Source organism: Podarcis filfolensis (genome assembly GCF_964270895.1).
Source record: "Podarcis filfolensis genome assembly, chromosome: 6".
In the NCBI taxonomy this organism is placed as follows: Eukaryota; Metazoa; Chordata; class Lepidosauria; order Squamata; family Lacertidae; genus Podarcis; species Podarcis filfolensis.
The window spans coordinates 62,532,351-62,676,529 of NC_139609.1; the positions used below are offsets into that span (position 1 = coordinate 62,532,351).

General features: G+C 44.1%; 4 protein-coding genes across 7 annotated transcripts; 3 read left to right on the forward strand and 1 right to left on the reverse strand.

Moving 5' to 3' along the window:
* Positions 1-716: 716 nt before the first annotated feature.
* On the forward strand, positions 717-1,709 carry LOC310765277 (olfactory receptor class A-like protein 1; the record flags this gene model as incomplete). The annotated part of the gene is made up of 1 exon (XM_083620055.1): positions 717-1,709. The coding sequence occupies one exon, from the start codon at positions 717-719 to the stop codon at positions 1,707-1,709; it is 993 nt and encodes a 330-aa protein (XP_083476181.1).
* A 19,044-nt stretch (positions 1,710-20,753) lies between these two features.
* Positions 20,754-56,848, forward strand: CAMK1G (calcium/calmodulin dependent protein kinase IG). 3 transcript variants are annotated; one of them, XM_083617507.1, is made up of 13 exons: positions 20,754-21,063; positions 31,176-31,293; positions 40,473-40,601; positions 42,226-42,300; positions 44,296-44,434; positions 44,830-44,953; positions 46,127-46,202; positions 47,804-47,916; positions 50,144-50,222; positions 51,782-51,869; positions 52,642-53,066; positions 55,314-55,446; positions 56,064-56,848. In XM_083617507.1, the coding sequence occupies exons 2-12, from the start codon at positions 31,202-31,204 to the stop codon at positions 55,402-55,404; spliced, it is 1,431 nt and encodes a 476-aa protein (XP_083473633.1). In that variant the 5' UTR covers positions 20,754-21,063; positions 31,176-31,201; the 3' UTR covers positions 55,405-55,446; positions 56,064-56,848. The 3 variants fall into 3 exon arrangements, with proteins under 3 accessions (XP_083473633.1, XP_083473631.1, XP_083473632.1); XM_083617505.1 differs by lacking the exon at positions 20,754-21,063 and adding an exon at positions 24,280-24,583; XM_083617506.1 differs by lacking the exon at positions 20,754-21,063 and adding an exon at positions 36,103-36,254 and having other exon boundaries at positions 31,187-31,293.
* Positions 56,849-57,146: 298 nt separating this feature from the next.
* Positions 57,147-110,824, reverse strand: LAMB3 (laminin subunit beta 3). 2 transcript variants are annotated; one of them, XM_083617329.1, is made up of 25 exons: positions 110,774-110,824; positions 107,248-107,415; positions 106,151-106,267; positions 104,638-104,694; positions 103,101-103,255; positions 85,931-86,045; positions 85,602-85,675; positions 84,203-84,385; positions 83,116-83,179; positions 82,234-82,421; positions 80,528-80,648; positions 79,315-79,503; positions 78,567-78,722; positions 74,829-75,025; positions 73,767-73,878; positions 73,122-73,494; positions 71,495-71,655; positions 69,657-69,865; positions 68,066-68,269; positions 66,247-66,391; positions 62,616-62,823; positions 60,967-61,108; positions 59,938-60,114; positions 59,132-59,285; positions 57,147-57,498 (listed from the first exon to the last, which is right to left on the reverse strand). In XM_083617329.1, the coding sequence occupies exons 3-25, from the start codon at positions 106,197-106,199 to the stop codon at positions 57,359-57,361; spliced, it is 3,573 nt and encodes a 1,190-aa protein (XP_083473455.1). In that variant the 5' UTR covers positions 106,200-106,267; positions 107,248-107,415; positions 110,774-110,824; the 3' UTR covers positions 57,147-57,358. The 2 variants fall into 2 exon arrangements, with proteins under 2 accessions (XP_083473455.1, XP_083473454.1); XM_083617328.1 differs by lacking the exons at positions 107,248-107,415; positions 110,774-110,824 and having other exon boundaries at positions 106,151-106,933.
* Positions 110,825-138,098: 27,274 nt separating this feature from the next.
* Positions 138,099-139,367, forward strand: G0S2 (G0/G1 switch 2). Its single transcript, XM_083618253.1, has 2 exons — positions 138,099-138,230; positions 138,655-139,367. The coding sequence occupies exon 2, from the start codon at positions 138,693-138,695 to the stop codon at positions 139,011-139,013; it is 321 nt and encodes a 106-aa protein (XP_083474379.1). The 5' UTR covers positions 138,099-138,230; positions 138,655-138,692; the 3' UTR covers positions 139,014-139,367.
* Positions 139,368-144,179: the final 4,812 nt, after the last annotated feature.

Consider the following 144,179-nt stretch of genomic DNA (forward strand, 5'->3'; position numbering starts at 1 on the left):
GAAACATAAAAAGCTTCCGAAACAGGGCTGCCTTCAGATGTCTATGAAAAGTCATATGATTGTTTATCTCTTTGACATCTGACAGGAGGGCATTCCACAGGGTGGGCACAACTTGGATACTGCTAAATCAAGTGGCAGGGAAGGGAGGAATCTTCTCAGAATGGTGCACAAGAATTCAACGTAAAATTAAAATGCAAAGATCAGAAGAAGATAAATCCAAAATGAAACACATGAGGATGTCTGCCTAATATACAAATCTAGGTGCTAAAGGCCCCATTCATTGTGGTTGCCAAACGGATGTCATAAGGGACACTTAGCAATGCCTGAGTGGAGGTTCTTGCTGGTTCTAGGCCAACATTCTGATTACTACACCATGCTGCCTCTGAAAGGCCTCTCACTTTTTCAAGCAGGAATGTCTGCTTGTAGAATAACTTTTCCCCCTATCTTAGAATTCAGCATCATAAGCAACTTTTCAGTTTTCCAGCATGCAATAATTTTGCAAACAGAAGGGCTTACATGGATGCACGCCTAAATAAATACATGAGTGGGGTGTGTGTGTGTTTTCCAATCAACATGAAAGGAACTTAATTTAATTTACATATGGCTTTGTTGACTGCTGTGGGGGGGGGACCAATTCTCTGCTACTTTTCAACACTTTTGTCTTGTAGAATACACAGAGCGAGCAACCTTCCTCCCAGCAGGGTTACGCAGCCGTGATGCAAGTCTGGTTCATGGTGAACATGCTTGGTTTCATTTCTCTTGACATGATAGGGATCCCAGGAAATCTAGCCATCCTCTATGCCTTCCTCAAAGCCACCTGCCGGCAAAACTTCACACCCAGTGAAATCATCCTGGGCAAACTTGCACTGGCCAACCTCCTGGTGATCCTGACCAGGGGTGTCCCACTCACCTTGCAAGCATTTGGCATCCACACCATGCATGATAATTTGACCTGTGGCATCACCCTCTACATCTATTGTGTGAGCAGAGCCATGAGCATCTTCTTAACTTCCATGCTGGGCTGCTTCCAGTGCCTCCTCATTGCTCCATGTCCTCTCAGATGCTTGCGGCTAAGGCACAGCATCCTTGCAAAACTCCCTTCCATCATGATTTCCCTTTGGTGCTTCAACCTCCTGGTCTGCTGTACCCGTTTGCTTTACTCCCTGCCTCGCACCGGTACCAACTGCACCGAGGAAGAGATCACGGTAGTGTATGACTTCTGCTGTGTGGTGTTCCCTAACCAACTCTTGTACTTTGGAAATGGAGTGGTATTTGTCACTCGAGACATTTTCTTCCTGGGGTTGATGAGCCTCTCGAGTGGATACCTCCTCTTTGTTTTTTGGCAGCATGGGAAACTGATGAGCCGCCTGCCCATGCTACAGCTGAAGCATTCAGAGATCCGAGCAGCAAAATCAGTCATGGGCCTGCTGGCCATGTACCTTCTCAGCTTTGGACTGGACAGTGTCTTCTGGATGGTCAACCTTTGTGTAGCCCCAGTCTCACTGAAGTTCGCAGATGCCCGCATGTTTTTTGACTCCTGCTACTCAGCTATAAGTCCCATGTTGATTATCCTAACCAACAGAAAGATTCAGGCAGGCCTGAAGTGTGCTATTGGGAACATTCCTGGAAAGAGAGCACTACCAAATGCAGACATGTCTAAGAACTGTCGTGGAGAAACAAATGGGTGCATTAAAAAGTCTCGGTCTTAAATGCATATGTGTGGGGCAGCTCATAAGATCCTCCCCACACATAGAGGGAGCTGCAGGACCATGAGGGCTAGCTACTGTTATGGTGGCAACCATGCTCCCCCAACACCTGCTTCTGACATATGTTGAAAGGTATTCTAGGCACATACCAATGTATGTGTCTAGAGCTCTTCCTGATTGGGCCAGAGTCCCGTGGTGCTCTGTGTGTGTGTATCTGATATACATCAAAGTCTCAAGTTGACTTTCTGTTTGGGGCAAGCATTTTGTGCTTGAGATAACATGATACTTCATCCATGCAGTCCTAACTAATAATAATATGGCATATGGTTGCCCAAATAGCATGAGCTAATCCATCATGTTATTAGCTGTGAATTATACAACTCCCTATCAACATACACAACTGGCTGCTTGAGAGTGTTTTGCTTGCACAAAACTTATGCAGTGGTTAGACTCTGCCTGCCCTTTACTGAGCATTTGTTCTGATTTGTTTATGGGGTGTTAAGAGAAAGTAAAAGCAACAACAACAACAAAAAGTTAGCATTAAATGGGAACAGAATACAAATGAACAGTCTGCAACAATTCAGTTAGGCTTTGATATTATTATTATTTCTACTTTTTAAGCTGAGGACAGGTTACCCAAAAGAAATCAGAATTAATAACAAAATACACTGTCATTGAAAATAATAAAATCACAAACTGGGCAGTTGGAATCACACTGTCTTGCAGGGTAGGGCACTGAAACTAACATTTCCCTGGAAGAGGGTGTGCAAGGGGAGATGATTAACAGAAGTCTGATACCAGTTGTCAGAGAGAGATGTTAGGGGTTTTAGGACTGTTCTGTACTACTGCCTGTTTCTCTACCAAGCCCTCTTCACAGGGAATTCTGGGAACCATATCTCCATGAGGGGAATAGGGGTTTCCTAACAACTCTCAGCAGCCATAATAACCTCAAGCTCCCAGAATGCTTTGGAGAAAGCCAAGGTTGTTTAAAGTGATACTACAGTCCTTTAAATGCACGGTGCCATTGTGGCTGACATTTGACCCTGAAATTCCTACTGTTTAGGGATGAAGCCCCAAACGACAGCATAGGATCATGCCATGTTTGGGGGCAGAAATGGAGCTGGATAGCTCCTGGGTCAATTCTAGAATTCTATTACACAATAATCATTGTGTGGGATTTTTTTCTTTTCCCAAAGTTTGTCAACATTATCTAACAAAACCAATCCAGGGGAGTGCTTTATAGCAAAAAAAAAAAAAAAGGTAAAGATTTTTGTGATGCCTTAAATTTTAATTTTATTTGTTGTGTTAACAGCTTTTATCTACTAGAACCTATTTTGCCATGCATCTGATGAAGCACTCTCTAACACACACACACACACACACAGCCTTTGTAGAGCCACAATACTATTTATTGTATATTCCAATAAGTTGCATTTTGGTTGAAAATAATATATATATAAATCTCTCTTGTTTTTTGCTTGGGAGGCAGACATAGGAGGCTAAAGTGAAGCCTATCTGATCTGTGGCTGGGATCTAATGAGCTCTGTTGGCATGTCTAGGTCTGCCAGGTGTTGTTGGAGTCCCATTATCCCTAACCAATGACCATCCTGGCCAGCACTGATGGGCCTTGGAATCCAACAACTGGAGGCTCTCATGTTCCCCAATCCTGACCCATGCCTTGTCCATCCTCACCCCCAACACTGAAGTCCATGTAACTGCAATTCTTCACATTCATCTTCTGCTACATTTACAAGCAACTTCCCTTGCCCCTTTCTGTTCAGTACAACAGCTGTGTCTTATTGCTTTATATATATATAACAGCAGCAGTAGGACTTTCACATCAAGCTGCTTTTTTGCCTTCTCTGCCTACTTTAAGCACTTCACAGTAGCTTTGCAGCACTGTGAGTCAGTAATCTACACATCGCTTCCAGGCAGTTGTTATCATCATCTCAGGTGGTGAACTTGGCCAAGAGATAAGCTAGAATAAGAAGATGAATAGCATCATTCTAAATTTTGCCCTGGATTTCCAATACACTTTGTAGCAGTAAATAGTCTTAGCTAAGCACTGGAGCATCTGAGTTTGTTTGGCCATTCCTACCAGACAATAGTTACCCTTCTATTTCATCTTGTCTGCTGCAAAGGAACGCAGCCTTGCTGTCTATACAAGTATGCACTGAGTGCCTTTGAGTCAATGTTGTCTCTAGGTTGTCTGGAAAAGTATGCAAGACAAAAACCTGGGCATACAAGACAAGAAAGTTGTAATGTGTTCTTAGGTAAAGGTAAAGGGACCCCTGACCATTAGGTCCAGTCGCGAACGACTCTGGGATTGTGGCGCTCATCTCATTTTACTGGCCAAGGGAGCCAGCGTACAGCTTCCGTGTCATGTGGCCAGCATAACTAAGCCACTTCTGGCGAACCAGAGCAGCGCACGGAAACACCGTTTACCTTCCTGCTGGAAGGTACTTGCACTTCATGCTTTCGAACTGCTAGGTTGGCAGGAGCAGGGACTGAGCAATGGGAGCTCACCCCGTCGAGGTGATTCAAACTGCCAACCTTCTGATCAACAAGCCCTAGGTTCTGTGGTTTAACCCTCAGCGCCACCCTCTATTTATCTTAATCAATAGGATTGACTCTCACTAGTTGTGAGAAGTAGTGTGAGACCTCTAGAAATTCCAAATGCCTTCCTCTCTGCGAGGGGTTTAACTTAATGAAGACATCCAAGGCACATCCTAATCCAATTTATTCAAGAGTCCTCTGGAAGATGTTCCATACCTGAGGAAAGAGGCCCTGCCAAACACTGGTGGTAATAATAATAATAATAATAATAATAATAATAATAAAAATAATAATAAAATAATTGTACCCCACCCATCTAACTGGGTTGCCCCAGTGTCAGGGACTGGACTGAAGAGGACGAGGGGGAGGGGGAGGGGAATGGTGGAGATCAACCCCCCCCTCCCCCTGACGCTGCAGAAGGAGAGGAATGCAGTATTGAATTACAGCAGGGCTTTGAGGAGTGTGAAGGAAGTCATAGCTCAGAGACAGGTGAACAGAAGAGTTGACAAGTGTTAGAAAAAGGGGCGGGGAGGAAAATGTGGAATTGGAACCAGTTGACATGTTGTCACTGGAAAGTATTTCTGATCCCCCTTCCCCCAGAACTCGGTGTTCATTAAGGGTGCAGGAACAACGTAATCAATGGCAACTGATCATGGGTGGCCACCGTAAGGGAAAGTGCTGTTGCTAGGAAGGAAGAGGGGGTGGAGCCCCAGTTTGTAGCAACGCCATTGTTAAGGCTTGTTGCGTTCTTTTGTCTCTCGCTGTTAGGATTGAATAAAACTCATTAAAAAGGAATCTACCTTGTTTTCTCTGCTCTTGCTGCAACTGGGGGAGGAATAGCCTTCCTGAAGCCTGGACAGAGCCTTGACACCCAGCCACTCTGGGCGGCTTCCAGCATATACAAAAATATAACAAAACATTAAACATTAAAAACTTCCCTAAACAGGTCTGCCTTCAGATGCCTTCTAAAGGTTGATTAGGTACTTGTCTCCTTGACATCTGATGGGAGGGTGTTAGTAAACACATTATAGAGACTTGAACGTCCACTGCTCCCCTTCAAGATTAGGACCACACACACCTTTGCACCAATTACCTAAGGTGAGTAAATTTATATCCTACTTGAACTACAGATATGTCTTCCTCTCTGGGAAGTGCCTCCCTCAGGTGATCTAACCTGTGTGGGCAGGCTCACCCAAGGGCAGGATTCCAAGTTCAATCCACAGTTCAGTCCATAGTTTTGCAAAACAAACAGCCAATTGGATGTTGCTCCTTTAAGTCCTAAGAAAACCACTGCTTCCTGTGGGCATTCTGAGGTCCAATGCACTGGCAAATATTAAGATGGCCTCACAAACTTCCTTCCTCTATCAAAAACAAAGCCATGCTTTCCCCCACCCCCTGGTAATATTATTATATGAGTCCCTTCGGCAGTCTTCAGTAAGTGGCTGAAAGTGGGCAAGGATAGAGAAGGTCCTCCTTTCCCTTCCACTCTGTGAACAAACACAAACTCTGGATTACACTCCCACCACTTCCTTAAAATTGCCTAGTGCCACCTTAACTGAAGAAATTCAGACAACAGAGATTGGCAGCTGGGTAGAAGTGAATTGGGTTTGAATTTTGCTCTGCTCTTCAGATTCTCCCAGGGTTGGGGAAATCTGAATTTACAGGGAAATAGATGGGTTCTGGATGAGGGAAAGATCACGTGAACAATGCCCAGAAATGTTGGACTCAAGCAGCCTCAAACTCATGGTAAGCCCTCAAGAGTTATCCACTTCTAAACCTTAGTGTTTGATTCTAGTCTGTTCATTCCTGGTCTGCATCAGCCTGGATTGTTCCACTCCTAGATAGTTTGGTTCCCCTTCCCACCTCCTTCCCAATGTCCCCTAATTCTTCTCCGTCTTTGTTATTTTTATACTCAGGTAGTTATGGCTCCAGGACAGCTGCCAAGCGTACTTATCTCCCTTCATTGCAAAAGTCATTTCATACCATATGGGACTCAAGGAAACCTATGAGGACTCAGCCTTCCCTTGGTCTCCCATCATTGCCTTTTATCTGGCTGTTTGTTGAAAAGATATACCTTATCAAAGAGCTGGCATTCCTCCCAGGAATTCTTAAGGAACCACTGCAGGAGGAATCCGATCTTATGCCAGAAATTTAGGTTTGCATTATTAAAGTAGATTAAAACCCTCTGGTGCAACAAATCCACTTTAACAAAAACACAGACTTTTTTTTTTTTTTTTTTTACAATGAAGAAAGTGATGGTGAGTGAGAAAAGTGTGGGATAATGACTAATTGACAGGAAGACAAATGACCTCCACACAAACAAATGCTCAATGATGAGCAGACATTACCACTATGTAATCTTTGGGAAACGATGAATGACAATAAACAGGTTATCTGGAGAAGCCTAAAGTAACCATTGGTGCCCAAGTGCTAGGGACAACTTCCTGATTTACTGCAGCTCCTCAGATAATATTTTCCCCCTTCATCCCACCTAGGGAAAGGTAATTTCTGCCATGTGCTGGATTTATACTGGACCATCCACAAATAATTTAGCTTTATTCGTTGTTCTGCAATGTTTCCCCAATGTTATCACATCTTTGCTGCCAGGAGGGCCACTTGTGCATTGTAATGCAACAAATGCATGACAACCCACCATCCCGAGAACATTTCTGATATAAAAAGTTGCAGAACTTCTCTGAATTTCAAAATGCGGTTCTCCAGCCAACTAATCTGCACAAAAATGCATATACTAGAGTAAATTGCACATTAAAAAATGGAATAATTGGCAAACTCACATAAGGGGGAAAAAATGTGCATATTAGGATCAATTCACAGCAACTCTTCAGGGTTTCAGGAAAGGGTCTCTACCAGTCCTATCTGGAGATACCAAGGACCTTTTACATGTGTTCTGCCATGTACCTATGGTTCTTCCTTTTCCTGTGCTCTTAAATTCACAGAGTATTTTCTGAGCTGGAATCTAACAAACTGTTCCACTATGTATGCCTGCTGAGAATTGCACCTCCAGTGATTGCAAACCAAGTTTAGCATTCTCTTCTAAGTAAATTTTGCCAGTGGGAAAAAGCCTCTAATATCAGAAAACAAATTAAAAATTTTTAAAAATACACCTCTACAAGATGATTAAATGCAGTTCACTCAAAAAAATACAATCCAGTAAAAAAATCAAAATCATACTACCAGCATCCTAAAATTCTTATAAGCACTGCTTCTAAATATCTAGTTTGGTTCTGTAAAATACAAGCTTTTTTTTTTTGGTCCCCATCACTTTATTGCTTATAGTCCACTGCCCTCTGCTGGTAAATTGTGTTATTTTTTTAAAGTTAGGCACACACAGGTGTATATCGAAAATCCAAGGGAAGCCAACATAAGCTGATATAATTCATTCTGTTCCTATCTGTGCGCATAAGATCATAACAATGTGATTCACCTGTTTGAAACCTCACCGGGTGGCATAATGGGGCAAGTCCACAGACGCCTTAGAGAGACCAAAGCACAAACCAAACTAATCCTGTGCTGCATCTCCCCCTTTTTCAACCTGAGGGCCACATTATTTCATGGGCAGCACCAGAGGCAAAACTTGGCAGAGTGGCATGCCAGGGCAGAGCTTTCTGCATACATACACACCTCTGACCATTGCCCTTCCAGGCAAGCGAGAAACATTAACACACTTTAAAAAGACACAAGCACTTGTCAAGAGTGCAAAGCAAACTGGAAGAGGAATGTGGTCCAAGGAGATTTTTGAGGGCCAGATAAGCTTGGAGTGGCCCATTCAGCAAACCAGGCCTCAGTGTTGCCCACCCATGCTATAGCCTCAAAGAAGTGGCTACATCAACACATCCTGTGGTTCTGTGGTAAGGTGCATGTACTATTGGTGGCCTTCTCTCTCTCTCTCGTGTGTGTGTGTGTGTGTGTGTGTGTGTGCGCGCGCGCGCTCACACGTGCGCACACACACACACAAACTTGTTTTTTGTGGTTTTGATTTATACAATTTAATGGCTATAAATTTTTTTAAATCCAGTAATATTTTATGGCTTGGATCATAAATGTCCCTTCCTTAAATGGAAAGGCTCCTTCCATTCCCAGTTTCTTCCATTTTGATCCAGTCAGTAGAAAACAGGGAAGTGGTTTTTTTTGTTTTTCTTCCTCCTTCTGCAGCTCACCATGCCAGTTCTCACACTGTTTTGATGGGTCCTCAACCCTTTGAGGCTGTAAAGTTCTGCAGGGGAGAATTTCATAGGAACACTCCAGACCCAAGCCTTAGGAAAAGGTTTGCAACTGTCTTCACAACATTTTGTGTTTGCTTCTCATATCCAAAATTGTGGTGCCCAGGCTATGCCTTCCTGCCTGCAGTTTTAGATGCTGCAGTAAGGTTTGTTTTGTAGGCAGGATACAAGTTGCTTTTCAGACAGTAGTGGCACTGGCTTCCCTGTGGTGCTATCATTGGTAAACTAAGTGATACATGTAGCACATGGGTAGAAAAACTAAGGCCTGGGGGCCAGATCCGGCCCAATCGCCTTTTAAATCCAGCCCGTGGACGGCCTGGGAATCAGTGTGAAATATACTTTGAGTCGAGTGTGAATTTCATGCTCTTTATTCAGCTCATAGTAGTGAGGAATGGAAGTTCCCCCAAACTGTCTGCTTTATATACATTATTTACACAATGGGCCCCACGTGATTGGCTAATTCCGGGATTCTCCTGTAGGCCAATCAGGTTGCGGATTCACTTCCACCTGGAGCTGGATTGGGTGGCTCCTGCGGACCATTCAGACTGCTGCATTCTGGATCCTATTGTTCTAGGACCAATCAGACTGCTTCATTCAGGATCCTATTCAACTCAGTACATAACACAGTGTGTTTTTACATGAGTAGAATGTGTCCTTTTATTTAAAATGCATCTCTGGGTTATTTGTGGGGCCTGCCTGGTGTTTTTACATGAGTAGAATGAAGGGAAGCTTTGCTTCTGCACATGACTGTGGCATGATGGGAAGTTTTGCTTCTGCACATGACTCGGGCAAAACCGTTCTAAGCTGAGACATTCCTTCATCACCCTAGAATGTTCAGTTCACATTGAGTTCATGAAAACATTGTACCCTGACCTGTTCTTAATGCATAGTTGACCACATCTACGGAACGTGATTGTTATGTTCTTTTAAGTCTCGCTATATCAATCACTAGTAATTGTTTAAGTCTTGCTATATTAATCACTAGTTATAGTTTAATAAGGAGGTTTTCATGCCTGTCTAGTTCTGTGTTTGCTTTCCCAGCCTTTAATCTATTCATGATTAATGCTTATATGCAACCTTTGCTTTGTACTTGTGTTAACCAATCAGCAATAAGCACATATGTGGCAATGCTGTAATATTCAATAAAAGGGACTCCCCGAGACATGCTCGAGAGATGCCTCCCATATGACACTTGCTACTCGTCTGTCGTTTATTTCAACCCAACATCTGGTGACCCCGACGTGAATGTGTGCTTTTATTTAAAATGCATCTCTGGGTTATTTGTGGGGCATAGGAATTCATTCGGGGAGGGGGGTTCCAAAATATAGTCCGGCCCCCCACAAGGTCTGAGGGACAGTGGACCGGCCCCCTGCTGAAAAGGTCTGCTGACCCCGGTAGAACCATCAATGGGCATCATTTGCAGGAACTTAAGGTCCCTGCCCAGAGGAGTCTACAACTGGAAACAACATCACCAGACTACTGGACCCAACATTTGGCCACATTATATGTTAAGGGTGGGAATTATTGTTGAGGGAGCGTAGTCTTCTTGAAGGAGAAAGCAACCTAATCTACCCCCTCAGCTATGATGACAACAATGTGTGTGTGTGTGTGTGTGTGTGTGTACACATTTTTATTAGTTTTTAACATATTAATTAACATTCATACAACAAAACTTCACATCTTATACAATGTTTTTTGGACTTCCGTCAACACCTCTGATGATTTTCCATTCTTATCACTTATTATGCATTTCTTAATTTCATATTACCTTTAATTATCCTTAAGCAATAATTTTCCTCATTATCTTTTTTGCAATATTTCAAATAATTCACCTTACAAAATTTCTTGCAAACCTACTAGCATAATCTGTCCATCACAATTACTTTTCAAATAGTCCGTAAATTTACTCCAGTCTTCTGATGACACCTGAGGCCCTTCTTTGTGTGCCTCGTCCACAAGAGGTGGAGCAACACAAGAACGGGCCTTTCTTTGGTGGCTTCCGCTTGTGGAATACTCTCCCCAAGGAGGCTCCTCTGACACCAGATGAAAACATTCCTCTTCTTCCATGCATTTGACTAATTATACAATCTATTACCATTCAAACTGTGTGTCCATGTAGCAGGAGGTGTAATTGATTTTGCTTGTTACTATGGTGTGTATTTTTGTGTTTTTATATTGTAAACCCTGTGATCCTTGGAAAAATTAACGATGATGATGTCATTCTAATACATGGGGCTGGGGAGTGCATTTCCTTCAAGGCAGAGAGGAGCAATGAAAGTACAACATGTTTGTCATGTGGGAGAGGATAGACTAGTTAAAGTCATCTGTTGTTTTCTTCTGTAAGAACCACTCTGGGCCAGGTTATCTGAAAGGGCATTAAGATCAACTAGTGGAACCCCATTAGTCTTGCCACAGCCTGGTAGTTATTAGCTTGTGGCAATACATAGCTGATGGATCTTTTCACTAGTAGTTCTGGTGTTTTACAACACGCTCCCTGCTGAAATGCAAAACTATATTATCCATGTTGGTATTATGCTGGCTTTTGAAGATGCACCTGGTCACACAAACATTCCCTTGATCTCCCAACCTGAGCCTCCTGTTTTCCTTGCTGTGTTGTTTCAATGGGACCATTTTACTGGATATTTTAATTCTACCTATATTTTAATAGGATTTATCATGTACATTAATTACAGAGGTTTATATTTTAATCTCTGTCTAATGAGTTTTTTATACTATGAAAACTGCTTAGAGGTCTATCTTGGCATTAAGCGGTATATTAATTAATTAACTATAATAAATAACTATAAAAGGCCTGTGTGAGCACAGCTGTTGAACGTGCCCATTCTGTAAGTTATTTTCATGGAAAGTAATCCCTTCTAAAAGGCTGAAAATAGCGTGGCCATGTCTGGAGGGTGGGAGTTGTGTGTTCGGAATTGGATGTAAATATTGGCCAGGCTGGGGGTGTGCAGGACCACTGACATCCTGCTGCTGCCTTTGGTGCTACATAATCCATGACCATCACCAGGGACAACCCATCCCATTTCATCACCTAAGGTGAAATGGGAGGGTACCACCCCCAGTCAAAGCCTTGCTTACCGGAGTCACGTGTTGACAGCTTCTGGCGAGATCTCATGAGAGTTACCCAAGATCTCATGAGATCTCGCCGGAAGCCACAGTCCCCATAGCTGCATGACCACAGAGGTGGCAGGGGCAGGCAGGATGCTCACGGGAGCACTGCTTCACAAGATGCTGCTGTCTGAGGTGGCTGCTTCAGTCTGCTTCATGGGCAGGTGGGCCCTGACCATAGCAGGAAGAGAGGGTAGCCAGGAGCAAAGATACTGGTGTTAGCATTTCACTCCTCCGTTGCTGGATGTGTGATTGTTACATCACATGTCAGTGTTTACTTTCCAGGCTTGGAAAGTGTGAGAACGGAAGCCAGTCTTATCTCTTCCGCTGTACTGTACTTTTGTACTGTTTTCTTTCTCTCTCAGAGGAGAAGTGAGAGGACGTCGTGGTTGCTTTGTCCTGTATATATTGCTTAATAAAAACTTAGAATGCACACACCAAAGCTCCACTTCGTTTCTGCTATACTCTGCTGAGTGAGCGTGCACATAGTCTTTAGATATGTGTTGCTGGTGCACACTGGGACTGATTTGTGAACGTTCCAGGCTGTGCTTCATCAGGAAGATGCCCGGAGAGGTCTGTCTCATTCTGGGGGGTGCATGTGCCTGCCCCCCCCAGGCATGTTCCGACAGCTAGCAGTTGAGGACAGCCAGGAGGAGAGAAGCCTCTATGATCCACAATGCACAGACTCCACAGTGGCATGAGGATCACAACTCCACCAGAGATGAGGGAACAGATCCCTTAGGCTATCTCCAAGTAGCCAGGAGGCAATATCGACTTCACTTAGAGAAGGGGCGGGGAAGCTTATGATAAATGTGACTCTCCAAGACTCTCTTTGGAGTTATTTGGGGCTCTTCCCACACCACACATTTCCTCCAAAGTCTCCAGATCACACCATAGCTGTCAACTTACAGATTTGAAAATAAGGGACCAGCAGCCTCGAAAATAAGGGATCAGCAGCCAAAATAAGGGATTTTGTGAGCACAGGTATGTTCAACTTCTGAGCCCCTCCGAGCCAAAGGCAGAAAGCCCAGCCAGCAGCCAATGAAGCCTCAAGCGGTGGTTCCCACAGCGCAGCAACCCGGCAAAGGGGATGCAGCAAGGAAAACCACCATCACCTCTCCGCTGGGAAGCGCTGAGCAAAGGTGAGTCCCCAGGCAACGCGGCCGATTTGATCGGCACAAGGCATGCAAGCTCCACCCCCCCAGTTGTTCTTAGACTCCTTATTGGGTGAGCAATGCAGCCAAGCAACACAGTTGGAGCCTCCCTCCTCCCTGGCCGGCAGGGAGGGAGGGAGAGGAGCTGCTTCTTTTGAAACCCAGGAAATTTAAGGGACATCATCAATAAGGGACAGCAGCGGGACATGGCGCTGGGATAAGGGACTTTCCCGCCAAATAAGGGACAGTTGACAGCTATGGATCACACCCCTAACTGACCCTCCATCTTACCCTCCTTGAGTGTTTTTGTCAAGAATTTTGATAATGCCTCCCGCTTTTCTGAATGGAAGATAGAGAGGGGTGCAACTGCACATACCCATGCTACACTTTTGAAGAAGTAGCTCTACCTGTATGAGGAGCTAATAATCTTAAGATTCTATCCTTTATAAAAGACTGCTTGCACACACACACACTTTCCTAGCTTTCTAAATCTTTACTGCAATGCTTGACTACAAATGGCCAACTCTTTGTATGCCTACAGTTGCCACACAGGGAGTTTTCAAGTCATTACCATGCGGTAAGTGGTCATTTGATCCCACCCAGAGTGAAATCAATGTTCAGCTTCAAAAGAACTCACTTTCTTCTGATGTGATTTATCCGTCCTTTGTGTTACACCCCCACATCCCCATCCAGAAACTCATGTCTCCTTGGCAGTCCAATCAACAACATCTATCAGAAAACTAATGTTTTCTGCAGGATACCGCCCACCACCCCACATTCAAGTGAGAAAGCAAAGCATAATATATACATTAAGTGTGGGAGAGGTTACATAGAGGAGGCAGGAGTGAGAGAGATTGATGGGTTGTCTTCAGAAACCCAGTGAAATGACTAATCAGTATTTGCTCCCCATTTCAGAATGGCAATTGAAAGAAAATTATCAGGCTCTCTTTAGCATCCGAAGCCACCCACCTTCTTTTGTTATTGTTGTGAGGGCAGTCGTTCCTCTTCTTGCTAGCTTCACACAGTAGGGCTGCTTTTCAGATTGCTGCCCAGTTCACCTCTAAATGCTGCATGAGATTTCTTTGTGAGAAGGACAAAGCAGAATCTTGCCATCCAATAACTGGGAAGACAATGTCTCCTGCGATGCTTGGGGTCTTGCCCTCACGTGTGCCTAATGTATGCTTAGGCCTGAAATGGGATCAAGAGAAATAATGCGCAACTGAATATGCTTGACTGGATTTGAAATGCCACTATTGTTTTCCACATGCCAAACTCCTACAGAGTCAATAGTGGGGAGTAAAATAGAAAGATGGAGTTTTGATCTGCCACACTCTAGATTTTTCAAAAGGCACATGCTTGACTTCCGGAATGCCCGCCCATCAAATGTCAAGGAAATAAACAACTATCTGACTTTTAGAAGACATCTGAAGTCAGCCCTGTTTAGGGAAGTTTTCAATGTTTGATGTTTTATCATGTTTTAAATATTCTGTTGGGAGCAGCCCAGAGTGGCTGGGGCAACCCAGTCAGATGGGTGGTAGAAGGAGGAGGAGGAGGAAGAGGAGGAGGAGTTCGTTTAAACAACTTTGTTTCCATATTTGCCATGTTACAATGATAGGGAGGGGGGAAACCTGACAAGGAAAAGCAGATGCAGATGTCGCATTAGCAGGAGGACCGGGAATTTAGGACATAAATTTACTACTTTGGATTTATTGTTCAATATTATTACTGTACTCATACTGCAGATGGGAGGGGGGGCGGCAGCTGTAGCTGAAAGAATGATGACTAGCCTGAGCCTATCTACAAGTTCTTCCTCACACATACATACATGGCAAGAACTATTCGTTGTTTTTGCACTGTTCATTACACTTGCATTTAGAAGCCACTTTTTTTAAAAAAAATGCATCTTCCAACCAGTCCTGTTACTTTATAGCTGTAAGATTTAAGTCCCCAAAAATAGGAGGGCTGCAAAACACGGTCAAAACAGTTGTTCTTGTTGGGTTGAAGATAGCCTTGCAGATTCCCATGTGTCAGGAGAATGGGTCTTTGTATAACTAAAGAATTGGCCAAGTACAAGTGAATAGTTGCCATAGAAACCAATGGTCAAAGATGTCATTTGGAAGAAGCATAACATGCATTATGTTGTTACATTACGAATAAAATCTCCTGTTTTTGTGGAATCGGAATCCACTCATTTTTCAAGCCACAACTCCTTATAGCCAACAGTGCCCTGTAACTGTGGAGTTTTAAGCCACTTGAAACACTGTGATGCTCAAGGCTACAACATTATTGTGTCCATATTAAAGGAGGAAACCAAGGCCTATACTATTGACGTCACAAAACTTTGACCAAAAGATCTCTGGCACCCCCATACACTACAGCTCTGGCAAAGAGTGGGTAGCCCTGCCCATCTGTCAAAGGGGGCCTGAAGGTCAGGAGAGATAAAGATCCCCACACCTGGTATGAGATCATTAAAGCCAGAGTCCAAAATTATCTAACTAAACAACTGCTCAATGGTGGTGCAGCAGTATTGAGCTATTACCAACAATACCCCTTTTTTGCTAACAGCTCGTGGCCCTTTTATATTTTCGTTATAACAAATTCATATTGGTTTTTAGGAAACTTCAAATCCCCGTGAGCTTTCTTTATGAGCCAATTATCATAGTCTTCATAAATACGAAGTTATGAGGAGATTTTCAGCTAATTATCAGCCTAATTAAAAACAATTCAGTATTCTCAGGATTGGAAAACTAGTCAGCTGTGGGGCTTTTAAAAAATTACACCATCACACTTTGCAAAAGTCTTTTTCAATATGGTTGATGAATGAGAGTAATAAAAAAAACACCCAGAAAATCACATTTCTAGCGCTCCCTGTGTTGACAGGAAGCCAGTGTTTAAATGTGGGTGTAGTAATTGGATTAATAAACCCTTCGGTTCTATTAGCAATTATTATCATGTGAAATGGGTACAGTCAGGAGATTTTATTAGGTGGGGGTGGAGAATAAAGAGACTGCATAGATGTAAGGCAGAAGTAAAGCTGAACCAGAAGTTTGCAAACTCTGGGGATGAGGGTAGCTTGGTGGCAGTGCACAGAATTTGCATGCAGGAAATTCTAGGATCAACCCCCACTCCACCCCAGTATATCTGGGTTGCTGGGTATGATCAGACAGCCAGTGATGCAAAGGGTTTTTTGCAGAGAACCAATACCAGTCAAAATAGTTGAGGTCACATGATAGAAGTTCATAAAATTATGCATGGCATGAAGAAAGTAGAGAGCAAAAAGTTTGTCTCCCTAAACACTAAAACATCCAGTGAAGCTCAATGTTGGAAGATTCAGGACAGCTAGAAGAAGAGACTTCTTCACTCAGGGCATAGTTAAGCTATGGAACTCACTGCCACAGGAAGCAGTGATGGCCACCAACCTTGATTGTTTTTTAAAAAAGGATTGGATGGAGGATAAGGCCAGGGCCTTATTTTGGCACATGGGCAAAACCACAAAATGGCACCCCCTGCTAGGGGAGAAAGAGTGAGTGAAGATCTAAATCGGAAACAAGGGGAGACTAAAGATCTGGGATCTGTGGCCCCTGTGGATCCTGCCACCCGATGTCACCACACCTTGTGTCATGGATGGGCTGGCCCTGGATAAAGCTATCCACAGCTACTAGCCATGAAGAAGAAGAAGAAGAGTTTGGATTTGATATCCCGCTTTATCACTACCTGAAGGAGTCTCAAAGCGGCTAACATTCTCCTTTCCCTTCCTCCCCCACAACAAACACTCTGTGAGGTGAGTGAGGCTGAGAGACTTCAAAGAAGTGTGACTAGCCCAAGGTCACCCAGCAGCTGCATGTGAAGGAACTGAGACGTGAACCCGATTACGAGTCTACCGCTCTTAATCACTACACCACACATGCTCTGTCCCCACAGTTGGAAGCAGTAATGCTTCTGAATAGCAGTTGCTGGAAACCACAAAAGGGGAGTGTGCACAAAACTTGGCCCTCCAGCTGTTTGGGGACAACAATTTTGGGACTACAATTCCCATCATCCCTGACCACTGGTCCTGTTAGCTAGGGATGATGGGAGTTGTAGTCCTAAAACAGCTGAAGGGCCAAGTTTGGCCATCCCTGCCTTAGACAATACTGGGCTAGATGGACCACAACAAAATAAATGTTCTGACCTATTTCCTGTAAGACAGCTTCCAACATTCCTAAGTAATCACAAATACAAAATTCAACACATTAAGAAGACTAAAATTAAACCCATCCACAGGAGGTTGAGCTCTCTAGAAACAGGGTTTGGAGGATGAAATATCCTTCACCCAGCTTTGCATCTTGCGTTACGCACATACAAAGCAGTAAATTGTCCATGCCAACAGCAGTGCCAGATGCATGCCCTCTAGAAAGCTGAGGCAAGCAAGGGCCCTCAGCCCAGCCCAGGTGTGACTCACTAGCTCTGGGAGGAGGGGTGTGATTCCTCAGGTGGAGTAGGCTTGGAGCAGGTGAGGGTCCCCTGCCTCATCAAGCCCAGATGCTGCAATCAGCATGCAAAGTACACAAAGGAAGCACAGTGAGGTGCTTGGTCTGCTCAACTGCCCTTGTTGATGGATCTTGGCTAGGATGCTCCTGGACTTCTGCAGAACTTTGCTTTGGGTTTGACTATGGACTGTATCCTGACTGCTGGACTTCAGATGTGGCTTACTTGGATTGACCCTGGACTGTGTTTCCTGACCTTTGGACTTGTGTGGATTGACCCCTGTACTTTGAACTTGACATACTCACTTGCTGCCAGGTAGGCCAGGGGTTTGGGACACAGCCTGACCACCCCAGATAATCAAATGCCCTATAAAACCTATGCCAATAAATTGAAAGTTAAGCCTTCCCCTTGTGACATTTCCCTGATTGAGAGCACCCTCCAGAAGCTACAATCAGCAAAACCTGGGAAAGATTAATACATTATTGTTTCCCCCTAATGCTGTATACTTGGGAGGCAACCTAGACTGAAGCAGGAAAAGTTAAATACAAATATAACAGAAATCGGGAGCAACTGGTGGGGTGAAATGGCGGTGCTTAACTGACCTCCTGGCACCAGCTAACAACTTTATTCCAAGAGGCCTTTGGGATCTGACTACTTTTAAGGAAAGGGCTTTTAAATAGTGCTGTGCTGTGTTTACTGTTTTTGCTATCTGTATTTTAATATGTTTTGAGGGTTTTGCATTATTTTAATTTCATTATAGTTTTGTTATTTAAAAGCTATTATCTTTTTTTTTCTTTTTTCTTTTTCTTTTTGCTTTCTGAGTTTTACCCATGTTTGCTTTAATTTTTGTAAGGTAACCATTAAGGGCGCGGGGATGGTGAGTTATAATATAGCAATGATGATGAAGATGAAGATGATGATGAAATTGAAACTGGAATCTGACAGTTACACTCAAAAATGCATGGATGGTGAAGCTGAGTAGACCATTTTGTCAAATACTTTCCAGGTAGAAATTCTCTAACTGTTCAGGATGCGCTTGAAGGAGCAATTATTATTGGTGCAGCAATAAGACTACTAGCTCATTTGCAAACCTAAGTAGGATCCAGTATAGATTGAAACTGGATGGGAGACTGTGTGTTGAGATTTCCTGCATTGCTGGGGCTTGGACTAGATGACCTTGGGGGTCCCTTCCAGCTCTTATGATTCTATGATTCTATTATTCTAGCCTTAGGTAGAATCCTTATCAGAGAAGTGGTGTGCAGGCATAGACTCCTTGAAGTCTACTCTGTATCTTCCTCTAGAGGGCAACATTTCTCCATACATTGAGAAAGCTAAGTGGTAGGCGGACACATCATATAATTTAAATTCCAAAAACTATCTATCTTCATTATAGCTCTGAGACACAGGTATAATGTATTAAGCGGCGAAATGAAATTTATGTGGGCAATTCCACTTGTGTTTAAGTGGAATCCAGTCAGCTGTGTCTTTTTAAAAAAGTCATATTTATGGCAAAACCCCATAGGCATCATGAAGATGAAGTGAGATGCACAAGCAAGTTCTTTTCATGAAGCTCTTTAGCATACTGGCTTGTGCCGAGAAAGAAAGAAAACAGATGCTCTCTGTTCGTGTTATCACTGTCTTGCAGTAATGCAGGATTTTAAATACTAGGATATAGGTCTGACACATGTGGAGCAATAACAAAAGGAGGTATTCAACCAAGTTCTAATCAGAGTAAAGGTAAAGGTAAAGGGACCCCTGACCATTAGGTCCAGTCGTGACCGACTCTGGGGTTGCGGCGCTCATCTCGCTTTATTGGCCAAGGGAGCTGGCGTACAGCTTCCGGGTCACGTGGCCAGCATGACTGAGCCGCTCCTGGCGAACCAGAGCAGCACACGGAAACGCAGTTTACCTTCCCGCCGGAGCAGTACCTATTTATCTACTTGCACTTTGACATGCTTCCGAACTGCTAGGTTGGCAGGAGCAGGGACCGAGCAACGGGAGCTCACCCCGTCGCGGGGATTCGAACTGCTGACCTTTGGATCGGCAAGCCCTAGGCTCAGTGGTTTAACCCACAGAATTATGGAAATCTATGGACCTAACTTAACCCTGTTTATTAATTTCAGTGGGTTGACTCTTGAGTACAATTTAGCTGAAAACTGACCACATGGTGCCTTTGAGCATGTTCCAAGTGCAATTCCTTCACCACTAGCTAACACCTACTGGCACCCTTTTGCATCTGCAGTTAGCATGCCAGACTTCAAAGGGCTAGAACAGGGGTCGGCAACCTAAGGCCCATGGGCCACAAGCGGCCCATGGGGATCGTTTAACCGGCCGATGAAAGAAAAAAAACCCCACCCGCTTGGTGACCCCTGCCGCAGAAGCTCCTGCAGCTAATGGGAAGCTGCACATGCCTCCTCCGCACCAGAAATAGTGTTTGCACATGTACGCACACACACTCCGGCCCACCATGGCGTCTGCGGGACCGTGAACCTGCCCAAGCCACAAAAACTTTGCCGACCCCTGGGCTAGAAATTCAGTATTGTGCTTGTGCGGTGGTTATTATTCAATTTCTATACCACCCTTCATCTGAGGATCACAGGGCAATTCACAATGTATATATGCATAATGTAGTAACAAAAACAATAAACCCACCCCTGTTAAAAGGCCATAGATGGTTTGATTAGCCAAAGGCCTGGGGGGAGAGGAATGTTTTTGCCTGGTGTCTATAAATATATGATGATGGCACCAGGCAAGCTTCCCTGGTGAGAGCATTCCACAAACAGGGAGCCACTGCAGAAATGGCCCATTCTCGTGTTGCTATTCTGCAGAGCTCTCATGGAGGAGGCACGCACTGAAAACAATCATGTCAGTTCATATGGAGAGAGGTGGTCCTTGAGGTGTGGTCCTGAGCCATTGAAGGTTTTATATGTCAAAACCAGAATTTTGAATTGGGCCGGGAAACTAAATGGCAGCTTGTGCAGCCAGGCCAAGATATTTGCTGCTACAATTATCTGGCCACTGTTTCCAAGCTTATATCTTGCAGCTGTTTGCAGCACCTTTTAGTTTGAATTGCATAGGTTTGCTGTGTGTGTAAAACTGGGGTGGACTTCACGGAGGTGTCCACATTCCTTTTCTGTTATGAAAATCTTTCTTATGGCTCAGATCTATAATCTTGGTGTCTTTGTGCTGGGACCTGATTTCCCCCCTCTTAATCTGATCCATCTGACCTTGGAACACAAACAACCCTTCCACCTTGGCACTTCAAGCAGCCTCTGACTATGTGCAGAGCAGCTCTGCAAAAAGCAGACTCCAGAGGTGCTCTAGCAAATGTAGCAGAGCAGTATTGGCTCTTCCCCACCTGCTAAGCATCTGGTGCTACTTCAGCTGCCTGACAGCAACCAGTTCCTCACAATCAGGTGGTAAAAATAAGAGGACTCTTAAAAGGTAATGAGTTTCCTTTGACAATGTGCCATTCTAGGGACCAGCTAAACCAATTGCTACTGGCATGCAGAAATATAAATTAATGACTGTTGCTATGTAGCTTGGAGTGTGCTGATGACAGGTATTCCGGAAATGTAAAACACCACTTTCATTGCTGTTTTAGAGGCACTCGCAGAGAAAGTGCATTCTGGTGCTCATTCACTCCCCTTTAAGAGCTGCCTAGCTACTATCTCATGAAAGGAGCCTCCTGCTTCCCTCCCCTTTAATCTCACTTTATTGTTAGCACAGTGCCTGCCTTTAATCCCTGCAGACCTGTAAGAGCAGAGCAGCGGAGTCAGAGAAGAGAAGTTGCTTCCTTTTTGGTCTTGAGGGGTAAGCCAATTCTATTTCCCTGACAACCATTTCTGTCTTGCACCTGTTTTGTCCAAAGTACAGGGGGGCATTTTGGCCAGGCTATTTCCAAGCTAGATTTGCCTCTGTGTGTCTTCATCATTAACATACAGCTTTGCAGATTTTGTTGCTTGGTGTCATACTTTACCTGATACTTTTATTCTGGGAGAACTTAAGCATGGGGTGCATGTTTACTTTGCAAACATTTGTGTTTATATGAAAATTAATAGTGAGAGAGATTTTGAATGCCATTTCATTACTGTCAGTCTAATGTATTCCTTTGGCATCAGTGGTGTTACTGCATAGCTCGTCGTCGTCTTCTAACATGCAATTAGCAAGGCTATATTAAGTTTCCTCTTCTTGTTCTGTTCTCTTAACAATGATTCTGACTGCTAGAAGAGCTTGATTTGAACGACGCAGGAAATGAGCTGAATTATATTGTCAAATAGTTCTGATTACATGCATCATCTCTCTCTCTTTGGTTATACGGGCTGAGGTTAAGAGGCATGGTTTTCCCTTCTTTTGCATCTTAACTTTGTCTCTCAAGCAATGTTCCTGCAGTTTTTCTAATAGATTATTAGGCAGCAGACCCAAACGGCTCTGCCAGTACCGTAATATATAAAAACCAAGCACATTTTTTTCATATGAAGGTCGTAACACTTGTTCTTAGATTGTAATGGATGGCACATCATTCTGTGGATCAAAGAGAAGAAAACAGGTCTAGCTTATATTTATCTGGGGGGTTTTTTGGGGGGGAAGTAATACTCCCCTTAGACTTAAATAATGCAACTTCTTTCTGTCTGCAAAGCAAATAGATCTATTGGTTAAGCTACAGAAGAGAGCAATTCAGCAAACTCTGCATGTTCTTATTGTTGGGTGGCAAAAATATATGAAAATGTGTGATGCATTTTACCTGCTTAAGGCTCTCCAGGGAGCAGTTGTCTTGTTTTATAGAGCAAACTTTATACATTGTAAATCAAGGGTAGACACTCCTGTGCTTTACAAGCATTTGATTTTACAAGATGTATGACATACATTGTATGTGTCTATTCTTCCTCTGACTTACAGGTCTCATTAGCACTGTATTGAAAGTCTTTCCTCTTCCCTTCTCTCATGTTTTTCTTTCCATTCATCTTTCTTTTTGTGACAGAAGAGGATAATTTATGTTGTGGTTTTGAGCATCTGATTCCCCCCTTCCAATAGTATATATCAGTAGTCTTTAAGATTTAGACTGGTTTTAGAGCAATTTAGTGGAAGCATAGAGCAGGTAGAGGGAATATTCACAACTATGGGCACTCGTACTTGTAGCTGCGCAAAGTTGCCTTGACATCACAAGTAAACAAAAGCTGTGACCTGACCCCATCATTTACCATCTCCAGAATCACAGAAGTTTGAAGAATGGGTTTTAATTTGAACTAGCCTCCAGCCCTTCACTTAAAAAAAAGTATGGGACTGTCTGGTGTCTTGTAATTATTATTATTATTATTATTATTATTATTAAGGAGGGAGCTCCACTGAGTGCCATGGGATTTGGCTTCTAGAAGAAATGCAGTTATATACACTTATACTGTACACAAGAGTAAGCCCCAATGAACTCAATGAGGTTTACTTCTAAAAGCAAGCATGCATGGCATCTGGTTGCAAAGCAAATCTCAGGAAAGAACTCCTAAATTGCCGTAACACAACTAGAAATTCCAAAACTATGTAAAAGCTAGAGAAATCTGCAGCAGAATAAGTTGAGAGTTACAGAGATTGCACCACTAGACTTTAAAGACATTGGTAAGCATGTATTTTTTCTTAAATTTCTGCATACTGGACATGTTTCATTAGGTTATTTGAAGAGCCTGCATACACTAATCTCAGGAGGTTGAGCAAAGAGAAATCAACACTTTAAAATCCGGTTATTCTGTTTTCATGTTACCCAACAGATGGGTAGCCTAAGGAGGGCAAACATCAGGAAAAGAAGGGGAAGTGGTAGAATTTAGGTGCAAAGGGGGCATCTATTCAGTTAACGACTTTATATTTTAGCTTTGGGATCCCCCCTACAACCTATGAAGATGTTCAAACTGTGTACAGTGAACACATAAGAGGGATTGTGAGGATGGGTCCCCATTTTACATTTCTTCAGTTGAACATCTGCATAGAGCATATGTGTGTACAGTTTGTGTGTAGGGCGTTCTCTATTCAATTAGAGAACACCACTTTACCAGAGTTCCTGTTGTGCAGGTGAAGCTCTATGCAGGTTCAATTCTATACATGCAATCTGTAGATTGAATTGAAAGTGCGAAGACTGTTCTCCCACCTCACTGTATGTTCAGTGGACCGTTTGAACATCTGCAAGAAGTCCCCATCCCCAGAGTTGAATATAGTGTGACAGAGCTTTCATTCAACATCATGTCCTTCAATCTTTGGCTTTGTGCATGGTTTAACTAACCCAGTGTGGAAGCTAAAGCCCGGGCAAAAACTTCTGTTAGTGCAACAGGGCTCCCACATCTTTTCTCTTTACATGCACTCTCCAAATCTGCTCTGGAGGCTCCAAAGAAACCTCAGAACAGCATGCAGAGGAGATATTGTTTCATCTGGCAAGCAAAAATGCTTACACTAACCGAATACTCATAATAGTGCCATGTTGAATTCCACCCAAAGGCTCAATCATACTACCTTAAGCTCCTTAAAAAAGAAAAAAGAAAAAAAGGCCTCCAACTGCCAGAGAGACTTGATGGTGCCCAAGCACCATTAATGAATGTAGCACAGATTTGCAAAATGGTTGACAACAGAAATTGTTGGTGGAATGGAAAATGAGATTCTCCCATGTGATCTGCTATCACATTCTAGGGTTGCCCTATTTCAAAAAATAAAATCCGGACACAAAAGTTAATTTTGTCCAAAGTTATTCAGCTTCTTTTGCAAAATCTCAGAGGGGGAAAAAATGTTTCTGAGCTATGGGGAGGGGGGGAATGCCAAAATCATACATCCAGATTTCCCCAGACATTTCAGTGATTTTTCCGCCTGGGTACTGTTTGCAATGGCTGAATACTGGCTATGTCCAGGAAATTCCAGACATATGGCAACCCTATCACATTCCATCACATGTTCATTACGCATTTGTAATATCAATAAGGAGAATGAGGGATCGTGTGGGCCTTCCTAACTGTTCAAGGCACCATCAGCTTGGTTCACAGCTTCCCTGTTTGCTTGCTGATGACAGTGGCTTCTTGATTCCTCATGTCACTGCAGTTCATTTCAGTGGCTTATTCAAGCTATCTTTTGGAAGCTTAGCTTTCACATGGTGTCCATGTGAATTCACTGATCACAAGGTGAAGCATGCTGACTGGAACAGCTCAGCTGTATGTTTGATTTATGCTGTCTGCTGACCAGCCAGGCTCCTCGACTGAATGGCCTGAGAGGAGCAAACTTCATGGTTCCCTGCCCCATTTCTGGAGCAAGGACAAAATCATCACATTATCTGGAAAAGGTGTTATATACAAGAATGAAACTTCAGGTGTGGCAGATTCTATTTTCATGCTTCTATTCTTGTGCTTCAGAAGTCTTGTAGTGAGAGTAGAGAGAGGGAAAATTTAGATTTTGTCATTTTATGACCCATCAGCTGCCCACCTAAAAAAGGTTGGGTACTGATAAGAAATCTAATAGTTCAATCTCTTGAAAGCAACGTTCTAATGATTAAGAAACTTGTCGTGACTTTGTTTGTTTTGAATATACTGCTTTGAGCACTGACATGATTGCTGAAAGTTTTCTGCTGTTGTTTTCCTCAGAGTTGTTTAAACAATTTTCAGAAAGTCAGTTTTAAAAATTAGTTTCACCCAGTCTTCATTGTGGATTACATGTCTACTGATAAATATTAGTCTTTCCTGATGTTTCATGGGGATAGCAATAATAAAAAAGACACGCATATCTGTTTGAGAAGAGTTTGCAGTCTTACACTGCAATTCTATGCACATTGACTTGGAGGTATAGTCTGAGTTTAATGGGAGTTAAGTGAATATGAGGTGGTTCTGTATCTCAGTAGAAGAACATACACTATGCTTCAGTAAAGTTATAAGTTCAATACAAGTAAGAAACTTGTATGCAAGGAACAGACGGGACTAAAGCTTTTTAACCTTGTGTGCTAAGGGGGTTTTTTGTTACTAGCAAGAAGTATTATTTTTGTGACTTGGGTTTAATATGAGAGAGGCTTCAGACATGATACCCCCTCACCTGGAGTCTCAGGTGGTACAACCCAGTTTATCACTTCAGGTGGTTCATTCTGCTATCTCATTCTTATGCACCTGTCAGTCAGGTCTATCTTGGCCAGCCCAGAAAGAATTGCCAGAACTTTCTGGAAAATAACACTGTTCATTGTGCAGGCACTGCATTTTAATTTGTTAATGTACAATGTTGACAGTGCCAGATTCAAGTTTTATATTTTTGCATTGAACCAACAAGTTATATTATTCTAAAGAAGTGCTGAACCAATTCAATCTTGCCCAAGAGCCAACAAATAAGAACAAAATACAGTATTGCATTCAGAGTGGCTCTTTGGCTCAGTACTGATTAAACTATTTGAGGAATGAACCATCGGATGACTTTTACCCCCCCCCCCCACATTCATTTGATCCTGTCAAAGTTCTTTTGATTAGGTGAACACTGACTTTTGCAATACAGTTCTGTGATGTGGCCCTGTTTTCAGGGTGAGGAGGATTTTCTCTGAGTAGGATTGTGTCTTTAAAATCCAGGTTCCATATATCTGAATTGCCTCAAATTTCAGTGATGGCAAACTTTCCAGTGACTGTGTGACTCAGCCATGCAGTATTACAATTTGTGGTGTTTCTTGTGCAGATTGTTAGGTAGGTCAAGGACAATGCCAAATAAAACTAGACAGCTGCAAGTATTGACAATAAAGATTTCCCTTTTGAATCTGTCCATCAGCATGCAGATAACAGCCACAGAAAGCCATCTTTTACCGAGACTTGCAAGTTAACAGCTCACAGGGGAACCTGCACACTTGCAAGTGGATAAAGGCCAACTCACATTTTGGCCTTTAAGGAGTTTGTAGACTGAAGCTGTCATTCTTTAGCAGCTGAGTCAATTTCTCTTTCAGTACACCTGAATTAACCTTTGAAACCCAATGCTGGGGCACTGGAAAATCATGTCACCCCATTAATTAAAGGTGGCAAATACAGTTTCAGTAGGAATTGAAAATCTTAACTACCTGTCACAAGAAGTGAACTTTTGGCTTCTTTAGCTATAGCTATTTCTCCGTGTTCAGAACGTTCTTTTTAACAAAAGATTCAATTAGGACACCGGCAATTTCAGCCATGGACCTGGAGGCTCTCCTTCCTTGGTTCGGAAAGTGAGAAATGGAGTGTGCTTTAGTCCTTGAGGCAATATTGTTCTTAGCATCAATTCCTAGTCTTTGGTTCACGAAAAAGAGAGAAAGAGAATTCTCAAGTGCCTGCGCTTAATAGTGCTCCCAGAAATCTGTTTTGAAGGACACTAACTTCTTAAGCGAAGGTATAACATTTTTTTGGTACATTTACATTTTCTGTTTATCATATAAGGTGCCACTTGTACTTATGGGCTCATTGACTCAGTGTGGTGGATAGATTGCTGAGAAGGCCTGGATTCAATTATCTACTGAGCTATGAAATTCCATGGATGACCATGGGCTTCTCATTCTCTTGTAGCCTCACAGGGTCGTTGTGAAGATTATAAGAAAAAAGAATGGGACCACATATGCTGCTCTGACCTCTTTTTGAGAAAGAGGGGAATTCTAATTAATCAATGCTTTATAGATCTAGGTTGTAAGGCGGAGCATCTGTTTGCATTTCAAAATGTGCAGAATTCCCACATAAGCAGGTATATTGTAAACCCAGATGATACAGAAACCCCCAGTTTTTATTGACTAGCAAACAATTACGTTTTGAGGTTTTTCAGATATTGGTGCAGTAATGTCAGTTTTTAGATATCAGTGCAGGATACTCTAAAGCAGCCTTTGCCCACGCAGTCACCTCCAGATGAGTTGGACTACAAATCCCATCAGCCCCAGCCAGTATATTCTGGTTGGGGCTGATGGGGATTGCAGTCCCAAGTCATCTGGAGGGCACCAGGTTGGCAAAGACTGCCCAAGGACATAGTTCTTAAAATAGGTGCTGTCTAAGGAGGTTTCTAGTGGAGGCACACCCACCTTCCTTGCTACTCACTCAGGTGGGTAAGGGCAAAAGAAGGCACAACTATTAAAAGTGCAGGAGCCCTGCCTTATTTTTCACCTGGCTAGCCTACTGATCTTTCAAAATATTATTGTTCGCCATTAAAAAAAATAGATGCACCCACACTCATTATCCAAGGAATTGGTTAAGGAAAATTTGTTGTTGTTTAGTCGTTTAGTTGTGTTCGACTCTTCATGACCCCATGGACCAGAGCACGCCAGGCACTCCTGTCTTCCACTGCCTCCCGCAGATTGGTCAAACTCATGCTGGTAGCTTTGAGAACACTGTCCAACCATCTCGTCCTCTGTCGTCCCCTTCTCCTTGTGCCCTCCATCTTTCCCAACATCAGGGTCTTTTCCAGGGAGTCTTCTCTTCCCATGAGGTGGCCGAAGTATTGGAGCCTCAGATTCATGATCTGTCCTTCCAGTGAGCACTCAGGGCTGATTTCCTTAAGAATGGATAGGTTTGATCTTCTTGTAGTCCATGGGACTCTCAAGAGTCTTCTCCAGCTCCATAATTCAAAAGCATCAATTCTTCAGCGATCAGCCTTCTTTATGGCCCAGCTCTCACTTCCATACATCACTACTGGGAAAACCATAGCTTTAACTATACGGACCTTTGTTGGCAAGATGATATCTCTGCTTTTTAAGATGCTGTCTAGGTTTGTCATTGCTTTTCTCCCAAGAAGCAGGTATCTTTTAATTTCGTGACTGCTGTCACCACCTGCAAAAGGAAAATGTTGTTGTTGTTTAGTTGTTTAATCGTGTCCGACTCTTCGTGACCCCATGGACCAGAGCACGCCAGGCACTTCTGTCTTCCACTGCCTCCCGCAGTTTGGTCAAACTCATGCTCATGCAAAAGGAAAATACTGTTATCCAAATCCTGGCAAGGGTTCTCATGAAGAGTAAATTTCCTTCTAGGGTTTTATGTCCTGCCCCAGCTTCATGCCAGAGTAATATTGTCTTGTGAATTCTCCTACTGCAGGGATGGGGGAGCCTGTGGCCTTCAAGACGTCGTTGGACACCAACTCTCATAGGCCCAGCTGGTGCAGCCAATGTTCAGGGATGATGATGGGAGTTGATGTCCAACAACATCTAGACGTGTGTTTCCCATTCATATTCTAATGATTTGATACATTCTGGACCTTTTTGATCAATTGGGCCATATAGTAATTATTTGCTAACTTAATAAACTAAGCATTTGGGAGCATTCATGGCCAGTATCTTTCTTTAATTCCTGCTTTGAATGGAAAAGTGTTAACTCTGTCAAGTTAAGGTTTGTTTCCACTAATTCGTATCTTGGAATAATTGACAGGGGCATCAATTCTGATGGCTGTAGAACTTGTCTGGTTTTCTGTGTGCTTGCTCTGAATTCCATTGGTAGGCTATTAAACTAAACGAGCGTAGTCAGAATGAGATCCTACATCTCTAAGAGCAACTATAAACTACCATCATTAGCATCTAAACTACTGTGTTAGCATCTAATATCCCAAAGCTTTCCATTTAAAATGAAGATGTGCAGGCAGCCACCCTAATAGAAATAGCAAGCATAATCATTATGGTGCATTGTGATGGGATTGAAAGGGAACAGTTTCCATGTGATTATTTCCAAAATTGATTCAGTATGGTAATTGTAACATGTCTTGCTCTCTGCGTATAAACAATGAACAGGTTTAATATCTTTTGCAATGAGAATCCAACCTTGTCTATCACAGTGAATAATAGGACTCAGCCATTAATAGAAATTATGCTTGTGTTTCACATGTACGTTTTTAGTGGCTCATTTCTTGAAGGATGTGCGTCTTCAGTAAGAATTGTAGGCTCTCAACTCGGCTAAGAATCAGCTCTCTCTTTAAAACTTTAGCTTTCAAAGTTGTGCTGAAACCCCTGCTTGGGTTTATTTTAGTCAAAACTTACCAGAGCACAGCCTGAGTGTGTGATGCCTTCTTTCAGTCTGAAGACAACAGCAGAAGAGGGTACCTCAAGAGCAAAACACCATTGTTGAATTCAGTAACAGATGGACCTACTGCACTACTAAACTTCAGAGACAATAATTTTGTTTATCTTGATTGTGATGGGCACAATGGCAGATTGGCAAGCCTTAACTTTCAAATGTTTTAACAATCAGTAGCAACAGCAAAATGCTTTCTCTAAAAATTAGGCTTTTTTTCTTTTTCTTTTTCCTTTTGCTAATGTAGCTGAGTCCATAGACTTGCAAAACACCCCAGCAAATAATGTATGTGGTAGAGGAAAACTGTCTCTTCCTAAATTTACATTTTGTACCTTGCTGTGGCCGGTGGGTCTTAATGCCACAGCTACCTACCAATTCCTGGTTTAAAATATTGGTGTGTGATAGCTACAAGTAGTTATTCACCATAACTAGGTGTTGCCATGATAATTCACCTCATGCATTAGCAAAATGTATTTTTCTTCCCTTTGTGTCTGGTTAAAATTAACAAAAGCAAGTCCCATCTTGCAGGAATCCTGGGTTGAGAAATGCTGAAGACTGCTGGTTTACAAAATTTGTGAAGGTCAATTTTACCATAACCAGTCTAATGTTATAGTGGATATGGGAGACCAGCCATTAAAAAAAGTGGAGTCACCTGCTCAAGAAGAATGACTTAGTATTCCTACACATTAAGTTCAATGGCTGTGAAGCACGATACCTTAAAACAGAGGTGGGCATGCTTGAGGCTTGTGGAATCTACTGGATGTCTTTTGTTTACTAGATCCCCAAGATCCATCAGCTAGGTTTGAGCCATAGTGATGCAGGTGGGACACAAAGAGGCTATTTAAACAGGCTCTGTGAATTGAAACTCAAGAGAGGTTGTTTCCTGCCCTACCCCATCCCCAATGCATTTCATTACTATTATATGTTGCTGTTTGCACCAGAGAGGAGCCAGAAATGTCTTCATCTGATGTGTATTACCTGTTTTGTTTCCCCATACTAAACTCTAATTCACTGAAGCTATCTGCACATGTGCCTGGCGTGCTCTGGTCCATGGGGTCACGAAGAGTCGGACACGACTAAACGACTAAACAATAACATCTGCACATGTACTACAGCTGCCTGAAATGTATACATCTCAGCTTAAGCATGGCTTCCTTTTTTCTTTCTTTTTTATAAATTGGATAGAAGCTGGTTTGAAGGGAAATGAATCAAATAGGAGTTTTTCTCCAGCAGCTATGGGATACTTATGGGTTGTGGCTAATGTCACTTAAATTCAGTTGGCTTCAAACACCAGGGGTAGGATGAGCTAGATCTGGAGTAAGTGGTAATGTGTACACAGCCTAGGTGTTAAGCCCAGGAACTTGTATTCATTACCAGAACTGAACACTCAGCATTTTCACACAAAGATCCCTCCTATTTGGCTTCCACCCCCACCCACATTTTCTTAATTTCAACAGAGAGAAAGAAAGGGTTTTTGCTATTGTTAAACAGAAGTCAGAAACCTTTGCCAATCTGCCCAGACTCGCCAGGGGATCTACCAGTAGATTCGGATCTACTTTTTGCCCATCCCTGCCTTGGAGTACCAGTGATGTGAGAAGCAGCCCAATCACCATTGCCCAAATTAGGCTAGACTTCATCACATGATAGTACAGAGTCCTTTGTGGGTTCACATAATTTCTAATAGTTTAGTCTTCCTCAGGCATGTGGTTTGAAGAAAGGCTACAGAGCAGAGAAGGGGACTGAATTACAGAAATGGGCCACAGGCTATACCAGAGCCTATTGGAAAATGAAATAGACCTGCCACACAAAGATGAGAATGTATTGGAGGGTTAGCATTAGTAACTGTGTTCCAGCTGCAAAAGCAGCGACCAGGTTTTGTTTTGTTTTAATCCCTGTAACAGTTTTTACTTCTCTGACACCATTTTGATTTCCTGTCAGAACTCTCAGCTTCAACTCTGGAGAAAATGGGCTGCCAACAAGAGGAGGAGGGCAGTTCCTGGAAAAAACAAACCAGCAACATCAGAAAAACATTCATTTTCATGGAAGCACTTGGATCGTAAGTGTTCATTATTATTATTTTTTATCTTTAAAAGCACTTATGCACAGTCATCTCAAGGTGCAAGTCAGCACCCAGCTGGAAGTAGACCACTGTTAGGTCATGGCCTGATCCAAGGTGGGTTGCAACAGGAGTACTACCACTATGCAAATACGGGGTAAAATATTAAGAAATGGGTCCCTAAATGCATGTTTGGGTTAAAAGTGAGTACTGGGTCTGAGAAGGTTGAAGGTACCTGAGGTAAACAACAACAGTAACAATGAAACCAATTAAAAACAAATCAGTTGGCACGATATAATTAACAATAATGCTCACTCCACAGTGAAAGAATTTTCAGAAAAGATCACTTCACACAGTACAGCAGGGGTGGGAAATGCTTTTCAGCCCCCATTCTCTTATGGGTAATCTTCTGAGGACCACATCCGGAGCCAGAGGCAAAACTTAGTAGAGCAATTATTGTAAATAATAAAATAGTACATTGTGGCACTGTAGGTTAAACCACAGAGCCTAGGACTTGCCGATCAGAAGGTCGCTGGTTCGAATCCCCGCGATGAGGTGAGCTCCCGTTGCTCGGTCCCTGCTCTTGCCAACCTAGCAGTTTGAAAGCACATCCAAGTGTAAGTAGATAAATAGGTACCACTCCAGCGAGAAGGTAAACGGCGTTTCCGTGCGCTGCTCTGGTTCACCAGAAGCAGCTTAGTCATTCTTGCCATGTGACCCGGAAGCTGTACGCTGGCTCCCTCAGCCAATAAAGCAAGATGAGCGTCGCAACCCCAGTCGGCCACGACTGGACCCTAATAGTCAGGGGTCCCTTTACCCTTTACCTATAGTAGGCAAGTTTCTGCAGATTAACATGCCCCACTCTAGCCTCATTCCACACAAGCAAGAGGCATTGTCAGAGCTCATAGACACATTTCAAAGAGAAAAAAACACTCAAGGGTGCCAAGCTGTTGGAGACAGAAGGGTTTGGAAGAGATCTTTTTTACTTTCTTGTAGCAGAGTTAGTACAATTGCAATTGCTCCAAGCACATTAAAACATGGTTAGATTTACATCTGCTCTCATCCACCTTCAAGCAAACGTCCCCCACAAATAACTTTAAAAAGGTAAAGAACCCCTGACAGTTAAGTCCAGTCGCGAACAACTCTGGGGTTGCAGTGCTCATCTCACTTTACTGGCCGAGGGAGCCGTCGTTGGTCTGCAGACAGGTTTTCTGGGTCATGTGGCCAGCATGACAAAGCCACTTCTGGTGAAACCAGAGCAGCACACGGAAATGCCGTTTACCTTCCCTGTTTATCTACTTGCACTTTGACGTGCTTTCGAACTGCTAGGTTGGCAGGAGCTGGGACTGAACAACGGGAGCTCACCATGTCGCAGGGATTTGAACCACTGACCTTCCAATTGGCAAGCCCAAGGCTCAGTGGTTTACACAACAGCGCCACCCACGTCCCACAAATAACTTAGGCTAGAATAAATCAGACACTGAGCTTTGCAAATAAGTGAATGTTTTGCTCAATGAGTTTCCAGAAATTTCAGCAAACAAACGAGTTTCCAGAAGTTTCTCCATTGGTCAGCAGTAAAATGAAGGTGAAAAGGGTTCCAAATGACTTAAAAGAAAAGTGTATGGTTTACTTCCAAAAAACATCATGCAATCTTAGAGCGCAGGCTGTTAAATCTCCTTTTGGAGAGATCAGTTCACCTACAGGGAGCCATGGCTGCATGGTTTCTTGCTTGTTCCAGGAACCATGAAAGGGAAAAAGAGACTGAGAAGGGGGGGGGGGAGCAGAGGCTGCTGATAACCTGCTAAACCACACCCACTCTGGTAGTTTAAGATCAGGCTTCAGATTAACCCTTTCATGCACACAAGTACGAGTCTGTAACTATATATTACAAAAGAAGGAAGGCTGGTGTGGGGTGTGACCTGGGAGGAGAGAGTATGGCTGGGGAAAGGGGGTGCCCTAAGGAGAGTTCCATGGAGGAACATAAGAGTACATAATGGGTGTAATATGGCCACCGGACTTCCCTCAATTTGAGCATGACCCACCATTAGCGTGGAAAGGAAAACCCCACTCTCACTCTCTGATAACAACAAACATGACCAAAGAGGCAGACAGTCAGCTACAAATTCCCTCTGAAAACCATGTGGATCAGAAAGCAACTATACCAGTATAAATTCAGAACAGCCCTAACTCCCAGCAGCCTCAACCAGCATGGCCAATGGTCACAGATGAGAGGAGGAGGAGTCCGGAGGGCCACAGGTTCCCCCCTCCCTGTGTGATGTCTAGTTAAGTTATAAGATGCAGTAGAAATCTTTTGTACAACTTGCAGTCGTCATTTCTTACTGCCTGCTTCATTCCAGCTGAGTGTTTACAGAGTCATTTTACTTGCTTTCCCCCTTTCTTGCCCCCCCCCTTTTCTATTCTGTTTGACAAACACAATCAGTGAGTTTCATAAGGACCTGTGCCCCAATTGCAGCTGCCACAGCCTCTTGATTATGATTACATGGCTGAGTGGTCAAAAGATTTCTCCTTCACACATTACATCCTCTTTAATTCTGCCATGGCATTTAAGTGACTCCAATATTGTGCCACAAGTGTCATTTTTCTCCTCCCTCAAGCCCGTGAGGGGTCTGCTTGTCTTCGCAATTATCCCTGCCTACCAAGATTCATTTTGCTCATAATGGATTTTTAAAAACACTTTACTCACTGCCACTGTGTCAATTTACATTTTCCCAACAGGCTTCCTTTTTTTTAGGTGTCTCAACAATGTCCCAAATTGCCTTTAGAAAGCCCCAGCCCTTATAAAAACCTTTGCATCTCGACCAGGACAAATTACTGAACTGCTGATTTTCCCCGTGAGCAAAATTTGCATTTGGATGTATCCTAAAATGAACAAGAGGCACTTTAATCTTAAAAGCTATCAACTGGTTGAAAAGTATCTGTTGTTTTGAAATACTTATGTAGAAACAGGGTCTAGGCAGGGTTCGGTTGTACGTAGACTGGGCCCTCTGTGGCACTTACGAAAGAAGATGCAAGTTTGCATAAAAGTTGCATATGCTTTATGTCACATGCAATGTTGTAGCTTCTTTTGCTGGTTGGGGGGAGCAACCCCAAATACACCAGGGTCACAAGCAAAGTAGTAAGATGTAGGAATAACGGAGATGACAGGAGGTTGGCTGCAGGTGAGCTGTGCAGAAGCACGCTGGCAAGCATGCTCCAAGCAAGCTGCCGGCTAGCTCTGTAGAGGCTCCTTTAATTAGCAGGTCAACAATTGGAAACAGTAGTGAAACCACCCTGAACTTAACATATTTCCATTTAAGCACATTTCTAGCATTAGCAAATACACGTGTTAGCAGGTGTTTCCCTAAAATGTTCCCCGATACTTGATTACGTCTGCGTCCCCGGTCATGCTCCAGCCAAGCATTATGTCTAGTAAACAAATCTGTGAGAGGACAAACAGTCAGGGAAAAAACCCTGTTTTCCAGCCAAGAAGGTAAAGGTCAGGGAAAGCAGGTGCAACACTCCTTGACATACTGTTGCATGTCTGGTGTGAGGTTTGCCTTTGCAAAGCGGAGCGTTACCTCCACATCAAGATGTCCAACAGAGAGAATATCAACAGCATACTTTCCAACACAATGTGGCCCAAATCTGGGACACCATCTTCCAGATCCATACCCCTGTGTTAGTCACGTGACCTGTGCAAGATCACAGTCCCCAAAAGGCACTTTTGGGAGCAGCTCCACACCCCAAAAAAGTGCAGCTTGAAATTGCAAAAGACTGTGGTGGCCATTTTGGCCACTGTCCTTTCGCAAGAAAAAAAATTGATGTCCCTTTTTTCTGGGGCGCTTGATGGGTATGGAACAGGTGAAGCTTACCCCATATTTGTAGTTCCAAAAGACTTATTCCGCTTAATATATTTCTGTCCCCTAGCTGTTAAAGGCATAAAAGTCCTGCTCGCTTCTAATACCAACCCTTAACCATGCAAAGAAGTCAAGTTTCATGTGTTGGCAATGAGTTATGTAACTGCAGGTCAGGTATGGGGAACTTGTGGCCCTCCACACGCTCCTGAAACTACAACTCCCATCATCCCAAGCCATTTGCCATGCCTGCTGAGGGCTGTAGTTCAGCAACATCTGGAGGGCCAAATAGGTTGTTTTATATCTAAAAGCTGATTGTTATTTCTGGCTAATCAGAAATCGGCTTGTAACTCTCCTGTTACGGAAATCAATTGTGGCTTGTACATTGCTGCATCAGGCAACTGAAGTGCAAGAGGTGAAGGAAATGCCCAAAATATATAAACAGCCCCTGCGCAAAGTACCAAGCCTCCCTTCCACTTTATAACAAAGCTATAAACAGCTAGTGGCAGTGTGAGCCTATAATGGAAAATGATACAAGAATTGTGAGCAAAACTGAAATATAATTGATACGGTTAAATGAAAGCTTCATTTGCTAGAGAGAGAAAAGCAAAACCCTATTTCAAGGATTTGAAACTGATAGATTTACCTAACTTTGAATAGTGATGGAACTGGAGCTTTGGTTTTCAAAAGAATATACAGAGGTCTGTTCCTTTAAATGCTTTTAAAATATATTGGGTGTATAGCCTGCCTTTTTCACTTATGCTTTCATGAACACATGTTCTAAGCTGGTGATGCATCCATGGTTAGTCACCCCAGGGATGAGATCAGTTATCCAGAGCCAGTACCCTGCAGTGCAATACAGAAGGAAGGCGAGAGAAAGCTTTTGTTTCCTCTGCGCCAGCTTGTTGATTCAAGTAGTCTAAATGTGGGGCTGTAATTATCTTAAACTGTTTAGAAATGAAAGATAGAACAGATGCCGGAGCATCTGAGCTGTGGGCTGCTGATTTCCTACTGTCTTCAGTTACGAGGAAAGATGCTGCTAGAAATTCTGACTCCTTCCCCGATGCAGTGGGCGTTTCGGTGGGGAAGCGTTACTGGAAAGGGCAGGTAAGAGAATAAAATAAAATGCAAGATGGAGACAAGAGCACCCAGAATCTCATCAAAACGCCACCATTCCGAGCTGTTCACACGCTACATGTGTGTAGGTGCGCTGTGAAACCGTGGAACCTGCTGGTTCTTCATTTGTGATCCTAAGTTAATAGGCTTCTGTTCTCTTTTTTTAAAAAAGCAGCACATTAGTTTTCCAGACCTCATAAAAAAAGAAAAAGAAACCAGGCATAGTGAGCTGAGCGCAGGCCATGCTGAGGATCAACATGGATTAGACAACGTTCTCAGAATTAGCCATTAAATACATAGCATTTAAAAAAGTTGGTAGTGGGTGTGGTGGATCAGTCATCTGGCCTATGGGGCTGTTAGGGGGCCCTTGCCACAGATGCAGTCCTGATCCAGATCAGAGCCCCCATATCTACTATTTGCATTGGGAGAAAACTTCCCTTGGTGTGACTATGAACTTTCGTTCCAATGCAAATATGAGGCACAAGGTGGCCAATTGGGATCACAGGGTTGTATCCAATGAAGTTTTACTCAGAGTAAACCCACTATGACCAATGGGCCCCAAGTTCATTGTGTTTCAATGGTTCTACTCTGAGTATTGGGTGCAACCCCTAGAAGGTGGCAAAAGGTTAAAGGCCTCTACCTGCTGCACCACAGTCTTGATTTAGATTGTGTGGGGTAGCATGCTTATGACTTGGTGCAATTGCTAATTGTGGGGATATCATTTTGTCTGGCCTTGCCTTCAAATACCCAAAGGAAACAGGAATCAATATGGCTTATTCTGCACAATTCTTAACAGTAGTATTGGTAGCAGACATCCCCCACCCCCAAAGTACTGTTTACGTTTGAGGAAGGTTCAGCTGTGCTGTGCAAATTATGGGTTGTTGAGGGCAAGTATCATCTAGGAACTGGCATGTGTTCCATCCTGATATCCATGAAGAACAGTTTAGCCAAAGAAGTGAATCAATAATGAGTATACATCCTATCTTCTTTCCCTATACCTTTTTGTTGTTGTTGTTGTGATGCACAACATCCATATGCCAGTGCTAGTCACAGCTTCAGCCATCCACTGGTATTTCTGGGACAGCTCGAATTGGCAACAGAAATACCTGCAAGGAATACCAAATGCAAGTTGCCCCATGCAGATATTTCCCAGATAGACCCTCTGTCTCTACCAGCCCATCTGACTACAACCCACAAGCCCAGCAGATTAAGCGCTGCTGAAAGAAACTACAGGGTTTCTCTGAAGATCATATCCATGGAGATGGCTTAAAGAGAGCTCTTGTTGAGTCATGCAACAAGGGAGGAGCAATAGAGAGTGGATAAGAATCTGCTGTGCTTTGCTGTGCCCCTGCACACCACCATCACTAACCAGTGTGATCACTAAAAAGGAAGTAGGAATAGGCTGCACATTCTAAGACCTCCCAAGCCATTGGCTGAACTGCTGTGATGTCATGTAAGCCTAGAAATCAAAGAAATTAGCCTCTCTCCACCAGTGGTTGAGTTACTGTGGTGTCTTGGGATGCTTACAAGATGAAGAAGACAACAAGGCATACATCGTCTTTAAGTGCTGCTCCTTCACCGGCTAAGACTCACAGATTCCACTGTTAGTGGAAAAACACTAAAAAGGAGACAGTCCCTATCACCACCTTTTTACATAACCTGGTTAATGATATTATTCTTATTGCTCTTAAGTATCTCCTCCAGGGCCCTTTTGGCCAAAGAGCAGAATAAAAAAGTTTAGTACCTGAGGAGTTCAAGATGTCTCATAAAAGGGCCTATAGACAGGATCTGTTTGGTCGAAAAAGCAATCTTAAATGTGTGTGTGTGTGTGTGTGTGTGTGTGTGTGTGTGTGTGTGTAAGTGTGTGTATTTGCTTGCAGGGAGAGACAGAGGGACTACAAAGAAGGTACTGCAAACATACAAAAAAACATGTTCAGGTGGTTTTTTTTAAGGTCTCTAGCTTATTTAAACTTCAGTTTACTTTTGCATCATTGAAGCATCAAGATGAGGTAAATAGGCAGGTGGGCGTACTGAATGGAAAATGAAGCTGAAGGATAAAGAATATGACATTTTTTATCCAGATGGCTTTGAATTATGTTTCTCTTTGAAAATGACACTCAGGTCTGTGAATGGGGGAAGAGAAACCACAAACATTGCAAAAAGTTAACCATCAATGTAACATTAAAAATGCTTTGGAGAAACCGCTGACTTTGTCTCCCAGAGAACATTAGGGATCCCTTCCCAATAAATGCACCATGCAAGTTGTAGAATGCATTTCCTCATGGCTGAAGGACAGCTCTGGGAGAATCTTGCTTCAGAAGGGTGAAGCTCCTGTGGAGATGTCAGTAAAGTAGCCATTACCAGCTGCAAGGGATACTCAGGTGGTGAGAATAAATCACGACTGACCTGTAAAATAGACAGCACTATCTCGGCTGCTCATGTGTTTAGCTGCCTGCAAAAAAGCCTTTAATAAGATTGCAAGCTTTAAAAAAGTTAAAAATACACTTCCTGCCATAGACCTGAAAGCTGCAATGGGTGTTCATTTATCAGGTCTTAATTAAGCCCAGCTAGTAGGCTGATCAAGAACTGGACAACTAAGGTCAGAGGCCAAAAAAGAAAGTTTCTGCTGTGGCTGAAATAACTGGTCATTTCCCACCCATTGTTTGACTGCAGGATTTTGATGAACCTGCTGGTGCATGATCCATATAGGTGAGCAGCCTGGCATACACAATATAAAATAACACAAGCAGAAATGCAAACTGCATCATCCTAGAGCTAATCCAGCCACGACAAGGAGTTTTCAACCTGGGCTCTGTCCCGGGGCGCCAACTCTTGCATCTGACATGAGCTAATTTTATGCAAATCTGTGGCCTCTCCTGTCATATTTATTACTGTTGAATTTCCTGCGTTTATTCATTTATTTATTAAGTGTAGATGTTGCCCTTCATCCAAAGATCATAGGGTATTTTATTCTGAGCTTCTTTGCAGAGCAGGCCATGTCAGAAGATGTGCAAGAGAGACTAGATGGGTGTGATGCTTCTAGCGTTGCAGGGGGCAGGAGGCGAGAGAGAGAGAGGACATCTCTTGAATTATGCCATCCCAGCCTCTGTGTGGTAAAGCTGCCCTAGAATTTGGGGAACCCTTAAATTTGGGGAACCCTTCTGGCAATGAGTATGCTCGTTCATGTGTGAAGGCAAGCAGATTCTATCATCATTCCCTCAGCACAGCCTGACCACTAACGCAAGGATGTCCAGAGAAAAACAGTTCCTACCATTTGCCAAACCTTTACCTCCAACAATGGATGTGTGCTGTACTGAAATGCCTGACCAAAAGTGTGATGTGCTGGAATCAACCTGTTTATGAATGCCCATCCCATTCTAGTCCTATAGACACTTTCTGAATCAATGGAGTAGAAAATAGCAGGGGAAAGCAAAGGGCCAAGACACCAGAGGTTGGATGTGTATTAGATTTGCCTTGGTAGTTCAGTCAGTAGAGCATAAGACTCTTAATCTCAGGGTGGTGGGTTTGAGCCCCACGCTGGGCAAAAGATTCCTTCATTGCAGGGAGTTGGACTAGATGACTCTCACTGTCCCTTCCAATTCTACAATTCTGTGATTATAGATATGCATCCAACCCCTCCTTCCCCCTCATTGAAAGCTGCCATGTTGATGCCATCTTCAAACATATCAGTCCAAGTCTTCATTCTAGGTTTATACATTGCAATGATACCTGGTTGGCTGCCTCCGGTGGGCGTGGGCACCAGCCAGGTAAGGAGGGGAGGGGGCTAAGGCCCCCTACCAGGGGCGGAGCTCGGTCTCCCGCCCACAACCACTCCCCTCTCTTCCAGGGAGGAGAGTCTTTATCAAGAAGTTTTTGGGGTTTTTTTTAATCTTTGCAGCTGTTGTATTTCAGCCCTCATAAATACCATCACTCTACACTGCTGTTTTCTCTCTACATTTCCTATGCAATCACTCGATAGAGAACTTCAAATCCCACTGTGTATTTATGCAATTAATATACTTGAGTTTGCAGCCAACCCCCCAGGTCTAATTACTAATTCCATCTGCATATGAAAGGAGTGTTGATTTATTACCATTTTCCTTGCTGGTTATTGATGTGACAGTGTTTTCTGCATGTATTCTGTGATAGAAGTTAAACCATGCCTCTGAAATTGATTTGCCTACCTTTCAATCTTTGCTTTCCTCACAGAGGTGCTTTTTCAGAAGTTTTCCTGGTGAAGCACCGAACGACTGGCAAGCTTTATGCCTTGAAATGCATTAAAAAGTCACCTGTCATCCGGGACAGCAGCCTAGATAATGAAATAGCTGTGCTGAAGAAGTAAGTATAGTTGGGACACCAAAACAAAACCAGGTGCTGTTTCCAGAGCCTCACAAAAAGGCTACTAGATATGTATATATGAAGCACTGAAGGGCATCAACAAAAAAGATGTCCCATGAGGGACAGAAGAAGTCATAGCTGGAACAGCGAAGTTTCATATTTGATTTAATGCACTAAAGAAAGAAATGCTTTAAATGTGTTTTCTGATCTGTTCTTGCCATGTTGCAGGAACCAACAGAATATAACAGCTAAAATTTAAATCGGCCTTTAGATGGCACATGTTAGCTTATTGGCATGGTTTTCAAAGTGGGTGACAAGCTTTTGTGAGGGCTTAGCAACACCATAGACTTGTTGTGATTCATAAATGGAATAATTTAACATCTCAGAGTGATTTTGCAATACAGTTCAAACCACACACAAAACAATATCATGTATGAAAACCCAGCCCTACAAGCAGGGTATAAGAAAGTAATTTTGCATGCATGCAGATACCAACTGGGGTAGAGGGTAGGATCCACTTTGAAGGCTTTTTGAAAGAGAAAAATCTTCAACATCCAGCTATAAGGCAATAAAGACAGCACCAGATATGTTCCAAAGAGCATGTGCCACCACACTAAAGACCTGATTTTAGCATTATGCAGAATGGACTTCCTGATGATCTTTTGCAAATGAGGGTGATGGACCATGATAGCTAAATAAAAATTCTATGTTCAGAGGCAGTGTTCCTCGAATTATTATATAGCATAGTCAATCAATGGGAGATAATTATTTCTTTCATGCCACTCATTCCAATTGTTCATCCAGTGATTGCAGCAAAAAGGTGGATTATCTCAACCTTCATTCTGATCCCTCAAATAAATATTTACACTATTAAGAAGGCGTGGTAAGGGAGGGAAATATAAGAGCTGTTTCTAGGGAATTCAACCTTTAGTTGCATCATTAATGAGATAAGTGCAAGGAGGTTTTTATTTGAATGATTATTTTTATTGGGTGGAATCTAGTGTTTGCAAGTGGAATTTCTCCATCCTCTCCTTCCTCAGCATTCCTCCTTTATTCTGGTGGTTCCTCCAACCTTCCAAAGTCGATTTTGAGGGCATGTGGAAGGGTTATGGGCCACAGGAGAGGGCAGTGAAGGCCAGTTATGCAATCATTTGATGCAACCCATTATTTTTTGTGATGGTGATTATTGTATTGTATACTTGAAAGGGCAATTCTGCCCTAAGAAGCAGTATATAAATTAGGTAATAAATAAGAATGGGGGTATGCTTCCCAAAGACTGAGTGTACATAGCAAAACAGGCTTCAGAAACAGTGTGGTTTCTAAACAGATAAACTCTTTCCCTTACGAATGTACTGCGGGGGGTTTTGGTTATAGCTGGGAAGAAAATTTCTCTTGCTCTTAGAATTTCAAACATCTTTTTTGTTGTTGTTCCTTGAACAGAAGAGACTCACAGTGCTTAGAAGAAAGGATGCTCCCCACTTTCCTGTGTAGATCGAAATAAGTACATTGAAGTAATGGTGCTTCATTCTGAATGGAAGAAGTGTTGCACAAGAGAGGAATTGCTTTTAGTTTGACATTTTCTGACACTTGCTATGTTGTGAAACATTTCTATCTTTGGTTGCAGAATAAAGCATGACAACATAGTGACTCTGGAGGACATTTATGAGAGTACGACCCATTATTATCTGGTCATGCAGCTGTAAGTAGAGAAATGTCAGTGAGTTGTTGTGATATAAGAGCTGCATCTTACCACATTTTGTTTAAGGCTTTCTCTGAAGTCAGGCAGTCAATTTATGGAATATTAGTTGGGCAACTATAGAAATGGTTTTACGGTTTTTCTATTTTGAGTCTTGTATTTTCTCTTATTGCACACTGCTTCAGTAGCTTCTGGCTATAAAGTGACAACATGAATGAGGTCCATCATACACATCTTTGCCATGAAATCCACACAATATCCCAGAATTGCAGATGGTACAATTGTGAGCCTCATTTTCATAAACCCACACATAAGTCCACTTCTCCCCCCTCCATTAATAGCAGCTTGATAAGGAGATATTCAGAGCAGGAAAAAGAAAATTGTAGGTGGGATTGAGGGAGGGATCTGCAACAGAAGGGAGAAGAGCACTTTTTAAAAACTATTCAGCTTCAAAGAGATTGATCCCAGTGACATTAAAATCCATGTGCAAGCCACTTTTCACCTTTATTCCACTTGAAGTGTTTTGGTCAATTGGTTGTGGGAGTGTCTTCTTCAATACAAGTGGGCAGTTGAATTCTAAAGAAAATCTTCAGACTCTACCTCACCCCCATTTTTTAAAAAAAGGCAACTAAGGATTGTAGCCAATGAAGTCATCCCATTAACAAAAGTACTTCCATTTGCACAATGGAATTTTCCCTCCCACTCCTTCCCCTGCAGTTCCCCCAAATTTGTTCTGGAGTAGATTTTGTGGGGCATGGGGAGAATAGAGGGAGAACAACTTTTGTTGTGCAAGCAGAAGTCCTCGTGCGAACGGAATGATTTGCTTGGATGCAACCCTAGAATCATAGAATCATAGAGTTGGAAGAGACCACAAGGGCCATCGAGTCCAACCCCCTGCCAAGCAGGAAACACCATCAGAGCACTCCTGACATATGGTTGTCAAGCCTCTGCTTAAAGACCTAACCCTGAGGGATTAAGAGAGAGATTTCTGATTTGATTTCATACCGTGACCATTAAAAAAAGAAAATAGGTTAGTGTGTCAGCAGTCAGGTTCCGAAAGCCTTGTTGGATTAAAGGTTGATTCTTCTAATGAAGGTACTTTGTGACAATTAAGTACTAGTAAATCAGATTGCTTCACAGAAGACTCGAAAGAGATTTGTGAGCAAAGTTGGTTGTTGTTGTTCTAACTATTTTCTTATAATCTGCCTGTATGACTGGATTGCACCAGCCCTTCTGTGCAGCTTCCAACAAAACTACAGAGGAAAGGGTTGGGGACGGGGGATTTCAAGCACTGAAAGGATTAAATGAAAACTGATCCTTGTTCTTCAAAGAAAATATGGCAGAAAAATGCATGGTCTAGGTTCAGTATGTTAGTACATCCAGTTTTGATTACTACTGACTGGGTTTTTATTTACAAACCCTATCAAGACCCAGGAAATGTGAGGCAGAACTTCCATTATCTAGCTGCATTTTCAAGTTTCTTCATCATAGGCTGATCAGTGAAAAATGCAACAAAAATGGGAACTCTGAGAAGGAAGCGGAAACGGAAGCAATTGCATAGTAGAAATAGATATTTAGTGACTCAAAACATTTTAGGCATGTTCCGCCGCCCAAAGAATCATGGGAACTGTAGTTTACCCTCACAGAGCTACAATTCCCAGCACCATTACAATCTGTTCTTTGTGGGTGGAGAGATGTGTTTTAAAAATACAGTGTGGATGTGGCCAAATGTTCATTTAGATATGTTGCTTCTCCTTTTCTTATGCAGCACATCTAAATGTTGAATCTTGCTTCTCTGAATTTTCCTGAAGAAGCGCAAGTCAGGTCCAAAACTCTTTTGCTACCCCACTGATTTGGCTTCCAAGCTATTCAGTGGCATGGTGTGCTGAACTTGAAAGTAGAATTTAAACGGAACAGCCTGAATATGTGATCAGACCGAATGTGCATGCAGTTCAGTAAGAGCAGTTTTATGATTTGTCTAATTATCTTCCTCCACAGTGTGTCTGGAGGAGAATTATTTGACCGTATTTTAGAACGAGGTGTTTACACGGAAAAGGATGCAAGCATTGTAATTCAGCAAGTCCTGGGAGCTGTGCATTATCTTCATGAGAATGGGATAGTACACCGAGATCTGAAGGTAAACTCCTTGAGATACTCTTTATCTACATTGACTGGCAATGTCATTCATATACTGTATAATCCTTACTACAGTATTTTTGCTTCAACATCACCAAATGATGCTCAAGGCAGCTAACAAATTAAAACACAAAACACAAAAGCGGGTAGGGGTGGGGTTTTTTTTAATAAAAAAACAGTCCCAAGCCCCAAATTGCATATTTACAGTCATTTGGCATACTGTCATCTAACAAGGCTAAATGTCTTTGTGAATAATAATGTCTTTGCCAGCAGAAGATAAGCAGAGACTAGACAGGTTTCCATTAAAAGGGAGTTCCAGAACTTGGGAGCAACCACTGAGGAAACCCTTTCTTTAGACATCTTACTTTGCTTTATACTCTCAACCTTTATCCCTAGCCTGAAAATCTGCTCTACCTAACTCCCGAGGAGGACTCCAAAATCATGATCACAGACTTTGGTTTGTCTAAAATGGAGCAGAATGGCATCATGTCAACAGCGTGTGGGACTCCAGGATATGTCGGTAAGCAAGTATGTTTGCTCTCTATCACTGAAGTCATCATGCATGACAACAGTGTATTCACTTCCTGCCAGCAAATTTATCTATTCGAGTGTGGTGAACATAAATATGATATTGAGTGCCTAACCACTTTTATATTACTTCCTTCTCCTTTGTGTGTAGCAGTTATTTAAAATGAAAATTGCTATCTCAACCTGCAGGTTGATGCATACACAACATCTTGATCTCCAACTCATTGCTCCTGTGTGTATGTTATCTGAATGCATAGAGTGATCCCACGTGTCTGGCCCCCACAGCCCCATACATATAACAGCATGTTTGAAGCCTCGAGGGTGTTCTCTTTGTGATTGGGAACCCTTTGGAAGATCAGTCACATTGAGTCTTATTTTCTACAGTTTTATATACTAGAGTCGCTTCGAAATTGAACATTCTGTTTATTGAACATTCGTCCTGATCTGTTTGCACAAAGTTTGTGGGCGGTTCTACAACATCAGCTGCTTATTGGACATTAATTCTGGTTTGCTGGTAGAGAGGTTGTTTAATGTTGCATCAATGGAATTTCATTCCATACTTTCCACTGCATTATCCTGTTGCTTTTCTTACTGTAAAAAGTCAATTTAAAAGAGAAGAGAAGAGAAAGAAAGAAAGAAATGGAACTGCACAGGAGCTCCAATTACAGTCTTAAATTTGCCAGTATACCAGTGAATCCCACCCACAAAATAGTAACAGTCTTGAAGACTCTCTTTCAGACATACTCAGTGCCTAGACGCTGAGCATAGGTAACCCAGCTCCACGTGTTTAGTTCATGAATGAAGAGGATTATTGATTTCAGCAGAATCTTGTTTAGACTTAACATGCATAGAACTGCAGCCTTATTCCGTAGGCAGCTTGAAGATACGCTGCTTAAAGTTACGGTCTCACTCCTGAGCCAAATGTAATTTCAGGGGATTCAAGGCTGCCCTATATTCTACACATAATTTAAGGTGTGTTACAGATGGACTATAATTTCCTCCTCAGACTTTCCAACTTCCATCATCACCTGCTTCAGGTGTTGGATTTTTCCGTTCTACTCTGCATCATTGAAAGGGATTTGTGTGCTGATTAGAGGAATGTTTGCTTTCAAAGTTAAATTGCTCATTTTATTGCTAACCCGACTTTCCTTTTCATTTTCTGCAGCTCCAGAGGTGCTAGAACAAAAGCCATATAGCAAAGCTGTGGATTGCTGGTCCATCGGAGTCATTACCTACATCCTGTAAGTGCCATTCCCCAATAGTAAGTTTGCAAATGTCCACCACAGTTTTTAGCCCACAAGATGTTTTCTTGCCTGCATGCTTGGCTGATAGAGACAGAGAAAAAAAGCATAAGCAAACATCTGTGATTCATTGATGACCTGAATGAAAAGAAGAATCAACCCACTTCCCATTTTAAAATACTCTGTTCAGTAGCCTAGTGTGCTCTAATACTCACCATAAACAGATATACAGCCAACATTACAAACCAACATTTACAAGCCAACATTATAAATACAGGTTTTCCATCCTTATTATGGGTTTTTAAAAGTCTGCTTTCTTTCTTACTGTGTGCATTCAATGCATTCAAGGCAGTTTTATAATTTAAAACACTAAAACAATAAAATGGCACCATCATCGTTGGATATTGGTCTCTTTTAAAACTGAGGAAATAAATAAATATTTTTTTATTCATACCCCACCCTTCCCGGTTTTAAAACCAGGCTCAGGGCTGCTAACAGCAAATATAAAACATTGATTAAAATACGACTTTAAAACAGCATAAAATAGCATAAAATACAATATAAAATACAGCATCAATATAATAAAATTCAAAAATTCAGGGGTCATTTTTTGGGGAGGGGGAACCCCAGTCAGTAGACATCAAATGATCACCAGGGCTAACTGGCCAAGTTGGTCCTACTAGGGCCAGCAAGGAGACGAGGAAAGAATTTAAATGTGGGGTCCCAGAAAGGGTTTCTTCATAGAAGAGGAAAGGGAAAGGGGAATAGAGGATCAGGCTAATTCAAACTGAAGGCCAGGTGGAATAGCTCTGTCTTACAGGCCCTGCAGAAGGAGATCAAGTCCTGCAGGTTCCAAGCCTTGTGGGACAGAGCATTGCACCAGGTCGGAGCCGTCACTGAAAAAGCCCTGGCCTGGAATTCTACTGTTCTGCCTTTACTTTTCCTCTGCTCTCTTCCATCGTGACTGTGCTTGATCTCCAAAAGACCTTGGCTGAGAAGCTAAAATGCTGTAAACCAGGGGTCCCCAACCTTTTGGGTCCAGGAGGGCCCAAATAAATGGTGATGTGCACCACAAAATATACATTTCACAGAAGAAAAATGGGCAATGCTCAGAACTCCCCAGTAACACCTCATACCCTAAATAAATAAAGCACAGACAAAAAAGAGCAGGCAACCACCTTCCACAACCAAAGAAAAAGAAGGCTAAACCCCTAACCATAATTGCTATGCTCTTCGTCCATGGCTGGAGGCATACCTGCCATACGAAATGGAAGGAAAGCTCCCACTGGTGCCACATGACAATGTATGTTCCCTTCTAATCTTTTCAATGATTGTTTATATTTTTTCATAAAAATCTGACTTTGACTCTTCTCTGGAGCCCCCCCTCCTCCAGTGAAAACACACCTGCTATAAAGGGGCCACAGGTAGGGGCTCCTGACAATCAGTTCACAAAATGAAGCTTTTGTGTCGCCAGCACGGGCCTCTGTTCTTCTTCTTCTTCATCACCCATCCCTCCTTGAATAGACATTAAAGGTCAGTCATGTGTACAGTAGCAGCATCTAATCCAGGTGGCCTTCCTCCTTTTTTCCAATCCCCTTTAGCCTATGTGGATACCCTCCTTTCTATGAAGAGACAGAGTCCAAACTGTTTGAGAAGATCAGAGAAGGATACTATGAATTTGAGTCTCCATTTTGGGATGATATCTCTGAATCAGGTACATTCCACCCTTAGGAATCTGCTTATGACCGATACTCGTATATTTCATAATATAAAGAAAAAATTGTATGCTATAAGGATTCTGTAAATCTCTTGTAGTTATTGTTTGACTTTTATAAGATTTATATTTTATAAGATTTTATATTTATATTGAGAGCCAGTGTGGTGTAGTGGTTAAGAGCGGTAGTCTCATAATCTCGGGAACTGGGTTCGCGTCTCCGCTCCTCCACATGCAGCTGCTGGGTGACCTTGGGCTAATCACACTTCTCTGAAGTCTCTCAACCCCACTCACCTCACAGAGTGTTTGTTGTGGGGGAGGAAGGGAAAGGAGAATGTTAGCCGCTTTGAGACTCCTTCGGGTAGTGATAAGGCAGGATATCAAATCCAAACTCTTCTTCTATAAACCTTCAGCAGAAGGTCCCAGGATAGGTTACAGCAATGTAAAATACAGCATTAAAAACAGCTTAAAACAAATTACACACACACACACACACACACACACACACACACACACACACACTGCTGTCCTGGAATCTAATCCTGTAGACCCTGGAGTTTTCTTATCTCTTAGTAAAGTGGGTAAATCTCCATTTCTAAAATCTAACAAGTTTGGAATGCATCAGCTGCTACTAATGTTCTGCTACATTTATTAGGTGAAACTGATCTATTTTCTAAAATTCAGACTGAGAATTCCAAATATTATTGGATAAATGAGATGATCCTTTTTCATTCTCTAACCTGTTTACCAATGGGTTTTCAGTGTTACTGTGGCCAGGAAACATAGAGATACTTAATGAAATACCGGGCAATTTTGCAGAGACATTTCGGTCTCAAAGCTTCATTGACTTCAGCTGGCCAAGAGTTCAGCCTATGATATTCTGGGATGGACCTGTTGCCCTCCAGATGTTAAATTCCAACTCCTATCAGCCAACATGGCCAATAGTTGGGGTGGGGATGAGAATTGTAGTTCAACATTTTCAGGGCTCTTGTTCTAGATCAGGGATGGGAACATCTAGCTCATGGGCAAATTTAGGCTCTCCAGGCTAGCCAGCTTGGCCTGTGCAGCCATTTTTGGACAGCCCCCTCCACTTGTCACTCACTTGGCATCATGTGACAACAGGTGCAGAGCAGATAAAGTCGTAGCCACCAACAAATTATTGGGAGAACACCTGTGCAACAGAACTTGCATTTGATGCCATCTAAATTTGTTGCTGAATGCAAGCCCCACTGGGAGTCAAGGAGCAGGACTTGGCTTGTAGCCAAACATCAAAATCAAGACCTACTGCTGAGGAACAATTGGGAGCACATGGTTTAGGTTGCACTTCCAATTGTTCCTTTGCAATGGGGTATGCACTTGATGCTTTTTAAATTCAGTACCAAATGCAAAGCCTGTCATCTTCTGGTGGGCTCCAATCCACCTGACATTAGTATATGATGCCACATTGGAGAAGTGGCCAGTTTTTGATCTGGCACACCAGATCAAATACACTCCTATATTAATCAAATTCAAAAATAGTAGGCTAGGAAGAAGACTTTAATAAAAATATTTCCTCAGGATACAGCTGGTCACAATTCCAGGATATGGAGTTCAGCAGTTCCTTAGGAGGCCTGCCTATAGAATAGTTCCCCAAGAATATATGCATTTTGGCTGCTATAACCTGTAATTTAGTGGAAGGATCATAGTTCAGTGTTTCGTAAGTCGAATGTCCCACATTCAACCCCTGCCATCTCCAGTTAGAAGGACCTCCGGAAACAGGGCTCAGAAACGTCCTGGAAAGGTTCTGACAACCGAAACAAACCAGCATTGTACTGTGGTTTGATCAATATAAGCAGTGCTATTTTTCAGGGGGGACTCAGGGGGACGCATACCCCTAAAGATTCTGTGAATCTTTCTACTTTTGTCCATTTACTGTATTTATTTTTCCTGATTTGAACTATAAAATGGTGATTTTCTTGAGTCAAAATGAGAGTACCCCTAAACATTTATTTTTTAAAAAAGCACTGGTTATAAGGGAGCTTCATAGACATTCACATAAAATATTTTACACGTGTAAGGAATTTGTCAACTAAGTTAGCATTCCCTCCAACACAGGCCATGTATTTGGTTACAAACCAAATGAACCATGAAACATGTGGTGAACCCTGAAACGATGAGCTCTGTGGTGCATTGTTTTGCTTTCCTGCCTTTGTGCTGAACCCTGCCTCTCCTCATTCCTTCCAAACAGCCAAGGATTTCATCTGTCACTTACTGGAGAAGGATCCAAATGAGAGGTTTACCTGTGAGAAGGCCCTCAGGCACCCCTGGTAAGACGAGTGCTGCTAGTAGAATAAAAACATGCAACTCCATATCGTAGAGAAATCGTAGTGGTCATGGCTCATAAGACAAAATTACCTTCTATGAGATCTCAGTTTGCTGGAACCTGCAGGTGGGAAAATATGGATAGGCAATTGTTTTTCTTTAAGAATGTACATGCTGTACCTTGGGAATTGTAGTACAGTATGTGCTATAAAGTGAGAACTGGAGAGGATTCTTACCGCCTTACTAAACTTCAGTTCTGAGGATTCTGGCAATTAAAATAGTATAAAACTGGTGTTAGCTTTTAGTGTAGATTGTTGAGGTTGTTATGGTGAGCCTTCTCAAGCAAGGGAGCAGTTGAGCTGAGCCTCACAGGGGCAGACAGGCTTGTGGTGTGTTCTAAGTTCTCCCCAGGATGACCATTAAAGCAAGTAGACCCTTCAAAAAGCTAAGAATTACTCCATCAGCCCTGTGTACCGAACAATATAAAGAGCAGTTTTGTTTGTTTAAAAACATTTACAAACAGCTTAATATTTCAAAAACCTCTAAGCAGTATACAACGTTTAAAAAGGCCAATATAATTTACACAAGAATGCAACCTAAAACCAATAAAACAGGAATATAAAAGCATGAAAAAACAAATGAAACAATAATTCAAGGGAATATAATGATCATTTGAGTGGCTTCCTGCTCAAACCAAATCCTTTGAGAGGGGCATGTTCACACAAAATAAGGTACGTTGGTTGCACCTCCCTGAGTTTGTCAAAAACTGAAAAAGAATTATATGGTTTTATGATTCTGTAGTTCAGAAGATCCACAGATTGTACAGTTTCACTGAAGCAGCCCCAGTCATTCTCTGCTCTAGTTCCTATAAGTTAGATCAGGGTAGTCCAGTGCGTGACTCAAGGGTCACTTGTGGCCCTCAGGGCCTTTTTTGGGTGGCCCTCAGCAACATTTGATGCCCCCAGCCCAGCCCTCATGCTGCCTTCCCAAAGCCTGGTAAGGGGGATCCTGGGCTTTGGGAAGAAGGTATGAGGGCTCTGACAGGGTCATAGAGTCCTTCTTCCCAAAGCCTAGTTAGTGGTTTTCTAGCTTTGGGAAGGAGATAGGAGGGCTCTTGGACCGTGCCTGAGCTTCACGCCTCCTTCCCAAAGCCCAGCGCCTCACTTAGCCACCTTCAGGAAGGCAATTCAAGGACTGGGATGAGGGCATGTCAAATTTTGGCCTCGCTCCCCCATCCCCTGGTGCAACAAGGCCCATGGGTTCCATGTCAAAGTACTCTTGTGGCCCATTTGGTATGAAAAGGTGGGTCACCTTGAATTAGATCTACCATTTGGCATGGCTGTTCACTGTGAGGACAGCCAGGGAGGGGGAGGGGACATCCTCCTCTGACCATGCTCAAACACTGAAGAATTTGTTTATATTGTGCTCTATTGCCTTTTCCCTTTTGGGTTTAATTACTACTGATTGAACATACAAAGGCATTAGCTAACTGTTGCAAGAATGCAAAATGCCTCACAAACACCATCTGCCTTTCTGCCTGTTATTCCTCTCCCTCTGTCTGCAGGATTAATGGAAACACAGCTCTCCACCGTGACATATATCCATCTGTCAGTGCACAGATCCAGAAAAATTTTGCTAAGAGCAAGTGGAAGGTAAGTTGCTTGGTGCTGCTATCCAAGCATATTACGATACCCAAGGACATTCAGCTTGGTGTCTAGCAATGAATAAATACCCCGAAGAAAGATTTCCCAGCTAAGACACTCCTCCTGGAACTCCCTTAGCAATTAGTATTGGCATACCAGAAAATTTAATATGGATTTGGCCCTGCCATGTTGTACAGTGTCCCTCCTTAATGGCAGACTTGTCATACCAGAGAAATAAAGGACTGACATTCATTTTAGGAGTTTAACTTCCCCCTGTGTTGGGCCTTTATGGCAGCTGCTCTATATACCAATTTTAGATTGGTATCCAAAATGCACTTTTCACTTCTGAGCATGTCTGCATAGGATTGCATTGCCCTTGTGCAAAGTGGTTTGTAACCTTTGCCTTTTATTTATTTGTTCTATTTAACACAGTTGATAAAACATTTAGTCATTACAAACCTCTGAGCACTTTTGCAATGAACATGAGAGGCAGACCCCATATCCACACTCTGTTGACTGGAGCTGATGGCAATTGTAGCCCAGAAATCTGGAGGGCACTGGGTTGGCAACGCTGCCATATTCAAATAAACATGGGATCTCCTGGTTTTCCTGTTACTTCTGCCTGTACTTGAGGGAATGCGGCGGGGAGAGCAGGAACCTGATGTCTGCTTCCAATGTCACTCCAGAAAGAATTCCAAGAGCAGAGTAGCATCTGAACAGACTTAATGTTCAGTAGTCTGGTAGGCACTCGTACAAAACTTGCTATCTTCTTCTTTGCTAGCAAGCCTTCAATGCTGCAGCTGTCGTACACCACATGAAGAAGCTCCATATGAACTGCCACCACCCAGATACCAAAACCAAAAGCAGCCTCCCGCTCATAGAAGTGCAAAATGCATCAAGACCCAATACTCCATCAGTCGCCAGCCACGAAGAACCAAATCAAGAGGCCAAGATGCTGGGGCCTGTGCTTTCATGCCAGAACACTTTGGAGCTTTCTAATCAGCAAAGCAAGATGGCAGACAGCAAGTGTTTGGATCACCCGGCTACCACACCCCTCCCTGTCACTTCCAGCACAGCCACAGAAGACCACCAGAGCTCTCCAAACGGACCTTCATTTAGCTGCAACACAGCATGTGGAACACATGAGAAAGTGAAGACAGCTTTTTGCTCAGAGTCAGTGCTCCTCAAAAGAGGTGCCAAACCCCAGTAAGTGTCCATTCCACCACATGGAATTGTTGAACAGGAGGCCCTAATTGTCAGTGAGGGCGCAATCTTATGGTTCGTGGGAGGGCATGCCAGGGGTCATGGAATAGATCAGGTCTAACTTACTCAGTGTTGGAGACCTCAAACACAGGAGAAGGAGATCTCATGTTAGATCCTCCCTTTTTTCACTGCTGGCTCCTCCAAACACCAGAGCTCCAATCTCAGCATGGCCACAAAGGACATGCCAGGAAGGGGCTTGGACCCAAAGGCTCCTGAACTGCTTTAGTTCTCTGATGCATCCTCTATCTGGGGAATAATTTAGTTATGCTCCTGAATGTGATTACATCTCTCCCTCCACTTCCTGCCCTCCATTGTTTCCAATGGGAGGGGAAATGTTAAGCCAAAAAAAGGGGGGTATGGGAATGTAGAGCTTTCCTCCACTGTTATGTCTACTGTGGGCAAGCTGTTTGAAAAATGAATAAAAGAAGCATCTCTCTCAAAGGCTTAGCTCTTGCACTACAAGGCCACCCAATGCAACGCACAATGCAAATATAAAAATGAACACTACAGTATATTAAAGCCAACTGTACAAAAAGAAGTGTCACAGAAAGACCATTGCAACAGTTTCCCCCCTATTTTTTCTAATGGCCAGCTTTGCTGGTGGCAACATTTGCCTAATCCATGTGAACCTTGGAGAGACTTTTTGAGAACTTTAATAAAGTCCAAAGCCTGCACATTGTGGGTAATTCTGCCCAGTAGGGTATTAGGGGGGTGGGGTCAGGTTTTGAACATCCAGTGTGCATTCAGTATGCATTATACCTCTGTGCTAAATGTGCTCAACCATTTCGGCCTTCCCTGATACATTGTGTGAACCTTTCCATTATGCTGTAGATGGGTTGTGATTGCCAAACCAGTTCAGGACAGCTGGATACCGAAGGAGAGAGACTTGCTTTGTCCATTGCATTTTTTCCACCAGGTCCCAAATGAGATGCTGACATGTGCTCCCACAGAGCAACAATTGTACCTCTAACCATTTTTGCTTTATCTTCTTTGGCGTATCTTGAGATTTATTGCAAAACTCACGGATTCTGATTCAAAGGAAAATATGAAAAGGCAATTTCCCTTGCCTTGAAAATTTCCTGAGGGTGTAATATCAGACTTGAAGTAATTTGCTTTCACACACAGAACCCCACAAAAATATTTGCTTTTGTTAGGAGACCATGCTGGAAATGATTCCCTTTGCTATGCGTTGACAAAACCAGAATGCACTGATGGCTTTAAAAAGTAGAGTGCTGCGATTTGGTGTCATCAAATCATGAAAACCCATCAGATTCACAGTAACTCCTAAAAGTATGACAGCTTTAAGAAGCTTAAATTAGTTTGTTCTCAGGTTACTCTATAAGGTGGATATAAAGCCTATAATGACAGGAATGTTCACATTAAATTTATCCATATTTTATCCCAGATTAACAAGACTCCCACATAGAACAAGCAGTGCATGAGATGTTCAAATGTACTTTATGGTCTTGCATGCAAACCCAGCCTTATAAGTACTTCCTTTTTCAAATTAGGCTTTTTTTAATCCACTTATTTTTGAAATGTTAAGGCAAAGGTTTTTATCCAACTAAGTTTTCCTTGAAGTAGACCCACTGAAATGAGTTGACCTAAATTAGCCTTGTCTATTAATTTCAGTAGGTCTACTCTAAGTATGATTAACATTGGATACAACCCAAAAATATCCAAATCTAGCAAGGGAAGTTAATTAGCAGAGGTAGGCTTCTGCACCTGTGACTTATGTGTATGCAGTGAAGCAAATGGGTGTGTAACTTCATCTGAACTGCAACACTCATCAAAACTCCCTTGTACAGGCTGGATACATCTGTAATTTGGACGTCAGTGTGTTACTACACTCTACGGAACCTCAGTTTTGTATGAAATGTGTCTGATAGGATTCCCAAATTGTTGCAAGTTAAGCAGTAGACTATTACCCCAACTGACTGTCAGCTTGATTCTTAACCATTTAATCTGCTGTAAGGATTTTATGCTGATGTGAGTTTCAAAATCATGCAGGGGGGAAAGCAGTAGTTTACTTCTTGCACACTTTATTGGTGAATAGATCCTTGAGCCATAAAGCTGCTGACCTATAGATGAGCTGATTCATATGTAAGTATTTTTAAACAATGCTGCTGCTGTCTTCCACACATATAATTCACTCTTGTTTTGTTTTCAATGTTCTCTTCCAAATCTCAGTCATTTCAACTCAGAAGTCCTTGTTCCAGTGAAAGCCAGTAACCACTCCTATTTTGGCACTGGGCAAACTGGAGTTTGTTTGGTGATGTGATTGGAAAATCAGCCATTTGAGTCTTTCTCATACATTTACCGGGTAAGTGTGTCTAGATCCAGACGTATTGCAGGGCCCTTTCTAGTGGTGAAACCTTGATGATCCAGTTGCAGTTCCATTATCTCCTGTTCTTGCTTAATGCTTAGGTGAAAAGTGTCTTTGTTTAGCTAGAGAAGTTGGCTTAAATGTGCATGTGCCTGGATGGTGGTTAGAGAGATGGGTGTAGAGAAACTTCTGACTTCTAATGAATGAAGGTGCCTGCCCCATGCACTGCTTGCATGAAGCTCCCAGAGGTTCCCCATGAGGAAATGTGCCCTTTGGGATCAAAAAGATCCCCACACCTTAAAGCATGCTTAACTCTATATTGGATTATGGCCAGTGTGCCACCTTCTGAGAGATCCTTAATGTTTAATAAGTATATAATCTCTGCCAAAGCAGTTTGAGATCCAGCAGCGGTTTTGGTTCTTGGGGACAAACACTTAGTTTTATCACTGGTATTACTGTGTAGTTTTTGCTGAACCACTATCCTCCATTTCAGCACCCTGTTTCAGTGGGCAGAGCTTTTAAAAACACCAACCACAAGATAAACAACTGTAGCACTTCTGAATTTTGGGGAACTATGTTACAACTATGGGAAACTATATTTCATCTCTTTTCAGAAGGGCTGTTGGATTCATCTCTTCAAAGCCACAAAATCAAACATCAATTGTGCAAGAAGAGAGAAGAGGAGCCTGGTCTGAGCTCTGCCAGGCCGAAGTGAGTTCTCAGTTGCCTGTGGCCGTTCATTTAAGTGCTACACATTCATAGGCCTGAGCAGTGTTTTTTCAGGGGGTACTCCAGTACCGGCACCTCTTATTTGTTGTTAAAAAATATGGCACTTACTGTAACAACTTCATGGTGAGTACTGGCACCTATTTTTCTAGTGGGGGGGAAGCACTGGGCCTGAGGATTTCTGCGATGCAATTGACTTGAAATGTTAGAGGGGTCATTAATACCAACAAGAAAACATTTATATGAAAGGAAGGCAGGTTTTTGCTAGTCATTTCAGTGTACTTATCTACATCCTTGCAAAAAGCTATCTTTTATGCGGGGGCGGGAAGAAGGGAGCATGTTTGCTTTGTATCTATAGCCTGTAGCTGTCCAGTGGAATAACAGAACACTTGCCAGGAGTTCTTCTTTTGTGCTGAGCCCATGTGGAAAAGGTGATCAAGTCTGAATGCATTCTATGCTGGCTTGCTTGTGTAGCTTTCATTACAGCTGTGGTAGCCAACGAGATGTCCTCCAGCTGTAGGTGGGCAAAAACTTCCATATTCCTTGTACATCTTCCAATGGATGCAGAGGGGACATACATAGCATTCCTATTCTCTTGATGAAGCCAAGTTCTGCTTCCAAGCCAGTGATTCTACAATATGTACCATGCTTAATAAAGCTGATTGGTTTTTAAGTGCTTGCTGGTTATTGATGGCAAAGGAAGCGGTCTGTTAATTCATTCTGGAGGGCGCTCACCTGAACTCCAAGGGCAGATTTTCTTCCTGCCGTCTGCAGAGTGTTATGCTGTCAATAAAGCAGGTGGTGGCTAATAAGACAAGATGTCCTTGTAATATAAAGTCCAAGATACAGCAGTGTCATTATTGCTGCTCACAATCACTATTCATGACTGTGTTTCTTCCCTAATCCAAATCCAGCTTCAGTCCCCCTTGTTTCTGTAGTGCAAAAGTTGCAAAATAAGCACACTCTCTACATAAAAAGGAACCATCTGCAAGTTTTAATTCAAAACGGTAATTCTAAAGTATAAAAAAAGACCTTGAAAGGCAAATAAATTAACCCACTGACTTCTTTAAAAGCTAGGGCTCTTTTGGTTCACAGCTAGCTTCTCCTCCTGATAAAAGTGAACAAAGTTGTTTTATTTGTAAAGAGGGAGGAAAACATCTGAAAGGAGACAGGAAGGGCTGTGCTAGTCCGTGCATGTGGCGTAATATTCAACTCGACGACTGATATGATCGCGAATGGCTTCCACCTTTTTTTCCAGGCCTGCCAGCTTGGCTGATTCAAGGAGAAATGCGCTGTTGCTAACTTGAAGCTCTGTTTCTATAGCTGTGGGTTGAAAAAGAAATAGGGTACATGCACGGAAAAGAAAGGTTTTTGTTTCATCTCCAGTTCTTTAACATTATATATGTGTGTGTAGGCTGTTGCTCAGCAGCAGCCATGGGTTTCTCATTCATCTGATCAGAGTGAAACTAAGCTGTTATATAATATGCCCCCTGTTGCAGAGTGTGTGTTAATCTCTCAAGGTCACACTTTATCTCTGGAGATCACTGGCTGATTCCTTGCATCCTACCCTCCCCCTTGCTTGCATTACCAAGCATGCACAGCTCTTTGTGCACAAATTCAGCATTACTTTTAAACTTCCTAATGCAAAGAACAAGCTTCAGTCCCAAGAGGAGGAAAGGCATATGTATGCAGAAAGCAGAAGACAGGTTTCAATGAGGGAAAAAGGACCTTGAGCACAACAAATCAATTAAGTGCTGCCACAGTTTGATGCAAGCATTCCTGCAAGTTCTGGATAGTAGTACATCTATTTTAGTAGACAAATTCAGCAGCTGACTTTTGCTTGAGTCTACACCCATAGATGCCTTGCAGACCACATTTTCTGCCTATCCTTAACATCCCCCACTGAGCCTTCCTAAAACAGTGGCAGGATCTGAACCACAATTTTTTTAAAAAATTTGCTGCTCTATCACATAGCATCCTGAATCAGTTCCTTCCGATTAGGGGCAAACAAGTTTTGGCATTGACGTCAGCAGACACTGGTAAAATATGCTCTTCGTGTTCTGCATAGGAAATTGCCTGCTGCTCTATTTAGTAATATCAACACTCCTTGCTGCATTTAGCAAACTCTGAGCAGGAGTAACTGCCTGGCAGCAGCCAGCTGCCAAGTCTCTGGCACAGAGAGGCACCTTCAATGAAAGCCATTCATTAGAGGCACAGCTTTATCAATGGAAGCAATGCCGACTCCCCTTTCCAGCAACATCCCTGGCTCTGAGCCAGCCAGTTACTCATGCTCCACCTGCTACAGGGGCCAAGGCATTTAGTCTACGCACTGGCTGCTTCCCAAAGCGTGTCGAGCAAAGTCATTAGGTTTGAAAGCTTCAAACTGAAGTGTTCAAATGAAGCATCGAAAAAATCTGGCACTTGGCTTGGCAACCAGTTGTTAAGATGCGAGCCTGTGAGTGGCTCTATAGGACACTGTGTTTACATGACACCCCCACCCCACCTTTCAGTGGACATAGCATCAAAAGAAAGAGCGGAGATACACGGGGGTTATTGCAGTCGCCGTTCATTTCACCTTTCCACAAAACCCTGAAACTGGACTGGCAGAGATTTTGCTACTCCAGAAATGCACACAGCCTCCATTTTGGAGAACATGCTCACAAGGCCTTATAGTCTTCAGCAGACTCCCATCACCCCAATTACTGGCCACACCAGCTAGGACTAATGCAAGTTGGATGTCATCAACATCCAAAGGGCCAAAGGTTCCCCATTCCAGATTTGTACCCAAAATGAAACACCTTCAATACTGCTTTTGACTTTAGTAGGATTCTACTTATTCTAGAGATAAAATTAATCCAAAGAGAACCTTTAGTTCTTTACAAATCTGTAATCCTGTGTGGTCAGGCAAGGCAGAGAAAATTACTGTGAGGTCAGCTATAAGTCATGCTCTGCTTACCTCCCATTTTGGCCATCATACTCAAGGCTTCTGTGAACAATGTGCTGGCCTCCTTGTGGGCATTTTGGATCCGAGCCCCTTGCTCTCCCAGGTTTGATCCTTGTCCCATCCTCCTCTTAAGTTCTGCATATTTTTGTCTCACCTGTTCAAATCTCTGTGAAGAAATTGAGGGAACAGGCTAAAGTCACACATCTGACGGCTCTATCATGTGGATGCCATAGAATTTCCAATATCCCAGCCTCCACTACAATATCCCCCAATGTTCTGGAGCAGATCTGTGGAAGGTGCAGAGGGTGCAAAGAGGAGGAAGGGGGAAATTCCATTGCTCAAGCACAAATCCTTGCACTAATAGAACAAGTGCATTGAATATACCCCTGTATAACTAGATCAAAGGATTATGAAAAAAGATGAGCTGAGGCTGACAACTGCATGTGATATGTAAAATGCTCTTTAAACAACCCAATTCTATGAATTCCATCAGTTCCTCAGTGGTCTGTTGTTTAGGGCTATAATTGAACCAAGCATGGAAAGCTGGACAAGCAAAAGACAGAAGGTATGTATGATAGAGACACTATATTATAGTGAGGCAGCATGTCATCGTCATGAATAACCACCAAACTGGGAGCAGAATTCAAAGCAGCTCCCAAAAGGTATTGGCCAGGGCTGCTTGACTAATATTGCACCCCAGAGCATGCAAACAACTACAGGAAACACAGTGATATGTTTTCCTTGAATCACAATGTGACAGCTTTAAAATGAAGGGGGAAAGAAACATTGTCGTGTCTGGAAGCTCCCATTTCCCATACCTGCTGAGTGCTCCTTGCTTGCTCACTGGCTTCTCCTGCTTTTTGCTGAGCATCAGCAGCCAACAACAGGTTCTGCTTTGCATTAAGCTGTAGCTGGGCAAGTCTCCCAGTGAAGCCATCCAGCTGACCAGTGATGTCCTGCACACGCTTCTCAGCTGGATTAAGGACAGCCTGGATCTGAGCATCCCAAAAGAGGAAACATTTAGCAATGAAATTCTTGTCCCTAAAAAAATATATTCATTGCAAAAACTTTGTTCAACTCAAGAATCTATGGAAATCACCAACTTTTTTGGACCAGCAGGCACACTTCAAATATTTAGACTGCTATGGGTGCTAGTTCCAAAATGGTGGTTGTACGGATGTGGCAGAACACAAAATTGAAGCGTGTCCAGTCATTGCTGATTTCTGCCTCCTGCTCCCCCAACAACCTTCTGCTTGCCATAGGAAGTCACTCATGCCCTGCTAATCTCAATGGTGGAGATTGCACAATATTGATTATGTACACAAACACACACACACAAATGATGCTGTTGTTGTCTAATAAAAACAGAGCATTCCCCAGAACCGGGGAAAATATGTGTGTACAAAAATATATTCCCTTGCACGAAAAAATGCAAGACGGCCAACAACTGCCCATGTCCTCCAAGTTGGCAATCCATGTCGCAGGAATTAATGAAGACACTTAGCTTATCCAGACTTGAAATGGGACTGGATATTTTTATGTTAACTGTTTAGGGTTAGAATAGTTGACATTACCTGGACTGGGCAAGGGAAGGGAAGTTATGATGCTCTGAGACTGAAATCAATCTTTATAATGTTATGCCTTTAAATAGGTAATGTGCTTTATTGTTTCTGTCGGGGAGTGTGTAGGTGTTCCACCTTCACAGACCTTCTTCTTTTTTTAACATGAGTCATCGACAGAACAATAAAGATGTATTTGGGCCTGGAGGATCACAAGTCTTGCCGGCTTGCTTTAGAGTAAGCCATTCATTTGGGGGCTTCAGAGCCAGACACTCAAGCGTCACTCACCTCATTAAGGCGGTCTTGGATGAGCCGGAGGGAATAGCCAGAGCCACTGATGGTGTCCTCGGCCTCCTGAAGTGCTGAGTTTGCTTGCTTCAAATTCTCCACCACATCTTCCACATTGGCCCCAATAGCATTGGCCCGATTCCTAGGAAAATGTTAAATATATATTTATTAAAAAGAACCCCTCTGAATTCCCATCACATATTGCTACATGAAAAATAGACAGACTGGGCCAGGAAGAAGTGGGAAGTGCCAGAGAGGATGGACTACAACAAGCATCTATAAACAAAGGCTGCATCCACACCATACATGTAAAGAACATTTTACTCTCAAAGGATCCTGGGAACTGTAGTTTGTTTAGAATGCTGGGAAGTGTAGCTCTGTGAGAGGTAAACTACAGTTCCCATGATGCTTGGAGGTGCTTTGGACATATTGTATATATATGCAGCAGGGACAAAACCTTGAGCAGTGTTCAAGCAAGATAAGCCAGCAAACTTTAATTCAGAATCTTAGGTGGTTACTGAAGTGAGTGCTAGTGAAAAATGCTGTCTGTGTAAAAGATCCCATCACTTTATGCTAGCATGGTGAGAGCTAATAACGTAATGTACAGCAGCTACAATATATGATCTGTCATCCAGGAAATCCTTGGCTCCCATCTCCATTCCAAGGATAAGTTTCTGCAAGATGCTAACCTTCCACACTTGCAGGGATACTCTCAGTATAGCCTCCCTGCTGCCAAGAGATATCAAAAAGGACGAGGAAGTGGGGGACTGACCACCTTTAACTCACTGGATCTGGCTGGGGATAAGTTTCACTGAAGCAAGTCACTGTGCCTCACTCAGCTGCCTCTGACCCCACCCAAGTAATTGAAAAGTTTAGGGGGGAATCCTATACAAATAATTCAGTGCAAATACAAAAATTGTGCACATAGTAACAACAGCAGCAATTAAGTGAAGAATACGAACTCGGAGCTACCTCCCCATGCTGCTACAGCAAGCACTAAACCCAAGTACACTAGTTGCCAAAATTGTGGAAACCTTTTGGGGAAAGTGTAATTTCGAGGTCTGGTGGCTCATAACACCACCTTTTTTTGGTTATTTGGCTATATAACCTTTGATAGAATACAGAAAATTGAACAAACTTTGTTGCATTACATTCTTCATTAAATTATCTTTCCATCGATATATAATTTTATGGTATTACTCTAAAAGAAAGTGGTGTTATGAGAGCCACCAAACCTGGGAAATACACTTTTTCCAACAGGTTTCCACAATTTTGGCCACTAGTGTAGGTGGATTGGGTGCAGGGTTAATGTCTGTCCAGAAAGGAGAGCAATGTTCCTGTATTCAACCAATAGAGTGGGGTGATGCTTCAATGATGTGGCTGGCATGCTTCTACCAACAGATCTCAGTGGGTGCTAAATGAAACCACATCACATATATAGTGTCTTCTTTGCATTAGTTTAAAAACTTGAGGTTTTGAGCACATGTCCCCGGGAAGCCTCAAGAAGGCAAAGAATCTTCTCCTAGCTATAGGGCAGGACCTTTCTTCTTCTGAACAATATCTTAGGTGGGCTCATGCCCAAATGCTACTGAAACTACAGATTCCCTCACTCTCCTTACATGATCCAACGGTACTAAAGGCCTCTTTACCTGGCTTCTTCTGCCTGCTGCTGAAGCTGTCTGGCCTTAGCAACATCCCCAGCCGTTTGTGAAATGAATGTCTCGGGGCACTGCAGCTTAGCTGCCAGGCTCTGAATCTCATTCATTTTCCTGAGGACTGTGGCAGTGTCAGCGGGAAGGCGAAGGGAGAGGACGTAATCGCTGACCTGCTGGATGGTAGCAGCCTCAGTATCTGGATCTGCAAAGATAAGAGTGGAAAAAAGTCAAGTCGAGGCCAAGTGAGAGTATATATCTTATTCAACAAACCAGAAGCTTCCTTGAAGCAAATCAAACACTGGGTCGCTAGGGAAAGCCAGATCTGCTGCTCTTCCAAATAAAATTACAGGACAAATATTGGTGCAAAGACACACACATCTCATCTTCACCTATGTTCACTCCAAACTCTTGTCCTTACTGTTATTTTTTCCTTGGAGATGGAAGGAAACACTGTTGTCCAATCATGGCTATGGTAAAATCCAGGATTTGCCCAGGATTTCAGAAAACAATCTGAAGAAACTGAACTCAGGCAGGCCACAACCCTATTCAGGTGTTGTGCCTCCATCATATGAAGAGGAAGGGGTCTGGAGAAGGGAGCCTCCACAACATGTGACACAGGCTAAAGCTCTGTGTGATCAGGGTTTGAAATCATACAAGGAGCCCAAAGGCATAAAGCAGACTCTGAGATTCAGACCTTCTAGTTGTGACACCTGGAGAGCAGTGGGGACACAATGCAAGGAGCATGGCTAATGAGCATGGCTCCATTCTCCTGTGATTATTAGAACCACACAAAGGTTTTTTCTCCTGAACAGGGCTTGTGTGAGTCTAGGAATTAAAGGCATAACTGAGGCCAGTTAAGCCATGGGATGTTGATGGGCTGGGAAATGGAGGGAGAGAATGAGAATTGGCCTGTGTGGGTGTGTCAAACTGTTTATAGTATCCTTGAGCTCAGCATTAGGAAATGACCCTCTCCATCCTATTTTATACTCCTCCAAGCTCTTTATCAATCCTGACTCCTTTGCAACTGTATAGCACAGTGAGAGGAGGGTGGAAAGAAAAAGTAGGTCCTTTGCCACCTCCAACCAACACTCAAAGGGTTCCTGTTCTAGACTGTACAAAGCACTGACAAGGAGCATTCCTGTTAGGATGTGGGTGATACACTAAGGGGGAAATGTGTTGTAGGTTCCCACTGGTTCCTTATATTAGCAAAGCCAGAAATGTTCAAAAAAACAAGCAAGCAGATTGAAGAGAGAACATAAGGGTGCTAAGAAGAAATTCAGGAAGCGTCAGAAGCTAACAGTTAAGGGGGAAACTAGGCATGGACATCAAACTGTCACCATTTTGCGGGAGGGTTTCAAGCACATACTGTACATTTAAGTTCACACAATCCAATTGGATTGACACACTCTGTCACCCTAGTGCAACAAATCGACTTTATAAAAGAATCAGCCTCTTTGCAGTTTGGAAAGTGAAGGAAATGCAATGAAAAGGGTGGGATGAATGAACGATTAACAGGAGGATATAAAAACACCCTACAAGCAAATCAGAATAAACACAGGACAAATTCTCAATGTTGTATAACCATCTCACACGCAAATCAGAACAAATGCTCAGTAAAGACTGCATAGAGTCTAACCTCTGCATAAGCTTTGTGCAAGAAAATCCAGGTGAATTCTAAATAAACAGGTTGTCTGGAGGAGCTCTTAGTTAACATTCCAGTTGTGTAGACATTCCCCTTTTGAATCTGGCCACCCTAGCTGTCAGCAGCACTTCTTATTCTCTCTACATGTAGACATTTTTCAAAGCAGCAGGAGTTAACTGGTCCATCACTCTCTGCATCTGCCACATCTGAGATGTCTCAACATTTCATGATTTATTCTCACAACCAAAGTATCCCACTCTCTCGGTATTCTCCCCTAGATACTTGTCAAATCACAGCCTTCATGCTTGTCAGTATGCACTGCTCAGGGAGAAGTCTCAAGCAAGAGATGGGGATTTAGAGAGAGCACTATTCAAATAGGCAAGTTGTTATATATAGGCTTCTAACAAAATAATATTAACTAATGATAATGCATGACTTTAAAAAAAAGGATAGAGGAGCACATTTTCATGCTAAATAATGCCTGCAATTTAAAAACAAATGTGTTAAAATGCATACGGAAGAAATCACCCAAGAAGATGATTGGACGATTAAATACTCAGATATATAGTCCACTGTATTCAGCAGAGCTTACTCTAAAGTAAGAGTCCCAAGGGCTAAAGCCTAACAGTGAAATCCCATATGTATCCACTCAGGAATAAGTCCTATTGAAGTTAGCTGGCATAGTTTGTAGCCTGAGGAATTCAACTAAGGCCTAATCAGATTAGACCCAATTAAATTAATGAACGCAAGTTAGTCATGCCTATTAACTTCAGTGAGCCTAGTCTGAGTAGCACTAGTGGTTAATATCTTCTTCTTCTTCTTCTTTACACATTGGTCTCCCCTGAAGAAGATGCTGGGCAGATACCCATGTCTGAATTTATTTTTTTCAGGGGTGGGCAACTGAAGAACCACTAAGTCAATTAGAGATGACAGGAGAGGAACTTCTAGCAAAACAATACAAATTAGCAGGTCACAAATTCCAGATACTCTCATACACCCAGGAGCTCAAATGTGAAAATGTTCACCTCCAAACAAAAAAATAAGCCATGGCACCAAATCAGCTTCCTTATCATGGGATTGGTTAGTAGCACCTATGTGTTGCTGGGGAACAGGGGTGGGTGGGAAGGAAGAGCCAGGGATAGACTCTTCTCTGTGATGGTCCCAGATCCCTGGAACAGCTTCCCTAGGAAAATATGCATGGCTCCCTTCTTTGTCTACAGTTACCTCACTGAATTACTGTCAGCATTTGCATCCTAGAATTGGTAGGAACCTCAAAGCGCATCAAGTCAAACCCTCCTGCTTTGCCCGAAGTTGTGTGAAACTGTAATGTCAGAATGCCACCATTATCTTTGAAGGTAAGGCCCCCATTGACCAAACTTTTGCAACTAGATCCTGGGCTGGCATATCCTTTCTCTTAAATGCACTCCTGCACTGCCAGTACAACTTTTCTACCACATGCCCTTTACTCAAAAGTAAACTCCCACATGTTTTAAGCATAGCTTGGGAAGTAGTCCAGCTCATAACCATTTGGATAAAGCTTTTGTGCGTAACCACTATGATGCACAATGGATTCTATTTCCGTACCAGCGGGCAGGAGACACAGACAATCGACAAAAGATATTGAGCAAGGAAAATACAAGCAGGAAGAATGGTTTTGTAACAGCCATCCTCGAATAGCGGCAAATTTGCTGTATGCTTTTCATCTGCTATATTTGTCTCTGAAGGGCTTGGAGGAAGTCTTGCCTGCTATCTAATGTTTTTTCCTTTCCCCAGCAACAGCTAGCTGCTATCTATATGGCCTTAGCATACATTTTAGGACTATTCATATTCCTGTAAGCATGAAACTTTTTAATCAATGAATTGGTCCAATGAATAGCACTTGATCATTTGCTTCATGTAGGTGTGTTTTATGAGAAAGCTGACCATTTTAAAGATAATGTAATGGCAAGTAATCAAAGACAGAAGTTTCATGCATAGACTTACCTGACAAGAAGTTGCGAACCTGGTAGATGAACTGCTGGGTGCGATGGATGTCTCCCTCTATCTGGGCCCTAGTTGAAGTCATTTGGTCTCCCAGGCTCTGGGCATTAGTCTGAATTTGGCCAACAGCTATTTCTGCAGCTCTGATCTATGTCAAACAACATGCAAGGCAGAGTCAGTTTCTAAGATCCTAAACTGGTTCCAGAGTGTCATTCATCCATACTTTCAATCTCCCTGTTTCTTAATTACCGTATTTTTCGCCCTATAGGATGCACTTTTTCCCCTCCAAAAATGAAGGGGAAATGTGTGTGCGTCCTATGGGGTGAATGCAGGCTTTCGTTGAAGCCTGGAGAGCGAGAGGGGTCGGTGTGCACCGACCCCTCTCGCTCTCCAGGCGTCAGGAGAGCCGCAGCGCCAGCCCCACAAGGTCGGGGAACAGCGGGGAGGCGGAACGCCGCCATCCCGCTGTCTCCCGATGTGGTTTGGAGGCTGACGGCGGGGAGACGCGTGCTTCTCCCCGCCGCCAGCCCCGCAAGCTCCGGGGACAGCGGGGAGGCGCAGCGCATCTTCCCGCTGTCCCCGGACCTCGCCTGCAGGCGGGCGGCGGGGAGAAGAGCGCTTCTCCCCGCTGCCTGCCCCGCAAGCTCTGGGGACAGCTGGGAGGCGCAGCACGTCTTCCCGCTGTCCCCGGACCTGGTCTGCAGGCGGGTGGCAGGGAGAAGAGTGCTTCTCCCTGCTGCCTGCCCCGCAAGCTCCGGGGACAGCTGGGAGGCGCAGCGCGTCTTCCTGCTGTCCCCAGACCTGGTCTGCAGGCAGGCGGCGGGGAGAAGAGCGCTTCTCCCCGCTGCCTGCCCCGCAAGCTCCGGGGACAGCTGGGAGGCGCAGCGCGTCTTCCTGCTGTCCCCGGACCTGGTCTGCAGGCGGGCGGCAGGGAGAAGAGCGCTTCTCCCCACTGCCTGCCCCGCTGTCCCCGGACCTGGTCTGCAGGCGGGCGGCAGGGAGAAGAGCGCTTCTCCCCGCTGCCTGCCCCGCAAGCGCCTGGGGGGGGAAATAATTTTTTTTTCTTTATTTCCCCCCCAAAAAACTTGGTGCGTCCTATGGGCCGGTGCATCCTATGGGGCGAAAAATACGGTATCCAGTGCTTCCTAGTATTTCAGAAACAAAAAAATGTGTTTTTATAGTGAAAAATGTAGACATTGAGGAAGAAAATGAATGGTGCCATTGCCTTCTCTGCAACAACCAACAGGCACTCAGAACACAGATATTTGTTTCTGCACAATCCCACTATGGCATCACAACAACATGCATTATGCACATTCACAAGCAGGTTCTCATTTGCTCCACACGCCACATTTTTGTTCAGGAAGAGGACACACCCAAGATGCTTCTTGGATGTTTCACTTTCAGCTGTTATGCTGGTGCAGAGACAGCCAACCTGGTGCCTTCCAGGTGCTTCTCAATGACAACTCCAATTATCCCTGAATGTTAACAAGGTTGGCTAGGGCTGATGAAAGCCTGAGTCCAACAACTTCTGGAAGACACCCTGCCCTGTGCAGTGTACCTGTCAGACAGGGCACCCTCACAAAGCAATATTCGCCAGGTGGATCTCCCAAACTGAAAAGTTACCTGGGCAGAGTTTAAAATTGAAGGAATGCTGTTTGATGTTGGGTGTCGTGACAAACATGTTCACATGTTCACAAAAAGCCACACAGCACAAGTCATGCATTTTCCTTGGCAATTGCAAAAGAGCTTTCACTCTTTGTCTCCCAAGAAAGCAAAGGTAGGAGCTCTCCTTTTCCTTTCTACACACACACACACACACCATCTGTGTAGTCTCCTGAAGTCGGATATTTAAGTTGTGGATATCCTGGGAGGTTTTTGTGGCAGTTTGGATGGAACTTCCAGAAAGTGAGAACACTCCAGTACAGCTCTGACCAGGGCCACATCCAGTTGTGTTTTGCTGTGGACATACTTCTCCAGGACATTCTCCAGGGCTGCAAATCTCTGACCTAATGCCACTGCAAATCTAAACATAGAAGCCACACAATCAGTTAAGTTATGCCTTCAATAATACAAAACCCAAAAATGATTCAGGGAGTTACTATCTTCATGCACTTATGGTACAGCACATCCACTGATGCACAGCACCCAGCTTTAGATGCCCAAATGGAGACAACATAAAAGGCAATCAAAGAAGAAGGTTCTATGGGATGGCCAAGGCCCTTGACATGTAGAGAGCTCACTGCTGGTTGGAGATGACCCAGAAGACATTTCCCACTGGGAGGGGCACACAGATAGCTCAAAGGACTGCTTGGGAGTCAGTGGGGGTGGGATGGGGAAGGGGAAAAGGAGTCACAATGATACATGAAGGGAGGAGGGCGGGTCACTTTTTTCCAGTCTGTGTCCGTTTTGCACCTGCTCATTCTTAAGTCCATTCCATCCAATTTCCTGCAGCTAATTGACAGCCAGCGCAATTCTTCCAGCAGCGGGGTAACATGATAGCAAAAGGTGACCAGAGCAGCCTCCACATCTTACACTAGCTGCAGTTTCCAGGTCAACCTCAAGGGCAGCCCCAAAGAGAGAGCTGAACATTGCTGTTCTGCTTTAATACTTCATACACAAATAATGCTTTGGATTCTCATAAATATTAAGTAAAATTTCCCAGAAAGGGATTAAAAGCACTGCCACAGCAGCAAGCTAAAAGAAACCATTTGCAGCCCCACGGAGCCACAAATGGACAGGGCAACTGTTGTAAGCCCTACCTTTGCTTACTACATTCCAGTCACACAAAATCCAGAGATTTCTACACACACACTATATCTACATATTCCTCCATCCTGGCAAGCAAAAGGCAGGCCAGGCCAAAGCACTCAAGGGGCGCAGCTCTTGGCTGGTGAAGGAACATGGCCTGGAAAGTGTCTCAAGGGACAGAGAGTCAATGGGTGCTGCCTTGGGTATTTGGATTGGAGGTCCTTCACCCTTACTCCAGGAGGAAAGCAGACATCCTCTCCCCACCCCAACTACGAACAACTGTAGGGTTCACAGGAGAGAAAGAGATCCAGAGGCAGTTGAGATTCCTGATATCCCCAACTCCTCCACACCCATAGATTTCATTTGAGAGCACTTGCGCTGAAATGCAGCAAGATTAGATGGGTGATTTTTCATGGAAACTGGAGATGCTGGCATCAGTCTCCATGGCAATAGTAGAACTGCAGAAAAGAGGAATAAAAAAACCCCAATAACAATAACAGACTTTGGCCCCAAACAACCTTCCACCTCATTAGTCTGCAGCCATTATTGGGCTGCAGTCAGAACAATAGGAAGCAGTGTTCACTGGGTAACAATTTATGAGGCAAATTGAGCAATGATGCTATGCAGTGGCACCTTTGGCAGAGGTTAAGTGCTAGCTTCACCTTATTAATGGCAGGAGTCAAGTTTGGAGAGAAGGCCATTTCAGCCTGCAGAGCCTCCAGTCCCGACCCATGGCTTGCAAGATCACTCTCTAGCTCCTCAGCACTCTGCCTGTTTTCCACAGACTGGGCCAGCAGCCTGGAAGAGCCAGCTATGCGCAAGCTGGCATTGGAAGATGTCTGATGCGCAGAGCTGAGTGTCTTGAATGCTCCTAGGGAAACAAAGGAAAAAATGATGTTTAGATGGCTTAGTGACTCACAATGCAGCTTTCCTTTCCAAGGCCTCCTGGTATAGAGTTCTACCTTGAAAAAAGGAGGAAGGAGGATCTGCCAGAGCAGTGAATCACAAGGACGCCAGCTGAAAAGCACTTGCCAATCGCCATTCACATGAAACTGCTTAATGGCTGTTTTTCTCTTGCATTAGTGTTTTGTTTTGAAAATGTATTATACAAAGCTAAGCTGTACTGTACATGGTATAGTAGAGATGTGCCTCTGCCACCTGCAGCTCCAAGATTCACATCAGAACTCAGCAAGCGGAGGTATGTGGTCCGACACACCTCCTTCCTTCCATCAGGGTTCAGAAAAGGTTCAGAAAAGGAGGCAAAACTGAAGCTACTGCAGTAAGTGAACATGTAGGTTTGAGAAAGTGCTGGAGGATCAGTGCTGCATCCTCCTTAGCCTTCCAGAGTAAATATATTACAGTGGTACCTCGGGTTACATACGCTTCAGGTTACATATGCTTCAGGTTACAGACTCCACTAACCCAGAAATAGTGCTTCAGGTTAAGAACTTTGCTTCAGGATGAGAACAGAAATCATGCTCCGGCGGCACAGCAGCAGCAGGAGGCCCCATTAGCTAAAGTGGTGCTTCAGGTTAAGAACAGTTTCAGGTTAAGAACGGACCTCCGGAACGAATTAAGTACTTAACCCGAGGTACCACTGTACATCCAGAGTTGCCATCACACTTCACCTACAGCAAAATCCGGAAGCTAATTTGGAGCTTCCTAATCAAGGGAAACATCCAGTGATTTTCAAGGGAAGCAAAAAAAAGTTTCAATCAGACTGGTGATAATTCCCTGGAGGGGAGGATGTTCTGCACACTTCTAATTAGATCACCAAGCAGGAACAGAAACAAAACATACATTTCTTGAAATGGCCTACTAATACCACTGGGGTGTGTCTGGAAAGCCTCAGAGCAGCACTTTGCTGGTAAGAACTATAGGCTGTGTGATGTGAGTGAGAAGAATAATTAGAAACGCCTTGCAGATCTGCCCGAGACTGGAGCCCGGGGTCAATTCACAAACTGAAAGTCATTCTTTTTGATGTAGAGTTGTTAAGTTACTTTGAAGCACTGCAAAATCTGTTTACTAGATATGCTAGTGGGATGAGGCTACACACCCTGAGCGGTGGGGCCGGTTTCATAACACCTTTAACACAGGGTGGAATAAGAAGAAATATATTCCATGCACAGTAGGTTGCCATTTTTAAGCAGCTGAAAACAAAAGTGCTGTATGCAAATGACCAAAGCTTCCTCTGAGGGTCACTAGGAAATGTGCTTTTGTGAGAGTGCAATGTTGTCTCTGATATAAGCTCCTGTGCTTGGATCCACTCTTACATGCAAAGGGGGGAGGGTTGGAAGAGGAAAAATGAGAAGTGGGAAAGATTGCAAAAGTCTGACTTAAGTTGAAGATCTCTCTTCTTCAATTTCTTTCAGGCAGGACACAAAATCCACAATATGGCAAAGCCGCCCATTAATCAGATAATTGTCCATATTTACAGTAGGAGATACAGCCGCTTATGTATGAACTGATGAATGTAGTGGTTGAAACACAGGTATTATACCTGAGACATCTGTGCTTCGGCTGGCTTCAAACTGAGCCTTCTTGTTTTGGTACTCAGTGATGATCAGAATCAGGCTTCTATCAAGATTATCCATATCTATGGATAAAGAGGATGCTTCATCCCTGAAAGGTATTTCATGTCTTAAACCTTCAATGGTCTGCCTGGAATTAACAAAACAAAACAAAATAGGATAGTTAGTTTTGGTTTCCGCCTACATCTTGTAATTATTCTCTTTCTTTCATCCAGTGATTACTGCCCTTAAAACCTTCATGCCAACATACGCCCATGAAATCAGTGGCACTTCTTTGAAATAAAGCTTGAAGATTCTGACTCATATATCAGCAGCCGAGTACCTACTGGTATCAAATGTAGGACAACAAATGTAACGGAAGGGACAGAACAGAATTTTAATTTAATACTATTATTTGTTTGCTAATTTTCTATACAACCCTCCATCTGAGGATCACAGGGCAGTTTATAATAATTAACAGACAAGGACTGAAGTGGATGAAGTAATTAAAACAATTGATTCAAACATATAATCACTGAATGGGCAGCTGGATACCACCTTGAATGTGCACAGTGTTTCACAGATTTTATACTGTGAAACAAATGAAAGCATGTCATTAGTATTCTGTGCCCCTATGAGAGACTAAAAGACTGACTTCTTCATAGACTGCCAGTGAATCAAGGGGCTCCTGCAGACGATCTGCTTATTGAACATTCATTCCACTTTGTTTGCACAAAGTTTACACAGAGGTTAGACTATGTGAGGTCTTTCTTGAGTATTCATTCCTATCTTGTTTGCAGGGCAGTAATGTAACAATGCGGGACGCGGGTGGCGCTGTGGCTAAAAGCCTCAGCACCTAGGGCTTGCCGATCGAAAGGTCGGCGGTTCGAATCCCCGCGGCGGGGTGCGCTCCCGTTGCTCGGTCCCAGCACCTGCCAACCTAGCAGTTCGAAAGCACCCTCGGGTGCAAGTAGATAAATAGGGACCGCTTACTGGTGGGAAGGTAAACGGTGTTTCCGTGTGCTGCGCTGGCTCGCCAGATGCAGCTTTGTCACGCTGGCCACGTGACCCGGAAGTGTCTCCAGACAGCGCTGGCCCTCGGCCTCTTAAGTGAAATGGGCGCACAACCCTAGAGTCTGTCAAGACTGGCCCGTACGGGCAGGGGTACCTTTACCTTTACCTTTTAATGTAACAATGAGCCTTCATCCTGATTGGTTGCCTGGCATTCATATGTCTTACCCACATTTTTAAGTACATTTCCTTGTCATTTTCCTAGCCACTCTTTTTCGAGTTGGATTTGTCTCGCTAGAGCAACAGAGCACTTTAATCCAACTTCACAAACCTCCATTTACAATATGCACTTGAATCCCTCTCACAAAACAGTGGAGGCACCCAAGGAAGGATTGGCAAGGAACTAGGGCCCCTCTCTAGGTCCCCGGCAATGAAATCTTTGGCCCAAGGTGGGGCTTGAAACTTCAACCCTGAGATTAAGCATCTCATGCTCTACCCATTAAGTAGAAGAGAGACTGCTTAAAAGCAAAGCATCAGAGATTGTTATCTGCATGCTTTGGACAATGCTTGCTTGCTGCCAGTAAGTAGAATGCAATTCCTGTTCACCTGATCATAGCAATGGTGTTGGCCACCTGATCCAGCCCTTGCTCCGTCAAGAGGGGGTTTCCCAGGATCCCTCGGATGAGCTGTGCTTCGCCTTCTGCTTCTAAGAGGCGGGTGCTGAAGCCGGAGCTCATTGTCCCCACCGGAAGCCGCTGGGTGGAATTTTTCAAGGTGGCCTGGCGCAAGCCAAACCTATGGAGCTCATCATCATAGGCCTGGAAGCAAGGGTTGCATGCCTCACAGTGGTCATAGTTGCCACAGTAGCCCCGCTGGCACTGGTCACAGCGGTCTCCAGTAAAGCCGGGACGGCAAAGACATCTGCCTGTCAGCTTGTCACAGCCCATTTCCTCTGTGCCCTGGAAGTTGCAGTTGCAAGCTGTTGAGAGAGGAGAACAAGAAGGGTCTGGATCCCTCAAAAATAGTCACAGGCTTTACTTGCTGGTTACAGGCTGACATTTCCACAGTGCATCCCTCTGGCTGCTCACTCTTCTCCCCAACAGCCAGCTGTTAGAGAAGGAGGGAGATGAACTACAACCATATCGGGAGGGCCACAGGCTCCTCCAGACCTGAGTTAGATGGAACAGCAAGGTGGCAAGAACCATTTAAATACCCAGTGGTTTACAGGTGAGTGCAACCTGCATTCCTTACCTCTACATCCTGTCCTGACATCTCCATAAGACTGGTCCGGACAAACCCGTACTTCAGGAGCAGAGCATGTCAGGCCCCCATAGCCTTCTCTGCATGGACACTGCCCTGTAAACTGCAAAACAAGAGAGAAAGATGCCAGGGAGGAAATCTCTTTGACGTAGAACTGCAGAGTTAGGCCTGTTGGTCTGGAGAATAATTGAGTTCCAGAAGGGATTTACAAGGAAAAGCTCCAACTTCGGCCTCAGCTGCTTGTTTTTCATGAGAAAGCATTCGTGGTAGGAATGGAAAAATCAGTCTATTTCCGTTACAGGTTAGTTTCACATGTATTTGAGCATTATGTTCAGTTTTAGGTCTGTTACATTCTAAGTTTTACAGTGTTGGGGGGTTTTTTAATGCAAAAGAAAAATTACATTTAAATGGTACACATGTTGTACTCATCCTTCCCCTTAAATACATGGGATTGCAACCAATGCTATTCCTACTCAGAGGAGGCCCATTGAAATTGATGGACATGACCAACTCAGGCTTATTCATCTCAATGGATCTACTCTGAGTAAAAGTCAATTGGTTACTAGCCACAGTCCTGTATGCTTTTTAATGCTCCCCCACAAATATGCATTGTTGTGTGCATTTTTCCATAAAACATAAATTTCGTGTGCATTTTTAAAAACTGCCTCGCAAAATCCAGAGAAATGTGTGATCTGATGGACAGCTGCATTTTAATCCACATAGCCATCGGGGACCAGCAAATGAGGCCACTTTGCTTTAAAATGAATTTTTCCTCCATCCCTAATTCAAACAGGCAACAGCAACCCCCATGCCCAGATATACAGCCTCAGTTAGTAAAATCTGCAGAAAGCATTACCACCCAATACCACCGAATGTACTAAGTACTCTCAATGGTAGCCTAGATACTGAGCAAAACAGCTTCCCCCTCTCTCTGCAGGACTAAGAAGACAATGCCCTGATCGTGGTGCTACAAAGTGCAATGGCCCAGAATTTCCCTCTTCCCGCCCACCTCTAGAGCTGTAAGCTGCTGCACTGCTGCTTCGTGGGCAGTACCTGGTTACACTGAGGGCTGCGTGAATGCTGAGGGTCACAGTTGCAAGCCTGGCAGCCCTGCCCACTTGCAATTTTCCAGTGATTGGCGGCGCATTCATCACACTTGTCTCCCACCACATTGGGGAGGCAAGAACAGCGACCCGTCTCGTCGTCGCATGGCACGTTGCGGCGGCTGCCTAAAACACTGCAGGCGCAATCTGGAAAACAAAGGAGCCAGCATTTGTGTCGGAACTACTGGGGGATGCTCCTGGGGTGTGCGCAGGAGGTATCAGGTCTCCTGTGAACCTGTGGGTACAGGGTGATATAGAATTAAATAGATAAAATCAAAGCTGATGAAACCCTTCAGTCCGCCAGTAGCAAAGTCTTGCTCTAAAATGCTTTCCCTTCAGTGCTGGCTCCAGGTTTTGAAAGTCATGCCAATGGCAGGTGGAGCCAGGGGCAAAGGAAGGTGGGCCAATGAATGTAAATGTGACCTTTCTGCAGTAGGCTATTTTCTATATACCCCTCTCTGTCTTCCATCCAGCCAAGCAAGGGGAACGTCCAGAGGGCCAGATAGGGAGGGGTGTTGGGGGCAGATTCGCCTCCAGTCCCCAGCTCTGCTATAGACTTCCTGCAATATATTGATCTGGAAGAAGGAAAGGATCTCCCTGGAAGTGTCGGTGATCCCCACCCATCTGGCTGCAGACCAGATCCTGGTGCTGTTGGAGGAAACTGATTTTCTAGACCATTTCAGTCAATGTTTAGGGCTGGTTTTAGCACAGAAACTGCTTTGGCCACCCTTCGTGACCACCTCTGTTGGGGGAGAGACAGGGGAAATGTATCCTCATGTCGTCAACCTCTCATCAATGTGTCCTTGATGTCTCACGGGCTTTCAATACCATTGGCCACTGTATCTGGGGCAGATGTCTGAGTTGAGCGCAGCACCACTTGCGGTGGTTCCAGTCCTACTTGGATGGACATTTCCAGAGAGTGGTGCTCAGGGAGTGCTCTTCGACACTATGAAGCCTTCAATGTGGGGTTCCTCATGGTTCAATTTTATCCCCCATGCTGTTTAACATCTACATGAAACTGCTGGGTGGGGTCACCCAGAGCTTTGGAGTACATTGTCAGCAATATGCTGACAACACACAGCTCTACTTCTCCTTTACATCTGCAGATGCGGCCGTGGGCAGGTGCTGGCTCCCCACTTGAGGAACGCTCTCCCAGGGAGGCTCACCTGGTGCCTTCATTACACATCTTTAGTTTACACATCTTTAGGCGCCAGGGGAAAACATTCCTCTTCTCCCAGGCCTTTGGCTAATTAAACAATCTATGGCTTTTAAAACTGTGTGACGGATGGGGTATTGTTTTCATTTGTTATCCATTTTTGTGCTATTATATTGTAAACCCCCCTGTGAGCCTTAGATGAAGGGTGGTATAGAAATTTACCAAATCTATTCAGCATCAAGTTAAGAATGAAGGCTGGTTGCTCTTCATGCTTGATGTCACCACAGACACTGCAATTATCAAAGCATGCATCTCAGACTGGAGCTGAGCATCATGAGACACCAAGGTCTGCATTTCAAATTAAGGAGATGCACTCTTTAGCAACATCACTAATCAATTACAGTTTTGAATTGAGGCTATGACAGACAGTGCCCATTACCACTCCAGATACTAGTCATATCCAAGCAGATATTGTTCCATGAATTTAGATTTGTTTCCTCAGCACAGACCCTTCCCCCCTCAGCTGACCACAGGAGGTCAGGCTTCTAATGAATAATGGCAGGAACGTACAAAACTGCCTTCTATTGAGCCAGCAAACTAGTCCACCTCAAACACTGACTGGCAGTAGCTCTCCAAGGTTCCAGGAAGAGAACATTCCCAGCTGGAGATGCCGGGGACTGAACCTGGAACCTTCTGCATAAAAGGCATTTGCTGTGCCACTAGGCTACGGTCCTTCCCCAAGGTGATTCTGTCCAGCTATTGCTGTCATGTTCTGCGGCTGTTCTCCAAGATCAAGCTTAGCAAAGCAGTTACTGCCACCTGCTGGGAGGCAGCTGAAACCCATCAGTATAGCCACTTGCAGAGGCTACATTTCATTTTAATCTAAAGCAAGGCAAGGTCTGCCCAAGAGATTGCGACGGATAAATGAAGGTGGATCTAGAGACGTGAGATTGGTTATGTAAGCCAAGCCTCAGTTGAAACCATATGCCACAAGGGACCTGCCTGGAGGATAAGCGTTAAGATCTTCAAATCTGTGTGAAATTGAAAGAAAAACTCTTTCCCTCTTCTTCCATCTTCCTAGGGCTATGTTTTGAATGTTTCAACCTGCTCTGTTTAAAAAAACATTTTTTTTAAGGCTAGATTGCCCTTACATAGTATGCTGTTGTGGACTGGTTGAATGCAGAGAAATGATGGGAGAAATCAGCTGGGGAACCCCCAGGGGAAGGCGGCTTAGAGCCAGGGGACTAGTGGTGGGACAACAATGAGTGGTTAGAGGGAGAAGAGGGAGAAGACTGGGAGGAAGAGGTGTTGGAAGGTGAAGAGGTAACAGGGTTTAGTGAGCAGGAAGAGTCTGTGGCAGAGAGAAGTTCTTTATCAGGGGAAGAGGAGGAGGAGGAGGAGGAGGAGGAGGAGTTTGGATTTGATATCCCGCTTTATCACTACCCTAAGGAGTCTCAAAGCAGCTAACATTCTCCTTTCCCTTCCTCCCCCACAACAAACACTCTGTGAGTTGAGTGGGGCTGAGAGACTTCAAAGAAGTGTGACTGGCCCAAGGTCACCCAGCAGCTCCATGTGAAGGAGCGGGGACGCGAACCCGGTTCACCAGATTACGAGTCCACCGCTCTTAACCACTACACCACACTGGCTCTAAAGCAGGAAAGCAGGGAGGCCAAGAGAGAGAGAGAACTCCAGCTGGTGAAGAGGCATGAGTGTCTCCCCCTCCTGCTGCAACAAGCTCCACCCCACCCCCACCCCACCCCTGGTCTCCCAGAACCAGGAGATAGCTTCACACAGGTGCAGTCTCAGATTGCTTAAGGGAAACCCCAGAAAGGAGGGGACTTGGGCAGCAGTTTCGGCAACTGCTTCAAGGTGGCAAGACCTACCAGAGATGAGTTTCTATGCTCATCAGACCTGACAACCCTGTGCAGATCCTGTTTTTTTGCTAATAAAGAGTTAACTCAACTTGCCCAGTGTGATTGACTGCTGGCTTGCTGGTGGTGGCTGTGTGAAAATGGTCCAGGTTTTGCTCACATTGAATTGATCTTCTCACAGCTTATGTGCTGCATTCATACTAGTGCAACAGCACAAGCAGAGCTTCACCAATATTATGGTCTCCTGAGTTACAGAGAAAGGATTACCAAAGAGGGTGGATCCCCCAAGAAGACACGTGTTTGACTGATTTGGGGCCTTTGAGGTAACTAAATAGGGGTCATGTGAGAGCTTTATAAAATTATGAACAGTGGAGAAAGAAATGCTTGTCTCTCAAAACATGAGAATGGCTATAGGCTCCAAACAAACACAAGGGAAGAATTTCTTCACCCACTGTACAGTTTTCATGTATGGAATGAATTGTAACGGGATGTAGTGATCGCTACTAGTTTAGATAGCTTTAATCTACATATTTATCTATCTCTATCACAGTGTATAAAGGGCCCTCCCAAAGAAATAAACGTTTGATTGTTAATAAACAGCAGGAGGTGGCTATCTCCACCATGCCCACATCTAGCTTGGCATGGTTGAAATTTGACTAACCTCTGCAACCTTGGGGGTTAGAGTTGGTTAACTGGGTGAATCCAGGCTTGCACAAATGACAACGGCCTCCTTGCACGTTGTCCTTACAGACACAGCGGCCCGTCTGGGGGTCACAACTGGAGTTAGGAACAGTGCCATCTGGGTCACATTCACAAGCTAAAAAGAGAAGACATGGAATCAACAAATTTTAAAGGTACAGGCCAAAGCAAAAAGGTGTCATCAAAACCTGAGCTTTGTGTAGGGGTTTAGCATTGCCTTGTTCCTCATCATTTCTTTCTCCCACTCTTCATTTGCAGACAGGGTTGCCCATTCAGGATTCCTCTCTCTCACTTGAAATTGGCACAAAAGATTTCGGAAAACAAGCCCGTTCATTTTTCTCTGGTCAGCTGCAAGGCAGCTTTACTGCTCCTCCCTTTTAAATGCATAGGAAAATGCACTTGGAACTTGAGGATTCTAGTTCAGGGGGGAGCGAGAGGGAAGCCTCATCATCTCCTCCAGTTACCAAAATAGAGACTCAGGAAAAGAATTGTGAGTTCCAAAGATGGGACACAAGGAAGGACGTGAAGAATCTGGAGGCGTATCTACACTTCAGATTCAACTTAAAATACAGAAAATGTTTCTTTTGAGCACCAATCTTACAGGGGAATTCTCTCTACCATTGGAATAAGGCAGACTACATATTCAAATATTATCTTTTTAAAAAGATTATGCAAAAACTCATGAAGAAAATGCTTAAGCACCCACTTACGGAGACAAGCTTCTGGGTGATCAAGTTCAAAACGCTTATTACGGAAAAACTTGGTCTTGCAATGTTCACAGTTCCTCCCTGCCGTATTGTGCTGGCAGTCTTCACAAACGCCCCCACTCACACCCCCACTGGCTTGGTACACGGCTGGGTCAAAATGACATTTGTTAGAATGACCGTTACAGTTGCACCCTAGGAGAAAAGAGACAAAGCCATTTCTGAAACGAAGTTCAAGGAAAACAATAGTGCCTATACTTTTCAACTTCACCACTGGGTGGCGCTTGGGCCTCCCTCTTCAGTTAGTTCTACAGCAAGTGTATAAATCCATAAGGTTTATCACATTGTGGGTCCACACAGAACATGCAAAACAGCCAGAGTGCAAGGTTTAGGACTTTAGGGAGCATCAATTCACCAGCACTGTTCTATACACACACTGCAATTTCCCCAAACTTGCCTGTTTTCTCCAAACTGATGGAGGAAGTTTGACAAGAAACAGTTAGCTTCTTTGCAAATGGAAATCACAGCTCTCCTCTCATCTGCCTCAGCCTTTTTAAAAATGTTTGCTAGTAGATTCTTTTAAACACTCCTTCCTGTACTTCCTACCTCAGCTTCCCCTTTCCCTGATCACCTCCACCCTTTTAGGAATCTGTAGATCCCATAACTGATGAGAAACCCAGTACTTTTTTTTCTCATTTTGACTCAAGAAAATCACCATTTTACAGTTCAAATCGGGAAAACTAAATACAGTTAATGGACAAAAGTACAAAGATTCACAAAATGTTTAGGGGTATGTCTACCTCTGCATTCCCCCCCCCCCCCCGATAAAAAAAAAGCATTGGAGAAACCACAGTATTTCCAGTGGCTACAATGAACAAAGTATGTACAGTCAAACCTCAGTTTTCGAACGTCTCAGCTGCCAAACATTTCAGAAGCCGAACATCGAAAACCCGGAAGTGAATGCTTCTGTTTTCAAACGCGCCTCGGAAGTTGAACAGCTTCTGAGGAGTGTTTCTCAATTTTCCCTGTTGAACTTGCTGACAGCCCTTTGATCCTTGGTTTTCAGATGTTTCAGAAGTCAAACGGACTTCCGGAACGGATTACGTTTGAAAACGAAGGTTCCACTGTATTTTATAAACTCCAGTTATCTTTCCAAGACAGCTTTGCTCAGTTAAAGTGTGGCCTGTTTCCCTAGGAAGTTGGATAGAGGCATACGTACTGTGACATTCGTTGGGGTTGCCATCTTCAGCAGCTCTCCATGGATGGTCATTGTAGAAAGCCGAACACTGTTCGCAGTTTGTTCCAGCAGTGTTGTGCTGGCACACACACTGTCCATTCACCTAGAAGATGCAAAGAAAGCTTTGCTTTGCGGGTGTCATAGATCAGCCTGCTCTTCTACGGTATGCTATGAATTCTCACATTGTGTCTCTTCTGATTGCGGGGAGGGACATATTCTTCTGCATTCGTGCCAAATCAGAGCACTTTATATCAGAAGCAAAAGAAAAGAAAAGACCATACTGATGATCCCTGCAACTCCCAGGGCTGAAAAGCTTATCAGAGTGAATACGGCTGACATTTTAAAAAACCATACTGTGTAATCCCTCTTCTTTGTGTGTGCTGCCTCTCACAGTTCAGGCTTAACTCTGAAGTTCCTGTCTGGAAACTCCTGTTCAGTCCAAGCTGCTCCAGGCCAGACAATAAAGGAAGCCATGTTGCTTTTATATCTAGATGCAAAGCACCTATAAATCGAGGTGTGGGGGTGTGCTGAGGCACCCTCTCCCCCCTGCAAGAAGCCTGTCACTTTGTTTGGCTAATATTATTTGTACTCTCCTGTGCACAAAAGCAAGAGAAAACTCCCCTCATCTGCCCTTTGCACACATTCCTCTGTGCCCCAATGGAGCCATATCCCATCTGAAGGGACCACAGAGACAGAGCATTATTTTCTTTCTCAAGTCCTTTTTGCTAGGCAGGGGTGATTCTGTCTTAGTTGCTCTTTCTTTTTCCCAGTCTTAGGTTCAGTTTGCCTCATTTCTGCAACAATGCATTTTCCTTTCAAGTCCACACAAAAATTAAAGCACATATTTGTGTGCATTTCTCCTCATTTTGTCTAATAATGCACATGCTTGCATTTTCTCTAATATAATAATGCACTTTGGTACATTATTTTCACTAATATGTTCAAGTCTGAGGCACACTTTCTGCTCGCATGTGCCTTTTTGCAGGTGGTTTTTGATTGGAAAACAGCTTTGCGACATTCAGAGAAGTGCACGTTTCAAACGGTTGCTGCGTTCTGCTGTGATTTGGTGTGAAGCATGAAATGGTGGATAGGTTCGCCTCAAGATGTGAACAAAATGGTTTTCTCCACCATCCCCATTCTCTGCTTCTGCCCATTCTCCTCTCCAAGAGCTATGATGAGGAGCTATGATGTCTACAATGAGGAGGGAAAATGAGCTACAGAATGAAGGATGTGCAAAGGAGAACATGTACACCACTCTCTGTTCTGCCCTCCCTTTCAGCCCTCTGGGCAGCCCCAGAAGCCCAGTTAGAAAGAAGCTAGTAGCTGCCTTACTAAGCCCAAGGGCAGCTGGTCATTGACCTTTTAAAGATAGTCAGAAATGCAATTTGAAGCAGGCTGGTCGGCCTTTGTGCTATGCCAAATACCTTCTTTTTCTGGCTAAGGCAGAGAAGATGGCAAGACCTTTATCATCTCGGTCACTTGCACTCTGCATAATACAAGGAAACACTATCTGCTTTCCAAAAGCACAGCGGGCTTCTGGTGTATCGCTACAAACCTGTAAGGACAAATTTAACCGTCGAGAGAGGTCAGGTTGCAGAGCAGGCCTGCGAGAATCTAAGAATAGAACTGGGAAGAATAGAACTGATATACATAGATCTGTAGCAACCTTTCCCCGTCCTCACCCTCACCATAACATTGTGTCCTGCAGAAGCAGCGTCCAGGGCAGCACAGCGGTCTGCATGTCCGTGGCAGAAGCAGCTCCCTTTCACTTGCATCTCGTTCAAGGCATAGAAGGCACTGGGCGTGCGATACCCCTGGTGCACAGGACGCGACAGCTGGGTGAAGTTGATTCTCAAGTTGGTGAATTGGCCCAGATCTTTTGGAGACAAGAGAAAGAGAAACAAAGGGAAACACACACACACAGTGAGATGGGACCTAAAGCCTTTAGCTCCTGGGACAAGGACCAAGTGAGAAAGGGAGATACAAACTTCGTTGGATGTGGTTTTCCTCTTAATACATGGAAGTACAAACAATATAACTGTTAGGTCCCAATAACCACATTTAACAAACTGAGCCCAGCATCAGCAACTGTGATCCTTGGGCAAGTGCCTGGGCCTCCCAGGACAAAACATCACTGGCACCTGCCAGGCCAGGTGGGCCTTAAAAAAGCACACACCACTTGCCACCTGGCACTGAGGAGCACACCAAAAGTCTGAGTGAGGCTGTCAGGGCTAGAGTCAGATGCAGGTCAGCACAAAAGACACAGGAACCTTAAATCACTGACCCCATTGGTATATGAAGGAGTCAAATTTATTTAAATAATTTTCACCCTGCTCTTTAGCTTAAAAGGCTCCCAGAGCAGCTTACAAAGCTCATTTCTAAGACCTGCCCTCAGGCTGAAGATCTAAAAAATAATACAAGCAAGGGAAAGGGAAGGAGGAAGGAGGAGCAGGAAAGTGAGCTCAGGCACCGGATTTTATAAACCATCCACTTGGGTGCCTAAACAAGTTCTGCTCCCTGAAAAGCTTCCCCTACCCCACCCCAGCAGACACAAAATAATATGTACATACTGCTGATTTTTTGACTTTGAGATGTCCTCATCCCAGATGCAAGACCAATGGGGTTGAACTCAACCTTAGAAGAACAGAGGAGGAAAAAATGATGGCAGTCAAAGCATGGGATTTTCTATCCTGTCATTCTAAAAACTATCAACGGCACTTCCCAGTTAGGCAAATGCTTATTTACATTAGCACTAAAATGGCGATTTTGCACCAAATTACTGCTACAAGGAAGACTATAGTCTCTTCACCCATCAAAGGAGGGTTGTGTGATACTTCCTCCCTCCCTCCCTCTCTTTGCCAAAAAGTGGCAGCAACAATTAAAATCCCATGAAACAGATTTAAACCACAATACTTTTCTCCTTTTAAAGAAAGCCATAACACAAGCCCTCTTCATGCATTACTCACATGGAAAAGCAGCACTGAAACAAAGCACTTGTGGGACTGCACATTAAACAAAGTTGTGCAGCTCCTCCAGGCTGAATTATGTGATAACTTCTGGAGTGAGAAGCCTTGTCTGGGTAGACTCCCTGCATGATTTAGAACATGGGTGGGGAACCTTTTTGCCCCCCCCCCAGGGCGGGCAGATCTGTCCCCTGCCCTACAGGCCAATTTTGATAAGTACATAGGAAGATTTACCTGACAATCACCTGATGTTGCTATGATGTCAGATGTTTGACAAGTGGGTTGCCACACTCACCTGCCAACATTTTCATTGAAACCACTGCTGGAGGGAAAGCATCTCTAATACAGAATATCACCTCATTAATGTTACTCAACAGCTTCCCCACACACACCAGAGGGCAGTTTTTCCAAGTCAGGGGGCGGATTCCTGAGCTCCAGCATGTCTCTTAAGAAATCGTCCCCAGAGACCTGAAGCCTTCTGTGCCCTACAGCAGCTAGATTGGAAAGGGCTACCAATTCTCCACAAAAAGGGCTTGCTGGGCCCTCTGGCATTTGTTGATCTGCACCTGGAAGAGTGGAAGGCAGGTGCCTTCACAGTGCAGCAAAGTCACTCTGGGGATGGCTGTTGTCAAACTAGTTAGGTCCTAGAAGTCTTAAGTCTGGTGAAATCCATTAAGCATCACATTTGCTATACCTTCCCCCCGTTCTGCGCTTGAGTCTGGATGTCCTGGCAACGCACATCCTGCCAGGTCTGAGGGAGACCTCTAGAGATCCGTGGAAACGAAGTGGCGCAATCTGTGGACAAGTACTGATAAATCTTCCAGGATTTGCCAAAGTCTGTAGAGTGCTCAATCACCATGCCAGTGGGCAGAGGACTCTGGAGGGACAGAGGGAAAGAGGTATCAAAGCAGACTGGACTGGACATGCCAAAACAGAGGAAGATATACTTCAAAGGAGCAGGCCATTTCTCCAAGGCAGAGCATGCAAACCATCCCAAGTGAAATCCCTAGTTCACACCTCTGGTAAAAAAGGCTCACATAACAGAAGACTGGGAAGATCTCTGCCAAAGAAATAGATGACATGGGCTCAATGGACAAATAGTCAGACCTGACATAAGGGTCTTTCCAGTGCCCCTCAGTGTTATTGTGCCTCTTCCCCCATAAAATTAAAATTAACACATCAAAATATACTTGGTGCAATTGTACATGGAACAAAAATGCTTAATGTTGTATTTGAGTCTGAACTTAACAATTGATTTTCTTCTTGAAAAGCTGCAGTTTCTTTAATGTAGGTTTTTCCTCCTTTCCTTGTATCTTTTTGAAAACGTTAACAAACAATGGGTTGGAATTGGATGCAGCCTAAGCCAGCAGAACAGTAATAGTGTATGCCAGAGGTTTTCATCCATTTTGAATCCACAGCTCCTTGGTCAACTACATTCTTTCTGTGGCGCCCCTATGGGGCTCAGGAACCCTTGCCTGCAGAGCTGGCAGCCTCTCACCCTTTTTCGAACACCGTCCCCTTGTGAGGTGTTCCCCCAACCTCTTCTCCTCTCTCCTTGGGAGTGCTATGGGCACCTCTGCTGCTGCCCCTGGTCTCTGAGTTGCATCCCTCCCTGCCCCAAAGAGATGTGCCTCCTCACACTGCCCCACAGGGGCATAGGACTTGTCTGTCCATTCCCAAAAGCAAGGGCTGGTGGACTGGCTGGCTGGGCTCCCTTGCCCAACTTGCTTGCTTACTCTGATGCCGCCTCAGCTCCTGGCAACCAGCACCCCCTGACCAGCCCCAGAGACACCATTCGCCTGCGGAGCTTGTAGCCAGGGCTGCTGCAACAAACAGCTGCACAAGCCTTTGGGAGGCAGAGACGTGAGAGGGCATCAGAGGAGAGAGGGAAAGAAAGAGGGACTGAGGACAGTGTTGCCCGCAACACCACTGACCACCATTCAAGGCACTCCAGAGTACCATGGCACACTGGTTGAAAACCACTGGTGTATGTAACGTATGAAGTCCTGATAATATTCAGCTAAGCTTCCAAAAGCCATCTGAATTCAAGTTTATACCCCCAGTAAATAGTGTAAGAGTTATTATTCACATACCCTGAAATCCATCAAGATGCTATCAAGTTGGAACTTTTTATCCAAATCTAGTTGGAGAAAGACAGGATTCTCATCTAAAGAGAGAGAAAAGAGCAGTTTTTAGAATAGCAGGTTGTGAAAACAAAATTGCAAACGGATTTTCCCATTAGTCAGGTCATCCATTTCCCCTTTGCATTTAATCCACTGAAACCCAAGCCCTGTTTGCTGAATCTACACAACCCTTGCCCCACTCAACTTATCATTGCTATTCTATGCTATCCAACCAAGACATTGTCCAGAGCACGTCCACACTGTTTGTTTGGTTTTCTTGAAGCAAGGCAGAGGCTTACCATTCTTGGATTGCCACCAGCGCGTATTTCCTGCAGAAGAGAGGACATTTTCTACCCGGTGACTGTTGAATACATGAGGCTTTCTGGAATCACATCGGCAACATTTCATTTGCCACTAAAAAAGAACAAAAGGTGACTAGCAGATTAGGATGCCTAGGAAAAAGGATTTCCATGAGGCCAACACCTTGCTAAAGCTAAGCAGGTCTGTGTCTGGCCAATGCCTGGATAGAAGACATTTGGGGGGGGGGGAGGTGTGATGGGCTTCTATGATACAGCAAATGTGGGATATAAACATATGAACCTTTATTTCAATTTAAGTAAATTCAGAAGTCAGGTGCATGGCCATACAGTGCACCTTGGATAATTCAGGAAGGAAGAAAATGTTCACTTTGAATTAATAAACTTTTTAAAAAACAATTAAATAGAACTTTATTGAACAATGAACATCAACCTGCACATCAATACACAATAATATAAAATATACAACCTACATACACATACTTTACAAGAAAAAAAAGAAAAAGAAGAAAACAAAAGATGGAAGACAAAAGATGGAATAAATAAAATATACTTCTGATTATTCTCATTGTACTGTTTATTATTTTGTTATTTTACCCACAGTGCCTTGTTATTATTTTATTTTTCCAATTCTTTACAAAAAGTTCTATTATTTGTCACCAATATATTACAAGAATCACTCGAGGTCTTCCAGGAGATTTTTGTTATCACAATAATTTTTCAAGTACTCTTTAAATACTATCCATTCTTTATTCACCTTCTGCATCGAATATCCTCTAACTCTCCCTGTCATTTTTGCCAATTGCATGTATTCTATCATTTTTACCTGCCGTTTGGTTTTTGTGGAGAATTTGAATTAATAAACTTAGTGATGGTGGTGTCTCCTGTTGCTGCTGAGGACCCTCAAGGGTGCAAAGCAGGAGTGTTTTTTTCCCTAGCTCTGATACCAGATATTGTTTTGATGTGGGAATGCCAGTAATTGAACCTGGAATTTCATGCAGGCAAAGCGTGGAATCTTCTATTGCACTGTGGAAAACTTTTCCTTTTCATCTCCATTATTTTTTAAAATGTATTTTTATTAAAGGTTTTCTTGATTCACAAAGGTGTGTGTGATGTCTGTCTTTTGTATTTTTTTTCCATTATAAAAATCAAAATTTCACCAAACTTTGGAGACAGAAAGTTGAGGACCACATACACAGAGAGAGAGAGGTGCACACAACCATATAAAAAAGCTTAAAACTGAACATAACAAAGGTGTCCCAAGAGTCCAAGTAAGGATGCCACTCAAACCTCAAGAAAAGCAGAGCGTAGTTTAATAGATCTTAGCGCTTGGTGTATTTTTACTGTATTTTAACCAGCCGAGTTTCCTGGAACTGTTTTGCCTTGTTGCGTACCATTCTTGCCTGACTGATAAAGGGCAGTATAGTAATGTTTTAAATAAAATAGAAATCAATACCAATTAGGCAGTATGTCCTTCTTCTTGGGTTGTTCAATATCTCTGAGATTACGTTACTGGAACTCTAGATTCAGGAGACCAATGCTAAGTAGATCTAAGAGCTGAAGCTATGCCAGATAGATTTGACATCCTTCTTCATGGGATGCTTTGGGGTTTAAGGTTTGTTACTTAATGGCCAAAAATATACTACAGCCCACTGTACAGTAGAGATAAGGGAAACTCTAGAGTAGCGGTTCTCAACCTGTGGGTCCCCAGATGTTGTTGGACTACAACTCCCATCATCCCTGAGCTCTGACCTTGCTAGCTAGGGGTGATGGGAGTTGTAGTTCAACAACATCTGGGGACCCGCAGGTTGAGGAAGGCTGCTATAGAGTGTAAAGCAGTGATGGGGAGCCTGCAACTCTCACGGTGTTGTTAGACTTCAACTCCCATCAGCCCCAGGTTGCATGGCCAATAGACAGGTCTGTGGGAATTGTAGTCCAGCAACATCAGGGGAGTCACATGCTCCCTATCCCTGATGCGGAGAATGAGGTCCAAGGGCATGAGCAAAAGGGTAGAAAGACATGGGTTGTAACCACTGCTACACTCTGAAATTTGGACAGCTTGTCAAGAAATGTCAAGCTTGTCAAGAAAACAGATTTTTTAAAACAAAAAACAGAACATGCCTTGAAGTTATAGAGCCACTTTACTAGTTGCCTAGTTTAAAGGATGACAGAGTAGAAAAAGAATGGGCTTCAGTTCAAGGGGTGAACACCCACTGTTCAACTGTGGTGAAAATGGACTTCTTTCCCCCAGTTTCACATGTGGCCACTTAGTATTTGCTCAACTTCAGATCCCCCTAAACACAAAGGAGAACAGTACATTCTGGCTCACCGGTTTATATCCTTTGTTTGGTACTCAAGATTAAATTTGCACCTTCAATTTAATCAGAGAAGTCTTCAGACCGCCAAAAATGTCCCTGTGACAATATTTGCCATGCAGCAGAAGGTTAGCCACAAGTACCCAACTTTGCAGTGGTTGGTCAGGCTTTTGTGGTGGGATGTTTCATTTGGGCAAACAAAGGAACCTTTATCTAAATCTCAAGATAGCTTGAACCTAGACCCTTTAACACCCTCTCCCCCAAAAAAGAGTCAAGCAGAGGTTAGGCAGCTTCAGTGGGTGAAAGGTTACTAGGTGGAAAGTCAAGCTGAGCAAATGTCACCCCTCAGCTGGAGTGAGTAATTCAAGAAGCAGGCCAGGCCTGGATATCCCCTAATGGTTTTGTGCACAAATGGCTTAGAGAGACTTCAGTCCCAACTTGGCAAACAAATACTAAAAGATGACAGATCCGGTTAAGTCCTGACTCTTTAAAGAATTTGTTTTTAAACAAAAATCAGGCTATCTGGTGACTTAGCAGATGCCTATTTATTATTACATTTTTATATCCTACCTTTCATCCATGGAGCTCAAAGTTCTCCACCCATTTCATTTGCACAGCAACCCTGTGAGGTAGGGACTGAAACTGGCCCAAAGTCACACAGTGGGCCCTGCCTCCCCTCTAAAAAGAGCTTTCTTAGAGGGGAGGCAGAGGCAAACACCTGGAGAGTGCAGTTATAGAAGTCCATGGCCTTTACACAGGTGCAGAGGTTCAATATAATGGACTCTCAGCTCATTCATCATTGCTCAGCAATACCTGTTACAAGGTTCATATTTAGGACAGGAACCTTTCATCTAGCATACTCTTATCTAACCCAATCCATTTTAATTTACTATCAAAGCTGCCCCAGTTCCCTCTGAACTCCATACCCATGACATGTCCCACAATACTATGGAGTTTCCTGTAAGGAAAGACGGACATCTGCTATAAACATATTTTTTTGCCACATTCTATGCACTAGAGCAGCGGTTCTCAACCTGTGGGTCCCCAGATGTTGGACTACAACTCCCATCACCCCTGAGCTCTGGCCTTGCTAGCTAGGGGTGATATACCCCAACTTCCCCTACAACAAGGATAGCCAGCATAGTACTGTCCAAATTCTGCCACACTACAAAGCCCACCATCCCTGACCATGCTGGCTGGAGCTGATGGGAGTTGGACTCTACAGTGTCTGGAGGGCACCATGTTGTCTATTCCAGTCCTATAATGTCACAGAGGATGCTGGGATGCAACTCTTAGCTTGCACGTGGTCTTGGTTATCCAGGGTTTTGTATGCTGTTTCCAGCATTCCAGCACGATGTGCAATGAGCTCAGAAATGTGCAGGTACCATCCAGCACAGCCTCCAATGCTTCATCTCTTCCTCTGGTGCCAGCAGCTTTCACCTGGCCACAGGTGAAACACAGACCGGCTGGAGGAAATGGAGCAGGACAATAACTGAAGATTGCTCCCATCACTTGTTTCTCCTTACAGTTTTAAACCCCTGCTCCTGCCATTGTTGTATGAGTTTCCCTCAACGAAACGTGAATAAGGTATGTATTGAAACACCAAGGGAGATTGTCCTTCTCTCAGGCTCTCTCAGAAAGATGGAACCCTTCAAAATCTTGCCCGTTTTTGCTTAGCACAATATACTATGCAAAAAGTTTGCTAGAATTCCAGCAGGACCTTGCGTTCCCTCAAATCAAGATCACGCTAATGCCAGATGTGCTGCCTACCAAGTTTGGATGCCTTCATGCCCAGACACTGAAACACTTGGACCCTGAAATAATCATTTCATGTGGCAACCCACCACAGTGTCGAAATTGTGCTCTTTTTCAATATTTGGGGAGGCTAAAATTAACACTGGGGGCAGACGCATGGGACGTTTACTTTCTTGAGCAAGCTGTGTAACCTTTCCACTGCTTCGGAGGATATTTTCTGCCCATTGTTGAAACTGCAGCTTTCATGAGGAGTTGTGTGTCTCAAAGTTCCTCTGGGAAGATAGGGTCCCTGCCCCGGAAACTAAAACTATGGATTTTATTTTGGCTGAACTGAAGGTCACCCTGCTTTGGAAGATCTCTACCAAGTGCTTTGGCTGCCAGATATAATGGACACATCACAATTGGGAAGGCTGACATTTGACAGAAATGCACAAATCCCGTACTCACCACTTATTTGGGGTCAAGTGTGGTTGTGGCTAAATGAACAGGGCACAATCTCTATGATCAAGGATACAGACATATGAAGGGTAGGCTCAAGAAGCAGTATTCCCACTGTACTGAGGCTATGGGACACAGGAATTGAGCCCACATTAGGGCAAGAGGATCAAGGAGGTGAAACAACTCAAACTGTAGAGGGCTCAGTAGCCTAACCACAGAGGCCACAGGAAGTTGTGTTTTTTCTTGCAGCTGACCCAGGAAGGGGAGGACATGAAGCTGCCGGCTAGTCCCCTTGCCAGGAACAGAGAAGCAAGGGCCTACTCATGAGAAAAATGGTGGAGATCTCCTGAACCAATGTCCTCTACTCTTCCCTATCACCAGGAGATAAGGAGGAGTGGGGAACATTTGTCAACTTCTTTCATTCTGTTGCCTTTGGTAACCAGTTGGAACCAAGAGATCCCATGGGGAGGGTGCAATATAATATCTCACTCATTGCCTATTCAGTCCTTTACATTGCCTATTTTCTCTCCAAGTATTTGCCTAACCCAGAGATGGGGCACCTGGCAGCCTCCAGATGTTACTGGGCTCCAACTCTTATCAGCCAGTGGCCATGGATGACAGGAGCTATGGTCCACAGGTTCTCCATCCCAGGTCTAACCTATGATTAGAAGAACTGCGCAGTGCACTTGAGCCTCGTGCCAGGCTATTTGTTTCTCCTATGCAAATGTATAGACCTAGCAGTAACAAAGGTTTGGAGAGGAACTCCCTCCTACCAGCCTACTTTTAGAAGTGAGGAACTTTTGGTCCTTCAGGTGCTGCTGACCTACAACTCCCATCAGCACTAGCAAACATGGCCAGGGTGAAAATGTCTTCATGCTCATGCAGGTACCTTGACCCTAGGTTGTATATCCAGTTGTAGTTCAACAGCACCCAGAGGGTGAGGTTCCCCACACCCACTCTAGATCCATGTTTTCAGGGCAGGCTTGAGTGTTGAACCTAAATTCAAGGGAAAGCAATCAGGGGAAGGGAGATATGGGAGACGGAAATGGCATGGAGAAGGAGGGCTTCCCCCAGGCACCAAACCTCCCCAGTTGCAAATCACAGCTCTAATTTGCACGGTGGGGGGGGCAACAACCAGGCTTTAAAGATCTGAAAGTGATGTAAAAGGCTTGGTTTTCAAAGGTTATAAATTCCACACATAGAGCCCACTTCTGAATAAGGGGGAAACTGTGAAAAAGTATTCTTGTTCATGCAGGTACCTTAATTCTAGGTTGTATGTCCAGCTGAGCAGATAAATGTCTGTGAGGTGATGAGTCAGAACCATCAAGACAGTTAGATCATCATGCTTGCAGCAAGGAGTGGATTACCATGGACAGATCCATGGAATTCATCTAGCTCCACCCTCATAATTCACTACTTTGTCTTCCAGCTGAATGTTGGGCCCCTAATTTTTTCTTTTGCATCGAGATAACACTGCATCATAAGATACATAGTCTTAGAGCAAGTTCAACACTGAGCAAGTTGCATGGCTGCATATTTTGCCCCATTCACCCCCAGTGCTTTGGTCTGACCAGGATTCAGGTTCTTTTTCTATAAAGGTGGACATGGATTGGACAGCCCTTCAAATAGAAGAACTTTCAAAAGGAGGGCTCTGTAGGCCATATAACTGTGCCCCCCGGCAGCTCAGATGTAAACAAATTGGGCAGGGTGAAAGACAGCTCTGTGGGGTTTCACCAGTTTTTACACTGTCCCTTTAAGAGCAATTTGAGCTGCAGCAATTTAGCCTGTGATAATATTTAGCTCCATGCTATGAAAAGACTCCAGGGCTGATTTTCTACAAATCAGATGCCAGCAAAAAGCCCAGGAGGGACAGACTAGGCCAGGGTTGCTGTTGTTGTTCTTTTCTGGCTAGCTGGCAAGTCAGTTACTGTGGTTCTGCAAAATAGGCAGCCAAGAGGAAAGCAAATTTTAAAGAACAAACAAACGTCCTGTGTAAAAATGTGGCAAAGGAGTACCCAGTAAGGTAAGAACATTTCAGGAAAAGCTGAAATTCCTGAAAGCCGGACATGAAGCAGCAGAACTATACTCAGGATAAAATAGCAGGGCTGTACCCCCAATTTGGCTGAATCCCAAACCAAACTGGGGCTCTTCCCAATTAAACCCTAATTAAACATGCAGTCAAGCAGTGAGGAGAAAGGCAGGAGGAGGAATGAATGCAAGCAGCTTTAGCCCAAGTACAAAGTTAATACAAGCTCCTTATAGCAGTTTTATGTGTGACTGTTTGGGTGCTTTTTGCATTATGTGCCTCTCTGCAGCTGATCACTTGCATTATAATGCAAGGCAAATAGCTGAGCAAAAAACACTCACCCCCACCCACATTGTGCACTTCCACAGAGGCCTGTTTCCTCAGATGAACTTGCACATTGTTTATCCCAGTGACCTTGGAACTGAAGGAAGGTCATTCGCCTCAAGGAGAGAATATTAAGCTGACTTAGTGAGTAAATATATGTATAGCCTCTCCAGTTAATGGAGCATGTGGGTGCATATTAAACCAAAGGCAGAATTGCAACATCTCAGCAAAGCTAGCCTTCCATCCTGCTTCCTCTAGCATGAGAAAGCCCATGTATAAACCTTTGGTGCTTGGTTGGGGCACTTCATGGTCACGTATTTGGCCTTATCTCTCAATCCCAGCCTGTCAATAACCAGCTTCTCAAGTTGAGTATTTCTATGGCCTTTGTGCTATTAATGGAACTGTTCACTGTTGGCTTCAATGTGTCAGGGAGGAGCTGGGATGCTACTTAAGACTTTCAGAAAAAAAGAGAGTGAAAAGATCTATCAAGAATTGGCAGGATCGGGACTGTGAGGAATTATATTTCAGCTCAGAGCAAGGTCATCCATTAAAGCTGGGTTACACAATGCTCTTTTTATATGCCTAAGTCCGGTGAAAATATAGCATCAAGTCGCATCATACAAGACAGCTCCAAAAATAGAGCTCTCAGATACTTTGCATCTCTGTGAGCAAAGGGGAGTGTTGGCCAAGAACGCCATCCAGGGTGTCAAAGATGATGTTATATTATCCCATTAATTCCCTCCCCATAGCTACCATTGCTTTTTTAAAAAAAAAAGTCAAGGTACTAAGTAGTTTCCCAGCATGCATGTTTACTATAAAACATGTGTACTGTCATGCACACATACTTTTCACTGAACAGAAAATTATATCCCTGTAGGAAAAATGTCATGTGGCAACAAAAGCAGTTCTCACTGTATGAAATGGACAGAGATAAGAGAGAAAATTACACACAAGATTTCCAGGAAATTGATACTAGCCCCGGGAATGTAAAATATCTACTCAACCCTGAATATAGCTGGGTGCTTATAAAGTGATACTGAGTTATTTGAAATATTCTTTCAGTGATAAGCATGCATTTCTAAAAGCTCACCATAACAAATGGCAGAAGCCTTTCCCCGCCCCCAATATATCATGAGTTGCTAGAGTTCTTAGGCTGGAGCATGAGAGAAAGTTATTCCTGTGCAAAATGTATAGCCATGTTTCTTTGTTCACCTGCTGTCGGCCAAAACTGCAAAACCAAGTAGTGAGTGAACAGGAACTATTCTAACAGGAACCTCTTGAACACTCCACCACTGCTGCATTCTATCAATGACATGTTGCAGAATACTCCTGCAAATAAACAACAGTCTGGAGGGACCACATGATCCAACCTTGGAGAACCTATGGCCTTCCAGATGTTGTGGGACTCCAGCTCCCCTTAGCCCCAGCAGGCACGGCCAATGGCCAGGGGTGGTAGGGGGTCTACAAATGTCGTCCAGCTACAACTGGAGGACTACAAGCTCCCTATTGCCCTCTAGTTCTAGATCTAGTTCCATGTTGTCACTATCAGAGCAGCCATGCCTCTGAATATGAGCAGCTGGGAATCACAGGCGGGCAGGATGCTGTTGCACTCATCTCCTGCTTGCAGGGGCCCCATTGGTATCTGGTTGGCCCCTGTGGGAACAAGATGCTGGACCAGATGCACCACTGGCCTGATCCAGCAGGCTATTCTTATGTTCACCAATGATACACCATACATTCTTGGTTATTCCACTACCGTCAAAAAGATTAAACTCTCTGACACATACCTGTAGCCACACAGTCTTGTCTCAGCCCCACCTTGAAACATATCACTCATGCACAGTGCCTGTGGAAAACTTATTTTGCAGCTTTGGCATGCCCATTTAGAGATACTGGCTCTAACACAGTGATGTTGACAAGGCCTCACTTAAATTAAAAGAATGAGCTTGGCCCGTTCCCAGTATGTTGCACAGAGAATGGGGAAACAGCCTGTAATCTTAACTCAAGTACCTTTAAAAATGCTGGAATTGATCTTAACTCTGCATGCCGTAATGATTTCAGCTCCGTCTGGAACCAATCCCATGAGGGCCCTGTTATGCGATTTATAGGCTGACATTTTTAAGAGATGCCGTGCAAGGACACGAGCGCCGTCCTTTCAAGAGCAATGGACTGTATAAATCAAGCTGTTTAAATCAACATTATACCATTTAGTTTGCTGCTTTCCCCTGATTAAAAGTCAGATTTACCACCTGATCTAATAATCAAGTTAACTGCATATGCCTTAAACAAACATATACGAGGCAGGAGCATTTGAGGGCAGCAGGAAATTAGTAACAGTGCACACTTTGTGTATGTAAACCGCTAATCGATGTGCCAGAGTGGAATGACTCACACAGTACATACTGTAACAGTGCATACATATAATCACCGTATGAACTTTGAAAGGTAAATTTGCTTGGTATCAGGCTTAAAAACAGCCATATCTTAGCCCAAAGACTTTGCTAGGTGTGTGAGGCACCTCAGAAGGGCTTCGCCCTGAAAGGTAGCATGGCATTATCTGAAATAAAATAAGTCATAGAGCTGCAAAGCATGGGACTTAAATAAGGAGAAAGGTAGCAGTCCTGATTCCCTGCAAAGTATCAACTTAGGTTCAGTCACGGTGCATGAGGTGAGGCATCACCGCTGCCCCATCCTCCAGCTGCAGTGGTGCTGCCACTCTCTGGGACCACTCTCTGGCACACTTGCACCTGCCACTGCTGCCAACTTGGTGCTCCCCCCCTCGCAACCTATGTGCTCTATCACAGTTCTGGTGAACAGCAGTGCCGCCACAGCCAGGAGGGGCACCAGGACAGCTTAAGTGCCTGAAGGTCTTTTGAAAAACCAGCCTATCTTAATATCATTTACACACACAAGTTGCTAGCAGTTTTTCAATTTCTTCAGACAACTGTTCTGCTCAGGGTGGCCCGGTATCCTCTTTTAGAAAGGGCAGCCCTCTGTTTGTAAGAGCTGTCCAGTCCAAATCCAATTTAATGTATAGATAAAGAGCTATAAGAAGGGAGAGCAGGGGCATTGAAATTGACCATCAGCTGAGCTTTCAGTACTGGGCAACTGACTGAGCATGCAGAAAAAATCCCCAGTCACAATCTCTCCACTATGGTGAGATTCATTCTATTTAAATTATAGTAATATTTCTAAATTTACATCTATACATATAAATTAGCACAGGCAAATTTTATGCAAAACTGTTTTCTCTTTTCTCCTCTTTTATTGGTGATGTTTAAGAGACACACCCACCCACTCACAAATAGTTTCACCTATTTTCATCTCTCTGACTACAACTCAAAAGTCAATCCTGTGCTTATTTATCACATTCATACCCCATCACCCTTCCAAGAAGCTCAGGGTAGCATAACATTTTCCCCTTACAGAAACAAGAACAACTGAGAACCAACAAACTGAGTTTGTGACTTGCCAAAGGTCTCCCTCTGAGTTTAATGGCTAAGCAGACTTTTGAAGCAGTGCTCAGTTTATCTTTCGGCTGCTATTTTGTTGATGTTTTTTATATTGTTTTACAGATTTTTACTGCTGTATCATTTTGTTAATCATATGTCTTTTGCTTTAATTGTCATATTTAGCTTATTTTTTAAGTTGTTGCTTTGTTAACACAGTTTTATAGACTGTAATTGTTTTACTGATGATTTGTTGATTGTTCTATGAGATTTATGCTGTATTTGTGATGTTCTATTATGTTCTGTCATGTTATCGTAAGCTGCTTTGGCATTCATTTGAATAAAATGCAGTATAGATATATAATCAATCCCTCAATGAATCCCTCATCATCCACATCCAACCACAGTAAGTCCAATCAGCAAATTCTACCCAATGCCAAAAGCAGCTTTTGGTGTGTACCCTAGTATTTTCCCTGACTGGACAGAATCTGAAGAATTAGTAGCAAGTTGCAATCAAAATCTAGAGAGTGGTGCTGCTTGAATCCGATGAAGCAATCACCCTAACTTCTATTTCATTTGGCAAACGTGCAAGCGCTCGTCTCAGAGACTTGTTCACTCAGCCTTTTCTCCCCCTTCTTCATAAGAAACTTGGGGGGGGGGGGGACTGCTCAAGCAACAGATTGGAGAAACCACAACACACCAGCCAGCCATTCTTATGTGAATGCTGGGCTGAACAGTGCTGTCTCCTTACCACTGCAAAGAAACACACATGAAGATTATGGGCTTCTGCAGAAGACCAACAGCCTTAACAGATGACATAAACGGAAAGGCCAGGAAAGGCCGGCAAGGATTTGAACTGTACAGGTTAGAGCACATCCCTGTAAAAAGGTGATGCAAGCAAGGAATGCCCTAGTGGAAAGGTTTGTTGCTGTTACTGGAAGCTCCCAATTCTGTGCTCTGGAGTATGCCAGCTGAAGCCATGTTTTTCCACAAAACAAGTGAAACCTGAAAAGGCCTTCAGAAAATTCCTATCTACATGCCTCAGTTCAATATTCATAAAATGGAAATATTAATAACCTATATGAGGTTTCATGAGACACAGGTTTGTTTGTTTTTTTATGAAAGTGGGTGTTTTGAATGTTTCAAATGTCTTGTTATCTCTGGATAATATCCAGCAAAATTGACACCCACAAATTTGTGGCTTCTGGAGAGGCTGGAGAAATTGAGGTCACTTTAACCCAGCTCTGACATTACACTTTTTTTAGATTCTGCCCTTACTTCAAGCATCTTAGGGCAGTGCACATGCTTCCCCCCCCCTCGTGTTTTCTTTTCACAATAACCCAGCAAAGATGGTTAGGCTGAGAAAGAGTGACTGACCTAGGGTCACCCACTGAGCTTCATGGCTGTGTGGGGATCAAAACCCAGCTCTTCCCAGTCTTAGACCAACAATCTAACCACTATACCATTCTGACTTATGATAAAAGCCAAGGAAGAAGAAGAACAAGTATGATTAGTTGCTTAATAGCTACGTATAGTACTACCTCTACCTGTCTTGAAAAGTTGCTGTAACTCTTTTGCCGTAACTCACCTGTTTCTTTTTATGATTTATAATCTTGTCCTCAGCCTGTTTACTCAGAAGTAGGTTCCACTGAGTTCCATAGGACTTGTTTCTGAGTAAGCAGGCTTAGGGCAGTAACCAGGGGTCAGCAACCTAAGGTCCATGGGCTGATAGTGGCCCACGGAGGTCGTTTGACCAGCCCACGAGCTGCTCCCAAACCGAGCCACCCGCTCACGTGCTGCACTAAACCGGCGCAAGGCGGAATGGGGACTCACTTCCACGGCGCCAGAAATCATGTCTACGTAGATGCCGGAAATTGTGAGTGCGCACACACACACGCAATCCGGACCACAGAGAGATCTCCGCAGGACCAATCCAGCCCAGGCAAGATAAACCTTGCCGACCCCTTGGCAGTAACTGAAGTATGTTAGGCCCCACAGACAGTACCTGACACTTTCCTTGGCTTACCATGTGTGTGTGTGTGTGTGTGTGTACACTGACATAGTTTTCTTATCCTGCCATATCTCAGATGATAAAAGCATCTTCTCACTCTTTGTGATTATCATGCATTAATAGCCCCCTCACTGCCAGGCAAGATAATGGTGAGAGAGTCTGATGTCCTTGACCTAAGGCAAACAGCAGTCTTAATATCCAAGGCCTCTCATACAATAAACACTGAGGAAAGTTAGACTGGCGAGTTCATGTATAAGCCTCCAAGATTATCTGCCTCACCATAAAAAGCTGGAACTGTGGAAGGCACTTCACATAAAGATTGAAAATGGAATATTTCAACCAGCCTCTCAGCTGTTTTCCCTCCCTGCCACTGAAACTATCCAAAATGGTATCATACTGTAATATTTTAATGCTCCCACCACTATTTGAAAGACAATCAGAGGCACCATGCCTATTACAGAGGCACCATTACAGCAGGTACCAGAAGGAGGTTAATTATATGATTTCAGTCAGCTCGATAATCTGCCCCCAGAGCTGCCACTTTTTTCTGGGAAGGCTCTCGTCCCTTTAACCCTAACCCTAAGTAGTTAAGAGTGCTGAGTGGAGACTGAGGAGACCTGTGTTCAAATCCCTGTTCAGCCACAATCCACACTGAATGCCCCTGTGCCAGCCATTACTTCTCAGCCTAAAATCTACCTCACAGGGTTGTTGTGAAGATAAAATAATGGAGATTTTTATCCCACTCCTTATTGCATTGGGATGAGTCACAACAATTTAACACATAATACACAATAAAAACAAATCCACTTTAAGTTATAGCCAGCTACCGTTTAAACTGGATATTTGACTGGTTTTTACTACTCTCTAAGATTAGAAACTGCTTTAAAAACCTTTGTTAAAAAGTGCAGTTAAAAGGGTTTTTTCCTTAATTAAGGAGCAAAACAGACAGAATTTCAACTGAAGAACACTTCCTCATGACTCCATCTGTGTGCTAGAAAAAAACATCACCAGTTAAACCTCTGCCTGTCCCATGGCTGTTAAATGCATAGCAGCCTTGCCAGGAAAACCAGTGGCAACCCTGGCAACCCATTTTTATTGACCCAGGATGAGAAAGAGATGGAAACTAATGTAGGATTCTAATAGAACCCAAGATTTATCTCTTGGCAAGCCAGAATCTGAGGTCAAGCACCTCCAAATCACTGATCAGGATTAATGCCCCCTTTTGCATAATTTGCAATAGTGGAAGTGGAGGCTGCACTTTGCCTAGTCCTGGGCGAGAGGCTGCCTCTGTGGGGGTACAAAGTATAAAGGTTAGAAGGAATCACAGCCAAAGCAAAGGCAGCAGACGAGAGGCTCGGGATTGGAGTGCTTCCATCAGCACGGAACTTACCAGGATTGCAAAAGACTCTGGGACACAAAACACACACTTTGGGACACTTCTCTTATTGGCACCAGACTCAGACAGTGCACATTGGCCAGCAGGGCAGAGTGTGAGGAAAGCAAGTAAGCTAATGCAGCCCCTCCTCCCATACCCTGTGCAGAGGTTGCACCAAAAAAAAAAAAAAAGGACTTTAAAACTTTTCCACCGTTTGGCACAAAAGTGAGGAACGTGATACACAGCCTCATTAACAGTACACCAGGAAGCTTGGGGCCCAAAACAAGGGGGAAGGGCAGATGGATGATGAAACTGTTGCCACTTTGTCTTCACAGCACTGACCTATTAAGCTGCAGAGCTGATAAAGAGCAAGTGGCAGGCACATGCCAAGTCGGAAGACGGTTGCCATGTCCCAGTCCTCCCAAATCCAGGTGGCAGCATTTGAATATTATGCAAATTTCTTCCAATTCTATGGTTAAGCCAACCAAGCACGCTCATTTGGGCATTTTCCACCGAATGCTTTTGCATTGGCTGCTCCTGGTACATATCAGAAAAGCTGAATGCGTGCAAAGTGGAAATGTACCTGATGGACTTCTTCATTTCATGGAAAAAGGGGCTTCTCTCCTACTGATCTACAGTGGTACCTCGGGGTTAAGTACTTAATTCATTCCAGAGGTCCGTTCTTAACCTGAAACTGTTCTTAACCTGAAGCACCACTTTAGCTAATGATTTCTGTTCTCATCCTGAAGGAAAGTTAACCCGAGGTACTATTTCTGGGTTAGCGGAGTCTGTAACCTGAAGCGTATGTAACCCGAGGTACCACTGTACTTTTCTTCACTGAGAGCACAGAAAAGTGTGTGTGTTTGGGAGACCAAATTTGAAGGTAACATCCAGACAGCTACTATTATGAGTCATCTTTAGTACTGAACATGAACGCAATCAGTGCCAGAATTATGTATAAACTAAACAAGCTACAGCTTAGGGCCCCACTCTCTTGGGGGCCCCAAAAAATTTTTAGGGGGAAAAAACTGGATGCGCATTTCTAAAATCAAAGATAAAAAACAAATAAAATAAAACCTACATACAGCAACAGTGTTTTGTGTTGTGTAGGCCCCTATGATGTAAGTAATGGGTCCTGCCTGCTAGCCTGCTCCCTAAAATATCACTGGTTTGCTCATTTCTATATATAGGGTACCATATAGCATATATTCAACACAAAAAACAGCGACAATTTGTTGTTGACAAAGGACAGCTGGACATATAAAGGGCCCCATTACCTTCAGTACCTTAGGGCCTCATCAAACCTAAGTGCAATACTGAACTGCTGAAACGCAGGTCAGTTGTGCCGTGGTAATCAAATTCCTTGTAAACCACCTGGGTAGCACTGCACAAAAAGTCTTCTCATGAACAAAGGTAAAACAAGTTTGCCTTCTCAGCCGCAGATGGGCCATGACCGCAGCGTTTGATTCAGGCCTCCTTAGAAACACCTCATAACTCTGCCTTCCTGTTGTATCCATTTTTAACCATATATCCCTGCGAGCCAATACATGCTCAGAGAAAAAAACTAGAGTTGCTATCAACACAGTTTCATTTTTCACCAATAACATTTTGTCCACTTGTTTGGCACTTAATCAAAATAAAAGGTAAGAGAATTATTGGGTTCGCAGTGGTGACATGGAATAACAGTGGTGGCAGGGGAATATAATGGACAGCCCCAAAACACAGGTAAAGGTTTTATAGCCTTGGTGAGATCATCTGATTTTCTCAAGGTGCAAGACTCCACAAGTGCATGGCCTTGTTTACATAGGGCCCTAGTACATAATTTATCCATGCCATGGGGCACAGGAGCAAGCTTTGGACTTACAAGTTTTACCCTACCATACTCTAACATTTAATGAAAACTGGGGCTTTTTCTGAGAAACAACAGTGTAAATACCGGTAGTTCCTTTTCATGAGGCCCACCCACCATAAAAATGGTAGGGAGTGGATTATGCACACAGCCCCTGCACATGTAGAGACTTACAGAGGCTTGGGTTCTCATTAACTGTGAGCCATTGTATGATTTCAAGGTGCCTTCCAATGTCCCACTGCATAGCTGTCACATGTGAACCAGCCCCGTGTGATCCACACATGATGATCTGTTGGACTCTTAAGAATGCACACACAGACTTATTCAGTGGCAGATTAATAGGAAATTAACAGAAACTGGCTGCTTAGAAAGTGAGACACCAAGACTCCTATAGCTGCAGCTCCACCCACCTCAGGAAAAGGGAAGAGATAGATGATAGATAGATGATATAGATAGATAGATGATAGATGATGATAGATGATGATGATAGATAGATAGATGATAGATAGATAGATGATAGATAGATAGATAGATAGATAGATAGATGATAGATAGATAGATAGATAGATAGATGATAGATAGATAGATAGATAGATAGATAGATGATAGATAGATATAGATAGATGATAGAGAGATATAGATGTAAATTGACCAATGTTTAATGGATTAGCTCTTTTAACTGCTAAAATTGACACAGCAAGGCATCAATAAAGATACTGATGGGTTGCCATTTTTTTTCCCTAGCAGAAATCCTATGTCTTGATGAGACCATCACCTGCCATCTGAATTTTTGTTTGTGGTGACCAGAGAAAGTGCTATTATAACACCCTTTTCAAAGAAGGCCCACCTAAAGACCTCACTGCTATCATTCAAGTGCCATGGGAAAACATTTCTAATTTCCCAGGCTTTCCAGAACTGCTAATGTAAGCATTCTTTAACTCAGACCTGCTTGATACTATCTCCTTGAATGAGCCATTTTAGTTTTCATTTGCTGAATCTGTTTGCACACATTATTTATTTTTAAATTACAACTCTGTTGGGTATCCTGAGAACATAAATTTATTTGGAATGTACAGGATATAAATTACGTAATTATTATTTTTTTTTTAAAAAAAAAAAAACCACCTCTGTGCTCATAGGCCCTAAATCAAGAAACTCCTACAGGTAAAAACTGAATGTCTCTGACATTCAATGAGCAAGGTCAAAACAAACAAACAAAAAGATATGAATACAGTTAACATGACAAGGCTAAATTTCCCCTGATGCTGAGGCACATAGGGACTGACCAAATAAGGGCACCAAACAAAGCAGAAAAGGCATACAGAACATTATTGCTTGTTGCAACTTGTAACTTGGCCCCTGTCGGATGTGTTATGGAGGAGAACTGAAGCCTATGGGAAATATCTAACGTTTTTACTCCTTGCCTTTAAGCCTGATTAAAATTCTGATACTTCTCTGCAACCAGGCATTGCATATTCTGGGAAGTTGAGGAGGCCCCTTAGTGTTTAAATACTGCCATTTCTGTTCAGTGGAGAACACAAAACGACAGCCAGTGCTGCTAAACAATGTACCTTTCCTGTGTGAATAAAAGATACTTATGCCATACGTACTTCCCCATATGGAGTGCAGTAAGTTTCAGGTTGGACAAGTCCACAGGTAGAAGAGGCTTTCAAGTGATGGATTCTTCCTACAAGAAGGTCTTGCACAGGTGGATAACAAGCCCCATGTGAGCAGGTAGACTGGGCAGCCAAGAGGTGTGGTGAAGCTAGAATGAAACAAGAACCAAATTTCAGTTAATAAAGACAAAAGGAGATTTTAAAAAGCATCATAGCAACGTAAAACCTGCTGGTTTCCCAGAAGCCGTCAGAGATAACGTAACAGCTGGTGTAGTATGGTTGTGAATTAACTAGAAATTAGAAGCGGTTCTGTGAAATCTCACTTCCTGCTGTGGACTCAATGGCATCAAGGTGGTCACTCAGACACCCATCTTGGGAGTAAGCCCCAGTTGATTAAACAGGGCTTACTTCTGAGTAGACATGTACAGGACTGCACACATTTGCCCCTAATCTGCAATACGTGCATGTCTCTTCAATACTGACCCACCTTAAAGGGTTCTTGTAAGAATTACTGAGATAATGTATCTACCTTAAATATTCAAAAGCACTATTTATGCTATTATGTCAAACAGCCACCCATCTTTTTAACTGATACAAATAATATGCTGATCATTCATAGATTCATAGAATTGTGGCATTGGAAGGGATCCTCAGGTTCATCTAGTCCAACCCCTGCAATACAGGAATATTTCACTTGAATCCATGGCCCTGAGATTAATAGTCTCATGCTCTACCGACTGAGCTATTCCTCCGCTAAGACTGCGTATTCTCTTGTGTGTTTTCACCACAGCAACCTCACAGCCCCCTTCCCCTTCCTGGTAAAAAAAAGTAAAGAGTAAAGGACCACTGGACGGTTAAGTCCAGCCAAAGGCAACTATGGGGTTGTAGCGCTCATCTCGCTTTCAGGCCAAGGGAGCCGGTGTTTGTCCACAGACAGCTTTCCGGGTCATGTGGCCAGCATGACTAAACCGCTTCTGGCACAACAGAACACTGTGGTGGAAACCAGAACGCACGGAAACACTGTTTACCTTCCCGCCGCGGCAGTACCTATTTATCTACTTGCACTGGCGTGCTTTCAAACTGCTAGGTTGGCAGGAGCTGGGACAGTGCAATAGGAGCCGACCTTCTGATTGGCAAGCTGAAGAGGCTCAGTAGTTTAGACCACAGCGCCACCCGCATCCCCCTCTCAGTAAGCAGCAGCGACTCACCTGCCAGGAGATCAGGTAAGCGCCTCTGCCCTGCTACACAGTCTGCTACCGCAGTACATCTATAATTTCTGCCCCAGCCTACTACTCAGTAGCATATTTTGATTTTGGCAGATACCAAAGATGAGGTTGTCCCTATCTTAACACCAAGTACTTATTGTGAGTGGTCTTTAGTAGAATGCATACAATTTTTAACCAGCTTCAATTAGAGATTATATCCAACCATCTTGGACAACTGATTTCACCTCTGTGCTTTTCACAAAAAACAAATCTCAAAGACTTCATTTTCTTTTCAGTAGATGCATGCTTAGAATGCCAACACTTACCCAGAAAAAAAAGAAATATCCACATGATGCTGAGATTTCGCAACGCTAAAAATTCACCTGAAATGAATGTAAACCATAAATTCAGTGGCACAGATGAAGACACAGTAAAGTACAATCCCTCAGCCCATTAACTTATCTCTGATTACCAGCTTTGCACCACTGGTTTGCAATTATGCCATTTCACTGTGGTTGCTTCTGCAATGTAAAGAATTGCAAACCCAATGCAGAAGGAAGCAGATGGAAGGGATAAAATGCACATTGTCACACAGGCCTCTAGCCAAGACCGCTATCTAGTCCTTTCAGTGGTGGAGACAGCTTTGTGCAAGATAGATAGATAGATAGAGTGCTTTTTTCTGGGCTGGGGCTTATACCCCTAAACATCTTGTGGGTCTAAGTTTGGCCTCATTGAGGGGCAGTATTTCAATATGAGTAGGAAAATGAGAGTACCCCTAAACATTGATAGCACTTGATAGACAGATAGACAGACAAACATATATATATATAACACAAATGCCTTCTTCATGGCAGTGAATGGGGAAATGCAGTCATGGAAAAACTGTCAGCTGCCTGGAAACATATCAGCATTAACCCCCTTTAAAATAAGAAACAATGATTTATGGGACACAGCTCATTCCTAACGCTGAAGATGCAAATGGAACAATAGGATCAGTAATAAAAGTTTTCTGTAGTACTGACTGTGCATTCAGTTGCACTTTGACATACATCTAATATAAGACTGACAGTGCAATTCATATGGCTCACATCTGCATTTCTGTGCACCCTATGCAAAACTAGGCCAAAGTTATGCATAGCCTAATATTCACTGCCCAGCTTGCTTGTGTGAGAGACTGATTCTAAAATGTGGCTATTTCAAAGGTGTCCTCTTTAGCTTAGGGACATAATAGCTTCTTCTCAGTTCACCTTTTGCCTATTTGCATTTGCATAAAACCTCTTTGAATACATAAAAGATAAGACTCTCTCCATAGCACTAATCAACTACAGCTGAGTTCTTTCATTCTATTCTCTCTGGGGAACAAAAAACCCCTAAATTTCCACATGGACTTTGGAGAACCTTATTTTTCAGAGACTGACGAATTTGCTGCCTCTGAATCTCTCTTTTACAAATCAGTCTACAAACACAGGGCAAACAGATAACTCTTAAATGTCAATCGACACAGCAAGCAAGCTACTTTCTAAACTTTTACCTGCAGCATGTGCTATTGTTCCCAGCATTTATCTTTATTTTATTTTATTTTTATTTTTGTCTACTTCATTCTGGATAGCAAAATCCCCCTTACCCTTCTGGAAATGTTGCAAGCATCCTAGAATAACTGATTCAAAACTTGACTAAACAATGCAAGCTTTGTAACTAAATCCTCACAATCACGAATCGACAGCCTGCTAGAAGCAAAATAGCAGTTTCTCAACTAAAATACAGAATTCCGTTGTGCCACAGAAGCTGTGCCAAGTGGGATAATGTACAGTTCCCAATCCCACACTCTGTAGAACCTACCTGCTTCTTCCCTGGGATTTTTCCTCCTCTTGCTTGCCGGGGTCAACATGAATCCCACACCTGGTCTCTTGTGCTTTCAATCTCCGATTTTAAACACGCCTCACCTGGGGAAGTAAGCTGTTGTGGGTGTAGTAATAATGATACAAGGAGTGATTCAATGATCTCTTCAGACAGACACACCCATTTACAATATAACTCATTATACCTCCTAGACAATGAGCACATGTTTATTCACCGATGTGAACTATGGATTTTTTAATCCACTAAGAAAGGGACATAAATTCAAGAAAATATGTCACAGTAACTTTTAAAACAGCAGGAAGAGAGCAGTTTGGTTTTGCTTTGTTGTACCCATAAGTAAGGGAATCCATAACTCCAAAGTAAATCTTTTCAAAAGAATATTGGTTTTCTAAAACCACCCAAGAGATGGAGGAATTTGGTGTGGTTAGGATTAATTCACACTTTCCAGAATGCAGGCAAAGGCACAGCTTTCCTTCTAAAGTCACACTTCTCAAAATGCAGTTCTTCAAACAAGTAACTTATACAAAAATGTGTCTGTTAGGGGAATATGTACAATAAATTGCACATATTAGTGAAAAATGACATATAAAATGCATTATATTAGGGGGAACTGCTTGTATAAACAGGAGAAATTTGAACAAAAAGGCTGGTGAATTTTCAGGATGGGGGACGTTTTCAATAAAATAAAATAAAATCACAAGCTGAGGCAGAAATGTGGAAAACTGAATCTAAGACTGGAAAGAAGGGAAAGTGAAAGAAAAGAAAACTGACAGATTTGTGCATCCCTATCCAAGGCTCTTCCTTTGAGTGAAAGGTCCAAAATGAAATAAATGAAAAGGAATTATGTCCTCAGGAGTTTGGTCTCAACAAGGTTACTCTGAGTCAAGTAACTCTTGATCCAAAATGAGATATGGGTCACATTTCACTTATTTAGGAGTAATATTTCATGTGAACAGCGCTCATAAAATATATAGTCACATTTTTTCTGGCAATCTCATTCAAATGTCCAGTTCATTCAAGGAAAAGAGCAAAAGATATGGTGAAAATAAAAAGGTGCATTTCTTTAGGTGACTTACTCAGTATTCATTAGACTGAATTTCATTTCTTATTCATTTGAATTACACAGGTCATTTGAATAACCCTAGCCATAATGGCACACAACTCTTTGAAAAAGAAGCTCTGCCTCTTACTGCATATTCAGTTGGTCAGATAGCACTACTGTGTCCAGCGTGCATTTATTTCTCCTGTGGAGAAATATGGTGAGTTCTGGCATCTCTTTTTCTAGAAAAATAGCACTGTATAACCCAAAAGCATTTTTGGGTGGATAGAGGACAGTTGTGCTTTCTAGAGCAAAAAGGGGGTCAGCTGCAGGGGTGGAGGAAGGGGGGCAGTGGGGGCAGTCTGCCCTGGGTGTCACCACTGAGGGGGTGACAAAACGCTGGGCGGCACTCACCGCGGGTCTGCAGCACGCCCAAGCCACGCGTCTCTCCTGGGAGTGACACAGTGGCTTGAGTGTCCGCAGGCTCCACGCTGCCCCAAACGGTCCGCCCACCACCTCCCCCTCAGCTGTAAGGCTGCTGAGTGGGAGGAGACAGGCAGACTCCTCGGAGGCTTACCCCACTGGTGGCTGGCCCCGGCCCCGCAGGCACAGGACACACGCCCCGCCCCAGGCGCCCGATCGGCTTGCTCCGCCACTGGCCAGCTGTTTTGTAACAATTACATTTACATTTTGTGGAACCTAGGAAGGTACCTATACTGCATCAGAGTATTTGTACATGCAGCGAGGTGTCAGGTATTAAACCAGGGCCTTCTCCCTATAAAACATTGTGCTCTGTCACTCTGTGGTCCGATTGCTGGGATATTCTGATTTCCTCATAACAGCTGCACCTATTAGGTCATCAGGCAGGATAACTGAGGGATTACTGGTGACTGTGTGGCCTTTCCCCACTCCACCCTCTGAAAAGCCAGCGTCTGGAAAAGCCCCGCATTTCAGTTCATTTTTCTGCTTTCAAATAGGGTTGACGACTTCTTACTGCCGCTGCTCCTTTGCCTTTAAGCATTGCTGGATATGCAAAAACTAAGCATAGGAAGATAACCTTTCCCACTGCTCCATCTTGTGCTGGAAACAGCTGTACTTGCTTAGGTTTCTGGGTGTCACATCAGAACAGAAAAAGGCACAGGAGGAGAACCAGCAAACAACAACAACCTCTACTCTAAAAAAATTCAGGGCCTCCCATATATGAGCAGTTGGAATAGAACATGGATAGGAACAGAACTTCAAATAGCTTATCAAACGGCCCTCTAGTTCTCTGGGAATATATAAAGAAGTAGTATGTTCAATTCAGACTGTGAGTTCAATTCAGGTCTGGCACTGAAAACAAATTTCTAGGCTCAGAATGTGCTCAGAGGCACCCTGTTAATTCTAAGTGGATGTCTTTTGCATATAGTTTTAGCTTGTGTATCTTGGTGTTCTAATAAAAGAAATAAAGTAAATGTTCCCACCTCTGAGACAGATCGTGTCCTCCCTAAAAGATGGCACGTGTTGTGGTGAGACCTGGAGACGGACCTCCTGTGTTGTGGGTGGGTTGGATGGGTTAGCCACAACACCCGATTGGAAGGTCCCTTGATGTTCGGTTCAATCTGGCCAATGGGGCGCAGTCTAAATGGATTGAGGGACCTATATATACCCATGCATGTGACCCAGAGCTTCCTCATTCAGCTCATGCATTCAGAACACCCACCTACCTCTCCCTAATTTTAGGGCATTGTGCGACTGACCTTGCTATGCCGTCATGTGTCGTCTGTCGCTGGGACAGGGGCACAGCAGGAATTTCCCCACTTGGCTGATTGGCTGTTGCCATTTAGGTTTTGCCTGCAGTGTAGCAAATCGTCACAACTTGTAAGGTTGTGGATAGGCACTGGTTCTGGTGATAGGGATGGGAGAGCGCTCTTGCCATCCCTATGTGAAGGGTATTCCGTTAAAGGAATCCAGGGACTCAACTGGTTTGGTCAACCCTCGAGAGGGGGTTGTGCCCATGCCTGAGTCCAGGGGAGCATCTGGGTGGTGAACATAGTCTGTTCCCAGCTTTTCGCCTACACAGGTGTTCACCATTGGCTGACCTATGCTGGTGCCCTGGGTCAGCACTGCCTGCAAGGGTGCAGGGAACTAGTTGAACCAGAGCCTGTGCAACCACTCACCTTCTGTAATCAATAAAGTTGTGGCCTAAATTCTGCCAAAAACCAAAACTAAAATTTGTGTGAATTTATTTAGGGGGGAGGTCTCTGGGTCTAAACACGCAAAAGACTCTCAGCCTGGAGAGCTGAGCTGCCTTCCCTCAGAGCTGACAATACTGAGCTAGATGGACAAGGAGCCTGACCTGGTATGAGACCATTTCCTAACCCGAGCACTACATTTACAGCAACTAGCAAACACTGGTGCTTTACTCTCAGATGCTGTTGTGTATTATTTTATCTGAGCCATAATTTTACAGCACATAAGAACCATTCTCTGTTCTCATTTCCAAAACGTACAGGACCAGAGTGCTTTCTCAAGCATTTATTGATTTGTCACCCTGACCTAACTCCATTTTCAATGAAAATCAAGATCTATAGCTCCAGGGTTTAAAAAAAGGGAAGATGGTGAACTGTCTCCTAAAGCTACAAGATTTGAAGGCTTGGTTGGGAGTTTTCTCCTGCTCTTGGGTGTGGCAAGAATGCTGGTAAGTGGGTAGAGAATCTGGGTGTGCCTGCTTTTGTAGGGCTTGCTCAGACTCCAATTACTAATGCTGCGGCGCCAAATTTTTTAGTGTGGAATCTTGATTCAACAAACCACCTTGCAGTCAACAGCTCTCAACTTGTCAGGAAAGATTAGCAGTTAGAAAATGAGAGAGAGAGAGAGAGAGAGAGAGAGAGAGAGAGAGAGAGAGAGAGAGGAGCTTGTTTTCTTTCAACTTGGTGCATGAATATCAGATGTACATGTGGAAAAGGAATTTTAATAAAGAGATCTAATCTACAAACACCAGTTGCAAAAACTCAGTGCAAAATAAGAAAATGCCTCTCTTCCCTGTAATACCTAGTCATACAGGAAACTGAAGGGCGGAAGCAGCAACTAAACAGCAGACTTGCATATCAACCCATAACACCATCTCATACATATTAACAAAATGGGCTAGAAACTTGGCATGGCTTTGCTGAGCTCCCATAGGCTAAGCTGCTGCAATTTAATAGGATGCTCTAGGGTCTCTCCAGAAGATCTCAGAACCCAGGCAGTATGAGATTGTCATCCATGTGTTTGCAACTGTTTTGCTTTTTTTTTTTTAAGGACTCTGTTGGAGGAGCTAAGAAAAACAAATCATACCCATTTATCCCTGCAGCAATCCACTTTTCCAAATATAACCCAATGCATGTGAACAAAGACCTTGAGAGAAATCAAGTTTCTGATCACACTGGGTATGAATCAGTACTTTTAAATTATTGCTTCCTGTTTTGAGAATTAGCCATCAAACACTAAGGAGATTCACAAGATGATAAGCTGACATGAAAATGCCAACTTGCTATAAATGATCTCCTGTTGCAGTTCAGTGGCACTAAGTAGACACTCACCTGCAGGTCAAAGTTCATTCTCAACTTTGTCTTCCTTCCCTTCTGCCATTTCCCTTCACAAGGAAGGCAGCATGGCCCTGAACCCCGGTTGATGGGAATCCCACGGGTGAGGGGGTGCTGTGGCTCTCAAGTCCTGCTTGTGAGCTTCCCACAGGCATCAGGATGGCCACTGTGAGCAAAGGAAGATAGATTAGATGGGTCTTTAGCCTGGTCCAGCAGGGCTTGTCTTTGGTTCCTATTATCACTTAAAGCTCTATGTCAACCAGTCTTGATAGATCCTAGGTTTTTGCTGGAATGTAGCATTATTCTGTGCCATCTTGGCTATGGAAGACCTGCTCCCTGCTTTGCAGACTTTTTCCCACGTGGCCTGGGAGGGAAGAGTCGGGACTGACTCCAGCTACAAAAGCTGAGGCTCCTGAAGAGGCTGGAGACCATCTGGGCTGTATCTTAGCACAGATCCAGGTCATGGAGCCTGAGTTTCTACCACTCCTGCCTACCATGAACCACTATTGGCAGGACTGGCAGCAACAGCAGCAGATATGCTCTATGCTTCTGTAAAAACCGATGCCTTCTTCTGCCCCATCTGCGATAAAACATGTCTCTCCCTTATCTGTCTCTCCAGTCACAGCAGGCGTTGTAACTCTCCAATGGTTTGACTTTGCCCCTGAAGGTTCACTCTTTCATTGTCTCCTGAGACATACGGTTGCCAACATCATAATTTTCTATTCTCTTGCCAATTATGCTATTTTAAATGTGCATTTTATATTTTACTTCCTTTAATAATGTTTTCTTTTGAAAGGCATAGCTAATTTTCTTTTTGGGTTAACTTTGCTGCATTAAATGTGCATTCTGCACTTCATCTCCTTCACACTGTTTGATTCTGGGTTGTTTTCTTGTAGTTTTTTTCTTCTTTAAAATATAAAGTAGTATAGAAAATCATCATCATCATCATCATCATCATCATCATCATCTCCACAGTTGTGATGGGATGGTGAGCTGCTTGTGCGTAAAATCCTGATCCCTCAGAGTTTGGCTAAGTTCCCAAACCTCTGTCTGTGATGGAGCTCCTTAAGCATGGCTCCATCAATCGCTCGTTGAATCGGACAGTGGGCGTTTACGGAACTTCTTCCAGCATAAAAGCTCCTTGACGGAAACGCGTCTTCTGGACTCTCGGCGTGACAGTTTCCGCCGAGGAGTGGGTGTGCCTACGGGAGGTCCTGAAACCTCTCCACTGTTCCCGCTTGAAGTATCTCTGAGCTCTCCCTCCGACTCACTTTCCCTTGTAACTCCACTTCTCCCCCTGCTGGTCCCCTCCTCCGCTGAGTGGTCTCTCTCACCCTCCATGAGCCCTTTCACCTCCTTCGTCTCAGATGACAGTTCCCTGACATCCACCTCCCCTCTAGGGCCCCCTTCACCCCCTTCCCTCCCCTCCTCTGCGGGAGGCGAGGGAGCAAAACCCCTGAAGGAACCTCCCTCATCTTCCGAAGTTTCGAACACTTCCCTCCACCTTTTGCTGTTCCCGGTTTCCAAGTACTCCTCCTCCTCGGAGTCTGTACCCTCTTCCAACTCCGATTCCCTGAATCCCTCCAGTTCCTCCTCATCGTCGGTGGTGCCAAAGTACTCCCTCCGGAACCTCGCTACTGGTTGAGGTTTCCTGGGGAACCTTTGGTGGAACGTTTCGATCAAGACCTCGTCATGGACCTCCTCTGCCTTCACCCAGGTGTTTTCCGACTCCGGTTCCCCTTCCCACGCGACCAAATACTCCACCTGATTACCCTTCCACCTGGAGTCGATGATTTCCGCCACATAGTTGCGGCTTTCCCTTTCTCCTATGGCTGGCCCCCGTGTGGATACCCCTTCACCTTCCCCCCTGTATGGTGACAGTAATGACCTGTGGAATACTGGGTGCAGTTTCATGTGGTTCGGTAACCGGAGTCTGAAAGCCACTGGGTTGACCTGTTGGATGACCTCAAATGGTCCCAATCTTTTGGGTCTCAATTTCTTGCAACTACCCTTGAACGGCAACCCTTGGGTTGATAGCCAGACCCGACTCCCCACCCTAATTGTTTCACCTTCTCTTCTGCTCTTGTCTGCCTGCCTCTTATATTCTTCTTTGGCCCTTTCTAAGTTGTGTTGGAGTTGACGATGGATCGCTTCCATTTCTTCTACAAACAGTTCAGCGGCCGGAACACTCCATCTCTCTCCTCCTTCCCCTGGAAACGCCCTGGGGTGGCACCCATAATTAGCCAAAAAGGGGCTCATCCCGGTGGACACATTCTCTGCATTATTGTAAGCAAATTCCGCTAGTGCCAACTTTTCGACCCAATCGTTTTCTCTGTCATTGACATAACACCTCAGGTATTGTTGAAGGATACCGTTTGCCCTCTCCGCCTGCCCATTGGTCTCAGGGTGCCTGGCAGTCGAAAAGTTGACCTCTACGTGCAACAAGCTCATAAGCTTCCTCCAGAATCTGGACGTGAACTGTTTCCCTCTGTCGGAAACCAGCCTCAAGGGGGCGCCATGCAGCCTAAAAATATGTTCTACAAACAATTTTGCTGTCTCTTCCGCCGTGACTGCATGTGAGCAAGCTACAAAGTGACCCATCTTAGTTAACTGGTCTACTACGACTAGTATGGCGGTTTTCCCCTGGGATTTGGGCAGATCAGTCATAAAATCTATCGACACCGCCTCCCACGGTCGTTCTGGTGTGGGTAACGGTTCTAAATACCCCGCTGGTGCCCGCCTTTCTCCTTTGGCTCTCTGGCATTGGTCACACCTTCTCACATACTCCCGTACATCCTCCCTCACCTTGGGCCACCAAAACTCCCTGGTCACCAACCACATGGTCTTGTGTTGCCCAAAATGCCCCGCTGTGGGATTGTCGTGCAGCTGTTTGAGTACTCTCCCCCTCAATTCCCCTTCTGGTATATATAGCGCCCCTTTGTAATACAATGCCCCGTTTCTTTCTTCAAAACCTCCGGGGTCTTCTCCCTCTCCCCTTAAACCTCTGAGCTTATCCTGGGCGTACTCATCATTTACCGTTCCCTCTACCAGTTCTCTTTGCCCCACCCAGGCCGCACCACACACCCAGTGGTCCTCTGGAATAATATGTCTCTCTTCTGGCGCTCCCTCCCCCTCCAAATATTCCGGTTTGCGAGAGAGAGCGTCCGCTCTGATGTTTTCTGGACCTGGCACATAGCAGATTTCAAAATGGAATTTGGAGAACTCCTGGGCCCATCTCACTTGTCGTTGGTTGAGCACTCGTGCCGTTCTCCAATACTCCAAATTCTTGTGGTCCGTACATACTTGTACCTTATGCTGTGCACCAATTAGTAAGTGTCTCCATCTCCGGAACGCTTCGTGAATGGCGAGTAGTTCTCGGTCATATACCGTGTAGTTCCTCTCGGATTTGTTCAGCTTACGCGAAAAGAAGGCACACGGTCTCCATTCCGACTTATTGCTCCCTGGCTGAAGTAGCACCGCCCCCACCGCGCGGTCTGAGGCATCAGTTTCCACTCTCATGGGTTTTTGTAAATCCACATGCAGGAGCTGTTCTTCCGAAGCGAATGCCTTTTTCAATTCCTCAAAAGCGTGCTCCGCCTCCGCCGTCCAAACGAATTTCTTCTTGCTGCTCAGACAGTCCGTGATGGGAGCCGTTAAGTGGGCAAAGTTCTTGATGAATTTACGGTAAAAGTTCCCAAACCCTAAGAACCTTTGCACATCTTTTTTCGTTTTCGGTGTCTTCCATTCCAGCACCGCCTGTACCTTGCCTGGATCCATGGCTAATCCCTTGTCTGATAGGCGGTACCCCAGGAATTCCACCTCCTTGGCGTGGAACTGACACTTCTCCAATTTCACCCACAACTGGTTTGCTTGCAGCTGGCTCAGCACTTCCCTGACATCCTTTACATGCTGCTCCTCATTCTCTGAATATATCAGCACGTCATCGAGAAAGGCCACGCAATTCTTGTAGAGCAAAGGTCCCAGTACATGGTTCATGAGCGATTGAAAACAGGCGGAGCCTGCTTGTAATCCAAAGGGCATAACGAGATATTCGAAAGCCCCTAGGGGGGTGAACATCGTTGTCTTCCATTCATCCCCCTTCTTTATTCGTATCAGGTTGTACGCTCCTCTCAGGTCCAGTTTCGTGAATATCTTTCCCTTCCTCACCCTGGTCAAAATGTCATCAATTCTGGGCATGGGGAAAGTCACTGGTTCTGACACGGCATTTAGCCGCCGGTAGTCCACGATCAATCTCGGTTTATCCGTGTTTTTTTTGTCCACAAAAAACACTGGGCTGCCCCCCACCGCTCTGGACTCTCTGATGAAACCTCTCTTCAGGTTTTTGTCAATAAACTCCCTCAACTCCTGCATTTCCCTGTCTGACATGGCGTACAGCTTGCCCACGGGGAGCTGGGCCCCAGGGACCAGGTTAATTTGGCAGTCAAAGTCTCTATGCGGTGGTAGTTTATCTGCTTCCCTTTCGCTGAAGACCTTGCTCAGGTCAGCGTATTGTTTGGGCACCTTCCCTTTGTCCGCCACTTCCATCCCTGCTAGGGAGGCTTTTGCCCCTTCTGGCACCTTTCCCTCTTTGCAGTGTTCCAAGCAATGTGCTGACCCAAAGGAGACCACTCTCTGATGCCAGCCCACTAGCGGGTCATGCAACGCTAGCCAGCTCATTCCCAAAATGACTGGCGCCCCTCCCAGGGTGGCTACATTGAACGCTATCCTTTCAGTGTGCCTTGCCACCCTCATAACCATTGGGACGGTCTGTAGGCTAACTTCTCCCCCCAACAGCTCCCTCCCATCGATCGTGGTGACCTGCAGGGGGTTGCTTAAAGGGAGTGTCTGTATCTGGTGTTCAGCTGCAAACTCCTTGCTCATAAAATTACAGGAGCTGCCTGAGTCCAACAGCGCCTTGGTCTTTAGTGGGTATCCGTTTGCCAGCTCTAGCAGCACCTCTATTACTAGAGCTGGTCTTGGAGGTTCCGGAGTGGGCACTTTTACTGCTCCTTGGCCTGTCTGCAGTGCCCTGACAGCGGCAGACAGGCCTTGGCTTTTACTGGCTCCTGGACTTCCTCCTCCTTCCCCCCAACAGCTCCCGCCATCCCTTGCCATTCCTTTCTTTGTGGGCAGACTCTGGCAAAGTGACCTGGCTGCTGGCAGAGGTAACATTTCTTGGCGCTCTTTCCCTCCTTCTTCCTCCCTTCACTGGGATTTGAAACTGCGCGCGCGCGCGCTGTTCCAACTTCCATCGGCTCTCCGGGCGGGAAACTGGGTTCTGGAATCTCTGGAATGCGGAAATCCCTCCAACGCTCTCCTTTCCCCTCCCGCTTCTCCAAGGCTCTTGCCTCCTGGCGCGCTCCAATGGTCAGCGCTGATTTGGTCAGCTGGTCCATAGACTCCGCCCTGGGCGCCCGGGAAAGTTCGTCTTTCACCGCCGAAGAAAGCCCCTCTTCAAAGAGCATTTGAATGGGTTCCGCCGATAGGTCCCACCCCAATCTATGTATCAACATTGTAAACTCAGTCCAGTACTCACGAACCGATCGGCTCCCCTGTTTGCAAGCCATCAATTGTCTGCGCACCAGTCCCTGTTCAATCTCGCTGGAAAACATCAAATCCATGGCGCGGAAAAACTTCCTCGCGTCCTTCAGCATGTCACTATTCCCTGCCATCAGGGGCCGGACCCAGTCTCTCGCCCCCCCTTCGAGATGGCCAATCACAAATGCCACTTGCGATGCCTCATCGGGAAAGTCGTTAAACTGCAGTTCAAGAGCATACTGCATCTCTGTCCTAAAGGCTTGGTAGTTCCTGGGGTCCCCCCCAAACTTCTGCACCATTCCTGGCATCTTTCTTGCTAGTGTAGCGCCTTTTGCCTTTTCTGCATCCTGCGCCCTCCTTTCTTCTAGCCTCGCCGTTTGCATTGCTAGCTGGAGTTCCAAAACTCTGCACCTTTCTTCCAGAGTTGGACCTTCTCCAGCTCCTGCTGCTCCTCCGGCTCCAGCTGGGTTGCTCATGATGCCTCTCTGCACAAGCTGCTTTCAGGGACTGTCCGATTGCTGTGATGGGATGGTGAGCTGCTTGTGCGTAAAATCCTGATCCCTCAGAGTTTGGCTAAGTTCCCAAACCTCTGTCTGTGATGGAGCTCCTTAAGCATGGCTCCATCAATCGCTCGTTGAATCGGACAGTGGGCGTTTACGGAACTTCTTCCAGCATAAAAGCTCCTTGACGGAAACGCGTCTTCTGGACTCTCGGCGTGACAGTTTCCGCCGAGGAGTGGGTGTGCCTACGGGAGGTCCTGAAACCTCTCCACTGTTCCCGCTTGAAGTATCTCTGAGCTCTCCCTCCGACTCACTTTCCCTTGTAACTCCACTTCTCCCCCTGCTGGTCCCCTCCTCCGCTGAGTGGTCTCTCTCACCCTCCATGAGCCCTTTCACCTCCTTCGTCTCAGATGACAGTTCCCTGACAACAGTCTTTCCCATGAAATAATTTGAAAGCATTATTGAGCCAAACCTCCCCTCCTCAAAAATAAATTGTTCTGGGACTAATTCAATAGTGTAGTGTTTTTTTAAAAAAATAATAATATTCCTGACCCTGGATGCAGATTTCAGTAATAAAAGCCAGCAGTTGGTGATGAATATGAAATAATCCCCTCCCCAAAGGAGCAACCAAGAAAGACAGTTACATAACAATATTATTTAAGTTCATAGCTTTTGATACAATTATTCACAGAACAAGCCTGTTAAATAATACACAGCAGGCTTGAGTTGTTTCTTTTTTAAAAAATGTGTTTGTGCAGCTTAAAATGGCAAAACACATTTCAGTTGATTAATATAACATAAAGAAAAGAGAATCCCTTATGTAAAGGTAATGGTAAAGGGACCCCTGACCATTAGGTCCAGTCGTGGCCGACTCTGGGGTTGCGGCGCTCATCTTGCTTTACTGGCCGAGGGAGCCGGCGTACAGCTTCCGGGTCATGTGGCCAGCATGACTAAGCCGCTTCTGGCGAACCAGAGCAGCACACAGAAACGCCATTTACCTTCCCACCAGAGTGGTACCTATTTATCTACTTGCACTTTGACGTGCTTTCGAATGTACCCAAGATAATAACATGATTTTTAAAATTGTTATTTAGAAGTAAAACATCCATATAGCCTCTTCAGTACAAGATATAAGAGGATGCAAATGCTAACTTGGAAAGTGTTGTTGTTATTAGTACTCCACCCTTCTCCTTAAGGTCCCAAGGTGGGTTATAACATTAAAAAGACAATATTAAAAAGAGTTTTAAACAACTTACAATCACAGGACTAAGGCAAGTCCTTAAAATGTACATCTTAAATGCCAAAAGCCAGGGTAAGGGGCTTCGTCTTCAGCATTCACTGAAAGCTGTGTAATGAGGGAAGAGACAGTTCTACAACTTAGTAAATAAATAAATCATCATCATCATCACAATAACTACTGCTACTGCTGCTACTACTTCAGTATGATCAGGTTCTTTGTAGATATACTGAATTGCTAACAGTCCAATTCTCTGCAGGTCTCTCTATGCAGAAGGCAGAGAACCTTTAAGGGCACCCCACCCCTTTTCTCTTGAAAGAATCCTCTTCACCAGTGTGGTCCTGTGACTGCATCTCTACTTGAGGAAGTCATAGGTGTCTCATTGGCTCCTCTGCCCTGAACTGTTCGATTACTGGTGGAGATAATCATGAAGCAAAACTTCTGAACTGAGCAATAAAGGATTTATTCATTTGTTATGTAGAACTATTTGTTTGTTTGTTTGTAAAATCTGTGTCTTAGCCTTCAGCAATTTCCATGCAATTCACAATCAATATTAAAATAAAAAACAGAAAATAGACATTTTCTTGAGGGCGGGTTTGGCCAATTTTTAAAGCATTTTTACAATGGATATGCAGTGATCTTCTGCAAGCTGCCATGTGTTCTAATTTTCTTTTAATATTCTCTTGCTGCTTCATCTTATCTGTGTTGAGGGAAAATGTGAACCTCTTAACTGGACAAATGACCTCAAGTTTTGCCTACTGGAGATCAGCTGACCATGGTCTAGCAATATGGGACTCTGCATGGCAACCAATGTATTGCTGCACGGTTAAAGTCCCATCTGACTAGAAGGGTGCACCATTCTGAGCTTGTCTATACATTTACACACACAAAAAAACCCTACCCTAAGCAAACAGGACTGGAATGTTTCCTGTTTGAGGTTATTGACCAATATTGCAGTCAGAGTGACAGCCAAGGCTGACATTGCTGAATTTAAATGTCTGCTGCAATGACTACATTCCATTTACTGGAAACAAGATGACAGAATTCAGAGAGAAATGAAAACTGGGCAACAGAAGAAAAAGAATGGTTGAGATGTATGCAAGTGTCCCCCCACCCACTAGTTTTCAGCTTCTTTCAGATCTCTAGAGAAATGAAGTTCAACAGCTGCAAAGCAACCATATCTTCAGTTTCTGTAAGAAGATATGCAGGAGCTGATTGCGAGCAAGGAACCAGCAGTCAGCATGGTTGGGTATCTAACAGGATCCACATGCAGCTAGACACTCATATATATAAGCTAGGTGCCAAATGGCTCCTTAAACCAGAGTTACAGTTGCCCAAATGGCCTAGTTGCCATTTTGGGGTCAGATGGCTCGAAAACTGTATTTTTGAATACAACCTTTGGGTTCCTGAAATTCATTCTGATTGTTCAGATAATAAAATATAGCAGATAGAATTCTACTGGATATGTTGCTAGTGTGTGAAAAGAGCCAGGATCCAAGGATCCCCAGGTATGCAACTCCAAATAGTGAAGACATTGGGCGACATCCTGGTGCCCAGGCATCTTCATCTGGTCACAAGCGGCCGATAGCTAGCTGCAAAATGCACCTGGTGCCTGGTGAATTTCAAATGCTAGCTAACAGGTAACCAGAGACCCTCAGAATTGCAGGAGGATGGCATCAGCATGCACTGGCTGGTTAAAACAGAATCCCTGAACTAAGTGTCCACACTCCCAATAACCTATGGTTACCAGATTTTTTTCAATGAATCCCAGGACACTCTCCCCCCCCCCCCTTTTTGAAGCTGAGTAGCAATAGGGAGTCAGTAGTGGGGATGGTGAGGCAAAAGACCCTGGGCCCAAGCACACATGCATATTGTACAAAGGTGCAAAGCCCTTCTTTCATACCCTGTGAAACATAAATGCACAGAGTTTTTAAAAAACGGCAATGGCGTGCCACCCACCGGTGACTCCTGAGCCTCCCCCTGATATCCTCCCCTCTCCCCCGTTTGTTTTGACTGATCGGGGGAGGCTCAGGAGTTGCAGGTGGGTGGCACGCCATTGCCCAGTTTTTAAAAAACCCTGCGCATTTATGTTTCACAAGGTGCGAAAGAAGGGCTTTGCACCTTGCCTGGCAGAGAAACTGCGCACCTTGCGCCCCTCCTGGGCAACGGCCACCCACCCGTGACTCCCAAGCCTCCCCCAATCTGTCAAAACAAAGGGGGAAGTGGGCAGGAGATCTGTACCGCCACATGTCCCTGGTTCCCCTTTGGCAGTGGCGGCGGCAGCAAGCAGCTCCTGAAGCCATCCAAAGCCAACTGCGCTACCAGGCTGGCTCCGGGCTGCGGAGGCTGCCACTGCCACGTTTCCTGGGGACAGATTTGCAAATCTGGGGACATTCTGGGGATGGAATTTGTCCGGGGACAGATTGCAAATCCGGGGAATGTCCCCGGGAACCAGGGATGTCTGGTAACCCTACAATAACCATCAGAATAACCAGAGTCCTTTTCTTTTCCCGTCTCCTCTGAATGCAGTCATTTTTTGTCTGCCGCATCGGCCACCTGTGTTATGTAATCTCTGTTCCATGCTAGTAACCAGCAAGTCATTTATCCTTCAGGAACCAAAGTCCACGTACTGCTGACCTTTGCCCATACTGAAACCATGTGGAACTGGGAGATGTGGCAATGGTCTCTTGCGCCTTGTCAATAGACAAGGGTAAAAATAACACTGTGCAATATTTGGAAAGTGTTGCTGTCTGGCTGAAAGAGCTGCTAGACACAATGTGTGCCCCCAACAATGTGATCTTACGAGATGCACAGGAATGGCACCAAGCATATCTGAAGACACAGGAAGCTGCCTTATACTGAGTTGGACCATTGCTCCATCCAGCTCAACGTAATACTTAAAAATGATACAAAGTTAGGATTTCAATATGAAATTTCAACCTTTCAGAGAGAAATAATAGAAAATGATAAGAAACTAATATCGAAAATGTACAATCTGTTGCTGGAATGGGAAACGAAAGATGAACAGGTTAAATCAGTCGTGATTAAATGGGCAGAAGATGTGGGACACAATATCCAGATGGAGGAATGGGAAAAACTATGGAAGAATGAGATGAAATTCATGCATGCGTGGCAATTAAAGAAAATTATATGAAAATATGTACAGATGGTATCTAACTCCTGTCAAATTAGCAAAAATGTACAAAACTAAAGAAAGTAAGTGTTGGAAATGTAAAGCAACAGAAGGGACATTTTTTCATATGTGGTTAGACTGTAAAATTGTTAAGAAATATTGGGAAATGATTTATAATGAAATGAAGATGTTTAAAATAACCTTTGTTTAAAAAAACCAGAAGCTTTCCTACTAGGCATTACGGGAGTGGATTTACCAAGATCACAAAAGAATTTGTTTATGTATGCAACTACAGCCATATGAACATTATTAGCACAACATTGGAAAAAAGAAAGTGTCCCAAGCTAAAGAAGATTGGCAGATTAAATTAATGGAATATGCTGAAATGGCAAAATTGACAATGAAATTAAGAGGAAGAGACAACAAGGAATTTAAGGAAAAATGAAGGACTTTATTGCATATATACAGAAGCAAATACAGGTTAATACATTAGCAGGGTTTTAAGATTACTCGTAATTTTATTATGAATTGACAATAAGTAATTCAAATGGTTAAAATTTCACAATGGGCATGCAGCACGTTGATACACAATGAAACCAAGAAAGGGAATAGGGGGAAGTCAAACTGTTTTGTTTTGATTTGTTATTGTTGTTTGCTTTATTTTTGCTGTTGTTGAAAAATCAATAAAATGTTATGGGGGGGTTGGGGAGATCCATCCAGCTCAGTACAGTCATACCTTGGGTTGAATGTGCTTTGGGTTGTGCGTGTTCGAGTTGCGCTCCGTGGCAACCTGGAAGTAACGGAGCACATTACTTCCGGGTTTTGCCGCTTGCGCGTGTGCAGATGCTTGAAATGACGTCATGCGCATGCACGGAAGCAGCAAAATGTGACCCGCGCACACGCAGATGTGCCGTCGCAGCTTACGTTGTGTTCAGGATGCGAACAGGGCTCCAGAACGGATCCCGTTCGCATCCCTAGGTACCACTGTATTGTCTACACTGATCAGCAGTGGCACAACAGGATTTCAGATGAGTGACTCTCCCAGCTATACTTGGAGATACCAAGAATGGACCTTTTGCATGCAAAATGTGTGTTCTGCCACTGAGCCATCGCTCTCCCCTTTGAAAATCCCACAAGGAAATATTCTGAGGCTCAGCAAAAAAAAGCACTGCATTCTTGATTTCAGGATGTATCCAATGTAGCACTGAGAGCGCAAGGATTTCCGCCTGCAGAATAGGATATCCTCCCCCTGAACATCCCCCCAAATCTGTTCTAGAGGTTCCCCCATCCCTCCTGGAGCAGATTTGGGGAGGGTGCATGCATAGTGGTAGAAGAGAAACTCCCCCTGAACAAGCAGAAATCCTTGCACTGACAAGATATGAAATTCTGCCCTTCATGTTCCCTATTCTTTTGCAGCCTCCATAAATAATTGTGTTTGAGGAATTTTCCCTACTGAAATTCCTACTTCAATCTGGCCAAGAGAAACAACAGCTTTTTTGGACTTCTGCTCACTGCAATTCTTTTCACATTCCTGACCAATACTCCTAGGTTGTCCCACTCCATCCTTCTGCTATTGGAATCCTTTGTCCACAGCTTCCCTCCTGTCCTGCATGAGCACCTGCAGAGCCTTGGGTATTTGACTACGGACTCTGACACAAACTGGGAAAGGATTCCTCTAGAATAGATGGACCCCAAACCAATCATCTGAAGGTAACCTTGCACTTGCTTGACAGGGCTTCTGCCCCTGTAAAGGTAAAGGCTAAAGGGACCCCTGACCGTTAGGTCCAGTCGTGACCAACTCTGGGGTTGTGGCGCTAATCTCGCTTTATTGGCCGAGGGAGCCGGCGTACAGCTTCCGGGTCATGTGGCCAGCATGACTAAGCCGCTTCTGGCGAACCAGAGCAGCACACGGAAACGCCGTTTACCTTCCCGCCGGAGCGGTACCTATTTATCTACTTGCACTTTGATGTGCTTTCAAACTGCTAGGTTGGCAGGAGCAGGGACCGAGCAATGGGAGCTCACCCCGTCGTGGGGATTCGAACCGCCGACCTTCTGATCAGCAAGTCCTAGGCTCTGTGGTTTAACCCACAGCGCCACCCACGTCTGCCCCTGAGCCTGCCTTAAAAAACGCCTTCCTGGTGAGAACTGAATACCATGGTGTAACTGTAACTGTAAGCAAAGGCATGGCATGGCTCATATGCTTGTCAATGTCTCTTTAAGGTGGCTGATGGCCTGACCAGGATGCCCCACGTCACCAGGACTACACTAAAGACTATGGAATGTTTACAAACACTAAAGATCAGTAAGGAGCTCGGCTGGGCCATATAACTTTACAACACAAAATCTTTAATGAAACAACAGATCAGCAGCCAGCTAAGTGCTCGCTCTCCGCTCATGGGTCTGCAGACATGAGCAGCTCCAGGTCCTATTGCAGCTATAAAGATTATGGAAGGACACTTTCCTCACCACGGGCCTTTGTTCGCAAAGGTGGCTGATAAGGAGCTGTGCCATTTATCCCAGTCCTGGGAACTTGTGCTCAGCAATGAGACAAGTCTCTTCCAAACAGCCAGCCCATGCGCACATCAGAAAGAGGATGCAGCTGGGAAGGCAGGACCTTCTATTGAGCAGCTCCCTAAATTCAGCAGTCACCTGCATTATACTGCTGGTCCAGCACTAAACTGACTGTGTTATTTAGCCACCTGAGTACTCAACACAATCAGGTTTTGATTGGTACATATTTATTGGCTTTTGTGGAGATGTAAACCTTCTGATAAATATGAAGGCTAAATAGGGTGTGGATTTTTCCATGGTTTATTTCTGGGATAAAATACAGGCTTGCTATGTTGCTTCCCTCATTCTGTGGTTTGAAATCAAAAGTGGCCCTCAAAGAGTGAGCCAATTGTTCATCTGCACTGCGAAAATGTCTTTGGACTCCAGGGATGGTCAGGGATGATGGGAGGCCACAGTGAGGGGCAACTTCTGGAAGGCATTATGTTGCTGACCCTTCATCTAGCTTCTTTAGGAAGATATGCAGAAGGCTCCTGGTTCAATTCCTGGCTTCTCCAGATTAGGAGAGACCCCTCCCTGAAACTCTGGAGTGTCTGCAAGCTGAGTGGACAAATACTGAGCCACATGCACTGAACGGTCTGACTCAGTATAAGGGAGCTTTCTGTATCTTGTGACCACACGAAAAATATAAGCAACCAAACAAAAAGAAATTTGCCCACCTCACCAACATTGTAGCCACAGTTGCTCAAACCTGATCATAAACTACTTTAAACATAAACACTGAATCATTTTGTTTTGATGACTTGTATAATATTTTTCATTGTGACTGCATCTGCAGCTAGTACGCATATTCTAAAGGCAGCCCTGTATCAGGGAAGTTTTGAATGTTTGATTATGTTTTTATATGCAATGGAAGCCACCCAGAGTGGCTAGGGAAACCCAACCAGATGGGTGGGGTATTATTATTATTATTATTATTATTATTATTATTATTATTATCCCAATGACCACCCTTGTGGTTGCAGCCAAAAACTGGGATGAGAACCCTGTCTTAATCTGTGCTCTTAAGATGAGAAAATATGCCACCCTTGGTGAGCCAAATTTACTTACCTGTTTCTTGCAGCAACCTCACAATGATGTTTATCTAAGTAAAGCAGCAATCTTACATACACTGAACTCAGTGGGAAATACTTCCAAGTAAACTTACATAGGATCCAGCTGCGGGAATGAAGGCAGGCATTAGTTGGTTGCAACCACACCAGAACAACTAAGCACAGAAGCAGACCTTACTACGACAGGCCTGTTTGCAAACAATGCAAATATGTTTAGGATAGCAGTACGGGTGATTATTTTTGTGACTCGGTGTTCACTGCATTGAAGAACACAATGTTCTTCTGGCAAGTACTATCCTGAGATCCGGAACCTCTCAGACTCATATATTGTACTCTCTTTTCTTTCTGCACTCATGCATGTACCCAGAGACAATGGAAAAGACTTCAAGAAAAAACACAGAGGTGCAATCTTTTACTGGCTTGCTGTTCCATCTCAGAAAGCTTTTATAATACGCACGACACCATCATTCATTTTCTCAGATTCTCTCATAATATTAAAACTCAAGGCAATCCAATGAAGCTGAACATTGGAAGATTCTGAATGGAGAAAAAGAAAGCACTTTTCCACACACAAACTATGGAACTTGATGCCACAGGATGCAGTGAAGACCACCACTTGGGTGACTTCAAGAGAAGATTAGACAAATTCATGGAGGGAGATGGCTACTGATGGCTACTAGTGGCAATGGTTATGGTTCTCCCGCCACTACTTCTGTTCTCCTCAGCACAAATAATTGGGTAGAATGCCCTAGAAAAACAAAAAAAACCATTGTAGCTCTTCTTTCCAGAGAGCTACAATGGCAATTCAATAAAATGGAAGTGCAGATAGTAAAGTTGGGAAGGACTTTGCTACAAAAGTTAATGAGAGAGTAGACTATGACTGATTGAAAACTAAGAGTGAATGCGACAAGAATGGACTCCAGTTTTATTGAACATTTACTGCTGTGTTTTCCAAGCTTGGGATACACTCAGTTGGATTTTGAGCATCCCAGGGAAAAGGAGGACAGAGGTCACGTACCTTACAAAGTTGTGTAAGAGAGGGAATTTCAGCAGTGCCTGATCCACATTAGGGTTTTTTGTTTAGTTGGGTGGTTGTTTTGCAGTATCACTGCTTCTTGCTGCTCATGAGTCATGATCATCACACACTCACCAATGTGTAGTTATTTCACTTCTTCTGCCCCTTTATCCCAGGATTTTTCAGACTTCTTTTGCAATTGCTTTTTGCATTTGATTGGCTACCCTTGAGCTCTTGATTTGCACTTGAGTGAATCAATTGCCCCTTCAACTACAAAAATGGTACATGAACTCCGTCCTCCTTTTCACCTCGCTACCTTGTTTGAGTCCTGCTCACAAGTCTTATACACAGAAGAACAGCTATACAATATATCAGAAGAATGATCGGGCCTTACAACACAATCAAAATCTCTTAGCACTCCATTCAGCCTTTTCTCTAGTTAGCAAACACCCAGAAATGGGACTGGGCTTTCTGGGCAATAATGAAGATTCTCTACACCTATCAGCCACAGTGTGGGCTGCATCAAGAATCCAAATGCTTCCTTATTCGTCTTTGCTCTGATATCATGGGCTAAGAGAGAGGCAGAAGTGGCTTGCCTAATGAGGCAGAGCCGCAACACTAGCTTCTGGCAGGTGTGTGGCTGTCAATTACTGGGGAAAAGATGGGCAAAGGAAGAGAGAGGATGCCATAGTATTGGTGCACCAGTGGAGTCAATCCGGCACTTCCACTGGTGCACCTGTGCCATAGCAACATACCCACTGCCTGGTCATTCCCAGTAAGCAGCAGCAACTCACCTGCCAGGAACATGCACTGCATGCTCCACTTTACCAGGTAAGCCACATCTGGAAAAGGGGAAATCAATGGGATCTCCTTTCCAACAGACATAATCATGGTTGTTTAATGTTTCAACAAGCACATTTCTTTCCCTCTTGTGTGTCACCCCCCACTTGAGAATCGCTTGCCCTACTTAACAGCATGATGACAGTGTGATGCTATGTAAGGCCCACTGGATGCAATGGAACTTGCTCCCAAATAAATACGTTTAATATGTCATCTCAGCTTCATTCAGCCCTGTGTTCAACCTATGTTTGAAATGCCCTTTGTCAGACGCCCTTCTTTAACTATGTACAGCCCCTCAACTAGGACTGCAATTGAGGAAGTCTACTGGAAGAGAATAAAGGTATCATCACTGAAAGTAATGAATCAGAAAGCAACAGATCTGAATAACACTACCAAGATTTATAAAAAAAAACCATGGTGGGCACTCCGACATGTACCACCACCAAGCCCACACTGCCACCTATTCTATTGGATACAACAGAACTCTTCTTTCAATAACTCTTCTTTCAAATTTCCATGAAGGGAGGGGACCCTGTGGAGGCATCTGCAGACACATGGGTGCCACCTTGGTGACCCCTTGCTCCCCATTGCTTCCTTGCCTTCCAACTTTTTTAGCTCTGCAAGAAAAGAAAAGAAAAACCTAATAATATTCATGAGAGGTTCCTAGCTGATTCCATGCTCTACAAGCTGTTAACAAAGCCTGAGGGACTCTCTTATTCTTCAGGTCTTTTCCTGCATGCTGGTGTAATCTTGCAAATGCCAATTGGTGAGACAGTATCTAGGGGGCAATTAACCCAAATTGGTGCAGCCCTTAACCCTTGATAAATAGGAATAACTGGGTAATGCATCAGTCCTTCAGGGGGGCTTCATGGCAGTTTGATGATGGGGGCCCAGTTCATTACTAAGGCACAGTCTGTCAACCTGAGTGTTCATGACTGAACACTTCATTCCCAAATTACTTGGGCAGAAATCCCTTTGTACTCTTCCTGTATCAGATTGGTTTATGTTGTAACATGTAATTCAATGTGCAGTCTCTTGAGAATGTACCTTGTTTTATGATGTACTGGCTGTGAACCTTGATTTTTTATGGTCAAGGGTTTGTACTTTCCTCTCTTTTTTTCTTTATTTTATTTCATATTTCTTACTGGATTGTTTTAACTTCATAATAAAGTATTGAAGCAGAAAAAGAAGACGAATGTGCATGTAGCTTGCAAGCTTCAGCCCAGCAACAGCTGGCGACAAATTATAACATAGATGTTCTGAGGGGTCTGCCCTTCTCTTCTCCCTTCTCCCAATTAACTTCCATCTCCAGGGCCCACCCTGCGACATCACTGGGGGCCATCCTAAGGGTCTGGGATGCTCCTGACCTGGTAACCCTATTCAGAATCCATTATGCTTCTTGCACTAGTGTATTGCATGAGGTTTTGGATTTCTACCCTCCCCACCACTGGATAATTAACTTTCATATTATGTTTCTTTCTAACTTTAGCTTGAATGTAAGATCACTGGTGTTGAAAGCAGACTCTACACTCAGACACCCAAGGGCCACATGAGGCAGTGGATAGGCCAGAGCCAAGACCAAATGCACCTACAGCTGTCTGGAGGGATATGGAGAGAACAGTTTTGTTAATGAGAAAGGCATTTTCAGAGAGAAAAGTACAGTAAGTGCATTTAGATCACTATGTGTGAAAAACACACATTTACTACTCTGTGAATACGATATGTAATAGTTGAGCAAAGAAGGGTTTTCACTGTGCAAACAGGGCAGTTTTAAGGATTTCACATGGTAAACTTCGTAAGACCAGTGTCTTATCTTTCTCATGACTTAAAGCCACCCTCCCAATTATTGCTAAATTCTGAGTCATTCATACCCTGTGCACCCAAACTGCACGTAGCAAAAGGAGTTCCCACTTCCTCACAGACATGTGTGCTTTGACACAAGTTACTTCTAGGACTGGGCATTACTCAACAGGCTGAGTGTAGATAAATCACTTCCAATAACTGACTACAAACTCTACGTATGAGCTCCCTTGAATTCTTCAGCATCTTATCCTCACAGCGGTCAGGCTGTGTTTCAAAGAAGCCTGAGACTTGCTCAATAAGAAATGTTAGTGGTGGCAGGCAACTTTCCCCTGAAAGGCAACTTGATACTCACTTCCCCTGCAATGTGGTGTTCCTGTAAGAATGCTTGGTGCATATTAGGCAATGATGAGATCCAAGGAATCGGGCCGGGGTTTTATGTGCACCCTACAACAAACCACAAAGTCTTCTGCTATGCCCAGAGGTTCCCTGGCAAAGCACATTAATGCAGAAAGCAGGGCTGGAGCTACAGCAGGTGGCAATCCACAGGCAGGTGCCAAGGTCACTGTGCTACTGACACCACAGCCTTCAGCCACCTGTTCCACAGTTGACAATTTTAGACCAAGCGCACTCATAACTCTTGCGATACTAAGGGTAGTAGACCAGTGGAGTTTAAATTTAGCTGAAGCCAATAATTAAATATCCTACATCAAATCTGTAATTCAACAAATTAACCTCCAAGTGCAATGAAGCATTTGGAACACAGGATGGAAGAGAAAAAAATTGCTTTAGATTGAACAGTTTCTGTAGATTCAAGGTGAGCGCCTGTCCAAATCTGAGCCCCATACAATAACTGTGCTGGGGGTTTAGCTTTAAACATTTCAGGTGCTGGTGGTATGTGATTGCCACCTTTTATATGGGAAAAAGTGTGTCAGAATCTAGGTGCTTTGAGGCGCTTTTCCCTTTTGCATATTTCTGATGTGATCCCCTAGGCCTGGTGCTTTATTATTTTTTAACTGTGAAATAAGGTTATTGACCGCAGTTCTAGATACTGGAGGCCAGTCTGGTAAGTTTTCCAAAGAATCTGTTGTTTGGTTGACCTCATCATTTTGCCCATGATATCGAATGAACAATAATATTGCATCCATTCATTGGGTCCGATAGTACTCACTGGAACGTTACAAGCATTCTCCAGCAGGCCTGATATTGTATGCCAGAAGAGGCAGCAAAAACTACAAAAAAAAATTAGCCGGGGCAATTAGAATAAGATCTATTATTTAATTATTGATGTTAATCTCCAGAATGCATTTTGTATAGTTAAGTTTTCACCTCTATCTTCAGTACATTTTTATTTTATTTTATTGCTATGGCTAGCGGCTGATGCAAAGAAAGATTCTTTTGACTCTCTGTTCCACAGTTCTGAGTGCCATGTGGTTGCCACGGCAACTGCCTACAATGCTCCAAAGAGGTGCTGTGTCATTCCAGGACATTGTGGACAATTACAATAGCAGCCATCTGGCCACCATCAGTCTCCTTATCCTCTGATAAGCACACCCCTATGGTTGGTGCAAATACACAGGAGAAGGTTAGAACCCTGCCCAGCCACCAGTTATTGTAGTAGCCTAGTAGAAATGGTTCTCTGAACCCTGCAAGGTGTCCAGGTCATGTCCTGAACTCTGTGACTCAAATGGTTGGCTGTATCTAGCTAGGTTAGAATTTGGTACAGTATTTGACACCAATGCAAAGTGTCTCTTTAATGCTTATTCCTATTAACTATCCATATTAAAAATCCATATAAGGGTCTGACTGGAAGAGGAGAAAAGCATCCTGACTCAACAGGGCCTCTTCCAACTCTACAATTCTATGATTCTATGATCAGGAAATCTCATGTACTCAGGTGCCTCCTAAACATGAAGGGATTTCATGTGCAGGTATATAATACAGAAACGGGCATAGTCACTCAGATTCTATGAGACACTTGAGGACCAACCTAGATAAGATGTCGGAAATATGCCAACAGATCCCCTAATGTTTCTGTTTTTCTTAAAATGAGCCTTCTGAAGAGTAAGGGTGTTATACCAGCTCCAAAGCTGGCCCTAAGATAAGGCAGAGCAAGGCAGCAGATTTTGTTTGTCACAAAGGGGAAGCAATTTGCTGTTTATTTATTTTTATTTATTGCATTTGTTGGTCCTATCTTGCCCAAGGCACTCCAAAGCAACATAGAAACAAACAGAGAACCCATACAGATACATTGAAACTAAGAGGGAGGGACACTGAAAATAACTCACCCACAAATGCCTGGTTATACAGAAACATTTTTGTTGCAGGAGACAATTCTTGTTGCAGGAGACACAAATCCATCACACAGAGATGCACTTGCCTGGACGCACCTGAGCAAGACCCCTGACCATCCAACTGGCTATTACCAGCCAGGGTGGATGGGCATCAAGGAAGCTGGCCACATTATCGCAACAGTGCTGGCCATAATCATCAGGCCTTATAAACTGAGTTCAATAGCATAAAATGTGAGAAGGTGCTGCATTGGACACCTTGACTGGAGTTACAATTCTGGAACATCCAATGCACTATGGAGCTGGGAGACTTCATGCGCAAAGTGCTATGCTCCAGGGGCCTATCCACCACTTTTGGTATGACCCAGCGAAGGCATTGAAGTGCCTTTGAAGCTTTCACTGTCAATTGGTAAACAAAAATATGTAACCTAACATGTGTCCAGACACCTTCAGAGTGAGTTTTCCACTACCTGCACTCCAGCATGCTTCACTGTCTGCAGCTCCTCAGTAGAACAAGCAGCAATGTGGGCTCTGCAGCAACAAAGAGAACCCTTGGGAGCCATTTTACAGTGAAACATGGAGCACCTGGTCTGTCTCCTGGGAAATTTCCCAGAGCATCCGGAAATTCCCCAGAGCAGATTCCATTAGTCTCTAGGGGTGAAACATCCAAATCAGTTCCCCACTCCTGGGACCTTTGGATGGAAATAGTGTGAAACCAATGGCTGTTTCTCACATTCAAGTACTTAAAAAGTACAAGCAAAAAGTTGGAATAGGGATGCAATAACCATATGTTTTACAAGATGTGCAATGCAGATACATGCAACCAGTGGAGGAGCTTCATGCTCCAGCACCGGGGGGCAGAGAGCAGGCGGGAGTGGGAATGCATCTTGGGGGCAGGGTGTGCTGCCTGCAGCGGTGGGGCTCACGTCCTGAGGTGGGGTGAGCCACCTTTGGGGGCATGGCACCCAGCACGGTCAGGGGACAGCCACGATGGCACCCTGCCAGGATCGCACTGCCGAGGGTGGGGCATTTCCCCCCACACTCCTCTTCCTCCTCCAGTGCATGCAACTGGTGGCCAGGACTGGCTTTGGTTCCCTACCCTTGCCGCCGGATAATGTGCGAAACACAGAACTCCTCCTAAGGTAGAACAGGCTGCAATCAATGCTTTAAATTCCAGGTTGCTTACATTGGTTCCCAGACACAGCTGAAACATTCTGCAGCATGTAAACAGCTTTCTAGTCTGACTGCTTGATTAAAAAAACCAACCTCTTATCTTGGGCTCCAATTTGGCACCAAAGGTTACTGCCGATTAACATGTTTAAAGTATATTTTCCTCTTTGTGGACTGAAAAGCAAGCATTAGCACAGAAGATAACTTCCAGGGATAGGAAATTAAGTAGGGAAAGTTTGAGGACAATATAATTAGTGTCAGACAGGTGGTTTAGAGATGTAACCCATCTGATGTGGCAAAGCCCATGCTAATTCTTTAAGAAGGTCTGTTCAAGGAGAATGGATTTTGCTATATATGCCTGTTCCTTAGGTACCCCAATGCTTTACTGTCTGAGAATAGCAAAGTAGAAACACTCTCCCTATTACTAAAGTTAGGCATCCCAAGCACATTGCTGGGCACTCAAACTGATAAGAGGCAGAGTGCCCAGCTAAGTCCTGTGAGGCTAGCAAGGAAATCTTGTTTTGAAATCAGATCCTTGTCTCAACCGCAGGAAAAATGTCTGGGTGTATAAGCACAACTGAAAACAGTGCAAGCCGTTGAGGGCAAAGGGCAAGCACAAGACCAGGGCACACTGAATGCTGGGAAGTGTGCTCACTTTTTACCTAGCCACTGCATTTGGGTTAGAAGTGGATTGGCTATCTGAGACAGTGATCAAAGGGATTCAGTGCTTCCTCCTACACTTGCTATTTAGCGTAGTTTTTTAATCCACACAATGCTAACTGCATCTTGCCCAGTTTGGCCCTTAAAACAAATGCTGACAGTCACATCAGGAGGGAAAAAATTGTGAGAAAATGCCTTGTGTCAGCATGGAGTTGATTGTGCATCTGTCCCATTCTCCAGAGACACAGCCTTTCAAAATATAGAACGTATTTACTATTTATGTGAAATGGGTTAATAGCAGCTTGAGGTTAGAGAATGTATTACCAAAGTTTATGTAACCTGCTTTATGCTGCTGATGCAATGCTCATTTGGAGATGGAGGTGAAGAAGTGTGAAAGTGGCAGGGAGAGATTCACTATCACCTTCACAGAATGTGCATCCCTTCCATTTGCGTGGACAGGCAGAGTCCCCCAAACCCTGGACGGCCCCATGTGGAATAACAACTACAGACAATGTGCTATGGGATTAAAAGTGGCCACAACTTTATTATGTTTCAGGTGTGGGTAGACCTGGGCTCAGGCACTGGGCATTTATCCTTCCCAGTCCCCTGCCAGGGATCTGGGGAACATCAGGGTTATCCAGAGTGTGGGGGGGATGGGCTGGCTCTGGAGAACATATGTTCAAGCAGAGAGAGCCCACCCCCATTACATTGCCATCGCAGGGGAGAGCAATGACAACCTCTAGGCATACGGCCAAAGCCTCCCCTCAAAACAACCCCTTTAACGGGGAACCCTGGAATTGCTGCCACAAAGAGAAGGGGGGCATGGGTCACCGCTACATGCCCTCCCCCATCATTTAGGGAAGATAGACTAAAGGATTCCGCCCAAGGCCTGATACCGCCAAAGTTGTGATGTTTTGCTATGGGAAAGGCAAACCTGCCAATTCAGGAGAATTCCTTTCCGACCCTTCAACAGCGACCCTGACATAGCAGCGCCTGCGTACCTGTGAATAAAAGGTTAACCTGCAAAAGAAGTCTTAACTGAGGGTGGGTAGGGCAGGAGAAGCTCTGGAGCCAACTGAGGATTCCCAGGTAAAATCCTCCCCCTATTGTGTGGACAGGGTGGTCCCTCCCCCTACCTGGCCTGATCACCTTGGCAACGCCTCCCCAGGCGGGATTGGGCAACTGGCTGAGGTAGGCGGAGACCTCCAGATATCCCACCTGGGGAAGGCCAAGCCAAGCCTGTGCTAATGGTGCCACATAGAGTCCCCGGGGCTGTGCGCGACCACGCAAAGGCCACCTCCCATTTAATGTGGGGAGCGGTCATTCTGACTCGCTGCTGGGGGACAGTTGGTTTCTGCTTGGTTTCCTTATTAGAGAAGGGAAGCCCATTGCGTAAGGAAAGTTTTGTAGAAAGGGGAAAGGAAATAGTCGCATGCAGCATTATTTTAGTTTAAATCCCTGTTAATAGTTTCACTGCTGTGTTCTTTTTCAGATATAGTAGTTTTGCCGGGAGGGGATATTTTATAAATGTGGGTCTATACCTATGTCTGTATTCAGATTTAAAACACATCTCCCTCTACATCTCCAACTGATCAAACCCAAACTGCTTGGGGACAAGAATTTTTAGAATGCTTCTGGAGAAAAGGAATAACTAAACACTTCAGTCAGATCTCTCCAAAACATGAAGAAAAGGAGATGCAAGAAAGAGAGGACATCAGACAGATCAATATTGTTTGAAACTTCACAGCTGCATGAGTCTCTTAATCTCAGGGTTGTGGGTCTGAGCCTCACATTGGGCAAAAGATTTCTGCATTCCCAGGGGTTGCACTAGATGAGCCTTGTGGTCCCTTCCAACTCTACAATTATATATATTGGCAAAAACCAATAAAATGGAAATATGGTTAGGCAACCCAATTCTATGGACTGGCTAAAAAAGGTGTCTGGGCTTGTAATAATATGTTGGATTTCTTATTATGTTTCAGCCACTATACAAAATCTTTCCCTCTTATACATTGAGTGTTCACACTTGCTCCTCAGTGGGTCTTATGGCAACACAAAATGATGGAACAGGAAGGGGTACAATAGGATCATGGGGCACATCCACACTACATTTAAAGCATATTTGAAGCATGTGGAGCACCCAAAGAATTATGAGAACTGCAGTTAACTCCCTCACATAGCTACAATTCCCAGGGGAGAAATTGGTTTAATTGCTTGACATGGAAGTGATCCTTCCTTTAATCACTTTCCAGTATGGAAAGACCATAACCACCAGTCCTACAACACCCAAGGTTTAGCTTGAACCAGAATGAGAACGCACCATGGCTTGGCACTTGAAAATTTGCTTTCAGTGCCAGAGCTCATCCCTAGAATATGTGGAATAATAAAACATGGCTTCTGAACATGAGAATAGTGATTTTCTTCCACCACTGAGGAAGCCCAGCCAACTGCTGCCACACATGTGGGGTGAAGAAGTAGGATTCTCAGATCATAAACTTATAAACTTTAGCCTGAGTCCCCTAATCTCAGTTTAGAAGTGAATCTCTGCCTGCAAACTGTTAACAACTTCTGGAATCATTTGTGAATCACTATTCTGTCTAAACTCTTTGAGAACACTGGACATCCACAATGGGCAGAAGGTAAATTGGGATCTGTAGGTACATTGCTAGATGACTTGCAGTGGATCAGCAAGGGTTTCTAACTCCCAACAGTCTAACAAATGCAAAAAGTGGGTGACGTTTTGCTGCTCAAACCTTGATTTGTATTAGCTCAGATGTAGATTTGTACCTGTAAATACAGAAAATACCAGTGTATAGCTCATGGGGTACAATAAATAAATGGTTTTATCACCTAAACACCATTTTGCACCTGATTCTACAACTCCACACACCAAAAAAGAGATATTGTGTTGCACCTCAGCATATTTCTAAAAACATGAAATGTGGTCACGCCAGCTGATGTGATGACCCTTTCAGGCATACAATTCATGGAAGTTGGGTGCTGTGGGCACGACCATGATATCGGCCGCCCTCCACACTTTCATTTGGAAAGCCTAAACCAAGCTCTATCCTTCACTGATTCACTTTTTTCAACCCTTCCTTATCTGGATAAAGCAACAAGGTCTCTGCTGCAATGAGAGACACTTTTGCAACAGACTACATGCATTCGCAACCCTTATTATCCAAATAGACAACACAGCTAGTGGGTGAGAGGTGAGAGGGAGGCATAAAGGCTTACGCAAGAGTGCCCAGCAGCTTTAGGGACAGAAATAGAACACAGATCCCAAAAGGCCGAAAACCATGCCCTGTGTACCAGAAGAGCAATTTCTCCAAACCATTCTCAAAGCTGGCAAGAACAGAAATGATGCTAACATGGGTTGCTTGCCTTTCCCCTTAAAAAAAAAATGAGTCAAGCACTGGAGGAAGGGGCTGGAAGGATCTGCTCAGAGGTGGCTGGTCCCCACTCTGAAGGGCCTTAACATAAAGAACCTACATACAGCCAATGTGGCGTAGTGGTTAGTGTGACAAGTTTTGGTCCCATCTGCACCACACAAAGAAGACAATGTTATACCACTCTCCCAAGAAGCCTGGGAACTGTAGCTTATTAAGGGTGCTGGGAGTGGTTAAGAGACCCCTATTCCCCACAGAGACCTACAGTTCCCAAAGTACAGGCAGTGGCGTAGCGTGGGTTGTCAGCACCCGGGGCAAGGCAGGTAATTTACGCCCCCTAACCCGTGGATTTGCGCCCCCTAACCCGTGGATTTGCGCCCCCTAACCCATTGATTTGCCCTAACCCCAGATGTTGCGCCCGGTGCGGTCCGCCCCCCCTGCACCCCCCACGCTACGCCACTGAGTACAGGGACTGGTTGTGAAACGACTCAAGTGTTGTAACTCTGTGAGGAAAATAGGGGTCTCCTCCAAACTCCAGTTCCCAAGATTCTTGCGGGGTGGGAGCCATGACTGTTTAAAGTGGTATAATACTGCTTTAAATGTGCAGTGGACGCTCGGGTTGTGAACGGGATCCATGTGGGATGCACGTTCCCAACCCGCAATGTTCCCAGCCTGCGTCTGTGCATGCACAGGTTGCGATTCGGCACTTCTGCGCATGCACAAAGCACGATTTAGCACTTCTACGCATCTGCGACCGCCGAAACCCAGAAGTAACCCGTTCCAGTACTTCCGGGTTTCGGCAGTCTGCAACCCGAAAAAACACAACCTGAAGCAGCTGTAACCCAAGGTATAACTGTATAGTGCAGATGGGGCATATAAAGGCACAGGTTCAAATCCCCGCTCAGCCATGAAGCTCACTGGGTGAAGTTGAGCCAGTTGCTCTCTCTCAGCCTAACATATCTCACAGGGATGACGTGAAGATAAAAAGTGGGGGCAGTGGAACTCCTTGAGTGAAAGGTGGGGTACAAGAGAAACACACCCACCCATATATAGGTCCCTTAAAACTCTACAATTCTATGATACAGTGGTACCACGGGTTACATACACTTCAGGTTACATACACTTCAGGTTACATATGCTTCAGGTTACAGACTCCGCTAACGCAGAAATAGTACCTCGGGTTAAGAACTTTGCTTTAAAATGAGAACAGAAATCGCATGCCGCCGCCGGCATGGCAGCAGCAGGAGGCCCCATTAGCTGAAGTGATGCTTCAGGTTAAGAACAGTTTCAGGTTAAGAACGGACCTCCGGAACGAATTAAGTACGTAACCAGAGGTACCACTGTATATAGAAACTGGGTATCTAAGGTATAGCAGAGTCGGCAGACTCAGTTTGGCTCAGGAAAACCAGGGTTCAAAGCTTTGCCTATCCACAAAGCTACCCCGGAGTCATTAGACGAGCCACTATCCCAGTGCATTGACTGGGGCTGATGGGAGGTGCAGCCCAGCAACAACTGGGGGGCATTTGGTTGCTGTTGGACGCAGCGTGTGTTACCTGCTCTTAAACCATTGTGCTTGGGGGCCGTTTAATAACCCCAATCACTCAACTGAGCGAAACAAAGCAAACGAAGAGGCATATAAGCCAAGTCACCGGTTAAGCCTCCTTGCAAAGCCTCCATGCCCTTTAGCGCAAGACTGTTTTATTAGAGTGGGGGGAGTGAAGGTCATCCTAACACTGGCACCCGCGCACGTCTCCGCCTGCTTATTCCCTGGCTGCGCAAAATGGGCTAACCCCCCCGACCTTTGCAAAAATAAATGAAAAGATCCCGTCTGAGGGCCCGCCGCTTGCTACGTGACACACAACTACACCCCTCTCTCCTGGCGCAGGAGACGGGCCTCCCCCTTCCCGTCTCCTTGCCCGGGTCACTGGCAGCTGGCGCCCACCCCGACCCTGCGCCTTGCCAGCTCGCGCGTCCCGGGAGGGTCCGGCCCCCTAAGCCCTCCGTGTGCTCGCGGCGTGCTCGGCGCATGGACAGCCCCCTTGGCCCTCCGCCTGCCTGGGCGACCTCTTGCAAGCTGACTGGGGCCAGGGGCGGGGCTTCGCCCAGCGTGGGGAATATAAAGGCCCGGGCTGCGCGCTTGCAAAGGCAACAGCTGAGCAGCGCCGAGTGCCTGGTCGGATCTAAAGAGCAGAGAGAAAAAGCACTGCTGTTGCTTAAACAAGAGATCTCTCGAGGCAAAGATTGACAGCTCTGTGGTTCTGGTGAGTACGGCGGATTTCTGTTTTCTGAAAGCAAAACCAGGATGTTAAACGACAGGCGCTGAGATAGGTCGATAGCTGGCGGCTCAGTTCACCTAGATCCAGTTTGGGATGAGGTTGTGCAGAGCGCGATTTGAATTCCTCGAATTAAAGGTTTGCAAGCGTGGGGCTGCTTGGGGGGCGGGATTCTCCGAGCCCCCATGCTTTTTGCATTGGTAAGCCTGGTGCATGCGTCCTGCAGTGAGACAGGTAGATAATCTGAACTGCATTGCAATTGCAAAGATAATGTGGCCATTGTAAGTTGCACTTCTGTAAATGCTGTCGGTTTCTTCAAAGTCAGATCAGCTTGTGGGATTTTTTTTGGCGAGGGGGAGGCATCCTTTGAACTGCAACTGATGTCCTTTCTCTTTTCCGTTTTGCTCTGCAGGTCTCTGTGACTCGCTGTGTCTACTCCCTTAGCTAACGATGGAGACGATGCAGGAGCTGATTCCCTTTGCCAAAGAGATGCTCAGCCAGAAACCCAACGGGAAGATGGTCAAGCTGTACATGCTGGGCAGCGTGCTGACGTTCTTTGGTGTGGTCATTGGCCTGGTGGAGACGGTCTGCAGCCCTTTCGCCTCTGAGGAGAGGCAGGAGGAAGAGGAGAGGGAGAAGGAAGAGGAGAGACCTGCCACCCCCCTGACAAAAGAGGAGGTTGTGCCTCAGAAACAGGAGGGTGTAACACTGGAAAAAAGCAAGCAGGTGCTAGCAGTGAGAAATTTGGTGAACCGGCAGCATGCATCATAAGAGCGCGTCCAGCGCCTGCAAGAACATGGTGACATGAAATGCGCAGGACATTCCTTGCCCCATTCCTTCTTGACAGTGTAGTTTCCAGAAGGCACGAGAACTGTGACTTGTATGCGAGATGCAAATGGACTCTATACCTAAAACCAAGACAGTTTTATTTTGCTGCCATGCAGCAGTTTTAACTACACAGCCATCTCAATCTACGTACCTGTTCTTTAGGTATGGATATGTGAAGCTTGTAGCATCTTGTACCCACCTTTGTGTGGGGTGCTTGTTTTTATATTATTGTTATTATGATAACTATGCATACAATTTACATACATTTTCATTTTAAATAAACTATTTTATACCTGACACTATTGGCTTTGGTCATCTTGCATTGGTGGGGGATCTTTCATCATCATTTTCTGGGTTTTGTAGAACTTAGTTTTATGAAAGTACGCTTATGATTGGGGCAATTGGTCTGTGTTCCTGAGCACTCTTGACTGAGGGGGAAAATGGTATCCACTGCTACTGAAGCAATCAATGAGACATTGCCAAGGAAAAATATGTTTGGGGTTGAGTTTAAGTGTCGGAATTCTGAAACCTTTCATCAGAATACAGGAATATTTGGCTGGTAATTTAGGAACGGAATACTACAACAAGAATGGGGAATTTGATAGGGCATAGAACTCAAAACTCTCATAAGCCCAGCTGGCCTAGCAATATATGGTGGGGGGAAGCACATGTTTTCCATCCCTGTACTAGGGAATCTGAATATATCAGGAGGGGGAAATGGAGATGTCCCAATAGCCTAGGGTTGCCATATTTCAAAAAGTAGAAATCCAGATGCAAAAAGTTGAGCTTTTCTTGGGAAAGTTGTTGAGCATTTTGGGGGAAATCACCCAAAAAAGAACACTTCCTGGTTCTGTTTCCAAAAACCCACACATTTTGCCAATTTTTAAAAACTGAAACAATACAATGTTTAAAAATCATGAAATATTTGTCAGTTAATTTGGTGTTTCAAATTCACTAGATCATCTGTGCCTTTCCCAGCCTGGAAACTTCATTAGGCAGTTCCTCTTTGCTCTGTGCTTTGTCATCTTTTGGCTTTAGCACGTAGCTTGCTCTACAAAGGGATCTTCTGGAGTATACTTCCGCAGTCATGGTGCTGCCTTATATTGATAATACACTTTACATTGTTACATTATAGTTAACTTACTAATTTGACCACACTCCATCAGAAAATAGAGGAAACATAATAGATAATTAGGTCAAGTATAATTTAATAATTAGATTCAGCCTAATTTTAGATTTAGGAATTTCCAATGGGTTGGTTTTTGGGGTTGTTTGTAAGAAATGAGGTGTCACTTCTGCCATGTACCCATCAAGTTGGCTTGAGTCACCACAGTGCTGGACCGGACTAACTCGCAGGCACAGTCCACTCAGGTCTGTGTGGAATTCAAGGATGACATCAGCCTTTTGATCATCCATATTCCATAACATCCAGTCTGAGAAGGGGATGTGCTCACACTTCTGGAGTCTGAATGTGAGGCCCACTGGTTGTTCTGAGGCCCGCTGCTGATTGTAGCCCAATGGGGTCAAAATTCCCCTGTGTGACATGTTTGTACAGGCTTGGTCAGAGAGAGATAATCCACCCTGTGTCCTTCCAATAAAGTTTGTCTTCCCCTCCACCAAAAAAAGACCCAAAAAGGGGCCTTCTGGCAGTTCCCTCACTGTGAGAAGTGAGGTTACAGGGAACCAGGAAGAGGGCCTTCTTGGTAGTGGCGCCCACCCTGTGGAATGCCCTCCCATCAGATGTCAAGGAAATAACTATCTGACTTTTAGAAGATACCTGAAGGCAGCCCTGTTTAGAGAAGTTTTTAATGTTTGGGGTTTTATTCTGTTTTTAATGTTCTATTGAATGCTGCCCAGAGTGTCTGGGGAAACCCAGGCAGATGGGTGGGGTAGAAATAATAAATTATTATTATCATTAAATTATTATTATTATTATTATTATTATTATTATTATTATTATTATTAAAAATGAGGTGTCAGTACTCATACACTGATAAAAGTGCCATCTGTGCCAGTAAAAAATCGCTGCCATGGGCAGCAAAAAAGCGGTGCTGGTATTCTCTACCAGTGAATACTGTCACATACACAAACAAGTTTTGGGATTTCTATAGCCTCTCTGTGCCCAGTGAAATGTAATAGCTGGTGCTCTCAGAGGATAGTTAAGAGCCCACTTTGTCAATGAACAGATTTTATAGAATTAATCAAGTCACAGGTCATGATGCTACTATAGTATTTAAACAGTGATGGGCCACTTTTTCCTGCTGAGAGCCACATTCATTTGGGGATACTCCATCAAGGAAGGGGTGCATACCAATGGTGGGTAGAGGAAGATCAAATGATGGTCTATATCAATTAATTGAAAACAACCCTGCTTCAATTCTCAGACAGACCTGCATAGGACTAGGAATTCTATCAGAAGTAAGCCCCACTGATGGGATTACTCTCAAATGTGTAGACAGAGGATTTATTTTATTTTTAGTACAACAGACCAATATAGCTACTGTAACTACTTTCTGACTTTACTATAACAGTAGTTACTATTGTTACTATGATAGTTGTCCCTACAAAAACATCTCAAAGCAATTTACAATATTTTAAAAAAGAATACAATACTAAATTGCAATACATCAAAAGATTTACAATATTCTTAACTAAAAGTATCCAGCTTGCAATAACATAAAAACACATCATACCACACCCAGTTAAAAGATGCTGTGTACTAATGCATGCTACACACCAGTGCTATTTTTCTAGAAAAAGAGGTGCCATGAATGCCTCCCTTGTTCTCTTAGAATGGCAACGGTGCCCACCTGAGAGATGCTGGAAGTTCCAGTGAGTGCCAGCTGGAAAAAAAAGCCCTGCTCCACTCACATTAAACCTGTCAAGTTGTTATTAGGGAGCTAGGGGAGTAAACGTCTCTTCCCCAGGCCATACAACCAGGAAAGGGAAAAGGAATGAGTTTTTTGAAAAACCTATCTTCTTTTTATTTTTATTTTTTGTTAAATAAAATACTGCCCCTTCCAGTTCTGAAAAATGCATAAAAAGGAAGCACGGGTGAGTGGGGCGAGGGGCTCTTTTAAAAGCTAGGGTAAATAAAGAAGAAATGAACAGGAATGAAGGAGCTCTCCAGGGGATGGAAGAGTGGACCAGCTTCAGGTGGTTCTGGAAGTCACATAAATTAGGTTGGAAGCTGCTGCCTTCAGTCTATGAAAAGGAGTGTGCATAAACAACCTGCTTGCTCAGCTGAAACAAATAGCATATTTCTGGTTCACTGCTCCCTTTGGGGTCAAGTTGTCCTTTACAGTTCTTTAGTCGGACACGACTAAACGACAACAAAAAGCCATGATGGGGTTTCCACAAGCAGCTACGTTGTAGTGCAAAGAATTGAGAGGTGTGGTTTAGAGTTGGGTGCCATAGGCTGAATCTTATCACCACAGGTGTCTGGAGAAGCCAAGAGGTTAGAGAGGGAGAGGCTCTGTTTTCTCCTTTTAAAGCAGCAACAACAATAACCCTAGGAAATGATTGATTGCGGGGGGGGGGGCGGGAGGAGGTACTGTACTGCCTATGGCTCAGGGATGGGTGAGAAGAGGGGATAATGTGAAGTAGCACTGGGAGGCAGTGGCGAGTCCTTTTTCTGAAACAGGAAGAGCAACCAAGGGACCTGTCTTTTATTTTCCCATAGAAAGCTCCTGGTGAGAGTGTATTGTGGAATCAGAACTGCTGATTGAGAAAAGCCTCCACACAATCTTGTTGCTATCAAAATACTAACCTGTACTTCAGTTTAAATTTAATCCAGATTATTTTCTGATCAGTAAACACCGCCTGTTCTACACCTCCAGTCATTGATTAGTGCATTATTTGGGATAGGCAATTTGTCATATGTGTGGTCATTATCACCACTCTCATTTCTTCCTTACCAGAGCACAACCTAACCATTTTGTTTCCAGCAGCCAATATTGTAAGTCTATGACTTTTTCCACCAATTGCCGCATGCTAAAGGCATGCTCAAATTTCAGCAACCCTGTTTGGAGTAGTTGTTCTGCCGTAATCACAATCCATATATCAGACTTTAAAAAAAAATTAGTTCAGAGATTTCTCACAACACCTCTTTATCACTCTTAAAAGGTAAAGGGTAAAGGGACCCCTGACCATTAGGTCCAGTTGTGGCCGATTCTGGGGTTGTGGCGCTCATCTCGCTTTATTGGCGGAGGGAGCCGGCATACAGCTTCCGGGTCATGTGGCCAGCATGACTAAGCCGCTTCTGGCGAAGCAGAGCAGTGCATGGAAACGCCATTTACCTTCCTGCCGGAGCGGTACCTATTTATCTACTTGCACTTGACGTGCTTTAAAACTGCTAGATTGGCAGGAGCAGGGACCGAGCAACGGGAGCTCACCCCGTTGCGGGGATTTGCACCGCCGACCTTCTGATCGGCAAGCCCTAGGCTCTGTGGTTTAACCCACAGCACCACCCGCGTCCCTGTTATCACTCTTAGGCAATCCTTAATCAGGAAAATATCACTCTTGCACAAGACTTCAGTATAAAAAATAAAAACCAAATGGAAATGGGTATTATCATCCCACAAAAAAAACCTTTATTGCAAAAAAAGAATAAATGCTATGTGATGTGTCCTGCTCCTGTAATAGCAAAACCCACACAAGTTTCCCTGTCCTGGGAAATCTTAGGATGTCAGCCAACAGTTGCATTTGAGAAACTACTTTGTTCCCACCAAGTCTTTCAGTGCTCATTTCCTCAGGCAGTCAAGATCCAAGATAATTGCATTCCCTAGCAGCTAGCATACAAATGAGAACAAACTTCACCCAGGATAAAATTGCAATTGCCTTCCTCAAATAAAGTCGGGAGCAAGATTGGAGTTCAGTTAGCTTTGCAGTTCTCAAAGATTCCCATGCCCTAAAAGGCATGTTGCAATCCCAGCCACAGACACAGCACACAGTAAATTAAAAACAAGGCAGATAGTTCAAAAAAATGTAATTAAGTTACTGATCCCATCTGTTCTGGCTGCACAGCCCACATGTTGGTGGAAGTTGATTCAGAGACCCAAACATTCACACACCACCCAAACCGACTAAGTTTAAGGGCGTGTCTGCTTT

Excerpts from the sequence above, each read along its gene's own strand:
- CAMK1G (XM_083617505.1), top strand. The coding sequence starts at position 24,442 with ATGCTGTCTGCTGACCAGCCAGGCTCCTCGACTGAATGGCCTGAGAGG. Across the intron at positions 44,954-46,126 it reads TGGGACTCCAGGATATGTCG|CTCCAGAGGTGCTAGAACAA; the intron begins GTAAGCAAGTAT and ends CATTTTCTGCAG. Across the intron at positions 47,917-50,143 it reads GGATGATATCTCTGAATCAG|CCAAGGATTTCATCTGTCAC; the intron begins GTACATTCCACC and ends CCTTCCAAACAG.
- G0S2 (XM_083618253.1), top strand. The coding sequence starts at position 138,693 with ATGGAGACGATGCAGGAGCTGATTCCCTTTGCCAAAGAGATGCTCAGC.
- LAMB3 (XM_083617329.1), bottom strand. The coding sequence starts at position 106,199 with ATGTTGACCCCGGCAAGCAAGAGGAGGAAAAATCCCAGGGAAGAAGCA. Across the intron at positions 86,046-103,100 it reads ACTGCACTCCATATGGGGAA|TGGCAAATGAAATGTTGCCG; the intron begins GTACGTATGGCA and ends GTTCTTTTTTAG. Across the intron at positions 75,026-78,566 it reads TAACCCCCAAGGTTGCAGAG|ATTGCGCCTGCAGTGTTTTA; the intron begins GTTAGTCAAATT and ends TTTGTTTTCCAG.